Source organism: Pseudorasbora parva, chromosome 14, assembly GCF_024679245.1.
Source record: "Pseudorasbora parva isolate DD20220531a chromosome 14, ASM2467924v1, whole genome shotgun sequence".
Lineage (NCBI taxonomy): Eukaryota > Metazoa > Chordata > Actinopteri > Cypriniformes > Gobionidae > Pseudorasbora > Pseudorasbora parva.
Genome location: NC_090185.1, coordinates 5,587,623 through 5,708,116, shown reverse-complemented (window position 1 = coordinate 5,708,116; position 120,494 = coordinate 5,587,623). Strand labels below are relative to the sequence as shown.

The 120,494-nt window shown below is 40.3% G+C and overlaps 4 protein-coding genes and 1 long non-coding RNA gene across 9 annotated transcripts; 4 read left to right on the top strand and 1 right to left on the bottom strand.

The window, feature by feature from the left end:
- The first annotated feature begins 4,841 nt into the window (after positions 1–4,841).
- Positions 4,842–17,199, top strand: LOC137039952 (uncharacterized). 3 transcript variants are annotated; one of them, XM_067415313.1, is made up of 6 exons: positions 4,842–4,896; positions 7,909–8,057; positions 8,164–8,193; positions 11,568–11,695; positions 16,211–16,534; positions 16,713–17,199. In XM_067415313.1, exons 4-6 carry the CDS (start codon positions 11,593–11,595, stop codon positions 17,033–17,035), a joined length of 750 nt encoding a protein of 249 aa, XP_067271414.1. In that variant the 5' UTR covers positions 4,842–4,896; positions 7,909–8,057; positions 8,164–8,193; positions 11,568–11,592; the 3' UTR covers positions 17,036–17,199. The 3 variants fall into 3 exon arrangements, with proteins under 3 accessions (XP_067271414.1, XP_067271415.1, XP_067271417.1); XM_067415314.1 differs by lacking the exon at positions 4,842–4,896 and having other exon boundaries at positions 7,867–8,057; XM_067415316.1 differs by lacking the exons at positions 4,842–4,896; positions 7,909–8,057; positions 8,164–8,193; positions 11,568–11,695 and adding an exon at positions 13,557–13,712.
- A 1,034-nt stretch (positions 17,200–18,233) lies between these two features.
- Positions 18,234–84,099, top strand: LOC137039953 (uncharacterized). The gene is made up of 3 exons (XM_067415317.1): positions 18,234–18,291; positions 81,978–82,295; positions 82,698–84,099. The coding sequence occupies exons 2-3, from the start codon at positions 81,998–82,000 to the stop codon at positions 83,009–83,011; spliced, it is 612 nt and encodes a 203-aa protein (XP_067271418.1). The 5' UTR covers positions 18,234–18,291; positions 81,978–81,997; the 3' UTR covers positions 83,012–84,099.
- LOC137039950 (uncharacterized) lies at positions 31,085–67,405 on the top strand. Of its 3 annotated transcripts, XM_067415309.1 has the most exons (8): positions 31,085–31,554; positions 31,694–31,993; positions 32,486–32,779; positions 65,570–65,884; positions 66,068–66,379; positions 66,528–66,833; positions 67,064–67,201; positions 67,285–67,405. In XM_067415309.1, exons 1-8 carry the CDS (start codon positions 31,269–31,271, stop codon positions 67,311–67,313), a joined length of 1,980 nt encoding a protein of 659 aa, XP_067271410.1. In that variant the 5' UTR covers positions 31,085–31,268; the 3' UTR covers positions 67,314–67,405. The 3 variants fall into 3 exon arrangements, with proteins under 3 accessions (XP_067271410.1, XP_067271412.1, XP_067271411.1); XM_067415311.1 differs by lacking the exons at positions 66,068–66,379; positions 66,528–66,833; positions 67,064–67,201; positions 67,285–67,405 and adding exons at positions 37,731–38,036; positions 40,534–40,644; positions 40,761–40,832 and having other exon boundaries at positions 65,570–65,660; XM_067415310.1 differs by lacking the exons at positions 65,570–65,884; positions 66,068–66,379; positions 66,528–66,833; positions 67,064–67,201; positions 67,285–67,405 and adding exons at positions 37,731–38,036; positions 40,534–40,644; positions 40,761–42,333.
- On the bottom strand, positions 53,385–54,893 carry LOC137039954 (uncharacterized). Its single transcript, XR_010897788.1, has 3 exons — positions 54,769–54,893; positions 54,126–54,163; positions 53,385–53,454 (listed from the first exon to the last, which is right to left on the bottom strand). It is a non-coding gene; the product is annotated as an uncharacterized lncRNA (long non-coding RNA).
- LOC137039951 (carcinoembryonic antigen-related cell adhesion molecule 5-like) lies at positions 84,097–108,476 on the top strand. The gene is made up of 9 exons (XM_067415312.1): positions 84,097–84,905; positions 85,129–85,440; positions 87,780–87,787; positions 101,785–102,074; positions 103,067–103,077; positions 105,612–105,896; positions 106,073–106,357; positions 106,591–106,888; positions 106,975–108,476. The coding sequence occupies exons 1-9, from the start codon at positions 84,875–84,877 to the stop codon at positions 107,123–107,125; spliced, it is 1,671 nt and encodes a 556-aa protein (XP_067271413.1). The 5' UTR covers positions 84,097–84,874; the 3' UTR covers positions 107,126–108,476.
- The last annotated feature ends 12,018 nt before the right edge of the window (positions 108,477–120,494 follow it).

Here is a 120,494-nt window from a genome sequence, read left to right as displayed (position 1 = left end):
TATGACATTTGCGTGTTTTATGGACTACGACTTTGGATTACCCTTCAATTAATACTGCGTTTGGATCTCCAACCTTCTGTCTCAGAGCAGTTCGTTACAGGTTGTAGTAATTTTTGCACATCTCTTAATAACTGACAAACTTCTTCCCATAACTCTGTCTTGAAAAGACAGCGAAGTCTTATTTCCTCTACCTGTTCAATAGGCACACTCTTTACAGACAGACAGATATAACTTCGGCTTACCTTTGATCCAAACACAAACTTTTGGTTTTTGTCAAGTTTAAAACCAACTTATTATTCCATACCCACTTTATGACCATTGTAATTGTTCATCCAAAGCAGAGACAATTGCTTAATTGCTGGTAAATGTAATAGTGCATCATCTGCATTCATGATTGTCCTTGCACACAAAACAAGATGAATATATATATATATATATATATATATATATATATATATATATATATATATATATATATAAAACATAATAATGGTCCCATGTCTCTTATTTTGTAATTTCACTGTCATGTTTCATTTCCTGGTCTTGTCATGTGCTTCCCCAGTCTCATGTGTTATGTTCCTATTGGTTGGTTTAGTTATCTGTCATATTCTGATTGGTTCCCTTGTTTCATGTGTCTTGTTCTCATTTAGTTTTTTTGTCATATGATCCTAATAGACCTGTATATATAGCCATCTCTTTTCCATTGTCTCTTGTTGAATATGATCCCCTGCACCATTATTGGTGAGTTCCATGGTTCTTGTTCATGTCAAGTCAATGTTTATTTGTCTGTTTAATAAACTGTTTGGGTTAATCTACGCTCTCCTCCAGTGGACTTCTGTTACAGACTTTATAAATCTATAAAATAGACATTGTCTCCTATTAGACAGATAGCTTTCAAAGACATTTCAGTTTGTCCAGTATTAATTTGATACAATACTTATAAAGGCTTTTTTTTTCTTTGTTTGAAGAGACGTTGGGTCACACACAAAAATAATTCTAAGCCTCGTTTCAGTTATAGCTTACATAGAGTAGAGTTAAGCTATGATGATTATTGTATAAGCTCATCATAAATTGATCATACATTGATACAGGCCTTGACACTTCTCTATTTCTTAAGAAGAAAAGACCAAGGTAAACTCAGATGTTTGAAACTAGAGTTTCAAAAGAGTTACTGTACTCAGATTGCCATAATAGCAAGGTCTGCAATCCAACAAAACAGATCTTGTTATAAACTCAAGTATTTGAGACTCCGAAGCTTAAGATGGCGATGCGCATTGATGCAGCGGCTTGAGGCTCCCAGCTACTTTGCACCTTTTTGTGTTTATGTATTTTTTATCTTGTCTTTTTCTGACACGCTCATGCATAAGCAAGTCAATCTACAACCGTCAAAAATCGATAGGCATCGGTTTCTATGCGAAAATGGAAATGGTAAGAAAGCAGATGTCCGGCAGCCCTGATAGCCCGGCAGCCTCACCGACCCCCGCTACATCCTATCTTCCTCATGAATGCTAGATCTCTGGCAAACAAGATGGATGAGCTGTGGTCATATATCACTTGCAATCATCTGATTTGTGAGTCTTGTAGTTGGTTGTTAGTGAAACTTGGTTACACCTGCAAATCCCGATGCTACAGTGGAGCTAGCGGGCCGCACCATTCGCCGCCATGACCAAACCGAAGCCTCCGGTAAGGTCAGAGGAGGTGGACTTTGTGTTTATGTATTTGAAGATTGGTGCTTAGACAGTAGAGTAATCGACACCTACTGCTCACCGGACCTAGAGGCCATGTCTGTACAATGCCGTCCCTTCTATCTATCACGGGAGCTAACGGTAGCCATTGTGACTGTTGTTTACATCCATCCAAATGCCAGCATTAGCCGGCACTCAGCCAGCTTCAGCAATGATAACAAAACAACAGAGGGCTCATCCGGATGGCATTCACATCATCGCGGGGGACTTTAATAAAGCATGCCTTAAAACTGTTCTCCGCAAATTCCATCAGCACGTTAAGTGTGCTACTAGGGGAGAAAATACATTAGATCATGTTTACTCCAATATTAAACATGCCTACAGAGCGTTAGGGTTAGGGTTACTGCTCGCAAAGAGTCATTGTGGGTGTAGGTTTTTATAGATGAGATAGGCGGAGATAATTCAATCAGGAGATGAGTGGCCCTCTGTTCCTATTGAAAGCCCCCACTTCTTTGTGACTCAAACAAAGATGGGTGATTTATTAAGAGCCGTTCTTTCTTTCTTTTCCCGGACAGTGTATAGTTTCATTTTGATGATTTTGTCTCATATTTAAGCACCGAAATCGTCGCCGTTGGGTGTCTGCGATTCCAATGATACCATGAACGACAGTATTGACATTCGAGAATGCAGAGATACAGAATTTACAGTTACTAGCCTACAGAAGTTGATTTTACATGCAGTAAACATCCAAGTTACTTCAAAACATCATATAAAACATTGTATCATCACAATACATATATTTGGTACATTGAAGAGGTAATTTAATCTAAAAGTCCATATATTGCTGATCTGTGTGTTCTCAGAGCAGTTTCTCTGTGTGTGTGTGTGTGTGTGTGTGTGTGTGTGTGTGTGTGTGTGTGTGTGTGTGTGTGTATGGGTCAGAGGTCGAAAGCAGGGGGGTTGTTTGGATGACGTGTATGCTGCAACCCAAAAAGGCCTGAGGTGTCCAGGACTTTAACACACATAATCCTTTCTTTGGGGATTATAATGTGGCACCTCATCAGTTAATTAGTAGTATAGTTGCAGTACAAGGGACTTCTGTAGGGTGATTATATCATCCCAGGATACGTGATTATCTGAGCTCTGGTCATTCGGTCATATGGTTAATTATTAACTCACTACCATCTCCCATTGTCGCTACTTCTCAATGGTTCATCCAGCTGGTATAAAGGTTGAGCAAACATATTTTTTTTAGATCAGAGTTAAGTTGGGTCAACTAAAAAATAACAATTAAAACAACTTTGAAGAGGGAAATTCAGTAAATGTAAAACAAATCTATGGAACTAGTTGCTAAATAATAATTAGTTGAAGTCACATGATTTAGTTTTTTTACCGTGAGGGTTTAATTCTCAATTTTTAAGTATATTTTCATTACAGCAGATGCACCATTGGGAAAGAGAGGTTATCAGCGAAATGTTATTATTGAACAAGTATATAAGGCCATTAGCTTAAAAATTATCAGAGTGAATATCCACGCCGGGGACAAATTAAACAAACTGATTTCCCAGAACTATTCTGACGTGTTTCCAAAGCTAACTATGGTCACATGTTCTGTCGTTGCCAATAGAGTTCAATGGAGCTTTCAGCTGTTGTTGACTAAGGGTGCTTTCACATCTCTAGCTCGGTTCATTTGGTCCGAACCAAGGGCAAACAATTATAAATTGTTGCATTTTTCAGCTTTTTTGGTTCCTTTTCACACCACACTGATTGCTTTGGTCCAAACCAGTTGAAACGAACCAAAACGCAGGCACATGACAACATCCACATCACTCATTGGCCATGGCGTATTTCCTAAACTGCTTTTCTAATGGTCAGAATTTACGTATGGAAAAATGCCAACAGAAGAGGCAAAGCCAGCAAACTATAATAACACTATGGAGAGACGACTGCGCGGGCCAGTTTTGTCCCTGGCCATAATCTACTACACTGTGTGTATTTACCACAGTATGCAAACAAAACATTTCTATAATGAAGTGCGGATGCGACATGAAAACAACGTTCTAATGCACTGCAGACGGCGAACGCGCATCGCTCGTCACTTCAAGAGGAGGCGTGCATTAATTATTAACTCATCTTCCGAAAATATTGCCAACGATCTATCAGGTAATAATATCATGCACACAATGTCAGCGCAGCTAACTACGGCAGCTGGTTCAGTCCAAAAATGATCAGTACTTTTGCAGTTGGTTCTGTTGGAGGTCGGATCACGTTCTCACCACAAACAAAGCGCTCCAGAGTTCGTTTGAAATCGTACCGAGACCAGCTCTTCAAGGAGGTCTCGGTACGCTTGTTTGGTCCGCTTTTGGTGTGCACCCGAGTGCGATTGCTGCTTTCAGACCTGACCAAACGAACCGCACCAAAGAGGGAAACGAATTCTAGTACGATTCAACCGAACTAAATGAGGCAGGTGTGAAAGCACCCTAACAATGATTCTGGGAAATGCCCCCTGTTGTCCATTTCTGGAAATACACTTCACCAACTGGAACATTTTCACTTAAGGGTGTACTCACTTTTGTTTGCAGAGGTTTAGACATTAATGGCTGTGTGTTGAGTTATTTTGAGGGGATGGCAAATTTACACCTTTGTCCAAGCTGTACACTCACTACTTTACATTGTAGCAAAGTGTCCTTTCTTCAGTGTTGTCCCAAGAAAAGAGATAATACAATATTTACAAAAAATGTGAGGGGTGTACTCACTTTTGTGAGATACACATGTTGAATCATTTAGAATAGAGACTAAAGAAAAAAGAAACCACCGGACGTAGCTTGCAGACAGGGCTGGACTGGTAATCTGACATACCAGGCATTTTCCTGGTGGGCCGATACAAGGTTATTTATTTATTTATTTTTTGTCACTGACTCGCCCATCATGCAGCGACAGCAGCCCTGTGGTTTGTCTTCTGAATTGACAGGCCAAAGTGAGAAAGACCTCCCCTCCATATGAGGCACTTTTTTCTATTACATTTTTTATTTGAGCGCATGGAACTGCAAAAGGCGTATATCCGCGCAACACAGCCGCTGACGAACGTACACTGTGTTTCTGCTGCTCTATAAAGTGATGAACGGCACTTTGACTCTGAATTTTGTTTTACATTACAGGTTCTGCGGTGAATCAGCTGAAAACACCGGTGAGCATTTAAATACACAATGAGGTAAAGTAATACACACTGCAAACATGTCACTTTCGCACAACCACAATTTACCTTGCAGCTATTAACAGTGAAGAAATAAGGTGTTTAGGAAGAAACGTATTTATTAAAAAAAATTGCTATTATTATTACTTACATTAAAATTGCGGAATATAAATCACTTTTATAGCTAGAGGCTGTTTTCGTATTTTCTAAATGTGTTTAAAATATTTTTTTATCACAAATTCAATAGTTTATGTTTATATATTTTAGAACCCATATACTCATGTAATGAGGAACATGGTTTAACCTGTGACTACCATGCTTTTAGAGTTAACCCAGAAACTGGGCTACAATTAAACTCAGTTAAAATGTCATTATAATTCAATAAAACAGCTTTAAAGCCTCAATAATAATAATAATAATTAATAATAATTCGTTAAATTTATATAGCGCTTTTCTAGGCACTAAAATCACTTTACATAGAAAGGGGGAATCTCCTCAACCACCACTAATGTGCAGCACCACCTGGATGATGCGACGGCAGCCATATTGCGCCAGAACGCTCACCACACACCAGCTGATTGGTGGAGAGGAGACAGAGTGATTAAGCCAATCAGGAGAGGGGGATGATTAGGAGGCCATGATGGACAGAGGCCAGTGGGCAAATTTGGTCAGGATGCCAGGGTTACACCCCTACTCTTTATCGAAGGACATCCTGGGATTTTAAATGACCACAGAGAGTCAGGACCTCGGTTTAATGTCTCATTACATTTATGCATTTATGCATTTGGCAGACGCTTTTATCCAAAGCGACTTACATTGCATTTTTAAGGTACACATTTTACATTTTTTTGTAAAAAATGGGAATCGAAACCCATGACCTTGGCATTGCTAACGCCAAGCTCTACTGGTTGAACTACAGGAAATATGAAAAATATTATAAGGTCTCATCCGAAGGACGGTGCTCTTTGTCAGTATAGTGTCCCCATCGCTTTACTGGGGCGTTAGGACCCACACAGACCACAGGGTGAGCGCCCCCTACTGGCTTTACTAACACCTCTACCAGCAGCTCCCAGTTGGTCTCCCATCCAGGTACTGGCCAGGCTCAGCCCTGGTTAGCTTCAGTGGGAAACCAGTCTTGGGCTACAGGGTGATATGGCTGCTGGTTAAAAAAGTGCAATTTGGATCCCACAAATTAAGGACAAAGCTTTTTTCTCTTTAAATATTTTATGAACTTTTTAATAGATCTAATGACATTTAACTAAATGTAATTTTAATGAGCACCTCATGAAAGATACATATTTTCTTACCTAAATTAGGTGTTTACTCTTACTCTTTAAAGGGGTAGTTCATCCCAAAAATGTGACCATTTACTCACCCTAATGTCATTCCAAACCTAAATTAATTTATTTCTGTGTAACATAAAAGATACAATAATTTAAGTTTTTTTTGTCCATACAATATTCAATGGTAGCCTAACCAAAATGGCTTGGTTGCCAACATTCTTCAAAATATCTTATTTTGTGATTCACAGAAGAGAGAAAGTCAGACAGGTTTGGAAGGACATGAGATTGAGTAAATGATGACAGCATTTTAAAACAGTAAATTTACTGCATCCTTGCTCAAAATCAGTGTTTTACTGTCAAGTGCTTTTCTGTGTAACAAAAGTGCAATATTAAGTTATCTGCATTTGCAGTACATTCGATAATATCCATCATTATGTGTCCCTGTCCTTGTTTTATTTATTTACTTGAATTTAAGGCCCTAACCCCAGCAAAAACATTCGTGGGGAACTCATGGGCTGAATCGGCTGGGTTTGCCAGGGCCGAATTTTAGCGCCAGTCCAGCCATGTTTGCAGAAACCACTAGAAGGAGCGGCGTCGTTAAATAAGTCCTACAATAAAACATGATCTGCGCTTTGGGCCGTACATGGAATGGCGATTTTGAGTGACCTGGCTACCACATAGTCTCAGTGAGCTTACGTTTTACATATACACAAGATTATTTAGGCATTTTCACTGGTTTTGACTTAAACTTTGTTCACTGTGTGTCTGTGTGTGCCTGTGTGTGCCTGTGTGTGCCTGTGTGTGTGTGTGTGTGTGTGTGTGTGTGTGTGTGTGTGTGTGTGTGTGTGTGTGTGTGTGTGTGTGTGTGTGTGTGTGTGTGTGTGTGTGTGTGTGTGTGTGTGTGTGTGTGTGTGCGCGCGCGTGTGTGCCTGTGTGTGATGGGTAGGTTTAGGGGCGGGGCAGTGTAGGAGATACAAAATACAGTTTGTATGGTATAAAAGCCATTACGCCTATGGAATGTCTCCACATTTCACAAAAACAAACGCGCGAGTGTGTGTGCGAGTGTGTGTGTGTGTGTACGTGTGTGTGTGTACGTGTGTGTGTGCGTGTGTGTTTTGCTTCTGGAACCTGTTTGCTGATCATCTGAACTTTGCCTGTTTGAAAATGTAAGATCAACAAAAGCTTATTGATGTAAAAGAGGATGGACGTCTGAGAGTAAACTGTAATGGAGGTCAGGGGAGGATTCACACTCAACCAGATAAATATCAGATCAATCTGAGTCAAGATTAGATGAGATCAATCTTTCAGATATTTTAATACTTACCATCATGGGCTTTTCAGTGAATCGATCAAGAAAATGTTAAAAATGTTGGTCAGTTTTCTTTCCTGTCTGTGTTTGTGGCGTCTAGTTGTTTCTGTTCTGGTATCATGTGATAAATTACTGGTTAAATGAGTCAGAGAGGAATAACATTCCCTTTTTTCTCATATAGAAATATTTGATCTGTGATTTTACTGTCAGATCAAGTTTTCATTCAGGTCTGCATTTAATTATTAGGGATAAATACACACACGCATACATATACACATACACATATAAACCCAATTCCAAAAAAGTTGTGACACTGTACAATGGATGCCCGTGATCTTCTGGCCCTTAGACGGCACTGCATCTCATACAGGAATGTTCTGCGGTTCATCATATCCGATGAGAAATCTGGAAAAAAGCTTACTCTCTTCCCATCAACAGACATTGGAGCTTCATCTCGGGGGATATGTAGGATACTTTCCCAGTCTTGGAATCTCAGAAGTCGAATTAGGATGGGCCGTGGACCCTTCCCCGGGATTCGCGCTGCTGGAACACGGTTGGCGCTCTTAATGACAACCGGAGCGCTAAAGGTCTCTTCCCCTAAAACACTCGGTAGCCATGTCTTAGAATCCGACTCTGTCCTGACCTTCAACTCCTTCACTCAAACCAATAAAGCGGATGTTTTGTCTTTTGTAGTCTTCTATGTATTCCATCTTTTTTCTGAGAACCTTGTTCTCTTTTTTGAGGAGACCGAGAGACTGCTTGTTTCATAAAACTGGATCTTCCACATCGCTGATCCTTTGTTTAGCAGTAGTTATCCGACTTTGTGTGGATGTTAGGAAAGCTGCTGGTCCGGATGGCGTTTCAGGTCGTGTCCTGCGGTCCTGTGCTGATCAGCTCGCTGGACTCCTCACATCCATCTTCAATGAGTCCCTTGCTACATCTGTGGTCCCAACCTCATTCAAAAAATCCACCATCATCCCTGTCCCTAAGAACAGTAAACCCTCTTGCCTAAATGACTATCGCCCAGTGGCTCTCACGTCTTTAGTCATGAAGGTCTTTGAGAGACTCCTCAAAAACAACATTTGCTCCTCCATCCCTGACACCTTGGACCCTCTTCAGTTTGCCTATCGTCCCAATAGATCGACTGAAGATGCCATCTGTCATGTCCTCCACTCCTCCCTCACACACATCGACAGCAAGAATGGGAACTATGTAAGACTGCTATTTATTGACTATAGTTCAGCCTTTAACACTATAGTTCCCATTAAGCTAACTAACAAACTCCTGGATCTCGGACTGAACTCTTCTCTCTGTCACTGGATTGAAGATTTCCTCACTGGCAGACCTCAGGTGGTGAGAGTAGGACAGTTCACCTCCACCTCCATCACCGTGAGTGTGGGAGCTCCACAAGGCTGTGTCCTCAGTCCCCTGCTCTAATCTCTCTATACGCATGACTGTTTGTCCACACACAGCTCCACCTCTGTCATCAAGTTTGCGGATGATACTGTTGTCCTGGGCCTCATTTCCAACAACAATGAGACCCCATACTTGGACGAGGTGGAGCAACTGACAACATGGTGCCAAGACAACTGTCTCCTTCTGAATGTGAACAAGACCAAAGAACTGATTGTGGACTTCAGGAAGAGACAGCAATGGTCATATTCCCCTCTCATGATCAGCGGGACACCAGTAGAGAGAGAGAGCAGCTTCAAATACCTGGGTGTGAACATCTCCGAGGACCTGACCTGGACTGCACATATCCAGTCTCAGGTGAAAAAGGCCAGGCAAAGACTGTACCACCTGCGCCAGCTGAGGAAATTCCGGGTCTCACCAGCTATCCTGAAAACTTTCTATTCAGGGGCGATAGAAAGTTTACTGACTCAGTGCATCACAGCATGGTATGGTAACAGCACCAGTCATGACTGCAAAGCCCTGCAAAGAGTGGTGCGCTTGTCCGAGCGCATCTCAGGGTCAGATCTCCCGTCTCTGCAGGACATCTACATCAAACGATGCAGAGGCAGAGCTACAAAAATCATCAAGGACATTAATCACCCGGCCAACCCCCACTTCACCCGGCTGCCTTCTGGTAAGCGCTTCCGTAGCCTGATGGCCAAAACTGAGAGACTCAGGAGGAGTTTCTTCCCACAGGCCATCAGACTCCTGAACGCTGTCACTTAACAACATGTGACTTCACCTCACTTCAGTACTAATAAACTCACATACTGATATTGCACTGCACTTTATTCTTGTGTTCCATGTAACTTCTCATTATAATGCTGTTTGCACATTACACTCCTGCACTTCTGTTATCCACGTATTTATTTTTATAGTCTCCAGTTTACTTTATCTCACTTATTTTATTCCACATCTCTGATTTCTTTTACTTGATTTATTCATAATTCTACATATGTATATATAGCACCTTATCCTATTCCTATTTTATCCTATTCCTATTTTATAATTTATTGTGCTTTTTTTGTTAATTGTTATTTGCTGTCCATGGAGCGGACTTCTGTATAACTGTGTGTGTGACAAATAAAACTCTTGAACTTGAACTTGCACTTGCATAGATGAGACTGTCAGGTTATCAATTTATCTCAGAGAAACTCTTGCTTGACACTCTTCATCGCAGCGGCGAGCACTTCCGCTGAACTTTCCCCCTCTGTGACATTCACCTCGGCACCATTTTGCGAAGACTTTCTCTCAGTAGTTTCACCGGTTCTATGCTCTTCTTTTTTAGGTTTTTGGTCGACGCTCCATAATTCCACGTTGTTCACAGGTACCCGGCAAAATTTAAACACTACTTTGGGCAATGTATCAGTGTTTATTTCAACACATATTATGCCATTTCTTGAGATCTTTTGCGGCTATGTCTAACTACCTCAAGCCCATTATGTGACTCCTCCAAAGAACAGTCTTTACTCTAATAATCCACACAATACACAGGAGAATCATGAACCGAACCCACAGATACAAATGACAGAAGTTACCATTATTCTGAAAGCATTGACCTAGGCCTCTACATGTAACATAGGCCAGTAAGATATGTGCATGTAAACCCCATCCTTAGCTTTCGCTTTGAGGGTAACAAACTCTAGCCTGGCTCTTCCCTCCTACATACTTCCGCTCAATTTTCATTTTCCTTCGGTACTACGTCTGGAACAAATTTTTACCGGTCCAATCAGCGAACAGAGGGAGTGGCTGAGAATGATGACGTTGATGTCGAGCGCTAGTTTGAGCTGCCGAATATCCAGAAGTTAAAGCCGGAGCAATAACAGTCTTTGCTGGGGTTTGTTGGTGGCCATGATGCTGTGGCCCTCCAACAGGATAAACTAGGGAAAAGTTTGATTTTCCAGATCGCTTTGTTAGTGATGAAGGAGTTGGTTGAAGCTATTCGGATGGTAACTGTTTCTCGTGGGTTCGGAAGGTATTGCCATCATTTAAGTTAGTTATTTTATTGCCGTCCGTCTCTCACCACCCATGTAAAAAATCCCCGGCCGAGTTACCTACTGCTTTTGCAATGTCGTGTTGATGTAACAGCTGTCCAAATCCACATCTCTGAGTTTTCAACAATATATCACTTCAAAATTCACTGTTTGTAATCATTTTTGACCACTGCAGAACACCATACGGTTGCTTTGCTGTTATTAGGATGCATTTCTAGACTTGTATTTCCTTAAAATGCTGGCAAGTATTTAGAAGACATTTTATTTACAGCATACAATGATGTTACGGACCACGTGAGCACCGCGTTCCCGATAACAAAGCTCTCATGTCCACTGTGGCGTTAATAAATCACAATCCGAATGCACGAGTTTTAGGTTTTATCCTATAGTTTTATTACTGAGGTGGCATACACATGTGCACTTTTATTTTGTCGGATTTCCATGAGTGAAACAGGTGAAGGGCGCATGACATACGTCACGACCAAACGTTAGCGATTGGTTATGGCAGATCCAGAGTGGCTCAGTGCAGATCCAATAGTTTTAAACCTCAACAGGGTGCCCGCCTTCACGGAAATAAACCCTTGTCAATGGAGAGTGGCCAGACTCTATGTACAAATGAAATGTACAAGAGTCTGGTAAAACCAGGCTAAACGGACTCTGCATATCCTGCCTGAAGATGAAGGCCGGGACGCAGCTGACCGCCGCGAGGTATAGACGGGGACCTTTCTGTGGGGAGGTTAGAGGTAACTGGGTGTCAGCATCTGCGAACTCAGACATGTGTAAATTACCCTCTATTATACTCTGTGGATTAGGACATGATTAGGTCTGAAAGTGATGTGTGACATAACATTGAATATTCCTGGCAGAACTTATGCTAAAGCTTTAATTTCCCAATTTGAACATTTTCACTTAAGGGTGTACTCACTTTTGTTGCCAGCGATTTAGACATTAATGGCTGTGCGTTGAGTTATTTTGAGGGGACGGCAAATTTACACTGTTGTAATATTTAGAATAGAGATTAAAGCCAGTTAAACTAGAGGAGCAAAAGAAGCCAATATAAGGAGTGACGTCAGTAAATAAGTCCTAGAGCAAAACATGATCTGCGTTTTGGACCGTACATGGAATGGCGATTTTGAGTGGCCTGATTACCACATAGTCTCAGTGAGCTTTTTTATTTACATTCTACATATACACAGGATTATTTAAGCATTTTCACACTTTTGAAAAACATGAAAACACTAAAGTGGGCAGACACAATACCAAGCCTGTTTACCCATATTTCTGCTTCACTGAAAACCCTAATACGTTGATTGAACTCAGTTGATTTAAGTAAACTCATTCTCTCAATTCAATTGAGTAATGCAGTCTCCCAAAACGTGTATATTTAAGTTAACTTAACTTGGTGCTCACGTTCACTGTACTTAAATTGTTAAGTTCACCAAACTGGGTACACCAGAAGTTCAGTACACCATGCTGGGTACAACCAATCAAAACTTCAGCATGCATTGCAGCATGAATAAATTATACATCTGAATTGTGACACATTTGCTTTGATTCTTACTATTTGCTTTTAATTTTGCTCTTTTGCTCTGATGTTTTTGAAGTTTTTTTATGTTCAGAGTTGATCTGTTTATTGGATTAAAAATAATAATAATAATTGTCACCATTGTAGAGATTCATACACGGATTCTTGATGTCTGTGCATGTCTAACTAATCCTGTAGATTTAAACATTTTGTGCACAAAAAAATAAAATAATAAATTGTTCAATGACCACAAGAGTAAAGAATCTCATGGAAATTTGTATTAATATTTCATTAGCATGAGATCAGGGATTCTGCCAATACATGATGATGTTATCATCGTCAGTGATTAAACAACATCACTTGATGATATTTTCTCTTGACTGTGTGTTCCTTCCCAAATGTGTCTCACAAACACAAACCAGCCAGAGAAACATTATAATATAATATTATACAGTCAAGGGTCAAGAGCCCAACTAAACCAAACACTGATCTCCATCATGGTGACTTCCAACGAAACTATTATTTTCATTAAAACAGAAATAAAGTCAGTCTGGTTAGTTATAAGTTAGTTCACATATTATTATTAGGTTTAGTAACTTACACATTTTTACTTACCGATTTTAAGATTGCACACAATGAAAAAGTCTCCATCTTAATTTGAATCAGCAAGAGAAAAGGACCGCCTTATGTAAATGTCCTCCAATCAGTGAATTAGTTCTTGTTGCCAGACAGAACTCCTTGCATGGCCAATCACATCAAAGCAAGACCAGAGCGAGCTATTTTAATTAATTATGATTTTGAGTTCATTCAACTTGACATCTTAAGTTTATGTATTTTAAAGGTTAATAAGTTATACTAACTTATATTTTTGAATTTTTGGACTATACTAGTAATATTTAGTAAAGATTACTTGATTTGTTTAAGTAAAGACAACATTACAGTGTTGATTTACACTGGTTTTGACTTACTGTATCATTACTGGTTGTTGACTTGCTCACTGTATGTATCATCTGAACTTTGCCTGTTCCTGTTTTTGAGTTTGAAAATGTAAGATCAACAAAAACTTATTGATTTTCATGATGTAAAAGAGGATGGACAGAGGGCAGGGGAGGATTCACACTCAACCAGATAAATATCATAGTTCAGTGTTTCAGAACAATCTTTCAGACATTTTAAGAGTTACCATCGTGGGCTTTTCAGTGAATTGATCGAGAAAATGTTCCACCATTGGGTCGGTTTTTTTTCTACTCTGTGTTTGTGGCGTCTGGCTGGTGAGTTTTGGTGTGTTTTATGGCTTCAGTTGTTTCTGTTCTGGTATTTGATAAATTACTGGTTAAATGAGTCAGAGAGGAATAACATTAACTTTTTTTTCTTATATAGAAATATTTCAACTGTGATTTTACTGTCAGATCAAGTTTGCATTCAGGTCTGCATTTAATTATTAGGGATAGACACACACACACACACACACACACACACACACACACACAAACAAACAACGCACACACACATATAAACCGATTCCAAAAAAGTTGGGACAATGTACGAATTTTGAACAAAAAAGGAATTAAATAATTTACAAATCTCATAAACGTATATTTTATTCACAATAGAATATAGATAACATATCAAATGTTGAAAGTTAGACATTTTGAAATGTCATGCCAAATATTGGCTCATTTTGGATTTCATGACAGCTACACATTCCAAAAAAGTTGGGACAGATAGCAATAAGAGGCCGGAAAAGTTAACTCTACACATAAGGAACAGCTGGAGGACCAATTTGCAACTTATTAGGTCAATTGGCAACATGATTGGGTATAAAAAGAGCCTCTTAGGCCTAGTCCACACGTACACGGGTATTTTTATTACCAGAGTTTTTCCTCCTCCGTTTTAAAAAACAATCGCGTCCACACAAGGACGGTTTAAAAAAAAAATCTGTCCACATGAGAACGCAAAACTACGCTATGATTGGCTGCCTGATTTCCACATGGGTCCCATTCACTGCACCGATGCACATTGCACTGACTGAGGGATGCCATGGGCTCCGATGGGCTCAAGTGAAACCCTTCCACAAGTTCCTTTACTTTGGACTCAGTGACAGGTAACTGTACAGGTGCAGGGCCGAAGTGGACTGTATAGCTTCACACACTTGCTTTACTATTTTGTATTATTGCATTCTGGCGCCAATACAATGAAAAAACTGAACATCTGTAGGATATACATGTGATAAGCGCTGTTAGTGGAGTCCACCGCATAGAATCGACAATAAATCAAAAGGAGATGTGGAAAATCTGACGTCAAACAAAGGAGAGAACGGCGCGCACTTCAATTTAAAAAGCCGAAATCTCCGGTTTCACCATCTACACGACAACGCTGTAACCGGAGTTTCTAAAAATCTTCACCCTGGCCGGAGTTTTCAAAAAAGTCCGGTTTTAGTAACCGGATACAGCGTTTGCGTGTGGATAAACAGCCAAACCGCGTAGAAAAAGCTGCGGTTTTGAAAATACCCGTGTTCGTGTGGACAGGGCCTTAGAGTGGAAGTGTCTCTCAGAAGTCAAGATGAGCAGAGGATCACCAATTCCCCAATGCTGCAGCGTAAAATAGTGGAGCAATATCAGAAAGGAGTTTCTCAGAGAAAAATTGATTGCAAAGAGTTTGAAGTTATCATCATGTACTGTGCATAATATCATCCAAAGATTCAGAGAATCTGGAACGATCTCTGTGTGTAAGGGTCAGTGGTGGACAGAGTACTGAAAAAGCATTCTCAAGTAGAAGTGCTGTTACTTGTCAAAAATGGTCGCTGTGGTTGATTTGACGAGAGTCACACGCGTGACACATGGACACACAGGACTGATTATTCGTCTTAGCCAATCACGTTGACAGGAAAAATAAATAAACATAATGTAGTGACTGCAGGTTTATGGAAAATAGCACAATAAAAGTACCGATACAGCACTTAAAATGTACTGAACTTTCCCCCTCTTTGCCCCCCATTTTACGGACAATTTCTCTCATTAGTTTCTTAGGTTTTGGTCGACGCTCCATAATTCCACGTTGTTCACAGGTACCCAGCTAAACTGTACCACTACTTTGGGCAATGTATCAGTTTATTTCAACACATATCAGGCCATTTCTAGAGAGCTCTGCAGATATGTCTGATTTCCTCAAGCCCATCATGTGACTCCTCCAAAGAACAGTCTTTACTCTAATAATCCACACAATACACAGGAGAATCATGGGGAGAAACACAAGCACTTAACGTAGACGATACCGGACGATGAGCTGAACAGAACTCAGGGTTTAAATAACAGGGAGATCATGGGAAGAACAGAAACAGGTCTGGGATTAATGAACTAATGATAGAGAGCACAGGCCAATGGAAACAGAGAGAAAACTAAACCTGAACAGAACAAACACGTTACAGTTCGTCTCATATAGAAATAATTCAGATGTGATATTACAGTCAGATCAAGTTTGAGTTCAGCTCTAAACTCAGTTATTATGGATTGATTAAATAAAGTGACATAGATATGAAGCTCAGACACTCGACAGCATTCAGTGTGACATTAAACATTAACGTAAAAGTCTTTAGTTATTGTTTCATATATAAATCTATTTCTCTTTTCATTCATCATCTTTTGTCTTTGTGCTGCTGCAGAATATCATAATCTTCACATTTAAATGAATAAAAGTATTTTAGTGAAGCTTCGTCAAACCAATATCAAGTGATTTTAGTACTTAAATCTGTGAAATCTCTGTTCTTCAGGTCAGTTTGGTTTTGAAGAGAAATATGTCAAGACGGGAGATTCAGTGACTCTAAACTCTGGCCTCACTGAAATGAAGGATAATAATGAGATTCAGTGGCTGTTTGGAAACATTCCAATCGCTGAAATCCATAAACAGGGAGACAACATCACTGTACATAATGCTCGTGAGAAAAGATTTAAAAAAAGACTGAAGCTGGACAAAAAAACTGGATCTCTGACCATCAGAAACATCACAGCTGAACATACTGGATGTTATCGGCTACAGTTAGGCTATAAACTACAGACGAACTTATCCACAGTTGAATTCTTTCTCAATGTCATTGGTGAGTTAAAAAACACATTTGTACCTGTTTTTAATGGCAAAAGTTAAATTAATTAATATACCATTGTTTCTTTTTTATGATATTTCAAATTTAAATGTTAAACTATTTGATCAAATAAACCATTATAATCTGTGACAAACCCTATTTCTGTTTGTTCTGTGTGTGTTTGGTGATCTAGATGAAGAAGTGTCAGTGATGGAGGGAGATTCAGTCACTCTAGACTCTGGTCTCACTGAAAGGAAGCTTTATGGTGTGATTCAGTGGAGATTCGGATATAATAACACTTTAATCGCTGAACTCAATAAACAGACCGACAGCTTCACTGTATATGATGATGTTCTTGATGGGAGATTCAGAGACAGACTGAAGCTGGACAATCAAACTGGATCTCTGACCATCACAGACACCAGACCTGAACATGCAGGACATTATAAAGTACAGATGATGCTTTTATTGACAGTCTCATCAAAAGCACTCAGTGTTTCTGTCTATGGTGTGTAGATTATTTGAGTGCCTGCTCTTTCAGTCTCAGATTTTTCAAAATCTTATTTGTAAGGCTTTGTCAATATTTCTCTCAGATACCAGTCACACAGATCTCACTTCTACTGCTGTATATCTGTCATATGTATTTTCTTGCTTTTATCAATAAAGTTTTCTCTCTCTGAGGTTCAAGAGTCTCTCCATGTTTTATTACATCTATTATGTCGAGCGCCCCCTGGAGGAATACAGACTTTATGTGTATTTTAAACAGTTCAGATGCATATAAAGCTTTACATTTTTAAATATTTGTAAATGTTTACATTATTTGTCACATGCCTGTCCTGTCTTGTGTGCACATGTGGGTTTTGTCAGTATGGCCTTTGTGCTTCTGTCATTGTCTGATCCCTCCCCCCTTGTTATCTAATTAGTGTTTGATTTCTCCCACCTGTGTTTCCTCGGTCCCTGCCTCATATTTTCCCTGTTATAAGCTCCTGGTGTTTGTCAGTCTTTGTGGTATCGTTGTAATGTCTGCGTCTCCCGTTCGCCCCGTGATTCTGTTCTGGTATGTTTTTGAGTTTATGTTTTGATTACGTATTTTTGCCCCTTGTGGGTTTTGTTTTGTATTTATGTTTCTTTTTATAATAAATTACCACTTCTTTTGCACATGAGTCCTCGCACCATTTTCCTTTGTGTTTGTGACGTGACATTATTATTTGTTACATTTTTAGTTTTTCTATCCACAATAATAGACACACACTTCCCCCGGCTTCTCCTTTAACCTGAGAAAACACTGATTTGTGACACATTATAATATACTTTGAGATCAAACATAAACACAACATGTCGGTGCTTTATTTCCTCCATCAGGCAATGATAAAGTTTTTAAATCTCTAGTGTGATATGTCTCTGTGTCTAATCTGTGGAGCAACACCTCCATCTAGTGACGTTATCCGGAGTTATTTGCTCAGTATCTTGTCTCTGACTCCACTAGTTCTGTCTGATTGGTTTTTCTGTTCAGCTGGAGTGTCGTTTGCTTTCTCACTAAAGGATTTCTTCACAAACCTGGTATTCCTTTTACATTGTGAACCAAGAATTTCTCTTTTTGGACATAATCATTTATGGATCTTTGCTGAATGGGGTTGTTGGTCTTTTCTTGCCCTGCCAGATCTTGTTCCTCCACCTCAAGTTGTGAATCTCTTTCCCTTCGGCGGTGATCGACGTAAAGTTTCTGCCTATCAGCATCACAATCCCTTGTCTCCTGGTCATTGTGCGGTGTGGTAAAGTATGGCAGCTTCCCCTTTATTTTCCAGTTGGAAAGCACTTAAGCAGGGCATTTTCCAGTAGTATTGTGGTCAGAAGATCTGTACGTAGTCTCTTTCCAGTTTTTCTCCATTCTGTCTCCTGATGGAGTTTGAGTTCCTTGCCACTGTCTCCTCTGGCTTGCTTAGTTGTGGAGACTTAATATTCAACAGTATTTTTGATTTGACTGCACTTACACTTTTAGATTAATTTTAGATGAGTCAAAATGTATTTGGCGAGGGGAACTTACGCAAAGGCCACTACTCCCAAAAAAGGTGATGTACTTACCTGGTTATCACACCATAATAGGTGGAATAGTACCGAACTAAGTCCTGTAACCTCATGCCATGGCCTGCCGAACCCACAGATACAAATGGCAGAAGTTACCATTATTCTGAAAGCATTGACCTAGGCCTCTACCTGTAACATAGGCCAGTAAGATCTGTGCATGTAGACTGGTTAGCCGTGCTAGAGGATGCGATCTTTAGATTCCTTGTTTGCAGAATATATTATCCAGCTCCTTCTGGTTGTAGATCACGATACATCATGTCGGCATATGGAGGGAGGAGATGAAGCTGGTCATATTTGTGCAGAGACTTGTCTGGTTCTTGTTGTCTTTGCTGAGGATTTGTCCCGATGGCTGTAGAGTCGACAATGTCCTCACAGGCAATGTGTCTCTAGTGTCTTGTCCAGTTGTCATGATCTCCTGACATTTGGGCCTATTGTGGTCGTGTGTGAGTGCAGTTCTACCATCTATGGATACAGTCCAGATCCGGCTGACTACTGTAAACAGTAATAAAAAGAGACTAAAATTATCATAGATGCCATTATTCTTACAATCTATACAAAGTGTTCCTGTTCCAGTTGACCTAATTTATGCTTCCTAAGAATCCTTTGGTGGATTTAAATTGTAGGAATGTGATAATGTGTTGTGTATGCCAGGTTAAAGAGATGTGTTTTTAGTCTAGATGTAAACTGACATAGTGTGTCTGCTTCCGGAGCATTGCTAGGAAAACTGTTCCAGAGTTTAGGTGTTAAATAGGAAAAGGATCGACCGCCTGCAGTTGATTTTGATATTCTTGGTATTACCAACTGGCCAGAGTTTTGAGACCGCAGTGAATTTGAAGGACTATAAAGTGATAAGAGTTCACTTAAAGGGTTAGTTCACCCAAAAATGTACGCAAAAAAAATCAAAATAACGACTTTATCCACTAAGTTATTGACATGGCAGCTCCACCGTTCAATACATAACCCGGAAGAGGAGGAGTTCACATCCGAGACCTACACGGAAGACAATATCTTGGCAGATTAAGTCATTATTTAGATTTTTTTTTGCACACAAAAACTATTCTAGTCGCTTGGTAAAATTGTTGTACAGCCGCTGTAGTGCGATGGACTTTGTAACGAAGTCTTTAGTGCCTTTATGGGTCTTAATTGTGAGTGGGTCAGTGGAAATGTACTGAATGCCAATGGAGGCCTTTCTGAAGCCTTTCTCAGCTTTCAACAAAAATATCTTCATTTGTGTTCCGAAGATGAACGAAGGTTTTACGGGTGTCCAACGACATGAGGGTGAGTAATTAATGAAATAATTTTCATTTTGGGTGAATTAACCCTTTAAGTACTGAGGGGCTATCTGGTTGTTAAGGCTGACGTCACGCGGCAGCGCTTCCGGGTCCAAAAGCTCTATCTTATACCACAAGAAAAACTATAAATGGTGCTAATATACACACACAATGTGGTGTGATACTACAAAAAAAGCTATAATCATAACCTTTTTCTCCATACAAAAATTCTAGATGGCCAGACAGTGATACATCTTTTTTAAAATATTAATGTATGTGATGCTGTGAGCACAGAGACTGTTGTGTAGACTGTAAGTATTTAAAATGTTAAACGGTTGATGTTTAATATGAATAAATTGCGCTCATAAACGGGCGTCAATGGCATTCTCAAGTGAAACAAGTTGAGGCTTGGACCCGGAAACGGCGTCCTTACGTCACGACTTAACAAGTGGATACCATTCAGGAATTGAGTTAGTAGCTAGTAGGATTGTAAATGTATGCAATGTTCGATAGAGAGCCAATGATTTTTAACTAGTATGGTCACACTTCCTGGTTCTAGTATGAACTCAAGCTGCTGGAGTTTGTCTATTAGGCCTACGGGGCACTTGCAGTAAAGCATTACAATAATCTAGCCTTGAGGCCAAGAACGCATTACATTTTCTGAATTTTTCATCAAATTTTCTCAAGACCAAAACGTTCTGGTAACCAAGTGATATTTCTCTAAATGAACGATTACATTTACAGGTTTCTGTGTGTTCGCATTAATGTTCACTCATGAATTTTGGGCAAACATTATACATGTCATTTACTGACGTTTGAGTTAAATCAGAGGTGTGAAACGTTGATCCTGAAAGTCCACTCTGCAGAGTTTAAATCCAACCCTAATCAAACACACCTTCAGGGATGGAGCTAAACTCTGCAAGAGAGTGGCCTGTCTGGATCAACGCTCCCCACCCCTGAGTGAAAAGAACCCATGTGATGTTTTTTTCCATTTGTTTTATCTGTTCAAACATCAGTGCATCTGGTTTGATCTGTCAGTGGATAAACAGCGTTTGCTGGATGTCTGTGGTTGATGTCTGTGCATTTTGTGGCTGAAGTGTTAATACATTTTCTCTCCTGCTAATAAGAAGCTCACAATCATCCACTCCATACAAAACATCCTTACACTGAAATAAAGTGAATCCATCAACAGTCCAATAAGAGTCACAGGTCAGAGGTCAGATATGATTAACAGCTCACAGCACTAAATAACACACCAGTAGATCCACATATCTAATCCAGTATTTCACTCTTCTGCTATTAGTTTTCATAGTTTTCAGAATTAATTTAAAACATGTAAGATCCACAAAAGCTTGTTTGATTCTGATGATGTTAAAGGTGATTGACATGTGAACGGAAACTGAGGTTGGGGGAGGGTTCACACACCACCAGATAAATATCACAGTTCAGTGCTTCAGATCAATCTTTCAGACACTTGAAGAGTCACTATCGTGGGCTTTTCAGTGAACCGATGAAGAAAATGTTTCTCAGATTAGTTTTGCTCTGTTCGTGTTTGTGGCGTCTGGATGGTGAGTTTTAAATGTGTTTTTATGGCTTCAGTTGTTTCTGTTCTGGTATCATGTGATAAATTACTGGTTAAATGAGTTAGAGAAGATTAACATTCACTGTTAGTGTCAGCAACGGTGGCTGTGGTGAAGCGCACGACTCAGGAAATAACTCAAAGAACAGTCTTTACATTTAATATACATTTATGCATTTGGCAGACGCTTTTATCCAAAGCGACTTGCATTGCATTCAAGGCACACATTTTACATTATTGTTAGTTCTTGCTTTCCCTGGGAATCAAACCCATGACCTTGGCGTTGCTAGCGCCACACTCTACTAGTTGAGCAACATGAAAGCTGTAGCTCAAGAGCTGTAGCTCTATACTCTAATAAACCACACAATACACAGGAGAATCATGGGGAGAAACACAAGCACGTAACGTAGACTATACCGGACGATGAACTGAACAGATCTCATAAAAAAAAATTTGCATGAAAATTTTGCATAAAAAAAAAAAAAAAAAATTCTGCACCAGCTTAGGTGAGAGCATAAGTCATTTCACTTTCTGCTCTTCTCGTTTTGGAAGATGAGCGAGAGTTAAGCCATGTTTCCACCGCAGGAACTTTTCCCAGTGTGGCAGTAAGAAGGGAGAGTTAGAGATTTAATTCAGCAACTACGGCACCCTGGAAATCCGCCAGGGACGATACCAAGTAAATTCTCTTTTGTTAAGACACCACAGGTTCGTTATCTATATGGGTGAAGAGACGCAAGTCGCATGTATGAAAAATTACCACTTTATTGTATCAATGTTGAATAAGAGAAGACAGACTTGAGAGCAGGATTCACCAATCTGCATCCAACACACACACACACACACACACACACACACACACACACACACACACACACACACACACACACACTATGCAAATACAAAATGACCAGAATCTGAGGTATCTGGAGAGTTAGGCCCACTGTCCAATTTAGAACGTTTCCGTGATACAATACACGCCCATACCACACGTGAAGATTGGATACAAGAAAACACACAGCACTAGGTGTGAACAACACACTATGGCAGCAGGACGTTACCCTCCAGAAACTCCCAGCTCCTGGAACAAAACAAAAAAAACAACAAAATGATGAAAGACAATCTGAACAGAAACCAAAAATAACAGAATACAAAATGAAACGCCTCGGTTACGTATGTAACCCTCATTCCCTGAGGAGGGAACGGAGACGTAACATCAGTGACTGACGAATGGGGGGTTTCGCTTAGAAGCCTATCATCTCTGAGACTAGAAAACGCCCAATGGCAGTGCCAATGCCATGAGCATGCGGGATTTGTATGCGTAACTCCGCCTACCCACGTGGGTATATAAGGAAGTAGCTGGCATGATCGCATTATGGTTTACCAGCTGAGGAGCCAAGTTGAACTCCCGTTCCAGTGGTACAGCAGATGTGGCAGAGGGACGTTACGTCTCCGTTCCCTCCTCAGGGAACGAGGGTTACATACGTGACCGAGACGTTCCCTTTCGTTCAGTCACTCCGAGTAACGTCAGTGACTGATCCCAATAGGGTCCCAATACAATTACGCCAGTCGGCTGTCTTCCAGTGCCCTGTGCAAGCACAAGTGCCCTGACATAAGACTAGTGCGGTCGAAGGCCTCCACTTAACACAGGAGATACCAAGGTACACTGGGAGGCATATTACAGGAGGAGATATGTGTTGCAAGTGGAGGACTTAGAATACACCTATGACCCGCTAAGGCTACATAAGGAAGATCACTGGGGTACCAGCCGCAGGTGGATTTTTAACCCCAGGAGGTGGCAAGCTTGCCAAGGGAAGACACCCGCTCAGGGAGGCTTACGGTGGAAATATACATGTGGGGGTCACCGGAGGGGAACCATGCACATAGGGGCACCTGGCCGGACACGAGTGTCTGGGCTGAGTAGGGCAGACTTACTGGTGTCTGCGTCAACAGTGCTGGAGGAGCTCGGGGCTTTCCGGAAGCTCACCTGAGAAGAATATTGCACGTATCCAGTCCGTGGAGTGGAATGGCGAGTGTCGAGTTATTTGGGAATTTTACATCAGTATTTGCTTCTAACTCGACAACAGAAACAGCCAATCACAGGGGACACAGGGAACAACTCCATATCACTTTTCAGCTCTTGTATTTGGTAATTTTGTCAGGTCAGACAGTAATTTTACAATTTGGCTCAATGATTCGATAAGGTTGATAACCCTAAAGAAAAAAAACAAACAAACAAAAGAATACATAATTGCTTAAGATTATATGCTTAAATGTGAACAAATGCAATGCAAATACAGACTTTTCCAGATACAACTGTCTCTAAATTCGTTAATTTACATGTTTGAGCTTACTTTCAAATTTATTAAAGCATAACATTATCATGCTACATTAACTATTTAAGTAAACCAGTGGTATAGGTCACTATTTCAGATTTTCTGAATACACAAGGTTGCATTTTTTATAAACACATAATAAACTGTGCATCACGCACTTAAATAATAACCACAGCATCAAATAACTAACTAATCTTCTCTATATTGTGCATTATAATATTCAAATAGCACAGATTTTAGTGACAATCAGTCCTTCATATAATCAAAGATAGATATTTTCATACTATCAGTGTCCCTGAGATGACCGATTTCTGAAGCGTTTCCCGTCTTGTATTACTCACGGCAGTCTTTTAAATGTTCTGCATTCATCAATTTTCATGCAGAAGTTGCATGTGCCTTTAATCTGCGTCATTAGCTCACTGCGGCGATAGCATTTTCTGCTTTCTCTGCATTCTAATTGTGCGTACGCGCGTGCATGCATCTGCCATGTGAGTTTCACTTTCTTCCGCCTTCACTCGTCATTATCCGCCGCTTGTCATCACTTTCCGCTACTCCGTCAGTAGATTTGAATTTAGCTCCTCCGTTTTGCTGATTTTCTTTGACAGTGCAGAAATCTCAGACACAAATCTGCTTTTTAGCTTCACAGCAAGAAAGCGAAGACACCTGAGCCAATCCATTACTGATCGCTTTTAGAGGCGAGTACATAGTCGGATACAGGCTCCACTCAGAGATTGTAAAATCTGGCGAATGTGTTCGGTGTTGCCCAGCCTGCAGCTCTGCAGATGTCTGTTAGCGCTAAAGCCCAAGAGGAGGCCACACTCCGAGTGGAATGTACCCTCACCCCAAAGGGGCATGGGCGCCCCTGCTGCTGGTATGCCAAAACAATGGTGTCCACTATCCAGTGAAACAACCTTTGCTTTGAGAGAGCCTTCCCTTACAGCTTCCCACCATAACAGACAAAGAGCTGGTCTGAGGTCCTGAAACACCATGTCCTGTCTACGTAAGCGCGAAGAGTGCGTACTGGACAGAGCAGTGCCAAGGCTGGGTCTGCCTCCTCCAAGGGCAGCGCTTGCAGGTTCACCACCTGGTCTCTGAACGGAGTGGTGGGAACCTTGGGCACATATCCAGGCCGGGGTCTCAGGATCACGTGAGAGTCACTCGGCCCGAATTCCAGGCACGCTTCGTCAACCGAAAATGCCTGCAGGTCCCCTACCCTCTTGATGGAGGCCAGTGCGGTCAGGAGCGCTGTTTTCATAGACAACTTACCATCTACTGACCGCACCGGCTCAAATGCAGTGCACTTAAAACTACTAAGAGGTCCCAAGAGGATGCGAGAGGAGCACGAGTTGGATGTAGTCTCCTCGCCCCCCTCAGGAACCTGATGACCAGGTCGTGCTTACTTACCGGTTTACCATCCAAGAGGTCATGGTAGGCGGCAAAAGCGGCCACATAAACATTCAGGATGGAAGGAGACCATCCTGATTGTTTATGGTTCCACCGACCTGACCCGATTGGGCATTTCCAGGGGTCTTCTTGGTGAGAAGAGCACCAGCTGACGAAAAGGTTCCACTTCAACGCATAGGCCTGTCTCGTGGACTCGGCCCTAGCGGAAGTGATGGTAGCCACCACCAGAGGTGGTAGGGTACTCAAACCTGCCCCGTCCCATCCAGGAGCCACACGTGGAGGTTCCAGACATTGCGATGCGGGTGCCACAGGGTGCCCCGTCCCTGAGAGAGGAGATCCTGTCTCAGAGGAATCGGCCAGGGAGGGGCTGTCACAAGGAGCACTAGTTCTGGGAACCAGGTCTGGCCGTGCCAGTACGTGGCGACCAAGATGACCTGCTCCTTGTCCTCCCTGACCTTGCACAGAACCCATGCAAGAAGGCTCACTGGGGGAAACGCATACTTGCGTAGGCCCTGCGGCCAGCTGTGCGCCAGAGCATCCGTGCCGAGACATCCTGAACGGAAGCCTGTGAAGGGATCGGTTCAAGACGCGAAGGTCCAGGATTGGTCGTAACCCACCAGTTTTCTTTGGTACAATGAAGTATGGGCTGTAGAAGCCGGACTTCATCTCGGCCGGAGGGACGAGCTCGATCGCGCCCTTCACCAGCAGGGTACACCATGGTGTAACGGACACCCCCGAAAGCAGGGAAGAGCTCGCGTGAACTGAATCGCGTAGCCGAGCCTGATGGTCCACGCAACCCAGCGGGACAGTCCCGAAAGCTGAAGCCGGGCTTCCAGGGAGTGCACCAACGGGGTCATACGGAGCACCAGTGTATCCGCGGTGGGGCAGCGAGGCAGTGTTACCGGCCCGGACGTAGGTGGCATAGCGGCCCGGTGTGGGGGCACTGGTAACAACTGCGTCCTGACAGAGGAGACCAGGAAAGGACTCACGTTCCACTGGGGTCTGCTCTGAAAGGGGGTTGGCGACAGAGAGGGACGAGAGAGGCGCGGCCCGAGGGCGGCACACACTGCCGTCACCGGTCTCTGGGTGCTCAGGGATGGGTTTGTCAGTTCTTTCTTAAACCACATTAGGGTGCTGCTGCCCCGTGGAGTAGCAGCGGAATAAAGGCTTCTCAGCCCTCCACCGGGGGAAGGAGCGGTCCTGCCACCGTCTCCCAAAAAGAACTGCCCATTCCTGAGCTGTCCGTGTCAGGAGCTCCACTTAGCCTGGCGTTTAGCTGGCTGCGGGGCTGGAGTTGACTGGAGGCTGCTACGGCCGCGTGGGAGCGGGGGGTACTGCAAGAGGTTGCCCTCGGTGACAAGGCGTCTGGACGGAGGACGTGCCACGTGTGAGCTCTTTTTGTGAGAGGATAACCTCGCAGTCGATGCCGAAGCGCCCAGGGACCACACACCAACTGTATACCGAATCCACTGACCAGCAGGCAGGAAGTATGTGATCGCTGGAACACGCCATTGAAACCAACACCGACTGGAAGATCTTGTCGTCTCGAAAATCAGACAGTAACTCAGAAGGCTTTAGAAGTGAAAGGTATGTAACCCTTTGCTCCGAAGCTTAAAAACATAATGCGATCATGCCAGCTACTTCCTTATATACCCAAATGGGTAGGTGGAGTTACGCATGCAAATCTCGCATGCCCTTGGCATTGGCACTGCCATTGGCCGTTTTCTAGATCTCGGAGATGATAGGCTTCTAAGCGAAACCCCCATTCGTCAGTCACTGACGTTACTCGGAGTGACTGAACGAAAGGGAACATTAAAAGTTGAAAATATCCCTATATTAAGTTAAAGACAAATTCGCACTTAACACACTTAACATGCACTCTGACATCTGGCAGTCCAGTTACAATGTCAGAGTGAGGTGACATACGTTGACTGAATACACACAGTACTGATATACAGCCACTAGAATCAAACAGGTGGCAGTCAGCGGAAACAAATTGGCCAGCAAGGCCGCTCAGACCTCAGAGGCGATAATCTCAGAAACAGTTACTATTAGGAAGATAAAACTAAACAGCACAATGATAAAACTGTGGTAACAGCAGACTTGCCGGAAAACCGAGTGGCAATAAAACCGTCGGACTTGTAATAGCAACAAAACAGCAGCGCTAGCCCAAACGCGTTTCATGCAGGAGACAGTCACCCCAGCATCATCTATGCCGAGTGTCCGTGAAGGAACTGATTATCCTGCTAAAACAACAATTGATTAGCTCACTTAATTGAAACGTTAGTCAAAAAGGATAACCATACGTACCGAGTGATTGTCACAGAAACGCATAGCTCTACTCACAGCATGAATCACCACGGCTCACACATATTTACATTAAAACCACTGGAATTAAATGAACGCAAGTGACCACAAAACCATTTTAACATGGACAAACAATAGAATTTAGCTTACCTACACATAACAGCCTGCCCACACATCACCGCAAGGCTGCAGACCAAACAATCCCTTACTGAATAGCGGGCCGTCCTCGCCATAGGGGCGGAGCTTGAAATGACACCCTCAGGTAGCGGACACAGGATTTTAAATAGACAGGCCTCAAATGCTGATAGGCTGCCACTCTAAATACAGGGGAGGGTACTTGCTCACCCTGCTACACCAGGAACTAGGAACTTTGGGCTGGTACTCAGTGTGTTTCGACTGCAGGAACCGGGGTCTAAATGAAGCTTCGAGTAAATATTTCCCCCTCCAAATGGCCCTGTTCATGAGGTAGTACTTTTTCAATGTTCAGGAACATTTGAGGGTGGGACTTGGGCACTAAACATACTGATTCAGTGGTCAGGGTTTTACCTGAGCACTGTTTCTGATCATGTCCATCCTTTTATGACCACCATGTACCCATCCTCTGATGGCTACTTCCAGCAGGATAATACACTGTGTCACAAAGCTCGAATCATTTCAAATTGGTTTCTTGAACATGACAATGAGTTCACTGTACTAAAATGACCCCCAGAGTCACCAGATCTCAACCCAATAGAGCATCTGTGGGATGTTGTGGAACGGGAGCTTCCTGTGTGTGTGTGTGTGTGTGTGTGTGTGTGTGTGTGTGTGTGTGTGTGTGTGTGTGTGTGTGTGTGTGTGTGTGTGTGTGTGTGTGTGTGTCTGTATATATATATATACAGTCTTGTTCAAAATAATAGCAGTACAATGTGACTAACCAGAATAATCAAGGTTTTTAGTATATTTTTTATTGCTACGTGGCAAACAAGTTACCAGTAGGTTCAGTAGATTGTCAGAAAACAAACAAGACCCAGCATTCATGATATGCACGCTCTTAAGGCTGTGCAATTGGGCAATTAGTTGAAAGGTTTGTGTTCAAAAAAATAGCAGTGTCTACCTTTGACTGTACAAACTCAAAACTATTTTGTACAAACATTTTTTTTTTCTGGGATTTAGCAATCCTGTGAATCACTAAACTAATATTTAGTTGTATGACCACAGTTTTTTAAAACTGCTTGACATCTGTGTGGCATGGAGTCAACCAACTTGTGGCACCTCTCAGCTGTTATTCCACTCCATGATTCTTTAACAACATTCCACAATTCATTCACATTTCTTGGTTTTGCTTCAGAAACAGCATTTTTGATATCACCCCACAAGTTCTCAATTGGATTAAGGTCTGGAGATTGGGCTGGCCACTCCATAACATTAATTTTGTTGGTTTGGAACCAAGACTTTGCCCGTTTACTAGTGTGTTTTGGGTCATTGTCTTGTTGAAACAACCGTTTCAAGGGCATGTCCTCTTCAGCATAGGGCAACATATTTTAACATATGCAAACTGATCCATGATCCCTGGTATGCGATAAATAGGCCCAACACCATAGTAGGAGAAACATGCCCATATCATGATGCTTGCACCTCCATGCTTCACTGTCTTCACTGTGTACTGTGGCTTGAATTCAGAGTTTGGGGGTCGTCTCACAAACTGCCTGTGGCCCTTGGACCCAAAAAGAACAATTTTACTCTCATCAGTCCACAAAATGTTCCTCCATTTCTCTTTAGGCCAGTTGATGTGTTCTTTGGCAAATTACAACCTCTTCTGCACATGCCTTTTTTTTTAACAGAGGGACTTTGCGGGGGATTCTTGAAAATAGATTAGCTTCACACAGACGTCTTCTAACTGTCACAGTACTTACAGGTAACTCCAGACTGTCTTTGATCATCCTGGAGGTGATCATTGGCTGAGCCTTTGCCATTCTGGTTATTCTTCTATCCATTTTGATGGTTGTCTTCCGTTTTCTTCCACGTCTCTCTGGTTTTGCTCTCCATTTTAAGGCATTGGAGATCATTTTAGCTGAACAGCCTATCCTTTTTTGCACCTCTTTATAGGTTTTCCCCTCTCTAATCAACTTTTTAATCAAAGTACGCTGTTCTTCTGAACAATGTCTTGAACGACCCATTTTCCTCAGCTTTCAAATGCATGTTCAACAAGTGTTGGCTTCATCCTTAAATAGGGGCCACCTGATTCACACCTGTTTCTTCACAAAATTGATGACCTCAGTGATTGAATGCCACACTGCTATTTTTTTGAACACACCCCTTTCAACTAATTCAACTAATTGCCCAATTGCACAGCCTTAAGAGCGTGCATATCATGAATGCTGGGTCTTGTTTGTTTTCTGAGAATCTACTGAACCTACTGGTAACTTGTTTGCCACGTAGCAATAAAAAAATATACGAAAAACCTTGATTATTCTGGTTAGTCACATTGTACTGCTATTATTTTGAACAAGACTGTATATATATATTAGGGCTGAACGATATTCTGTTTTAACATCGACATTGCGATGTGCGCGTGTGCGATAGTCACATCGCAGGAACATGCGATGTGAAGGGTAATAGTATTTTCATACGGTCTATGGTAGTAGCCCATGGTGTATTAAGGAAGCACATAGTAAACACGAGTTTGTTGCTGGAGTGACATACACATTCCTCATGCCTGCACAGTGATTGGTTCGCTGTGCCGCTGCTCACCGCTCACGGCCAAACATTCACTGCTAAAATGCGCACCGAAGAGGGGAAAAAAAAGGTTTGTACCAGAAATCATCTTTTTGGGACTATTTTGGCTACATAAAGGAGGATGTTGAACAAAAAGAGGCACTTTGCATGGAGTGTCTTGTGGCCACAAAACAAGAAAACACCACCAATTTGTCTGATCACTTAAAACGGCACCACAAAGATCTTTACGACGAATACAAAGCAGGGCTCGACATTAACGCTTGTCCGGGATATGTGGGTGTTTTGAAGGGACAAGTGAAAGAGAATTTTACTTGACTGACGGACAAGAGCCTGATTAAAACACAAAATAACTAGCGAATCACCAAAATGCAAGAATGTTTGTGCATTTATTTAGTGTAAGTGGCGACCGATTGTGAATAATATATAATGAACTGACGATAATAAGGTCGTGCTGTTCACGCTCGTGCAGCCTCTCGAGGAGAAATCACAACACTAGAGCGTTTTCCTGAATATAATCACGACTGTAAATGACAATTTATTGTTTTTGTTCTATTTCAGTAGTGAAAATCGTTCATAATAGACCCGTAACACGTCTCACTCACAGCAACAAGTGTGAACGATTCAGCGTTCAAATGAATCGTTTGAATGAACGACTCAGTGACTCACTCATTAAGACGGTCACCTGCTGCCACCTACTGGAGGTTTAGTTTCATGTTTACACATACTTTCCAACATTTCTTTTTGTTACTTGTAATGAAGCTTGCTTATTAGTGAAATTATTAATATCACCGAATGGTAATTATTGACTTTAGCCTGGATTGATGGCTCTCAATATCGCAATATATATCGTTGGGGGAAAAAAATATCGCAATGTAATTTTTTTCCAATATCGTGCAGGCCTTATATATATATATAATAGTATTAACTTCACATTTAAATGTTTAAAATTATTTGAGTGAAGCTTCATCAAACCAACATCATGTGATTTTAAAGCTTTAATCTGTGAAAAACTCTGTTCTTCAGGAGGGTTTAGTGTCTCAAAAGTGAAGTCAGTGATGGAGGGAGATTCAGTGACTCTAGACTCTGATCTCACTGACCTAAAGGATGGTGATGTGATTCAGTGGAGGTTTGGAACTGAATACACTTTAATCGCTGAAATCAATGTAACGGCCGACAGCTTCACTGTATATGATGAACATGCTGATGGGAGATTCAGACACAGACTGAAGCTGGACAATCAAACCGGATCTCTGACCATCACAAACACCAGACCTGAACATACCAGATATTACGAACTACAGATCAACAGTGTGATCAAGAGTTTTATTCTCATTGTTCTTTGTGAGTTAAATATCAGATTCACTTGTTTTATATTTTAATCAACTTAAAATATCAAACTATTTACTTTTGAATATGACTGTCTTAATCTGTGTTGAACCCTGTTTCTGTTTGTTCTCCATGTATGTGTTTGATAATACAGTTGAAATATCAGCGAAGGAGGGACATTCAGTGACTCTAAACTCACATCTAACTGAAATTAAGAATGACGATCAGATTCTGTGGAGGTTTGGATATGAAAACACTTTAATCGCTGAAATCAATTATCGGACCGACAACTTGACTGTATATGATGATGTTCTTGATGGGAGATTCAGAGACAGACTGAAGCTGGACAATCAAACTGGATCTCTGACCATCACAAACACCAGACCTGAACATGCTGGACGTTATGAACTACAGATCAATAATATGAGGGCTGATTTCTTTCTCACTGTCACTGGTGAGTTAAAAAAATTGTTTACACCTTTTATCATATTGTTAATTTTAAATTTAAATTTGAAACTATTTAGTACATCATTATAAAGTTATTTAAAGGGATAGTTCACTTTAAAATGAAAATTCTGTCATCCTTTACTCACCCTCAAGTTGTTTCAAACCTGTATGAATTTCTTTCTTCAGTTGAACACAAGGGTTAACCAAGCAGTTAACTGGAGCCATTGACTTCCATAGTATTTTTTTTTTTAACTACTTGGAAGTCAATGGCTCCAGTTAACTGCTTGGTTAACCCTTGTGTTCAGCTGAAGAAAGAAATTCATACAGGTTTGAAACAACTTGAGGGTGAGTAAAGGATGACAGAATTTTCATTTTAAAGTGAACTATCCCTTTAAGAGAATACTCTTAAATAACTGTATAATGGTGTACTAAATAGTAAATAGTTCAAATCTGTGACAAACCCTGTTTCCGTGTGTCCTGTGTGTGTTTGCCGATTCAGTTTCAGTGACGGAGGGAGATTCATTCAATCTAGTCGCTGAGCTCACTGAAATGAAGTATGATGATCAGATTCAGTGGAGGTTTGGAACTGAAAATACTTTAATCGCTGAAATCAATGTAAAGGCCGACAGCTTCACAGTATATGAAGATGTTCTTGATGGGAGATTCAGAGACAGACTGAAGCTGGACAATCAAACTGGATCTCTGACCATCACAAACATCACAACTGAACATGTTGGACGTTATAAACTACTGACCAATAGTGTGATCAAGAGTTTCATTCTCACTGTCATTGGTGAGTTAACTATCATTTTGTAATCAACATGTTTCATTGTTAAAATTGCTAATTTGCCTAAGGCCTTTAAATGATTGATTTCTCAATCATATGGTAGTCCTTACTTTGAGTGTGAAAAAATTAAGTCAAAAGAAGGAGATGAGAAAAAAATCTTCTATGTTTCTTTCTGAGCGTGTTTCTATGTCCCGAAGCACCAGGGAGAATGCTCAATCAGGCAGTATTACACTAAACTTTGCAGTGAATAACAAGGTGAACGTGGTCAATATAGACAGAGGAAATTGGGTAAATGATACACAGGTGTAAACAATGAGTGATGTAACAACTGAGACAAATCAGACACATAATGACTTGCTACATTTAACAAATGTACTTTAAATGCTTTCCCCAAGAAAGCCTTCCCCCAACACCACACAGAAAGGTCCTTGGTTACCCGGGAATCCAACTGATAGGGTTTATGGCCCTAAAGAATGTGTCAAGTTATAGACAAACCATCTATAAATGAACATGCACCCCAGGACAAGGTCTTGTCAAATTTCCCTTGTATGTTATCTCATTCATGCATGTCTTATAAACAACTTACTATTTCATGTTACCTCATATATGGACTTTTTACTGCGCCGAGTCGAAGTACCCTCAGCAGTGCTATTCCGCCATACATTATAGTTCTCCTTTTTAATCCGCTTAGAAAAGCGCCATGTTTTATTTTGTGTCCTCATACTTGATCGTTCAACTATTCGTGTAACTTTAAAACATGGAGGTGTTTGGTCGCTTCTAACTTGATCTCTGTTTGGTACCATAGTGAATGAACTGGGCTTAGTGGGCTAAGCTAAATGCTATCAGATCGTCACCGCGTGTCAGAACGATTAAGAGACGAGAGAGGTATGTATCAACTAATTTTAGTTAAGGGAATAACATAGTTTAATATGAAAAAGCCGTGAAGTTTCCCTTTAACAGCGCAGTAATCTATTTACAGTAATCCACATATTATCTGAAGACTTTCTAAAAAAAACTATAAGCAGATTATGTGAAATATTGTAACAAAATAGACACAGCTCCTGGTCCAACAGGCACATTAAAACTACAGTTAGCATCAAGGTACAAGACTAAAATTACATTTTTACTCAAAATGTCACTTTAGACCACCATTGAGTGTTTGTATTAGCTTCCTGTCACGATATAATGAGGATTTCATTCATATGGTGATGTTAAAACGTTATATTTAGCATTTTATATAGCGCTAATCGCTACACCTGCTATAGCAGTCATAATGTAAACATCCATTATTAATATAAAATAGCAGAAATCACATAAAAAAATCACACAACCTTATTGCATAGTTATTAGCTAGTTATAGATAGTTATAGTTTATTAGCTTCTTAGTTCATGTGTAGAAATGTAGAATTGGTTCGTTCTGAGACAGAATGAGGACGTGTTAACACAGGAGGAGCACATCATGCGGAGGGCAGTGTTAAGCATGTAAGATTATTGACAGCTCAGTGAGCAAATGAACACCTGATGACTCATATCTGATACTTACATTTAGTGTATTCCTAAACTGTTGAATAGGCTAGGCTGGGAAGGATCCACTTGTTCTAACTTTCGCTGCCCTGGGAGAAGTACAGTAGTATTCAAAAGTACAGAAGTACAAAAGTAGCCCAAAATGTCCAATGTGATCAGAAAGCTGACTTCTCCACTGGATTTGTTGGTCTTGTTTGGGGGGTGTAGGAGTGCCAAAATTGTACTTACTGGGTGTAAATCAACCCTCAGAAAATAATTGTATATGCAGCAACAACTTAAAAGTAGCCCAATTCCATGGGAAAACCCTGGACTTGGCAACACTAAAGGTAGGCCGTATTTGAAGGGCCCTTTGAACGGGTACAGCCTTAGTCACACAGCAGCAACACAATCAGCTTTCAAATGCGGCCTTCAAAGGATGCAGCCCCTTAATTGTGACACAGCCATTGTAAAAAAATAAAAATAATTAAGGAGTGGTTGATTATGATTTCACTTTTTTAACTTTAGTTAGTGTGTAATGTTACTGTTTGAGCATAAACAGCTTTTGCAAAGTTATGAAACTTAAAAGTTCAATGCAAAGGACAATATTTTCTAAAATTTACATAAACTCTGCCCCCGGGAACTCGCAGGAAAGGCCATGTTGAGAAGGGGAAGAGTTGTTGTAGTTAAGCACATTTGGGAGTTCACTCAACTTGTCACATCCATCTTTTCACATTTATTGCAGTGCAGCATGTAACACAAATGCAATAGCATTTCATGAAGGCAAGATGACAACATAAGTTATAACTGTAATAAAACTAAACTATATTGTTCTACCTTAATGAAGCATATTTTAACTGGTTATGTGCATCTTACATTAGTTCACACAAGATCAATTTATAGAATATCATGACAGAACATGCTAATCGATGACTTAAAGATAGTAAACTCCACATTAGCTACATAAATTACATAAAGGTATGCTGAAGCATTAAGAGTTCCTTTCACTGAAACTAAGGGGCTGGGACCAAGCCCATCCCCAGAAAAACAACACCACACCATAATTCCCTTTACACTTACAAAAAAAAAAAAAAAAAAAAAAACATACACTTGGCACAATCCAATCAGGCAAGTAATGGACTTATTGCTCAGGTGGCAACCTATCATGGTACCACACTTGAGTTCGATGAGCTCCTGAGTTTGTAGAAGCATATGCATGCCTAGTGCTTGATTTATACACCTGTGACCATGGAAGTGATTGGAACAATAATAATAATAATTTGTTCGATTTATATAGCGCTTTTCAAGGCACTCAAAGTGCTTTACATTTAAGGGGGGTATCTCCTCAACCGCCACCTGTCACATCCCTGTCTTGTGTGCACATGTGGGTTTTGTTATTCTGAGCATGTGCTCATGTAATTGTCTGATCCCTACCCCCTTGTTATCTGATTAGTGTTTGATTTCTCCCACCTGTTCCCTCTTGATTTCTTCCCTTTATAAGCTCCTTGTGTTTGTCAATCTGGGTCGTATCCTTGTTCTGTCTACGTCTCCCGTTTCCCTGTGATTTCCCCAGTTGGTATGTTTTTGAGTTTATGTTTTGATTATCTATTTTGCTCCTAGTGGGTTTTGTTTTGTATTTATGTTTCTTTTTATAAATAAATCATTAATTTCTGCAATTGAGTCCTCGCACCATTTTCCTTTGTTTGTGACGTGACATAGGGAAACAACCATGTCCCATGTCGAGGACTCAGCAGAAGAGGGTTTCGCCCCATCTACCTGCTCCTACTGTCTCGTGCCCTACTACGAGCGCATCCTGAGGTTCCAGACCTTAGCATCCCTCCGCCAACATGGGACCGATCTGAGGAGGTTCGCGGTCAAGTTTCTTGAAGCGGCGGAGGGATTGAAGCTGAATGAGGGCCCTCTTAAGGACCTTTTCTTTTATGCACTCGATGGGCCCATTGACTGGCTTTTTAGGAGCATATATGATGTAGGGACTTGTGAGGCGATAGTGGAGGGTCTCGCTCGCCAGCAGGAGCGAGTGGCCAAGGAGAGGAAGACTGTTCCGGTGGTCCCAGTGCCGGTGGTCCCAGTGCCGGTGGATCGTGTTCCGGTGGTCCCTGTGCCGATGGTCTGTGTTCCGGTGGACTCTATTCCGGTGGTCCGTGTTCCGGTGGACCCTGTTCCAGTGGTCTTGAAATGGAGGAGGAGAAGGAAGGCTCCCTCCATGCCTGTTCCAGTGGTCCCAGTTCCGGTGGATCGCATTCCAGTGGTCCCTGTGCCGGTGGATCGTGTTCTGGTGGTCCCTGTGCCGGTAGATCGTGTTCCGGTGGTCCCTGTGCCGTTGGTCCCTGTGCCAGTGGTCCCGGTGCTGGTGGATCGTGTTCCGGTGGGCCCTTTTCTGCCTGCGCTGCTGAGGCGTCCTGCTCTGCCTGCGCCACTGAGGCGTCCTGCTCTGTCTGCGCCGCCTGGACGCAGTGGGCAGCACTGGCCACTTGAACTTTTTGGGCCACCATGGCCTCCTGAATTTTGTTTTCCCCATTTTCCCTTGTTGACCCCTCCCTTGTCTGTTCCTTCCTTGTCTGTTTCCCCTGTCCCTCCTGCACCACCCTGGTCTGTCCCTCCCTGGTCTGTCCCTCCCGCCCCTTCCACACTGCCCAGGTCTTTCCCTCCTTGGTCTGTCCCACCCGTCCCGCCCTGGTCTGTCCCCCAGCCCCTGTCTCATCCGAAGGACGGTGCTCTTTGTCAGTATAGTGTCCCCATCACTATACTGGGGTGTTAGGACCCACACAGACCACAGGGTGAGCGCCCTGTGCTGGCCTTACTAACACTTCAACCAGCAGCACCTAGTTTTCCCAGTTGGTCTCCCATCCAGGTACTGACCATTTTCAGCCCTGCTTAGCTTCAGTGGGAAACCAGTCTTGGGCTACAGGGTGGTATGGCTGCTGGCCAGCTGAAAAGCTGAAATCAATGATTTATAGGGGTGTCCCAATACTTTTGGAAATATAGTGTACATTTAGCCAGCATTTTATTATACTTATTGCAGAAATAACACTTTTCATTACAAGGGTAATGAAAAGTGAGTAATACATATATATTACAGTCTTCATGCCCAAATATACTAAATTTATATGTTCATGTTTGTTGTGAACTAAGTTCTTTTTCAAATGTAGTACTTTGACAGAATGCACTTTTGCAAGTGGTAAGAGAAAACCAATCGTTTAGATTGAAAAAAATTGTTAAAATTTTAAGAATTTTGTTTTTCATTGACTCCTAGGGGTGACAGTTAAAGGGATAATTTATTTTGCATTTATACCATCTATGTTTATGTTTAACTTTCTATTAAATTGTTTTTAAATGGCCTACGTTTGATCAGTCTTGGTTCCTCTCGATATTTCTTCCTCGTCTGCATGAATATCTTCATTGATCCTCATTTCTCTTTATTCTCTCATGTTTTCAGCTCGTCTGCCTGTTCCTGTCATCAGCAGTAACTATTCACAATGTTCTTCATCCTCATCGTCCTCCTCATCATCAAATTGTTCTCTGGTGTGTTCATCAGTGGTGAATGTGAGTAATGTGACTCTCTCCTGGTACAAAGGAAGCAGTTTATTGTCCAGCATCAGTGTGTCTGATCTCAGCGTCAGTCTCTCTCTACCTCTGGAGGTGGAATATCAGGATAAAAACACCTACAGCTGTGTGCTGAACAATCCCATCAGCAACCAGACTCAACATCTGGACATCACTCAACTCTGTCACACATGTGCAGGTACGGCAGCACGGCTGATATTAGTTGATGTCAGCACTGATATTAGTGTTAATTTTATTATAAAGAATGGAGCTTGTTTCAATGATTAGTGATTCAACAAATATTCAGCATTTTATTGCTTAAAAATTGTTGGTTTGTCTCTCCATCCACGGCCCATGCAGGATTCTTCTCCAGCACCATGTTTCGAATGAGTCAATCTTCTTTCAGTCTTGTTTCTGGATTGTCCAGCTTTTGCAAATGTAGTTGACAGTCTATAGACTTCGTAGCCGTCTTGCTCACCAACAAATGGCATAATATTTCTTGAGTTCTAGTTGAATCAGTCATCGCTCAAAATCACTCAAAACAATCTAAATTTCTCTTCCATTATGCTCGAATTTATCAATTTATTATGATCTTGGTCTTCCTCTGTCACAACACAGGAGAGGAGACATGAAGGTAAAAGTAACAGTGCTTTATTGTGTCGGTGAAGATCTGCAAGTGAACTGGGCCTTATGTTGTGTGATGTCACTGGTGGAATGCCAGACCTTTTGACCGAGATGGTAGGTGGGTGTAGCAGCTCTTTGTTGGATGAAAGACAAATCTTTGGAGCATGTTTCGGAATACTTTGTTCATGAAGCCTTGGAAGATGGAAGACGAGTTATCTTGTCCATACAGCATAAACTGGTATTCATAGTGCCCAGAAGGTGTGATGAAGGCTTTTTTCCACTTGTCGCCCTTGCGGATAAAAATAAAGTTGTAAGTTTTGTGCAGGTCCAGCTTGGAGAAGAGTACATCTCATTACTCATCCATGGCTGTTGTCTCTGGGATCCATGGCTGTCGTCTCCCTCTACCCTCTTTTACTCTCAAAAGAGGGTAGATTCTACCTTTGCATAGATGGGCATCCAGCACCAGCTCGGTGGCATAGTCCCATGGCCGATGAGGTTGAAGTGGCTAGATGTTTACTGAAAGCGTCCTGAAATACCCAATACTCATCTGGGACCATCATGGTAGAATGCCCTTCTAAACATTCAGTGAACCACAGTATAAACACAGGTTGTGATGAATACATCATTGTTGCTCATATTGGGTTAGGTGGAAGGAGTCGACCTGCATAGGTTCACCAGTTGGTGCTGCTGGAGTAGTGGATGGTAAGAAGGAAAATGATTGCAGTGGTGGTGAGTCCATCTGACAGGCTGAGCGATTCGAATGAATTGAATGTGGTTTTCTAGTTCCATGGTCTTATCATAAATCATGAGTTGAAGTCTCAAGTCTGGGGAAAGGCCTTGACAGAAAGCAATTATTGATTCTGTTTCATTCCACCCACTTGCTGCTGCTAGGGTGCAGAATTGCACAGCGTCATCATCAACTGAAGATTCACCTTGATGGAGGTGATAGAGTTCCTTGATGTCATATACCTGTCCTGCTTTATGTGCACATGTGGGTTTTGTTATGTCTACGTCTCCATATCTGCACTTGAGTCCTCACACCAGTTTTCTGTTGATGTTTGCGATGAAGCTGTTCAGATAGTGAGTGGGTTGTTTTGACACCACATGGAGTATGCCCACTGAAGAGTGTGACCAGACAGGGGAGATTTTACGTAGGCTAAATCTTGGCTTTTTTGTTTTAGATACGCTGAGCCTAAATTTTGAACTGCAGGGAAAACTAATACAAATTTGCTGCGACCCTCCGCCACTTCAAAGAACGTCACTGGTCAGGCCATGAGGCTGAATTAAGTGGAAGGGGGAACTGTAGTGGAATTTTTGATGCTTCAACCAGTCAATCCAGATGATTAGGTTCCATTTTGGATCTTTGTTGTTTGTGGTCCAGTATTCTATAGTCATAACACAGGAGAGGAGACACAAAAGTAAAAGTAACAGGGCTTTATTAATGTGTCAGTGAAGATCTGGAAGGTCGGCTGACGGGAATGAAGATCAAATGAACTTAGCTAATGGATTCTTTACCTTGCAGGGTAGATGACAAGCATAATAAAGAGAGTGGGTCCAAGATAACGAGTCTTTGGAAGCAGACGATGAATGTAGGCAAATGTAAGTGAGACCTGTGATTAAGTTTGTTCATTTAAAGAGACCGGACAATGAGTGCAAGTAAACTAGGTACTCATGTGGTGCTTGTTGAGGGTGTGACAGGTGTGGCAATTTATTATTCAGGTGACAAGTGGGTTGAGCTGAAGGACCTGGTGCTGATGCTGTGATGGATGAATCTGTGACATCGTCATGTTCATTTCTAGTCCCATCATTTGACTTTCGTCTCTTAAGTTTCCTCAGTTGATCTTCTATAACTCAGAAATGTATAATAAAACATGCAGTTTGTGAGTTCTACTGTTACTCACAATAGAATGGAATAAACTAGAACGTTTTAAATTAATTTAAATGTAAAACATCACAATACTACTATGATGTTTGCTCATTACTAGATCAAACTAATCTCTCTCTCTCTCTCTCTCTCTCTCTCTCTCTCTCTCTGTCTCTCTCTCTCTCTCTCTCTCTCTCTCTCTCTCTAGTTACAGTCTCTGTGTCTCTGATAGTGCTGGTCTCTGCTGGATTTCTGCTGATTGTTGCTGCAATAGTGATCTTTTGCATCTGCAAGAAATGTAGAAAAACTGATCAAGAAGGCAAGTGTTAAATTCTAAACGGCTATTGAATTTAGTACAAGTAAAAAGTGTTATAACAAATAATAATATATTATACTGTATATGAACTTTAATGCCATCCTATTCTTAATCCATAGGGTTTAATATGGAGTCGGCCCACCCTTTGCAGCTCTAACTGCTTCAACTCTTCTGGGAAGGCTATCCACAAGGTTTGAGAATGCGTTTATGAGAATTTTTGACTATTCATGAAGCGCATTTGTGAGGTCAAGCACTGATGTTGGACGAGAAGGCCTGGCTCACAGTCTCCGCTCTAATTCATCCCAAAGGTGTTCTATTGGGTTGAGGTCAGGACTCAAGTCAAGTTCCTCCACACCAAACTCGCTCATATGTTTGTATGGGCCGATGCTTTGTGCACAAGTGCAAAGTCTCTTTTGAACAGGAAGGGGCCATCCCCAAACTGTTCCCACAAATTTGGGAGCATAAAAATTTCCAAAGTGTCTTGGTATGCTGAACTATTAAGAGTTTCTTTCACTGGCCAAGCCCAACGCCTGAAAAACAACCCACACCATAATCTCAATGCAATCACAAGTGCCGTTCTCCTGGTAACCGCCAAAACCAGACTCGTCAAACGGATTGTCAGACAGAGAAGTGTGATTGGTCACACCATAGAACACGTCTCCACTGCTCAGGAGTCCAGTTGTGACATGCTTTACATCACTGCATCAAAAGCTTTGTTGATGTAAGGCTTGGATGAGTTGCTCTGCCATGAAAACCCATTCCATGAAGCTCTCTATGTATTGTTCTTAAGCTAATCTAACTATTGACTATTAATTAACTCTTTGGAAAGTTGGCAACAACTGTGTGCCTTAGCATGCGCTAAACCCACTCTTTGATTCAGCTCCAATTTACGTGGCCTACCATTTTATGGCTAAGCTGCTGTTTTTCCCAATTGCTTCCACTTTGTTATAATACCGCAAACCGTTGTAGGCAAAGATATCTGAAAATTAACAGATATTTCCTTTAATGTTTCAACTCCCACAGGGGCCATTTGGAATCCCTAAAGACAAAGAGATGTTGAAAGGTCTGTAGGCCAAAATGTATCACACCTTTACATTGGGGGAAGTTGTAATTATTTGATTGGTCAGTTTGAATGTCTCACATTTGGGTTTCAGTCACATGTCAAGAAACGTTTCTTTAGTCATTCGGCAACACTGCAGCCTGATCCTCTGTAGAAGAACCACCCTTACTCAGTTGATCGTGGAATTTTTAGTTGTGAGGAAATTTCACAAATGGTTTTATTGCAGCGACCCATTCCCTCACAAATGTTTGTAGAAGCGTCTGCATGCCTAGTGCTTGAATTATACACCTGTGGCCATGGAAGTGATTGAAACACCTGAATTCTATGATTTGGAGGGTTGTCCAAATACTTTTGGCCATACAGTGTACTTTATTAGTGTTTTGTTGTGGTCATTTTGACCCACAGAGAATTTTATTTTTCTCTATGTTATATTACTACCAGGTCTTGAAATTAACTTTTAAAAATCCACCTGCCACAGTGATTTTTTACCTAACAGATTTTGTTGTTGTTTTTGTTTGCCTCACAGGGCTCGACATTAAGCCTGTTCACATGCTTCGGACAAGTAAATCTGCCATTCACCTATCCGAGTAAAAAAAAAAAAAGTATCTATAAATTTAATTAGAATACGATGCTATGGGGCTGTTACCAATCAAATTAAATAATTTACACTGAAAAATAAATTGCATTACACTGGATAAAAAAAAGATTATTTTAAATATTTTTGAATATACTAATAAGGAATGTTGGAAAGAATGTTTAAACATGAAACGGCAGGTGGCCGTCTTAATGAGTGAGTGATTGAGTCGATTTGTTCAAACTGCTGATTCATTCACGAATGAGGCAGTTGTTTACGAACAGGTCATTTGAATCTTTGATTCAACCGATTCATTCAAACACTGAATCATTCAGTAGCACCATTGTTGTGAGACACATTATGGTTCTGCTGTGATCTTTGTTTAGAACTATTTTCACTGCTAAAATCGAACAAAAACAGTCAATATTGCATCTAAAATGTTAGTGACTTAATGTTAATTAATTGTTTATAAAACTGATATATGAAATCCATGTCATTTTCAATGGTGATGGTAGGCTATTCAGAAAAACAACACTCTTGTGTGATGTTGTTCAACTGTATTATGTTATAAATAAAATAAAAAAAAACACAATTGGTAATTTTAATCGCTTGAGTTAATGAGTTTCTGAGTTTCTTTGTGAGAGAGGCACGAGTGTGGCCAATGTGGCAGTGTGACAATGTGACACTGTTTCACTTGGGAGACATTTCATCATACAAAAAGTGTTAATTACTTTAATTAAACATTCTTATCTGCAAAACCTGTGATCGCTTTCACAGGAACCTCTGTAGTTTTCTCTGAGCTCTTTAGTTTTGAGTTAAATTTTACATCAACATAAAAAAACAAGCAGTTAAGAATCAGTATACAAAATATCAAGCTATACTTGATGTCACACCCTTTAAAGATCATGTCTTTGTCTGTGATTAAGTGATCTTCACCACTGCAAACAGCAGCACTGGCGCACATATGCCCACACACACACATTTTTTATTTTGGGGATAATGTGATTTTAGGGATAATGAACGGGATTCACACTTTGGTCTCAGGCACGACAGTTATCATGTCTTCAGAGCCTTAAGTTCAGTCTCTGTTGGAAAAAGGTGCTGTGGAGAATGTTCCCGCAGAACGCAGTTAGTCAGGCTGTGATGTCTGTATTGAGCTGTCCTTCGTCTCAGGAGCTCGCCTTGCAAATTAGGAGCATTAAATCACTTCACCCCCTCACAAAGTTCCAGAAGCTACTTAGTCTCATGGTGGCAGCTTCCTCTTTCATTCTGCTAGACATGCTCCACATGCAACCACTCCATCTGTGGTTGAAGGGTCATGTCCCATCTCATGCTTGGTGCACTGGCTGACACATTTTCAAGGTGACCCATGGCAGCAGTAAAGCCTTGATCCCTTGGAAATCTCCCCTCTTTACCAGGACATGGCAATGCTGAGCTCGGTTTCCAGGTGGAAAAGTGTTGTGACAGATGCCTCCAAGATGGGCTGGGGGGCTCTGCGCGATAGAATAGCCTTCGGCCCAGAAGTTGAGTTGGCAAGTTGGCACATTAACTGCCTAGAAATGATGTTGTGATTCTGGGCTTCAAGGAGTTCCCACCGGAACATCATGTCCTGATCCGCTCAGACAAAAGGATGGTGGTTGTCTTTATAAACCACCAATTTGCCAATGTTTCAGTTTTTAAAAATTGTGATTTTTGTAGCCTCAACCGGAGTTGTGAAACCTGTATATTTGGCCTCTTGACGGGAACCGTCAGGCCTTTCCCAGGAAGTTATGAGAATGATCTCTGAAGTGAGGGCCTCTTTCCACAAGGCTCCTTTATGCTGGATTATGTGTTCTCAAGCTGGTGCTTAGCTCTGACAAAAGACTTTGCTAAATGCGAAACTGTGTCAGTTCTCAGGATGTTGAATCCTCCCTACCCGTGCTCAGCCCCATCTTAGGACCTCTCCATGGTTATTTGGGCAAATCGGGAACCTTCCTTTGAGGCGCTCAAGTCAACTGACCTTTGGTCCTTCTCACTTAAGACTGACCTCTTGTTTGCTTTAGCGTTAGTCAAGTGAGCTGGAGATCTGCAAGCTCTGCAACCTTCCAGTCGTCAGTTCGATCCCAACAACTGTAAAGTTGTCCTCAGGCCGAGAAAATGTTATGTGCCAGAAATGCTTTCTTCCGCAGTCAGAACACAGGTGTTAATGCTGTCAGCTCTTCCACTTGCAGAGAACGAGCACCTCATCAACTCTGTCCCATCAGGGCCCTTAGAGTGTATACTGAGCTCTGTAGCCAATCTGGCAATAAGAGCAACTGTTTGCTTCAGTTTGTTAGGTCTGTGTAAAGGTCTTGTCTGGTTCTAGTGGTCTTTACTGAGGATCTATGCAAATGGCTTTCTAGTCGACTAGGTTTTCACAGGTGGTCTGTCTCTAGGGCTCGTCTAGTTGTCATCATCTCTGTTGACAGCGATTACATTTACAGGCTTCTGTATGTTTGCATTAATGTGCACACATTAATTTTGGGCATTATACATGTTCATTATACATAAACATCATAAATGTAATTTACTGTTTTTTTGAGTCAAATGAACCCATGTGATGTTTTTTTCCATTTGTTTTATCTGTTCAGACATCAGTGTGTCTGGTTTGATCTGTCAGTGGATAAACAGCATTTGCTGGATGTTAGCAGTTTGTGGCTGAAGCGTTTCTTCGTTATCTCTTCTGCTTATAAGAAGCTCATAAAAACATAAAAACATCTTTACACTGAAATGAATCCATCAAGAGTCAAATAAGAGTCAGAGTTCAAAAATGATTGACAGCTCACAGCACTAAATAACACACCAGTAAATACAAATCCAGTATTTCACTCTTCTGCTATTAGTTTTCATAGTTTTCAGAATTAATTTAAAACATGTAAGATCCACAAAAGCTTGTTTGATTCTCATGATGTTAAAGGTGATTGACGTGTGAACGGAAACTGAGGTTGGGGGAGGGTTCACACACCACCAGATAAATATCACAGTTCAGTGTTCCAGATCAATCTTTCAGACATTTGAAGAGTCACAATCGTGGGCTTTTCAGTGAACCGATGAAGAAAATGTTTCTCAGATTAGTTTTGCTCTGTTCGTGTTTGTGGCGTCTGGATGGTGAGTTTTAAATGTGTTTATGTGGCTTTGGTTGTTTCTGTTCTGGTATCATGTGATAAATTACTGGTTAAATGAGTTAGAGAAGATTAACATTCACTGTTAGTGTCAGCAACGGTGGCTGTAGTGAAGCGCACGACTCAGGAAATAACTCAAAGAACAGTCTTTACTCTAAAGGCTGCAACATACTCCGCAAGAACAGAGAAAAAAGTTCTCTCTCCCAGGGCTGCGAGAACAAAATGACGTCATTTTGTTCTCGCAGCCCTGGTTTGGGAGTTTTCGCTTGTTAAATTTAAGCTAGATTGCAAATGATAGTCCGCTTTTGGGAGGCGAGGGATATGAAATGTTTTTATTTTGCGAGAGAGTCAATGTCATTGAATGCTGATCAATTTAAACTGGCACCAAAAAAGAAAAAATTAGTTATTCTGACGTTTGTTAACAGATATAGTTTCATGTATGAACACTAGGAATCACACATGAAATGTGCAATTTTTGCAGGCCGGGAAGAGTCTGGGAACTTAGTTAAGTTTATGGTAATATTTTGAATGAATATTAATAAAATAGTACCAGAAAAAGTACCGGAAAAATCACTTATTTAGCATTTAACCCTAGCATTTGCCTATTCTGCCTATGCCATGGGCCTGTAGGGGGGAATAGAGAAAAATAGAGGAACAAGATTTAGATAGTTTTTTTTTTTAATGATAAGGTTAAGTGCTCATGGAAGAGATGAGTTTTTACCTGTCTTTTGAATGAAGTCAGTGATTCTGCAATCGAATGGAGGTCGGAAGATCGTTCCACCAGCTGGGAACGGTGAATGAGAAAATTCTGGAGAGGGATTTCATGCCTCTCTGTGATAGTACCACAAGCCACAAGTTAGCTGAGCGAAGGCTTCTGGTGGGGGTGTAGACTCGTAGGAGTCAGACGAAGAATGCGGGTGCTGAGCTTGTGGTGGCTCCATAAGCAAGAGTCAGAGCTTTAAACTTGATGCAGGCAGCGAGTGGTAGTTATTATATCCACTTAAAAGTGCATCTTAAGTAGTAAGTAAGACTCATGAAGGACACCAGCTGGACCGCCGCAGAATTACACCTAAAATGTACAGTTATGATCCTTGATGTAGCTTGGCTGTAATGAAAGAATAGTTTATATTTTAATCAATGATGTTTAATATATTTAACCCTCTATGGCATGGTGTTGCTCTCAGGCAACAAAGTACCTTTTTGGACCTCACACCACCCCTTTAACTTTTTTTAAAAGGTTTCAGGAACTGGCTTTTTTATTTTTTTATACTGTTGTCTGAGGTCAACCAATGATGCTTGTGTGGTTTTTACATTTAAAAACTTCATAACTTGTAAGTAATAGGCTATTTTCTACATTGGTTTTGAGGCTCTCTCCAAAACGTTGGGTTTTGATGGGCGTGTCACTGGAAGTAAACGCCCACGGCTAGGATTGGAGGGGATTTGCATATTTAATGAGCTTAAGCTCCCCTGTAAATTCATATGAGGCAGAGGAGAGATTGTTTTGAAAGGGGCAACCACCACAGGGCACAATGATTTCTTTCTCATCCACCCACGATTGATTGGACTATTATTTTTATATTAAACATAGTCCATTAACGCAAACCGCACACACATACACATAAACGTGCGCGCGCTGCCCTTCAAATGTCAAGTTGAGAGAGACAACAGCGCAGATCAAGAACCGAATATATTGAGATTGATCGGCCTGTCGGGCTTTGCGAGCGATGGCCCATACGTGTCTGAGTCCAGCGTACTAAAGCTATGCTCTGTTAGACACGTACACATAAGCAAAACGATCTATAACAATGCAATACTATCACATATAAAAACACGTTTTACTGACATAAGTGTGTTGCACCATTCCTGTCGGATCCAAATCCAGCATCGACCGGAGATTGGTTTACAAACGATCCCGCAGTGAACTGAAGTGAACATGTCTTCCCCACGTCAGCTGGAACTTCATTAAAAATAAAGTTCAACCACTCATTCCTAATATTAGGATCAGAAGGAAGCTTATGCAGCGACTGTGTTCTTCCACAACCAGAAATAGCGCAATATCTTGCTATCTTCCTCGCCATGTTTATTGTTGTTGACAAGCTAGCACGAGCCGATCTTAGATGAGTCGGTGTGCGGGGCTACTGGATTAGACGTGCTGTAGAGGCGTGTTTCGTTGCGCAGTGACGTCAGTACAAAGCACAAGACCGTTTGCTGGGCCTGGTGTCTATAAAAGCGTTTCTTTGAATAACAGGGAAGTTTTCAGCTCTGAAACTTAGAGGATATTCTTATATTACAATGAAGTTTTATATATCAAATGCTCAAGGGAAAGTTGATTTCTCAATTCATCACCCCTTTATTAAAATTGTTTATACTGTATATAATATCATCTGACATGTCTGTTCAATGAATTGAGGGGCGGAAGTGGGTGTGACTTTTGGTTTGGGGGTAGAGCAGTCCTTTCATGAAGCAAAGCAAAGTTTTATTTTGTTGCCTCAGGGCAACACTGTGCAGATAGACCACTTTTGTTCAGGCAGAATCAACCGTATGGTGCATTCAAGTCCACCTGAGAAGTTTGTTTTTACAAGTTCAGACAACTCAAATAATGTGCATTATGTGTGTCATTTATGTTTTATCATTATTATTAACACCGATCAGGCATAACATTATGACCTCCCTAATATTGTGTTGGTCCCCCTTTTTCTGCCAAAACAGCCCTGACCCATTGAGGCATGGACTCCACTAGATCACTGGAGGTGTGCTGTGGTATCTGGCACCAATATTTTAGCAGCAGATCCTTTAAGTCCTGTAAGTTGTGAGGTGGGGCCTCCATGGATAGGACTTGTTTGTTCAGCACATTCCACAGATGCTCGATTGGATTGAGATCTGAGGAATTTGGAGGCTGAGTCAACACCTCAAACTCGTTGTGCTCCTTAAACCATTTGTGCTTTGTGGAAGAGTGGAAGAGTGAAAGAGGCCACATCCACCAGGGAATACCGTTTCCATTAAAGGGTTTACATGGTCTGCAACAAAGTAGGTGGAGCGTGTCAAAGTAACACCCACATGGACGGAGGACCCAAGATTTCCCAGCAGAACATTGGCCAAAGCATCACACTGCCTCCACCGGCTCGCCTTCTTCCCATAGTGCATCCTGGGGCCATGTCGCAAAAAAAATAAAATAAAAATTGATGCTCTGTGTATTCTGGCACCTTTCTATCAGAACCACCATTAACTTCTTGAGAACTTTGAGCTCCAGTAGCTCGTCTGTTTGATCGGACCACACGGGCCAGCCTTCGCTCCCCACGGTCATCAATGAGCCTTGGCCGCCCATGACCCTGTGGCCGGTTCTCCACTGTTCCTTCCTTGGAGCACTTTTGACAGATACTGACCACTGCAGACCAGGAACAGCCCACAAGAGCTGCAGTTTTGGAAATGCTCTGACCCAACACATTTTCCAATGGATATATTATAACCGTCAAGCTGCAAAAAAAATAGGGTGAAATATGTTGAAATATGTTGTTTCCCCCCGAAATAAAAATTAACTTAATACTAATTAACATAAATCACTTATCTAAGCACTGATTCTATGCACATCTCCATTATTATGCTAAACATGGATAATTCAGAGCATAAGGCCGAGGACACACTGCAAGCGTGCCGTGAGCGTCTCGGCTGCGTGGCGTGTCCGTTTTTATTTCGGCTCCCATGTTAACCGGTTAGAGCTTGCATACTGCCTGCGTCGCACGCTCGGTCCGAGCCGGTGGAAAACGCGTGCATGCTTCAAATAGAAGAGACGCCTATTTTTCACGCGACACGCGAGCGTGTTGGAAGCGTTTCTAGGCAAAATAGCACAGGAAACAATGTTTATATGCCATTTTGACACGGATACATATTAAAAAAATTACATTTTCATGTTTGAAAGTCTGTAGGTTAACATAAATGCAGATATACGCCTAATTGTAATACTAAAAAAACAACATAATTATCGATTTTGAAATATTAAACCTGTCAATACAGAACGAAATATTCTGTAGCCTATTTTGCCGTCAATACCATATATATGTTTGGTCAATAGGCTACTGCCGACGTTGTCTTTGCTGTATCAATAGGCAATATATTTATATTTAACATGAAGTATAGGGCATCCCTGTACATTAATAGCAGCAGCAGCGCCGCGTCAGACACGCTTCTGGTGTGCAATGACAGAGAAAATGCCAGGCAGCCGCCCCGCGACTGACACGCAGCAGAAACGCCACGCTCACACCACACTTGCAGTGTGTCTCCGGCCTAAAGCATATTTAAAAAAAAAAATTAGGAATGATAAATCATTTAAAAATTAAACTACTCAAATATGTAGTTGGTTGTGGTTTTAAGTCAACAAAACGTTACAATACAATACAATACAATACAATATTTATTTATAAAGCACATTTAAAAACAACCAAGGCTGACCAAAGTGCTGTACATAGGAGAGAATAAAATGCAGAGCAGTACAGGACAAAAGAAACAAAATAAAACAAAAAATAAAAAATAAAAAGCAGTAATCATATCAGAGGCAATGAGCATCAAAAGCAAGAGAAAACAAAAAAGTCTTTAAAGAAGATTTAAAGATGGAAACTGAAGGAGCCAGTCTGATATAGAGAGGCAGACTGTTCCAAAGTTTTGGGCCTGCAGTCGCAAAAGCACGGTCACCTTGTTTTTTAAGCCTGGATCTAGGTATGATGAGAAGACAGTGATCGCTGGATCTCAAAGTACGAGAAGGAGTGTATGGACAGAGCAGATCAGTCAGGTATTGAGGGGCCAAATTGTTAAGAGCTTTATACACAAAAAGTAAAATTTTAAAATCAATTCTGAATTTAACAGGTAGCCAATGAAGTTTGATTAAAATAGGGGTGATCGACTCATACTTCCGTGTCCCAGTGAGGAGTCTAGCTGCTGCATTTTGCACTAATTGTAGGCGAGAGAGAGAAGACTGAGATAGACAAAGGTAAAGTGAGTTACAGTAGTCTAGTCGTGATGTTACGAATGCGTGAGTCACTATTTGAAGATTGCTCTTAGTTAAAAACAGAGGGGTTATTTTTTGAAACCCCTCTGCAAAGTGGATAAATTTGAAAACGCTGTCTTCGCGTCACAGTATGGACTGTGAAGACGGAGGTATTAGAAAACGGTGATGCATGTTTAGTCACGTGACGCATATTGTACTCATAGATATCTATGTTTCTACCGCTATTGTGCCAGTTATTGTGCCAAGTGTTATTCACTTTCACACAGCTGCTAAAATAAGTTACTTTGCATACTTCATATCACAGTCATGCAAGGATGACAGAAAATTTACTTGTTGCTGTCCTGTGGCAAAACAGGAGTGAAGTTGCATTTTAGACCAAACATTAGGGCTGCACGATTAATCGTATTTTAATCGTGATCACCAGAGGGCGGTAGCCTTAGATGGGGGGTTAGCACCTCATATAGGCAAAAGGTAGTGAAAAGTAATTATTATTTTTTAGAATTAGATTTGTTTGCCATATAAATTTTTGCTGGGTTCCCGGGCAGGCTGGGGTGAGGAAGAATGATCAGGCAGACCACATTGCAAAGGAGTAGCCTAGAAATCTAGACGCAACCTAGCGGCAGCAAATCTAATCTGCTGCGAGTGTCGTCTAGCAACTCTCAATACACTTCTGAGCTGTAAAAACCAAACTCTGGTTGGGCCAATCACATCGTGTATAGAGTCGGTGGGCGGGTCTTAACATAATGACGGCCGAGTTGTGCTTCTAGTAAACACAGAAACTGGCGAACGGCGGCCTTTCAAATCAGCTTTGACCGCGACTCTGGAAGACTTGGAGTTAAGCTTTTCTCTGAGAAAAGAACAAAGAACGGCACTGAAGTCATTCTTAAAAAGGGAAAATGTGTTTGGAGTTTTGCCAACCAGAAATGGGCGAAAGTTTAATCTTCACATGTTTACTAGCTTCAACGAGCTCTGCTTCATGTTGCTCTACCCAGCAAACACAGCAACGTTGTAAAAACGTTTTTTTCATGTTGTGAAAAGGTCGCGATAACGTTTTTATCCGACGTATTTAATACGACAGATGTCGGGTTTTTTTCACGTTATAAATACGTTTTTTCACAACGTTGCAGAAACGTTCTTATAACGTCTTTATCACGTTGCCACGTCTCCTTGTAACGTTGCAGAAACGTCTTTATCACGTTACCGCGTCTACTTGCAACGTTGCAGAAACATATTTAAAACGTTTTTTTATCACCTTACCATATCCTCTCCTTCCAACATTGCAAAAATGTGTTTATAACGTTTTTGTCACCTACCACGTCCATCTCCTTCCAACGTTGTAGAAACGTACCACATTCAAACTGGTTCTTCACTTCACACATGCTGTGATCAAAATGTTTTTTTGTTTTTACTGTTATCTTTAATATAAAAACAATATAACTACAGTAAGAAAAATATATTGTGGTCTTTTTAGATCTCTGTATAATTTGTCAAGGCTAATCACGTTATAATATTTCTGTCAATCTTAATATTCAGCTTATTAATAACGCTTTTTACATTTCACCTTACCTGTAGGCCTTACCTCTGTTTGTTTCCCATTTTATTAAACTACATAAACATATGTAGTACTAATAATTTATACTACACACAACATTTGTCAGTCATTGTATTTATTCACACAATATAAAAAGCAATATGATAGAGGTAAGTTCACAAAAAAAGAAAAATCTGTCATTTACTCATCCTTGCATTATTCCAATCTAAATCTGTATGACTTTCCTTTGTTAAACACAAAGGGAGGTGTTAATGTTAACCTTAAGTCAGGAGATATTAAGCATAATGTTCCTTATTCACTATTCACTTTTTTGAACAAAAGAAAGTGAATGGTGAATAAGAAATATTAACTCGAATGTCTAACAAAGTCATACAAGTTTGGAACAACAACAGAAAAGTTACATGATAACAGCTTTTTCATTTTTAGTAGAGATAATGTAAATTGAAATCCTTGAGATAATTGTAGAAGACTACAATTAAAGCTCTCATTAATAATAAGAAAAAAATTCTAAACAGATAAATAAAAATACCGGTATGCCAATAAAACAAAATGGTACAAATAAAGTACAGCACATGCAAATTATGCAATGACTGGGAATTTAAATAAGAACATGAACAAAAAAATGTAGAGAAAAATCCATAAAAATTCAGTGCACAGATGTTATAACAAAAGAGATTAATCTATAAAATGTAAATTCTCATTTTAACTAATTACAGATTATGTTATTGCATATGTTATTTTACTGCAATCTATTTTTTCTATTGTACCTGGTGTACATTAAACAAGCTAAAAACCCCAGGAACAAAACCCAGAAGTTTTTATAAGCTGTTGACCCCAAAAAAACAACGAGTGTTTAAAGACTAAAGTGGATACAGGCACTTGAGACAGAGCGCGTCATGCTATATTACACTGAGAACTACACACACTGGAGGGGAAAGTAATCAGCGACAGGAAATATAATATATAATATATAAAACTGACATTTGGATATTTAACAAAAGGTTTACTACACACACACGTAGGCATATGGAGTGTCAGGATCCCAAAATTTACCCATTCTTCTTGCTGAAGCTTCACGTCTTATTGCCTGTATCCACTTTTGTCCTTAAACGCTTGTTTTTTGGGGTCGACAGCTTATAAAAACTTAGTTATGTGTTTTTTACCGGTGTGGGCGTGGCCTAAATACACTCTGTCTCTATTATTGTTCAATAAATAATATTTTATAATATTGGCATACCTGATTTTGAGAAACAGTCAAGTGTTTTAGTCTGTTTCACATTGGTACACTAAATAGATGTATTATAGCAAACAAAGTTTAGTCGTGTTCCTGAGTAATATCTGCATGCACCTAATTCTGCAGAGAACATATAATACACCATTAGACAGCAATCCATATGAGACAGAAGTCTGGTCTGGAAGGTGGATCTGGAACCGACATCTGTCCTGGTTTTCACAACATCTCTTGTTTATCCGTCTTCACAAACTGCCCTGAAATACAATTCAAACATCAACAAGGATTGTTATAAATATAATGTGAGGTTCGTACATTCACAATGCTCATCTGGCCTCGGTGGTGAAGTGTGCAGAAAATTCTGCCGGACTGAAATTTAGTCTTTTAGTCTTACCCTTCTTATACTAATGGTAACAAATTTATAACACAACAATAATTCACTCTCAAAACTACCTCTCTTTAATACTGCAAATACCACGTAGAGCCAAACATGGATGAAATCACAGAATCCAGTCACAAATGGAATTTACTGTATTAAGCAGAACGTTACAGAATTTGGAAATATTCTTTATGTATAAATCAAAATAAGGGCTCTACAATGAATCAGATATTGATACAGACTAGTGTCTGAATATTAAAGCTCAAAAAGACTGGAACTGAAATCTGAAGTCTTTGTTCTGCCATGTCTATAGTATGTAAATAACTACTACTACTTAAACCGAAGCACGCCAGACACTCGTGATGATTTCAGTATCTACTGTCTCCCTATACGCACACATGAACTGCATCTGCAAAGTTGATCTCAGAGTTAATTAATGAACATTTAACCATTTAATTTGCTAGAATGATCAACATATACACACAGGAATGTATGTATGGTTGTATGTATGTATGTATGCATGTATGTATGTATGTATGTTTTACTTACAAGTCAGATGGTTCATAGTGCTGGACAGCCATCACAATCTAGGAACATAAACAATTTGTCACAGAGCCAACAATAAGTGGTAAACTATACAATGTCACTCAGGTAGGTTTATTAGAAATAAATAAACTAGTGCATAGGTGAAAATGCAGCAAAAAAAAAAAAAAAAGATTAATATACAGGATATATACAATATATAATATCGTAAGATACCAGAATTTACGTTTAGGTTTTACAGATGCATGGTTATATACGTGGTCAATACTTGTTTACTATGAAAGATCAAACATGTTTGAAATAGCGCATGTGAGTGACGTCACCGAGTCACGTAAAGTGCAAACTGTTTGGTTAAATACTTAAATTAACGTTCCTTTCATTCAACCATTGACAAATAGCCAGCAAAACATTAACAAAACCTCTTATCTACACATAATATGGAATTAAAAGCCCAACTTTCATAAATAAGAGCTCAGGGCTATAGTTAGCCTAACGTTACCTCTCAATTAGCCTAACGGTTAAGACGCTAACGGACTTTTTCCGAAGACACTAAACCATTTCTTTACAGTAAATATTCAACAGAAGCGTGTTAGAAAGTGTCAAGAACAGTTGTATGTATTATATGTGTAATATTAGGGACTAAACTTACCTGAAATTAGTGAAAACAACAGTGACAGACGGAGCTTTGCTGCTTGTTGTCAGACGAGCTGCCCCGTTTCCATGGTAATTCCATCCGCTCCAGTTTGTTTAAAAGCGACTCGAATGTTCAACACGCACGCACGTTAAACACGTCATGTGTAATTTGTGCAGTGTTGCGTTTACATGAATACATATTTTTTACACTGAAGTATAATATCCCGATAGTTAAGTAGGCCACCGTTTAAGTGGAAACTGCAGCCTATGCCTACGTAAAACTTTAAATGGAATGAGAATGAAAGCTTGTATAATATAATATAATATAATATAATATAATATAATATAATATAATATAATATAATATAATATAATACTCTAATATAGCTATTCTATCAGTTAAATGAGCACCTTAAAGTATATTCACAACATTGATATAGAATGCTCAGCTCTGCATCAGCCTCATCTGTTACTCCATCAGTCACTGAATCGTTGATGTTAAAATGTTACTGTCACGTTCTGTTTATATTCTGTGTATATTTTTCACAAACAGAACGTAGCCTACCGTTGGAGGTTTGGCATATGGTTGTATTTTGGTACTACCATGACGTTTTTAAAACGTTTTATTCCAACGTTCAGATCACGTTATTTTAACACCTGGATAAAACGTCTACCAAAGGTTGTAGTTTGGTCTAGTTTAGTTTTCGTAGTAGACAAACGTGATATTTACGTTTTTTTGACTACTTAAAGAAAACGTCCCAGGTTGGTATTTTCACAACGTTTTTAAAACGTTTTTTTTCCAACGTGCAGATAACGTTATTTTAACACCTGAATAAAACGTCTCCCAAAAGTTGTAGTTTGGTCTAGTTTTGTTTTCGTAGTAAACAAACGTGATATTTACGTTTTTTTGACTACTTAAAGAAAACGTCCCAGGTTGGTATTTTCACAACGTTTTTAAAACGTTTTATTTTGGTTACATTATTTTTCTATTTTAAAAAACGTTTTTAAAACGTCTTTAAAACGTTGTACTACAACATTACCTAATTGCAACCAGAATACAACGTTGTGGAACGTTGTAAAAACGTTTTGTGTTTGCTGGGTAGTTGTTTGTAGTGCTATCCAATCGTGTGCAGAGGGAGATTGAAAAACAACCATTTATCCCGCCCCTCGGATTGAGCTGTCAATGGTGAGTTTCCAGACCAAACATCTTGATGTGGGTCTGGCTTGTCAGGCTAGCAAAGGAGAGGTTAGGAAGAGAAATAGATGTTCATGTATCAATGGGAAGAGTGGAACTGAGAGAAAGAATTAAAGAGGGTTTAATAAAAGAATGGCAGAGAGAGACTTTTTCTATACATCTATGTGAATTTTTTATTAACAAAATTTCGGGAGAAGCACGTGCAGATAATTAAACCCAACTAAACACAAGTGGAGCACGCTCAGATAATTTAACCTAACTCTGGGTTCGGGCCAAATTTCGAGCCCAGAGCCCTCCCCCGGACAGCACACCAAATACACATAATCTTTACTCTATTTAATTTGATGTAAGTGTGAACTAGTGAAATGTTAGGAATTTTCTTTTATGTAATGCTCTTTTCCGTAGGGACTCAGTTAAACTGTGCAGACTGGGTTGGGGCACTGTGGGTTAAATTATTCTTTGTGTGTTGTAGGAAAGCATGTCTCTGGCTTGTGTGAATATGGGACTCTTCTGACAGTAACACATGTTTTCCTGGAATGTAGACAATATAGGGCAGAGAGAAAGGTATTATTTGATAAATTGGCAGGACTTGGAGTTGAGGCCTTTTCTGTTTTTAATTTGTTTGGACACAGTGACACATATAAACTGATCTCCGAGGAAGTTCTACAATTCCTGCATGACACAGGATTGTATGTAAGAATCTAGTTCAAACTTTGACCTGTGGAGGGCAGTAATGCACTCAGTAGTGTCTACACTACCGGAATCCTATATGAAGAAGAAGAGGAGATAGTGAAAAGGGCCATGTGGTAGGAGTTTGTTTTCAAAAAAAAATGAAGGGCTTGAGAATAATGCTCAAATAATAGGTCTTCTTGTGGTTCCTTGTTGAGGAACAATGTGTTTGCAACGTTCATTGTAGGCCATATATATCATCAGCTGTATGCGTTTGGTGTGCTACCCGAAATCTAAGCATTCACCACAGACTTTAAACCACGTACTGCTTTGTAAGTAGCAAGATTTCAAAATGTGTATGATGTTTAACCCTTAAAGACATTTTTGGGGCGCCTGGCTTGCCTCTACTTTTCTTTGTTTTGTCTACATGTAACAATCCCTCAGCAAGTTATAGCCATTTATTATATTTTTCTGGGTGTTTTTGAGTAAAAACAGGTGTATTTTATTTACTGACAATGTTGATGTGTCCCAAAAAGTTCAGGGAGTAAAGTAAATAGAAATATTGTTATATAATAACAGAACACTGAAGCAAAAAAAATCTTCAGATAAATATATTATCATTTGAACATGAACAGATAGGCTACAAACAAAGGGTGTAAAAAGGTGTGAAATACTGTCCAATACAACATACTGAGTGTATATTGAACAAATGGTGTAGATAATTTTCTCAAATACAAATTGAGGGAAATGTACTGAGTGAAAATGATGTAAAACACAAACTACATACAAATAGAGAAATATACCTACTTGATATACTTGAGACTAATGATCAACAATCGTTTCTGTTTGGCTCAGGGGAACAACTCGCATGCGTTTTCTTGACGAATCAATGCTACAGATTTTGATGACGCATCCACACTCACTACAGAGCCTCTGTATTGATCAATTTCGGCAAAAGTGATTCTCCTCTTTACCATGCATTTTACAGCATACAGATTGGATTAGCGGTTTTTAAAGTTATTAAACCTTTTAGAACGATAGTTTAGTTTACTAATTTTTTGTCGCGGGTGGCTGTCTTAGTCTTTGAGGGTTAATAGGGAACCAATGCAGTGTTGACAGAGGTCTGTTATGGTCATACTTCCTGGTTCCAGCAAGAACTCTAGCTTCTACGTTTTGGACCAGCTGGCGTTTGTTTATTAAGCGAGCACGGCAACCACCCAGTAGATCATTCCAATAATCTAGCCTTGAGCTCATGCATACATGAACTGTTCCCCATTTGTCTTTGAGAACATATGTCATAATTTAGATATATTTTTAAGATGGAAGAATGTGGTTTTACAGATGTTAGACACGCGAATTTCAAATGAAAGGTTGATATCAGAGCACACCCAGGTTCCTGACAGACAACAAAGAATTCACAGAGCAGCCATCGAGTGTTAGACAGTTTTATAGGTTATTAATTAGAAACTGCTTTTTCAGAATTACTAAATTACTAGTCATCCAATTTTTTTATCAGCTATGCATTCTGTAAATTTTGTGAATTTCTAAGTTTTGGCAGGGTGCGAAGAGATATAGAGCCGAGTATCATCAGCATAACAGTAAAAAATTAACGCCATGCTTCCCAATGATATCTCCCAGTGGTAGCGTGTACAGGGTGAAAAACAACGGTCCTAACACTGAGCCTTGTGGTACTCCATACTGAACGTCTCGATTACGTATGTAACCCTCGTTCCCTGAGGAGGGAACGGAGACGTAACGTGACAAATGGGGGTTTCGCTTAGAAGCCTATCATCTCCGAGACTAGAAAACGCCTGGGCATGCGAGATTTGCATGCGTAACTCCGCCTACCCATGTGGGTATATAAGGAAGTAGCTGGCATAATCGCATTATGTTTTACCTGCTGAGGAGCCAAGTTGAACTCCGTTCCAGCGGTACAGCGGAAGTGGCAGCGGGTCGTTACGTCTCCGTTCCCTCCTCAGGGAACGAGGGTTACATACGTAACCGAGACGTTCCCCTTCGTTCAGTCACTCCAACGTAATGTCAGTGACTGACGAATGGGGGTCCCAATGTAATCACGCCACTCGGCTGTCTTCGCAAGCGAGAGTGCCCTGATGCAAGATAGGACGGTCAAAGGCCTCTACTTAACGCAGGAATATCAAGGTACTCTGGGAGGCATATTCCAGTTGGAGATATGCGCCAAAATGCCTACCCGTAGGGAGGACTTAAGGATACACGTATGACTCGAGGGGCTGCATACGGAGAACACTGGGGTACCAGCCACAGGTGGATTTTTAACCCCAGAGGGTGGCAAGGTTGCCAAGGGAATACACCCGCTCAGGGAGGCTTATGGTGGAAATACACATGTGGGGGTCGCCGGAGGGGAACCATGCACATGGGGCACCTGGCCGGACACGAGTGTCTGGGCTAAGGGCAAACTTACTGGCGTCTGCATCATCAGTGCTGAAGGAGCTCAGGGCTCTCGGGGAGCTCACCTGAGAAAAATATCGCATTGTAGACTGTGGAGTGGAATGGCGAGCAAGCGAAGACACCTGAGCCAATCCATTACCGGCCACTTGTAGAGGCGAGTACATAGTCGGATACAGGCTCCACTCGGAGATTGTAAAATCTGCCGAATGTGTTCGGTGTCACCCAGCCTGCAGCTCTGCAGATGTCTGTCAGCGGAGCGACATGCGCTAAAGCCCAAGAGGAGGCCACACTCCGAGTGGAGCGTGCCCTAACCCCAAGGGGGCATGGGCGCCCCTGCTGCTGGTAAGCCAAAACAATGGTGTCCACTATCCAGTGAGACAACCTTTGCTTTAAGAGAGCCTTCCCTTTCAGCTTTCCACCATAAAAGACAAAGAGCTGGTCTGAGGTCCTGAAACACTGCGTCCTGTCTACGTAAGAGCGGAGTGCACATACTGGACAGAGCAGTGCCAAGGCTGCCTCCTCCAAAAACAGCGCTTGCAGGTTCACCACCTTGTCTCTAAACGGATTGGTGGGAACCTTGGGCACATATCCAGGCCGAGGTCTCAGGATCACGTTTGAGTCACCCGGACCGAATTCCAGGCACGCTTCATCAACCGAAAATGCCTGCAGGTCCCCTACCCTCTTGATGGAGGCCAATGCGGTCAGGAGCGCTGTCTTCATCGACAAGAACTTAACATCTACTGACCGCAAAGGCTCAAATGGGGCCCTCTGCAGTGCACTTAGAACTACTGAGAGGTCCAAAGAGGGTACGAGAGGAGCACAAGGAGGATGTAGTCTCCTCGCACCCCTCAGGAACCTGATGACCAGGTCGTGCTTACTTACCAGTTTACTGTCCAAGAGGTCATGATAGGCGGCGATAGCGGCCACATAAACCTTCAGGGTGGAAGGAGACAGCCTTCGATCCAGCCCTTCTTGGAGAAATGAGAGCACAGACCCGATCGGCCATTTCCAGGGGTCTTCTTGGCGAGAAGAACACCAACTGACGAAGAGGTTTCACTTCAACGCATAGGCCTGTCTTGTGGACTCGGCCCGAGCGGAAGTGATGGTAGCCACCACCGTAGGTGATAAGGTACTCAAACCTGACACGTCCCGTCCAGGAGTCACATGTGGAGATTCCACAGATTTGGAAGCGGGTGCCACAGGGTGCCCCGTCACTGAGAGAGGAGATCCTGTCCCAGAGGAATTGGGCAGGGAGGGGCTGTCGCAAGGAGTACTAGTTCTGGGAACCAGGTCCGGCCGTGCCAAAACGGGGTGACCAAAATGACCTGCTCCTTGTCCTTCGTGACCTTGCACAAAACACGTGCAAGAAGGCTCACTGGGGGAAACGCATACTTGCGTAGGCCCTGCGGCCAGCTGTGCGCCAGTGCATCCGTGCCGAGCGTGCCCTCGGTCAGGGAATAGTACAGGCTGCAATGGGACGAGTCGTGGGAGGCAAACAGATCTACCTGTGCGTCCCCGAACTGATCCCAGATCAGCTGGACCGACTGGGGATGGAGTCTCCACTCCCCAGGGATTGGCTGAGTCCGTGAGAGCTCGTCGGCTGCACGGTTCAGGATCCCCGGGATATGGACAGCACGAAGGGACCTCAGGCGCTTCTGACTCCATAATACGAGATGGCGGGAGAGTTGGGACATGCGGCGGGAGCGTAGACCGCCCTGGTGGTTGATGTACGCTACAACGGCCGTGTTGTCCAACCTCACTAGAACGTGTTGACCCTTCAGCAACGCTAGGAAGCGGTGCAGGGCGAACCGTACTGCCAGCAACTCGAGGCAATTGACATGCAGGCGGTGCTGGCTCTCTGTCCAGGGGCCCATGGCTGCATGTCCATTGCACATGGCACCCCAACCCGTGGTGGACACATCTGTCGACACAACAACATGCCTGGAAACTCGTTCTAAGGGCACACCTCCCCGTAGAAAGCTGAGGTTCGACCACTGGGTGAGTGTCTGTCTGCAGGCCCGAGTCACTGGGACCCGGAGCGTGCCAGACTGCCATGCCCATCTCGGGACTCAATCGCGAAGCCAGTGCTGAAGCGGTCTCATATGAAGCAATCCGAGCGGCGTCACCATTGCTGCAGATGCCATATGCCCCAGGAGCCTCTGAAACAGTTTCAGTGGAACCGCACTCTTGCTCTCTAACTGACGGAGGCAAGTCAGCAGTAACTGTGCGCGCTCACCGGTAAGCTGCGCGCACATGGCGACCGAATTGATCTCCATACCGAGAAAAGAGATCCTCTGCACGGGGCAGAGTTTGCTCTTCTCCCAGTTGACCCGAAGGCCCAGACGAGCTAAGTGGTGGAGAACCAGGTCTCTGTGTTTGCAGACCAGGTCCCGAGAGTGGCCCCGTATGAGCCAGTCATCGAGATAGTTCAGGACGTGAACCCCTTGCTGCCTGAGTGGCGCAAGGGCTGCCTCGACAATCTTCGTGAAGACGCGAGGGGACAGAGCTAGCCCGAAAGGGAGTACGGCATACTGATATGCCCGCCCTTGGAACGCAAACCGCAGAAACGGTCTGTGTCGCGGAAGGATGGACATATTGAAATACGCGTCCTTCAGGTTGATCACTGCAAACAATCGCATGGACGAACGCATTCGAAAAGGCGTTTCGCAGTCAACATCCTGAACGGAAGCCTGTGCAGGGATCGGTTCAGGACGCTAAGGTCCAGGATTGGCCGTAACCCACCGGATTTCTTCGGTACAATGAAGTAAGGGCTGTAGAAGCCGGACTTCATATCGGCTGGAGGGATGAGCTCGATCGCGCCCTTCGCCAGTAGGGTAGCGATCTCCGCACGCATGACAGGGGCATTGGTCCCCACCATGGTGAACCGGAAACCCCGAAAGCGGGGAGGTGCTTGCGCGAACTGAATCGCGTAGCCGAGCCTGATGGTGCTCGCGACCCAGCAGGACGAGCTGTAGCACTGGCGTACCCTCGGTGGGGCAGTGAGGCAGTGTTACCAGCCCGGACTCGGGTGGCATAGCAGAGGCATAGCAGAGGAGACCAGGGAAGGACTCGAGTTCCACTGGGGTCTGCTCTGAGAGGGGGCTGGCGACAGAGAGGGAAGAGAGCGGCGTGGCCCGGGGGCGGCGCACACTGCCGTCACCGGTCTCTGGGTGCTCATAGATGGGTAAGTCAGTTCTTTCTTTAACCATAATAGGGTGCTGCCACCCTAGGGGGCGGCAGCGGAATGAAAGATTCTCCCCCAGCCCTCCACCGGGGGGAAGGAGCGGTCCTGCTACTGTCTCCTTGAAAGAACTGCCTATCTCTGAGCTGTCCGCATCAGGAGCGCCGCTTAGCCTGGCGTTTAGCGGGCTGTGGGGCTGGAGTGGGCTGGGGCGGCTTCCTGTGGCGCGGCCCAGGTGAAGGCTGCTGCTGTGGCTGCGCGGGAGCGGGGGGGACCACAGGAGGCCGCCCTCCGCGGCGAGGCAGTATGTGCTTTATAGCCTCAGTCTGCTTCTGGGCGGCCGAGAACTGTTGGGCGAAGCTCTCGACTGCACCGCCGAATAGCCCAGCCTGGGATATGGGGGCGTCGAGGAAACGAGTCCGCTCTGTGTCCCGCATATTGGCCAGGTTGATCCATAGGTGTCTCTCCTGGACCACACATGTGGACATCACACGGCCCAGGGAGCACACGGTAACCTTCATGGTCACGGCACGCAGCTCATCTCTGAGCCCTGGGTCGGCTCCACCCTCGTGCATGTCACACAGCAACTTGGCCTGGTAGGCCTGAAGAGTTGCCATTGCCCCGCAGCTCTGTAGGTCTTCGACACCATAGACGATGTGAATCTACAGGCTTTGGAGGGGTGCTTAGGATCGCCACGCCAGGAGGAGGCGCTCTGGGGACACAGTTGCATCGCCACAGAACGCTCCACCAGGGGGACCCAAGTGTACCCTCTAGCCGCTGCCCCATCGAGGGCGGAGAAGGCGGAAGAGGCTGCCAAATGCTTGCGAGAAGACACGGGGGCCCTCCACGAGTGTGCAACCTCCTCATGCACTTCCGGGAACAAAGGAATTGGGGGCACAGCAGAACGGCTGTCCTGACGTGGCGCACCCTAAAACCAATCATCAAGCCGCGAACGCTCTGGCCGGGGTGGAGGGTTCCACTCCAGACCAAGAGCTGCGACCGCCCGGGTAAGCATGGCTGTCAGCTCTGGGTCCGACTCGGACAATGCTGGCGCGCCCGGAGGCAGCAGCACAGCCGAATCATCATCCTCGGAGGACTCTGGAGCACCGAACGAAACCCGCGGAGCGGTCGAAACCGAGGCCGCAGGTTCCATCACAATGCTCGCGTGTACCGGTGCAACAGAGGGGGGTGTGGGCCGAGGCATGAGTGCCGGAGCTGTATTCCAAACCATCACCCTCAGGTCACCCTGGCCACCAGCCGAAGAGACGCCCCGTGGACCGGATGACACAGAGGCCGTGGACACATCAGATCGGGGGGTGACATAGGGGACTCTCACTCCGGCGGCCGCACGGAGATCATTGAGTCTCGACCGCAACACAGAGATGGCCATATTCCCGCAGTGGGAACATGACTCATCCACAAGCGCTCTCTGAGCGTGCTGAAAGCCCAAACACGCCAGACAGTGCGAGTGCCCATCAGAAGACACCAAAGACCGGCCACACCCAGAAGCACACGGGCGAGACATCCTGAAAAGGACGTGCCACATGTGAGCTCTTTTGTGAGAGGAATAACCTCGCAGTCGATGCCGAAGCGCCCAGGGGACCACACACCAAGTGGAAACCAATCGTCAGACCCGCAGGCAGGAAGTATGTGACCGCTGGAACGCGCCGTACACCAACACCGACTGGAAGATCCTGATCGTCTCGAAGAACTGACTATAACTCAGAAGGCTTGTAGGAGTGAAAGGTATGTAAACCTTGGCTCCGAAGCATTAAAACATAATGCGATTATGCCAGCTACTTCCTTATATACCCACGTGGGTAAGCGGAGTTACGCATGCAAATCTCGCATGCCCATGGCATTGGCACTGCCATTGGGCGTTTTCTAGTCTCGGAGATGATAGGCTTCTAAGCGAAACCCCCATTCGACAGTCACTGACGTTACGTCGGAGTTACTGAACGAAGGGGAACTTGTGATCTTTATGACATCTCTTCATTTACTGCTACAAACTGATAGCGGTCATATAAGTATGATTTAAACCATGCCAATGCAATTACACTTATGCCAACATAATTTTCGAGTCTATTCAAAAGAATGTTAAGGTCGATAGTAACAAATGCAGAGCTAAGATCAAGTAACACTAATAGTGAGAGTCCCACGATCAGATGGTAAGAGTATAAAATTTGTAACTCTAATTAGAGCAGTCTCAGTACTATGATATGGTCTAAATCCTGACTGGAAATCCTCACAGATACCATTTCTTTCTAAAAAGGAGCGTAATCGTGAGGACACTGCCTTTTCTAGAAATTTTTGACAGAAAGGGTATATTCGAGATTGGCCTGTAAATAACTAATCCTGTAAGATCAAGTTGCGTTTTTTTTTTTTTAAAGAGGTCACCGCTGACAGAGAAGGCTATACTATAGCTAACGATATACTATAGCTAACTATAGCTTTTTTTAAATGCTGATTGACTTATCTCAAAGACTGTTCTTACTTATCAATAAATAATATATTGAAATTGAAGGTAATGGTTCAGTAATTTTTTTGACTGATTGTTTTATATCAGGATGCTTTACAGTTGATTAAATCTACTTACATACACATGTAATAACCATGAAACATATTTTCCTTTCATTTGTCACCCTTCTGTAGTTTTTTATTATTAATTTTATAGAATATTATTCACTTTACATTTAAATTATTAAAAGTATTTTAGTGAATCAAACCAACATTAACTGATTTATTTTTTTTGATGCTATATTATATTAAATGTTCTGAAGCCATTCCATAGTTTAATGTATGTCATTAAATTCAAGTTAATTTGAATGCTTTCGTCCGCTGTGGCTGTCAGTCATTCTCCATTCAACTTTCAAACTGTGTGCTGTGTTCGGTTACGACAGCCAACACAATGAATCTCTCTCCAAGACTCAATGCTAGTAATTCTATGTTTGATCTGTAGATAACGCTCTATGGCTTGGCACAAAATTACTTGTATATCATGAATGTATTTTACAACATCTAACATTTTACCAAATTTAGTGCTACACTTATTCACTTTTATTAGTTCCCCACTAAATGGTTTCTTTTTATGTTTAGATTTTTTTTTTTCTGTTTACTTTTTTTAGTTTTTCTTTATAATGAAGTTGTCTGTATTTAGTTTATTGTGTTTAACACAAAAAAAAGTTATGATCAGTTCAACACACTGAGCTATAGAAATTCTACATTGAATTTTTAAACAAAACTGTGCTGATACTCAGAAGTTTGGGTATCAGATCAGTTCTGAAAATAAATGGTGTCGTGCATCCCTAGATTTTACTGTTTAATCTGTGAAAAACTCTTTTTCAGGTGTGTATGGTGTTGAAGAGAAGACAGTGAACAGAGGAGATTCAGTCACTCTAGACTCTGGTCTCACTGAAATTAAGAATGATGATGTGATTCTGTGGTGGTTTGGATATAAAAAGACTTTAATAGCTGTAATCTATAAACGCCGTAACAGCGTCACTGTATATGATGATGTTCTTGATGGGAAATTCAGAGACAGACTGAAGCTGGACAAACAAACTGGATCTCTGACCATCACAGACACCACAATGAAACATGCTGGACGTTATCAACTAGAAATAAACAAAGTGAGAAAGAGTTTCAAGCTCGATGTCATTGGTGAGTTAAATATCAGTTTCACCTGTTTTGTATTTTAATCAGCACAAAGACTTAATTATTAATCCAAACTCAATTTTACTTTTGTTGTTTATTGATATTAATTTCAAATTCAAACCATTTACTTTTGTAAATGTCCATTTTAATCTGTGTGTAACCCTGTATCTGTTTGTTCTGTGTTTGAAGATGCAGAATATAAGTTATTGCCTGTGAAAATGGGAGAATCAGTCACTCTAAACTCCGATCTTACTGAAATAATGAATGATGAGATTCATTGGCGGTTAGGATATAATGAAATCACTTTAATCGCTGAAATCAATAAAGAGGGTGACAGGTTCACTGTATATGATGATGTTCTTGATGGGAGATTCAGAGACAGACTGAAGCTGGACAATCAAACTGGATCTCTGACCATCACAAACACCACAACTGAACATACTGGACGTTATGAAATACAGATCAACTCTATGAGGATTTATTTCTATCTCACTGTCTATGGTGAGTAAAAACATTTTTACACCTGTTTTTATAACAAAATTGAAAATTAATTGTAAATTTTAAACCATTTAGTAAACATTATAATGTTAATTAAGACTATTAATCTGTGACGAACCCTGTTTCTCTTTGTTCTCTGTGTGTTTGACAGAGAAAGAGAAGTCAGTGAATGAGGGAGATTCAGTCACTCTAGACTCTGAGCTCACTGAACTGAAGGATGATGATCTGATTCAGTGGATGTTTGGAAACACTTTAATCGCTGAAATCAATGTAACGGCCGACAGCTTCTCTGTATATGATGATGTTCTTGATGGGAGATTCAGAGACAGACTGAAGCTGGACAATCAAACTGGATCTCTGACCATCACAAACGTCACAACTGAACATGCTGGACGTTATCAAGTACTGATGTTTTTGGTAGGATTCTCATCAAAAGCATTCAGTGTTTCTGTCTATGGTGAGTAGAGATAATTTGACTTGATAACTTGTCCTTCAAAAAATCTTATTTTATTAACTTTTTACAAATTTAATTGTTGTATCATTTTATAGTTTGAGATTACAGTATAAACACTCACTGAACCAAAAATAATTGTTGTTTAGATTTATTCAGAAATATTAGTTGATGTCAGTGCTGATATTTGGGTTTATTGACTGAGCTGATCTCAGTTTGATGTTTTTATTCCTCAGTCCACTGCTATGGTCCCACTGAAGCTGTGATCCGATTGGTCCTCTCTGCTCTGGTGGGCGTGGCTACTGTCATGCTTGTGGTTTATGAGATCAGATCCAGAAGAGCTGAACGAGATCAAGCTCATATTCACACATCAGGTTCATGATTGATGATGCCATTTCTCACAAACTGATTTTACATGTGTATGAGATTTAATAAATTATGTCTTCATGTCTTTCAGGAAGTATTGAGCAGACCATTGAACTTTAAAGGATCTTCAAGTGTTTTTTGAGCTTCTGTTCCTCTTTCAGTGCCAGAATAAAAAAAATAAAAATGCTTTGGCTATATTTCTTTGTAAGTCACAGAGATCTCACTTCTACTGCTGTATATCTGTCATATGTATTTGCTTGCCTTTATAAATAAAGTTTTCTCACTCTGAGGTTCAAGAGTCTCTCCATATTTAATTGCATTTATTATGTTGAGCGCCTCCTGGAGGAATACAGACTTTGTTAGCATGTAGTGTGATGTATTGTGAATAAGTCCCTCATGACTGAAGAAAGTTGTTAAACAACTATAGTCTTTAACTGTATTCACATTACAGCATGCCTCAAATACATGGTTGCTTTTATAAAATGGTTACCACAAAATAGAAATCAAAACCAAAATATTAAGTAAAATAATGAAATGCCATCCTTTCACCAGAAAACGTCAAGAGAATGGGTAACACTTTAGAATACTGTTTCTTACTTAATGCATAACTAATAAAGAGTTACTGCAGTACTAATGAATAATTCTTCATTAACACTCAAGGCACTAATATTAACTACTAAGGAATGAGTGTTAACTAATCAATATGTAATAGCATTTTTTAATTGTGTTAAGTATCAATTAGTTAATCGGTAACTATTCAATTCAGTCATGCCTCCTTAAGAACTACTATTAAGTAACTACTAATTCAGCTTCATAAGGAATAACTATTAAGTAACTACTAATTAATAGTGATGCACAGTATCAGATCGAGGCCCTTTCTTCTTCTTTAGTACTACTGTTATGTGTACTATTATGTAAATATTCATTTACATTCACTCGCAAATGTGCCGATTAATGTTTCTGTCTGTGTGTGTCCCCACCATAGACCGTAAAAAAATATGGACGACTCGACATCAGCCGTTTCCGCTTGCCATATTTGAAGCTTTCAGGCGGGGGTGCATGGCGCTGACATCTTGGGACCGAGTCTGCGCAGTAGCGATTTCGGGACCGGAGTTGCGCAGTAGAGCGCAGGAAGTAGAGCAGGAAGTACAGCTGCCATATCAAAAGCCCGCCCACTCTCTCGCAGATGCAGAACAATTAATTATGTTGGTGTGAAATAAACAGTTATGGAAATGTAGAAATTAAAGCTAAAGATCTTATCTGCTCCCAAAAATTTTGAAAAAAGTCCGTTAGTGCCTCAGTGACAACTTCACTCAGAGAAGCCGTCAGTCTCAGCTGTCAATCATGACGTCACACCCCCCGTTTTTATAGCATCAAATAACTAACTCAAACTAAACTTATTTTTAAAACGAACACCTGAAATGAAATCATTGTGATGATAACTGCCTTCAGTGACATACACTAACTTTGGGGAAAATGTTTTAAGGTGTAATTTTATTATTTAGTTTGCCTCGCGTCCATTAGAAAACACAGAGGGGCGGCTATACTGGGACCAGCCACCCGGGGGCGATGGAGGCGCGAAAGCTTCAGTAAATGAGAGGGACACTGCAGGCTTGGTCCCCACACTATAATGTTGCAGTTCTTGCAGCATTAAATCAGAGAAAACAATTCTAGTGAAAGAGTACACAGATTCACGAGTGCACATGCAGGTCAAAATGTGAGCGCACACGCAATTTCTGTGAGTCCAGTTTTGTGCGAGAGAATGGATTGAGATTCCGCTTGTAAGCAGAGATTCGTTGCTTGTAAACTTGATGTGCTCTCGCGGTACAATATTAATACTACATTAATGAGGATGTTGTTGATTTTTTTTTTTTTATGTAAGTATTGTCTGCAACCAAAAGTTCAGGACGGATCCCCATCCCCAATCTAAGTGCCAACATGGCTCAGGCATTTTATGTTTATGTGATACCAAATGATTTCTGTATTTAAGGCAATGACTGAGGGGAAAATGAGAATACAGGGAACCTATGAGTCATTAAAAAAGAATTACCAAATAGTTCTCAAGTAGTTACTTAGAACCTGGAACAGTATTCTAAAGTGAAAACAAAAGAAACCCATTCATAATTAATGAAGAATTACCAAATAGTTCTTACGGAGTTACTTAGAACCTGGAACAGTATTCTAAAGTGAAAACATAAGAAACCCATTCATAATTAATGAAGAATTACCAAATAGTTAATAGTTAAATAATTAAGCCTAACTACCATTAGTACAGTACTAATAAAGGAAATTTGACCCTCTATTCTAAAGTGAAAGTTTTATCCTCATTAATAATGGCACTTATTGAAAGATATTTAAGTTTATTGACCAGAATAAGTCAATAATTAAGCCTAACTACCATTAATACAGTACTAATAAAGGCAATTTGACCCTCTATTCTAAAGATAAGTTCTTATTGTTTAGCAGTTATGTGTATTTTTATGTAAAGCGTGGTTCTACGTGAATCTAATACTTAAAACATTAAAAGCAATAAACATTCTGCTGCACACTCAGATCAAAGGATTTACATTAAACAAACTACATCTTAAAACCCTAAAATGAATAAGATTTCTGTAATCATTTAACCATTATTTATCAAGTAATACTTATGTTGCTTGCCATGGGCCACAATGACTAGAAAGTACACCAAAACGCAACATAAATTCACAAAAGACACAAATTTAATTTGTTCGGTGTAATCCACATCTTTAGAATCCATACGAGGAACTTCTTTATCCAGCGTTCTGTTGTATTTAGTAACAGTTGGTAAGGCATCAGTAGAAAGACGAGGTAAGTAGAATGATTTAACTTCTTTATTACACATTCCTCCACGAACTCATGTGAACCATGAGCATCTCGCACTTCTTCCCTTCTTCTTCTCCCAGCTCAATCTCTTTCCTCACTAGTGCCCTCTAGTGCAATTCCACAGAACACAACATCCCCCCCTTACATAAAGTCAGTAGGTGACTTATTCAGTATTTAACCCGTAAGGCAATATATATACTTTAAGACATCAGTATAACAATAGTAACATTTCTTAGCATACAAGAACATTATGCGTTACTGTAAATGTGATCATCTAAATCTCTTAATTAACCTAACCAGCATTAATTAGAAATATTCCAAATACTTAATCCAGTATTTCAACACAATAGAACAGGTACATGTGGTTTTCACAATCATTTTGTCTTTAGACTTGACTATTTTATGAAGTCTTTCATCCACACCGGTGGTTTAACGACTCTTTTCTCTCCTGGGAGTGATTGGGCAGTTTTGAGCAGGCGGTTTTGCTCCCTGGACAGTTTTCGCAGTTTGCTCTGGAAATTTAGTCATTCTCAGTCCATTCCATTTCTTTCCATCGCTAAGCAAGAATGAACTTGGCCCGATCTTCTCACGAATCAACAAAGGTAAGGTATACTTAGGCCTTCCTTTAGGAACGTGCTCTGGCTTTCTGATTCTCACGTATTCCCCAACCTTGAAAGAAACCGATTTGGCTCTCCTCTTCCTGTCTGTATATCTCTTACTTTTTTCCTGTCTTTCCTTGACAGCATCTCGTACACCAGCACATTTGACACTCTTCTCCTTCACAGGAAAAATGTCTACCTTCGTTCTCATTTTCCGGTTATGCAAAAGTTCAGATGGAGATACACCAGTAGTAGCGTGAGGAGTAGCACAGTAACTCTGAAGAAACTCAACTACTGACGGTCTCCAAGCTTTTCCCATTTGTTCCGCAGATAAGATACACTCTTTCAGTACTCTGTTCCAGCGTTCAACTGCCCCATTTCCTTGTGGATGATACACACTTGTACGTAGGTGTTTGATACCACGTTCAGAAAGAAAATCTGAAAAGGCTGCAGAGAGGAACTTAGGTCCATTGTCCGTAACAACAAACAAAGGGTTTCCTTCTCGTGCAAACACAGAATGTAGGAAAGAAGTAACAACTTCAGTAGTGACATGTGAAGAAAAAGCAACTTCTGGCCATTTGCTGTAATAGTCCACCAATGAAATTGCGAAACGACAACCTGATGCAGCATGTTCGAAAGGCCCGACAATATCAAGACCCAGTTTTTGCCAAGGTCCATCCGGCAAATCAACTGGTTGTAACGGAGCCGGAGCAGTTTTTGCAGATTTGTCATTGAGTTGACAAGTAAGGCAGGTTGAAATCACTGAGTGAACCAACGAATCCATTTTTGGCCACCAGTACAGTTCACGTAACCTTTGTTTGGTCCTGACCAACCCTTGGTGTGTTTCGTGAGCCAGCTTCACCAGGGTTGAACGAAGAGAAACAGGAACAACGACACGGTGTTCACCTCGCATGATCAATCCGTTGTATACTGACAGTTCATCACGAATGAAAAAAAAAGATGATGGAGCTGAATCTACATCCTTCTTGTTGCGTGGCCAGCCATTCAGTATTTGCGTTCTAAGTACACCCAGCTCAGGACAAGATTCGGACTCCTTTGTAAAATCCTCAATGGACACAGAATGTAAACCTGGAAGGACTGCGGCAACCATTTCTGGTTCTTCTGTGTGTTCGGTCGTCACTGGTAAGGGTATTCTTGATAAGCAATCTGCAGCCTGGTTTTGAGCACCAGGGCGGTATTCAATGTCATACGAAAAACACAGCAACCGGGCTGACCATCTGGCTACTCTCATTCCAGCACGTCCAATTCCTTTTGAAGCCAGCAAGGTAGTTAATGCTTTGTGATCCGTACGTAATGTAAAGTGATGACCCCATAAGTATGGGCGCCATTTCTCAACAGCAAACACGCAAGCTAAAGCCTCTTTTTCGACTGTGGAGTATTTTCTCTCAGCCGCGCTAAGCGTACGTGAAGCAAAAGCAACCGTGCGTTTTACACCATCTGCATGGAGTTGTGTCAGTACTCCCCCAAGGCCATAGTCCGACGCGTCAGTAGACACTATCGTAGGAAGTAAAGGATCAAAGAGTGCAAGCACTGGGCTCTCCACTAGCACAGCTTTCAATTTGTTAAAACAACGGTCCGCTTCTGTAGTCCATTTAAACACAGCTTCAGGAGCATTTCTCAGAAGAGCACGTAACGGTTCCACCTCCGTGGCAAAGTTTGGGAAGAATTTACTGTACCACGAGATCAATCCAAGGAATGAACGAAGAGAAGAGATGTCGTGTGGGGTAGGGGCATCGACAATAGCTTCGATGTGTGCAGTGTCTGGTAAAATTCCTTCCTTTGAGATCACATGACCCAGGAATTTGAGGGAAGTTTGGTTGAATGTGCATTTCTGCATGTTCAGTGTCAGACCAGCCTCTGTCAGTTTCTGCATGACAGTGTGAAGAGTTTTGTCATGTTCAATCTGTGAAGCAGCGTACACTATTATATCGTCCAGATAGTTTCTCACGCCCGGAACGCCTTTTAGCACCATCTCCATCATTTTTGGAATGCTGAAGGAGCCGAAGCTAATCCGTAAGGAACACGACAGAATCTGAAAAGACCCTCATGCGTGATGAAGGCAGTGAGGTCACGGCTGTCGGCATGTAAAGGTAGTTGATGGTACGCGCATGCTAGATCAATAGTCGAAAATACAGCTGCACCCCTTAACTCACTCAACAGCTCATCCATGTGGGGTAATGGATGTGTATCAACTATTAGTGCTTTATTCGGTTCACGAAGATCAACACAAAGTCTAATTTTTCCTCCTTTCTTTGCAGTGACTACTATTGGCGAAACCCAGGGGGAAGCATCGATTCGCTCAATAATACCTTGATTCAACAGGGATTGTAGTTCTTCTGAAACTGTATTACGCACAGAAAAGGGAAGTCGCCGGAGTTTTTGTTGAACTGGCACTGCATCCTCACGGGTTTTGACCTTGTGCATAAAGCCTTTCACACACCCCACAGGCTCAGCATTTGCAACACTGTGAACTGAAGCAGAGGTACTAGAAACAGTAAAAGTACAGTCATGGTTAATTGTACATTTCAGTGCTTTAAGGACGTCCATGCCTAATAAGGCAGTTCCGTTTTTCACAATGTATAGTGGAACGGTAGCAGATGCTCCATGTAATGACACATTAGCTGTGAGACATCCTAGGACTGGAATGTGTCCTCTCATGTATGTGACCAATTGAACACTTGGCGCAGACAGTGAAGATGTACTGAAATGATGCCTGTACAAAGTCTCAGGCAGAATCGAAACTGCAGAGCCTGTATCCACGACAAACTCGGTCTCCATAGACTGGCCTGTGTCAGTAGAAATGTGCACACAACACTTAATTCTATCAACAGAGTTTACACAGTTCATATTGCATATTTGTACTTCTGGCAGAACTGCACGAATGGATGTTGTCGAACGGCATACTTTCGCAAAATGTCCTGTTTTGCCACATGAATTGCATTTAGCTTTAGATGCTGGACAATCCGATGCATTTGCCAAGTGCTTATTAGAGCCACATCTATAGCACGTACGCTGTGACGCAGTAGGCTTACTCGGTTTATTTTTAGATTTGTCTTTTGTAGTAGATCGGTAATGAGAAGTCTTTGAACTCACCGCCTGTACCGGAGCAATATCTCGAAGTAAATTCGCGTTGTGTAAGGCTTGCTCGATCTGGCATGCAACAGTTACAGCAGCCTCCAACGACGCGGGCTGATCCAGTAGAAGTTTCTCGCGCACTGTTGTAGCGTACGCTTTTTCAATGAGCTGATCCCGGATCATTTCTTCCTCTACTGTACCATAAGCACAATCGACTGCCAATTCTCGTAACGCCGAAGTGTACTGTGCAATCGTTTCATCCGCGCGTTGAGCTCTCTGTCTGAACTGGTGACGTGCAACAACTACGTTGACTTTCCGGATGAAATGTGCTTCCAAAGCGGACATTGCGTCGTCATAAGTTGTACCCGTATTTTGTAAGGTGTAGAAAATACGTTGTCCTTCTGTCCCCAAGCAATGTAAAAGAACTGCGCGTTTTCGGGCGGTTGTCCAGGAATCTCCTGACGCGTTAATAGCCAGCATGTAGTTCTCGAAGATTCGTTTCCACGTGCAGAAGGGTATCGGTGGATCGAAAGCACACGGCAGGAACGGAGCAGGTGTGGGAAGACTCGCCATCGTCGCCAATTGTTGTATTTAGTAACAGTTGGTAAGGCATCAGTAGAAAGACGAGGTAAGTAGAATGATTTAACTTCTTTATTACACATTCCTCCACGAACTCATGTGAACCATGAGCATCTCGCACTTCTTCCCTTCTTCTTCTCCCAGCTCAATCTCTTTCCTCACTAGTGCCCTCTAGTGCAATTCCACAGAACACAACACGTTCACCATCTTTCTCTTTAGCAGCGACCGTAAACAAATCCCGCGCTCCATCTTTCTCTTCAACAGCGACCGTAAACAAATCCCGCGCTCCATCTTTCTCTTCAACAGCAACCGCAAACAAATCCTGCGCTCGTTGGGAATTCAAACATTGCGTTTTACGGCAGTGATATCAAACGCTCATTGGCTCTCGCCTGCTTCGTCACAGATTGCGACCAGCCGTGTTTTAGTTTTTAGTCTGTGGTGAATGAGAAACCATAGACAGTAAAAGAAATGGACCGAGCGATCCCATTGCCGTCAACGGCGAAATAATGAAGTCAACCTAGGGGCACTCACTTCCTGATGGCTGAGCGAACTGCGCAGGCTCAGACTGAGCGTGAGGACGTAGATGTGACGTGAGCCTCCTGTCTGACAGCTGTAGGTCTTCTAGTAGATGTGGAAAGGGAAAGCTGAATCACGTTGTTTAAATATTTTCTCCCGTTGCTTTTGGCTCACTATGGGCTTCTCCCCATTCTTCCTCCTTGAATTTATCAGACTTTGTCTCCACGTACCCCCGACTTTCTCATAGACAGTAAAAGATTGCCTGTGAGCGTCTCCTCAGGTCTATACAGTAATTTCTCAACTGTGCGACAGGGTCGCGTTGGTTATGACGCAATCGTTAGCCTATTTTTACAAAAACAGCTTCTGCGGGGCGATAGTGTAAGATACAAGGTAATGGAGCCTTTTATACATTGTCGTGTTTCTTTAGAAATAAACAATGGACAAATGGAGTCTTTAAACGTCTCTGATGTAAAGTTATTCACTGTCAAAGTGACTCAAAAATGAATGGGAGTCAATGGGATGCTAACAGCAGGTGATGGCTTGGTTAGCAATGGCAGCCCCTAGGGGTGGAACGCTTTCCGAGCGCTAGATTACCCCCTTGTGAGAAACGCGCGAGCCTTCAAATAGTGGGATTAAGTTTAAATTAAATAACTTAAATTCTCTGTAACATTACCTCATACAAAGCTATATCGCCAGAGAGGACTGCGACTGCAACACATCGTCACTCAGACTACTATTGGTACCGCTTTTGACATTTTCACAATAAAATTTCATTTCTGGCCATTGTAATTATGATTACACTTCTTTTAGTTATGTTTTTTCTCTATATATTTTCATTTTTTTTAAATGGTTATGTGTAGGTTTAGAGGTTTGAGTGACATTAGGGGCTCAAAATATAATTGTAATGCTATATTGCCCATTAACCCAGAAAGTTGTATTGTCATTTTTAGTCTCTGTTAAATTGCTATGTTTGTGTTTAGGGAAGTAACATGTATCTATAAAATGGTAAAAGGAAAATTGTAAATTTTTATGATATAAAATATATTTTATGTATTTTGAGGTAAAAACACCTTTGTTTAAATGTTGCCAATACGTTCATGTTGTACCTTTCACTATTTATCCAAATAGACAAAAAATATGTTTTGTGGCTGTAGAAGCTGCTTATTAACTTATAAAAATATATATAAATATATAAATTACTACCATAATTGAGGATAAAACTTTCACTTTAGAATAGAGGGTCAAATTGCCTTTATTAGTACTGTATTAATGGTAGTTAGGCTTAATTATTGACTTATTCTGGTCAATAAACTTAAATATCTTTCAATAAGTGCCATTATTAATGAGGATAAAACTTTCACTTTAGAATAGAGGGTCAAATTTCCTTTATTAGTACTGTACTAATGGTAGTTAGGCTTAATTATTTAACTATTAACTATTTGGTAATTCTTCATTAATTATGAATGGGTTTCTTATGTTTTCACTTTAGAATACTGTTCCAGGTTCTAAGTAACTCCGTAAGAACTATTTGGTAATTCTTCATTAATTATGAATGGGTTTCTTTTGTTTTCACTTTAGAATACTGTTCCAGGTTCTAAGTAACTACTTGAGAACTATTTGGTAATTCTTTTTTAATGACTCATAGGTTCCCTGTATTCTCATTTTCCCCTCAGTCATTGCCTTAAATACAGAAATCATTTGGTATCACATAAACATAAAATGCCTGAGCCATGTTGGCACTTAGATTGGGGATGGGGTTCCGTCCTGAACTTTTGGTTGCAGAGAATACTTACATAAAAAAAAAAATTAAAAAAAATCATCAACATCCTCATTAATGTAGTATTAATATTGTACCACGAGAGCACATCAAGTTTACAAGCAACGGATCTCTGCTTACAAGCGGAATCTCAATCCATTCTCTCGCACAAAACTGGACTCACAGAAATTGCGTGTGCGCTCACATTTTGTGCACTCTGCATGTGCACTCGTGAATCTGTGTACTCTTTCACTAGAATTGTTTTCTCTGATTTAATGCTGCAAGAACTGCAACATTATAGCATGGGGACACACGCAGACAGAAACATTAATCGGCACATTTGCCAGTGAATGTAAATGAATATTTACATAATAGTACACATAACAGTAGTACATTTATCTAACAACATTAGTACTAAAGAAGAAGAAAGGGCCTCTATCTGATACTGTGCATCACTGTTAATTAGTAGTTACTTAATAGTTATTCCTTATGAAGCTGAATTAGTAGTTACTTAATAGTAGTTCTTAAGGAGGCATGACTGAATTGAATAGTTACTGATTAACTAATTGATACTTAACACAATTAAAAAATGCTATTACATATTGATTAGTTAACACTCATTCCTTAGTAGTTAATATTAGTGACTTGAGTGTTAATGAAGAATTATTCATTAGTTCTGCAGTAACTCTTTATTAGTTATGCATTAAGAAAGAAACAGTATTCTAAAGTGTTACCAGAGAATGTTCTTAGATTCAATGCCTCATCTGATGGAACTCGAATGAAAACAGGAACCATTCTTATGCACTGTGACATTTTTGTATTATATACAGGTGCTGGTCATATAATTAGAATATCATCAAAAAGTTTATTTATTTCACTAATTGTATTCAAAAAATGAAACATGTATATTATATTAATACATTACACACAGACTGATATATTTCAAATGTTTAATTATTTTATTCATCATTTTGATGATTATTACTGACAACTAAGGAAAATCCCAAATTCAGTATCTCAGAAAATTAGATTATTGTGAAAAAGTTCACTATTGAAGACACCTGGTGCCACACTCGAATCAGCTAATTAACTCAAAACACCTCCAAAGGCCTTTAAATGTTCTCTCAGTCTAGCTCTGTAGGCGACACAATCATGGGGAAGACTGCTGACTTGACAGTAGTCCAAAAGATGACCATTGACACCTTGCACAAGGAGGGCAAGACACAAAAGGTCATTGAAAAATAAGCTGGCTGTTCACAGAGCTCTGTGTCCAAGCACATTAATACAGAGGTGAAGGGAAGGAAAAGATGTGGTAAAAAAAAAAAAAAAAAGTGTACAAGCAATATAGAGATAACAGGAGCCTGGAGAGCATTGTGAAACAAAACCCATTCAAAAATGTGTGGGAGATTCACAAAGAGTGGACTGCAGCTGGAGTCAGTGCTTCAAGAACCACTGCACACAGACGTATGCAAGACATGTGTTTCAGCTCGCATTCCTTGTGTCAAGCCACTCTTGAACAATAGACAGCGTCAGAAGCGTCTCGCCTGGGCTAAAGACAAAAAGGACTGCTGAGTGGTCCAAAGATATTGTAGTAATGTTCGTATGTGGAAGGAAGAGGACAAGGGGTCGGCGTGACTGCTGACGCTTTCTTTATTTGTAAATAACTCAAAACAATGTGCACACTTCAGCGTGTGTCTTTCTCAGTCTCTAGCTCAGATCACTTCCGGGTTGCGGTCTCAACATCCGTTTCCGGTTGACTCAGGGTCTCAGGGGTGGAGCGTCAGCAGTCCCTCTCTCTCTCCCCTGCTTCCGTTTCCCCAGGCGTTTTATCCTCTCTCCACGCCCATTACTGGAACAAGATACAAGTGTTATCAATCTGCGTCCAACCCACTCACTTACCGCTCGTCCCGGGGCTCTCTCTCCCGCTGCAGACCTCGCTGAACCACGCCCCCCTTGCCACAGATATGTTCTCTGATGAAAGTAAATTTTGCATTTCCTTTGGAAATTAGGGTCCCTGAGTCTGGAGGAAGAGAGGAGAGGCACACAATCCACGCTGCATGAGGTCCAGTGTAAAGTTTCCACTGTCAGTGATGGTTTGGGGTGCCATGTCATCTGCTGGTGATGGTCCACTGTGTTTTCTGAGGTCCATGGTCAACATAGCTGTATATCAGGAAGTTTTAGAGCACTTCATGCTTCCTGCTGCTGACAGACTTTATGGAGATACAGATTTCATTTTCCAACAGGACTTGACACCTGCACAGTGCAAAAGCAACCATTACCTGGTTTAAGGACCATGGTATCCCTGTTCTTAATTGGCCAGCAAACTCGCCTGACCTTTACCCCATAGAAAATCTATGGGGTGTTGTGAAGAGGAAGATGCGATATGCCAGAGCCAACAATGCAGCAACCTGGGCTCTCATAACACCTGAGCCGAGCCACAGACTGATCGACTCCATGCCACACCGCAGTGCTGCAGTAATTCAGGCAAAAGGAGCCACAACTAAGTGTTGAGTGCTGTACATGCTCATACTTTTCATGTTCATACTTTTCAGTTGGCCAAGATTTCTAAAAATCCTTTCTTTGTATTGGTCTTAAGTAATATTCTAATTTTCTGAGATACTGTAATACAATAATTTGGGATTGTCCTTAGCTGTCAGTTATAATCATCAAAATTAAAAGAAATAAACATTTGAAATGTATCAATCTGTGTGTAATGAATTAGCATGATATACAGCCTGATTTGCCAGCGATTTGATTTCACCCTGCAACTCAGTCTGGAAACCTGTACATTCATTTCTACTGCTTCTGTCACACTGCAGGAACCAATCACAGACTGGTTTATCCACCTGGCACACTATTGGCGGGTTTAACACAATGATGGATAGAGAAAAAAAAAAAGCTTTAGTTCATTTGTGTGTAACAATTGACATTAATTTCTTTAATGGTAATATTCTTTTTTAGGATTAAATTGTGCATTAATAGGTTGAGCAAATCAGATGTGTTTATATCCGAGAGCCTTTTATGCACACACTTAACTGCAGACACTGAAATGACATGCACTGTGTGGTAGCTACAGTACAAACATTTTGAGTGTCCCTTATAAAGAACCACGATTGTCCCTTATTTTTGTCCCACTTTATGTCCCTTGTAATGTTCACATTCTTTGTTCTATTTCCCTCACAGTCCCCTTCAGCTTAAAGGGCCATTGTGAGAGTGTCTTAGTCTTTCTCAGGTGTGAAAAACATGAATATTCATGATAATTCAAGAGTCCAGCGACAACATTCAAGAGACATTGTCTTGAAGCAAAAATTATATATGTGATCCAGTTTCCAAAAGTCAATTTTCTCAAAACTTCAAACTTTTACACACGCTGCTCACATATTATCGTAGCAGAGTTTGTGCTGAATACAGTGTAATCAGACTTTAGCCTAGCCTAGAAATCTAGACGCACCCTAGCGTCAGCAAATATAATTTGCAGCCAGGGTAGTCTAGCAACTCTTTGTCGGCTTAAGAGCTAGAAAAACCGAACTCTGGTCAGGCCAATCACATTGTGTATAGAGTCGGTGGGCGGGCTTAACATAATAACGGCAGATTTGCCATGATTCGGCGTGCTACCTAAATACAAAGAAGCTGGCAAACAGCGGCCTTTCGAATCGGCTTTGGCCACGACTGGAAGACTTGGAGTTAAGCTTTTCTTTGAGAAAATAACAAAGAACGACACCAAAGTCATTCTTTAGAAAGGAAGATGAGTTCTGAGTTTTGCCGACCGGATACTGCGAAAGTTTAATCTATCAACTAGCGCCACTTCACCTTCTTTGTTGCTCTGGTTGGTTGTAGCGCTATCCTATCGCGTGCCGCCCTTCTGATTGAGCCCTGCCAATGGTGAGTTTCCAGTTGATGTGGGTCTGGCTTGTCAGGCTAACTTTAGCCATGGAAATGTTACAAATAACAGAAATAAGCTCAAATGTCTGGGAATGTCAAAACACCTCCAAGGCCAAAAACAGCTCAGGGCTTAGAGGGTTAAGTTGTTTGTTCCTTATTATTGTAATGTCATGTGCTTTGAGACATGAGCCCGTCTCTCGTGACGCTTTGTAGTCTCTACTCTGGCCATGTGTGTGGGTTCATGTGTTTTGAAGGAGGCGTGGCTTTTGAGAGAACTCTGAAGGGAAGGGGAGATCTCATGCTTTTAAAGCTAACTTGCTATTGCTAGTTGCTCTCAAATTGCCTATTCTACATTTAATTTGACCCAGCAATCAACGTTTAATAGCCATACAAACACAGCCCTGACGTATAAACCAAGGAAAAATTTGGGCTGTCAGTGAATAGGCGTCAAAACATAGCCCAAAATAAACTAGTCATTAAGAAAAAAAAAAGAAAAGAAAAAAAAAATATTTATATATATATATATTAACCTACACTGTTTGAATGTATTATACTGTAGCAACATGGCAAAAAAATATGGACGTCATTGTGTGCAGTGAAGCGTGAGCAGCTTGGTATGTGAGTCAAAGTTAAACCTGCTGTGGTCTGATTTATCCACATTGAATATGGTTTCATCTGTTGGTGGACAAACAGCTTCTGCATCAGTGTCTATTATTAGATGAATGAGTCTATCAGCAGTATGTGGTTGAAGCGATTCTTCATTTTCTCTCCTGTTTATAAGAAGCTCACAATCTTTCAATCCACAAAACAGTGTTACAGTTTAGTAAAATAAATCCATCAACAGTTGATTATGAAATTAAACATTAGCATTATCATACTTCATTGATGACTTATGCAGATTGGCATCTGATCATCAACATTAGTAGATACAGATAATCTAATCCAATATGTCACTCTTTCATGACTTCCTGATTTACAGGAAATGGCTTTGACAATAATCTGTGACAGAGAGTCAGTCTTTAGGGAGGATCACAAACACACACAGCATCAGTTGGTTTGTGTTTCAGATCAATCTGTGTGTTTTCAGACATTTTAAGGTTTTTCAGTGACCCGATGAAGAGAATGTTTCTCAAAGTTTTGCTCTGGTTGTGTTTTTGGCATCTGATCGGTGAGTTTTAAATGCGTTTTTATGTCTTCAGTTGCTTCTTTTAGTTTTTGAGCTATAGCTTATTGGTTAAACTGAGGAGAGCTCTATGTTCAGTGTGGTCTAGTAGCGATAGAGTAGTTCCCCCTCTTTTTCTCAATACTCTCTGTTATTTGTTTCATCAGTCAGCAATCTTTTCCAACCATAAGAGTTTTCATTTCCGCATGACACCAATATAATTATTGATATAAAAGTGTTTATGAAAAACATTATTCAAATACTTTAATCTAGAACTAATGTTAGTGAAGGCTTTGTTAAATTAATAATAAATGTATTATACTGAATCTGTGACAAATTCTGTTCTTCAGGTGCGTTTGGTGATGATGAAATGAAATCAGTGGTTGTGAAGGAGGGAGATTCAGTGACTCTAGACTCTGGTCTCACTGAACTGAAGGATGATGATCTGATTCAGTGGAGATTTGGAAACACTTTAATCGCTGAAATCAATGTAACGGCCGACAGCTTCTCTGTATATGATGATGTTCTTGATGGGAGATTCAGAGACAGACTGAAGCTGGACAATCAAACTGGATCTCTGACCATCACAGACACCAGACCTGAACATACGGGCATTTACGTACTAAATATCTTCAATATGAGCACCTTTTTCATTCTTGCTGTCTATGGTGAGTTGAATATTTGTTTCATCACATTATTAATCCACACACAATTTTGCTTCTTTCACATGTGTTCGGTTGCTTTGTGATATTTTCAGATTTAAATGTAATTTATACTTTATATAATAATTCATATTTTTTACTTTCTTAAACAGTCATAAAGTTATTTAAAACGTCTCAATCTGCTTCCTAGTTCAGTAGTCAGAACACTGATCAGGGATCAGCCCATTGACTTATGTCCTGATCAGTGCCCTGACTACTGAACTAGGAAGCAGATTGAGACACACCCTGAACCTGTGACAAACGTGTGTGTGTGTGTGTGTGTGTGTGTGTGTGTGTGTGTGTGTGTGTGTGTGTGTGTGTGTGTGTGTGTGTGTGTGTGTGTGTGTGTGTGTGTGTGTGTGGATACAGATAAAGAGACATCAGTGAATGAGGGAGATTCAGTCACTCTGTACTCTGGTCTCACTGAAATAATGGATGATGATGAGATTCACTGGATGTTTGAAAACACTGTAATCGCTGAAATTAATAAACGAGTTGGCAGCTTCACTGTATATAATGGTGTTCTTGGTGGGAGATTCAGAGACAGACTGAAGCTGGATCATCAAACTGGATCTCTGACCATCACAAACACCAGACCTGAACATGCTGGAGGTTATCTGCTGGTAATTGAATCAATTAAAAATCTATTAAAAGCATTCAGAGTTGCTGTCAATGGTGAGTAGAGATCATTTGTCCTGTCTTTCAAATATTCTTGATATTACTGTTTAAAGACCTTATTCGTAACAGGAATGAAAGTAAGGCTGTGAGGGATAGACGAACATCTCTGTTATTTTATGTTTTTAGATTATTCTGCTGACGAAACACTGCAACAATATTTTCCCAAGAAATTTCAGTAGACAAAAAACTCCAGACAACATGAGCTATGGAAAATTATAATTAATTAGGGAGGTTTATACAGCTTTTTTCAGCACATGTCATAGAAAATATGATAAGTCTCTCCCTAAGTCTCGCTTTCATACCTGTCATGGCACTGCTGTGAATTAGGCCAGTTGACTGAACTGGGGGGTATTCCAGGAAGCACTTTTGCCGTTAATATACATTTTTTAAGCAACTGAAAAAAAGCCAAAGCATGTCATTTCAAAACTTCAAAAGGGCACCAAACTGATTCAGACCCATAGAGGTTAATAGATGTTCAAACTTTATTGGTCAATGGCAGCCATGATTTTGAGATATGCCAGTGTCCTCAAAGAAAATCATGGCACCCTGGACAAAGACACTGCGTGCCAATTTTCAAGTCAGTTGGACTAACGGTTGGGTGGTCATAGCCATTTTCTAGTTTTTTTCCCCATGTTGCTTCTTTAGAATCATATGCACATATGCTTACCCGAGCTCTACATAGAGAAGACGAGCATTTTTCAGTAATTTAAATGTAATTTTACATAGGAATTAGATTGCTTCTTTAGAATCATGTACCGCACGTGCTTACGTTATAATGCAAATTTGAGGCAAGAGGCAAAGTTTCTCAGAATGAGGAGATCTACCATATGGTATGAAGATTGTAGGCATGTGCAAAAAAACGTGCGATATACAATCCTTTACGCACGTGAAAAACTCGAAGGCTCCGCCCACTTCAAACATTTTGGCGGACATAAAGGCCCACTGAAGTGATTTGAAACGCGCCACATTATTCAACGTGTTGTCGTAATTTCTCCTGGTTAGCAGCTCCTCCCCTTTTTTGAAACAGCCAATAGCGTTTCGTTAATATACAGTTTGACTAGAGCGCAAGAGCGGACCTTCTCTGTTTGGTAAAGCCAGCAGTTTCCTCTAACTGTTTACCTTTATAATCTCCTTCATATCGCTTTGAAATGCAGTATTCTGTGCAGAATTCAAATGGGTCGATATGTTTGTTGTCTGCACGGACTCGCGCATATGATCCGCGCTGTGCTCTCGTGTCTGTAGTCTAACTTTAGACCTGAGCCGTTGGGGTGTGTACGCTGCCGCGGTGTGTGAAACTAACGTGAAAACAGACTTTATTCGCCTCAAATGAAAGCATATTTACACCGAATCGTTTCCTATCGCATATATAGTGTGCTATGTTCCTTTCACCCTGTAGAAATTAGTAAATGTGTGTTTCAGTGGACCTTTAAGCTGGGCATACACTTTGTGATTTTGTCCGATTTCGAGCTGAATTCTGACTTGTGCGACTCTTTTTTTGGGGTCGGGACGATTTTCAGGTTTATCGTGCGTCGTTTGTCGTGAGGTGTTCGTGAAGTGAACAGGGGGAAACGAGAGGCGACAAACCTCTCCCGATCGGGAATCAGATGGTCAGATGAATTTCTGGCGTGTCAGATAGTCTGGTCGCCCCTCGTGAGGTTATCGCACAATTAAAGCAAAGCCACGAACTGATTGGGATTGAAACCACTATAATCGCTGAAATCAATAAATGGGCCGACAGCATCACTGTATATGATGGTCCTGATGGGATATTCAGAGACAGACTGAAGCTGGATCATCAAACTGGATCTCTGACCATCACAGACACCAGAATTGAACATTCAGGCATTTACGTACTAAATATCCTCAATATGAGCACCTTTTTCATTCTTGCTGTCCATGGTGAGTTGAATATTTGTTTCATCACAACATTAATCCACAAACTAATTTGCTTCTTTTACATGTGTTCTGTTGTTTTGTGATATTTTCAAACTTTTAACTTTTATAAGCAGTCATAAATGTATTAATAAGTCTGAATCTGTGACAAGCCATGTTTCTTTTTGTTCTCTCTCTCTCTCTCCGTGTGTGTGTGTGTGCGTGTGTGTGTGCGCGCGCGCGCATACAGATGAAGTGACATCCGTGAACGAGGGAGATCCAGTCACTCTGAACTCTGGTCTTACTGAAATGAAGGATGTTGATCATATTATGTGGACGTTTGGAACTGAAAAAATTATAATAGCAGCCTACTACAAACGGACCGATATAACCGCTGTATATAATGGTGTTCTTGATGGGAGATTCAGAGACAGACTGAAGCTGTACGATCAAACTGGATCTCTGACCATCACAGACACCAGACCTGAACATGCTGGAGATTATGTGCTAATGATATTTGGAAAAAAACAATCATTAAAAGCTTTCAGAGTTTTTGTCAACGGTGAGTAGAGATCATTTGTCCTATTGGATATTAGCGTTTATTGACTGAGCTGATCTCAGTTTGATGTTTTTATTCCTCAGACTGCTGTGTTTCCACTGAAGCTGTGATCCGATTGGTCCTCTCTGCTCTGGTGGGCGTGGCTACTGTCATTATTCTGGTTTATGACATCAGATCCAGAAGAGCTGAAGGAGATCAAGCTCATATTCACACATCAGGTACATGATTGATGTAATTTTTAACAAACTGATTTTACATATATTATCATTACATTTGTCAGATATATTAATGGCTTTATATGTTCATCTTTTTCAGAAAGTATTGAAATCTAAATCTGATTGCTGAACTTGTTGGTCTGTTTTTTTCATAAATACGGATGATTGCTTGCGCTTCCACTTTCAGTGTCAGATTTTCTTAAATCCAATTTGCCAGCTTTTGTTATATTTCTCTTAAATACCAAAACAAAAAAATGTTTCTTTAAAGAGACAAAGATCTCACTTTACAACCACTTCTGTCCATTTGCCATATATGTTTGCTTGGGTTTATCACAAAATAAAGTTTTCTCACTCTGAGGTTCAAGAGTCTCTCCATGTTTTATTTACGATGTCAATCGCTCCCCAGCTGTCATGTATAATCAATGAAGATTAAAAATAAATAAAAACAAAGTTTAATAAATAACTCATAAGCTAATCCATGCATGAGGCAATGTGCAAATCACTGACAATACAAGACAACTGAGAACTGAAAAGACTACATTTAACATTTAGCAGAAGTTTTTATTCAAAGTGACTTACAAATGAGGAGAGCGATAGAAGAAGGGGCAACAGCATGCAAGTGCTGTAACAATCTCAGTTAGTCTAGTACAGTACACAAGACATTTTATTTTATTTCTTTTTTTGGTTTATTTTTTACAAGCAAAAACTCCACCAATATTCCCTCTAGGACACCTCACACCCCTGGTCAGACTCACAGGGGCTCTGGGGATGAAGGGGTGATGGTGGGCTGTGCTCCAGGTCCGGTTGCATGAAGTCTCTCACGCAACCAGCTGTGGCTATCCTCTGCTTTTCCCACTATGAATGTGGATCCTTTCACCCACAGCAGAGATCTTCTTCTAGACCAATTCGAAATCTCTCAATTAGACAGACGTCATCACAGGTGGCAAGATGGCAGATGTTGAGAAACTCCTCCACTTATAGCCCCAACTCTCTGCCACTCTGGAACATAAGATTCTATTTTTAAATATTTTAAAATTATTTAATTATTAATTATTATTATTATAATGCAATGTCCATTCCTCTTCTCATTTTTGAGGGTCTTGTAGTCACGTATAATCACATATGGAAATGTACTATATATATATGAAATATCAATATATGCAAATATATAAAGTAAAATCATATGAAACCTATATGAAATTGGAACAATTCCATATGTTGACATATACATTTATCCAATATATTATATATGTTTATGTTTGTATAATACATATTTTGACATAGGTCTCATATATTCGGTCTCAAATTTCAGATCGCGTGTCAAAACCGCAAAACTGCTGAAATCATGTGACTCTAGCGATCCGAATCATGAATCGATTCACTGATCCATAACGTTTCAAAGCTTTGTTTTGAAATCGGCCCATCACTATATGAGTCTTAATTTCATGTGTTTTTTTGGGCACAAAAACTCTTCTCGCCGCTTCATAAATGATCGTAGAGCCGCTGTAGTGAGATGGGCTTTGTAACGACGTCTTTAGTGCCATTATGGGTCTTGAGAGAGGAAATGACATTGGTCTCAATGAAGGCCTTTCTGAGCCATCAGATTTCATCACTAATATCTTCATCTGTGTGTGAAGATGAACGGAGGTCTGACGGCTGTCCAACCACAGGAGGGTGAGTAATTATCCCCTTACCTGTCATCTCCCGATCTGGCAAATGGAGCCTTTAGACATGCTCATAATGAAGACACACATTCTCTTAAAAAGGCTCATTGATCTTGATGTCAATACAGGATTAGTCCTGTGGTTCAGAAACGTTCTTTCCTGCTGTCCACAGAGGGTCTGTGCTGGAGGGATTATGTCTGATGTGCTCACTTTAAGCACAGGCTGTCGACGAGGTTGTGTTCTCTCTCCTCTGCTTTTCTCTTTTTTTTACTAATGAAATTAAGATTTAGGAGGAAAAATATGCTGACGACATGGCCTTAGTTGGCCTATTAGATAAAACTAATTCTACACTTGACGCTGCCTATTTGGCTCACACTAAGGCCTTGGAAATTTGGTGTTGTGTTACATATGTGTACACAACGAGACATGATGATTCAGCCAATTTCACTTGACGGTCAACAAGTTGAAATTGTGAATAATTTTAAATATCTGGGCTCGATTCTGGACTCACAGGTGAGCTTTGTTCAGAACTCAGAATAAATTTTTAAAAGATGTTCGCAGCGACTTTTTCTTCCTAGGAAACTCAGTGGCCTTGGCGTTAGTCAGCACATTTTAGAATTGGTGTACAAATCTATTGTAGAAAGTGTTTTAACCTTTAATCTGCCAGCCTGGTATGATCATTTAAATTGTAAATCTAAGAACAAACTTAACAGAGTTGTTCATATGACGAGTAAAACCAACCCGAGCACACATAAATGCGTGTAAATAGTACGAGTGTGCAATGTCGTGGAATGTATACGCCAAAACTCCTTTTGGCGTGCATATGATACGCTGTTTTTCGCGTGCATATGATACGCACTTTATGGTGTATATATGACATGCTCTCTTGGGTAGGTTTAGGGTAGTGGGGTGGGGGGTTTGTATGTATAATACGCCATAAAGTGCGTATCATATTCTCGCGAAAAACTTTTGTTTTGGCGTATACATTCCACGACATTGCACACTCTATTACTATTCTATTCTGCGTATTCTAGTACTATTTATACGCATTTTTCGTGAGATCCGGCTGAGTAAAACAGTTGGTAGGCCACAAAAGCCCTTAGCACAATTGTATGCTGAAAGGACAAAGAAGAAGGCAAGAGGCTTTAATCAGTTTGAGCTTTTGAATTCAGGAAGGCGGCACAGAACCCCTTTAGCAAACAAAAATGTGTTTACGAAGTAATTCCTCCCGAATGCCATTCAAATTCTCAACTCTGCAAGTGACTGATTATCTATTCAGGTGTGATATGAATTGTACTTTTGTTGTTTATTTTTATAGTTATACAATGTGAATTGCTTTCTTTTTTTCTTTTTCTTTTTGCATGCCTGTCTAATCATTATGTTTTGGTGAGCTAAAGACACATTTCCTATATCACAAAGAGAAATCACAATGTCTGAGTCCTGCATCGACTACCTTGCATTGCTAATACAGTACATGTGGCTTATGTACATTTCAGAAAACCACTTGCTCACCAATATTGCATAGCAATGCACATTTTGCTTGGTGCCACACCATGGTGGTGGACAATAAAAAGAGAAATGAAATGAAAATGAAATACATTTAAGAAAGAAAGACGTCTTTACAAAGTTTAAAGGACACCATGACACATTTGTCGTTTGTAAGTGAATTAACAGAGAACTAACAGAATATGATGATATCGTCAACGTCTTCAATTCAAAACCCAGCCAACTTCGACTTGTTTAGAACAGACATCAGCCATACAAGTTAAGCTATGGGAAGTTTTTAGTCTGGCCTGCCAGGGCATTGCTATGCAATATTTGTGAGCGAGCGGTTTTCTGAAATGTACATAAGCCACATGTACTGTATCAGCAACGCAAGGTAATCGATGCAGGACTCAGACATTGTGATTTCTCTTTGTGATACAGTAATCAGCACTCACGATTAGATTTCTCCCCTGCTTTGTTTTTATTTATTTTTAAAATCACATTAGACACTCCTTCTCAAAAAATTAGCATATTGTGATAAAGTTCATTATGTTCCATAATGTAATGATTAAAATTACATTTTCATATATTTTAGATTCATTGCACACCAGCTGAACTATTTCAGGTCTTTTATTGTTTTAATACTGATGATTTTGGCATACAGCTCATGAAAACCCAAAATTCTCAACAACAAAAAAATCCGACCAATAAAAGAAAAGTGTTTTTAATACAAAAAAAGTCAACCTTCAAATAATTATGTTCAGTTATGCACTCAATACTTGGTGGGGAATCCTTTTGCAGAAATGACTGCTTCAATGCGGCGTGGCATGGAGGCGATCAGCCTGTGGCACTGCTGAGGTGTTCTGGAGGCCCAGGATGCTTCGATAGCGGCCTTAAGCTTAGTGTTGGGTCTTGCGTCTCTCAACTCTTTCTTCACAATACCCACAGATTCTCTATGGGGTTCAGGTCAGGAGAGTTGGCAGGCCAATTGAGCACAGTAATACCATGGTCAGTAAACCATTTACCAGTGGCTTTGGCACTGTGAGCAGGTGCCAGGTCGTGCTGAAAAACCAAATCTTCATCTCCATAAAGCTTTTCAGCAGATGGAAGCATGAAGTGCTCCAAAATCTCCTGATAGCTAGCTGCATTAACCCTGCCCTTGATAAAACACAGTGGACCAACACCAGCAGCTGACATGGCACCCCAGACCATCACTGACTGTGGGTACTTGACACTGGACTTCAGGCATTTTGGCATTTCCTTCTCCCCAGTCTTCCTCCAGACTCTGGCACCTTGATTTCCGAATGACACACAAAATTTAAGCAACAGTCCAGTGCTGCTTCTCTGTAGCCCAAAAGTGTCTTGACCTGGGGAATGCGGCGCCTGTAGCCCATTTCCTGCACACGCCTGTGCACGGCGGCTCTGTATGTTTCTACTCCAGACTCAGTCCACTGCTTCCACAGGTCCCCCAAGGTCTGGAATCGGTCCTTCTCCACAATCTTCCTCAGGGTCCGGTCACCTCTTCTCGTTGTGCAGCGTTTTTTGCCACACTTTTTCCTTCCTACAGACTTCCCACTGAGGTGCCTTGATACAGCACTCTCGGAACAGCCTTTTCGTTCAGAAATTTCTTTCTGTGTCTTACCCTCTCGCTTGAGGGTGTCAATGATGGTCGGCAGGTCGGCAGTCTTACCCATGATTGTGGTTTTGAGTAATGAACCAGGCTGGGAGTTTTTAAAAGCCTCAGGAATCTTTTGCAGGTGTTTAGAGTTAATTAGTTGATTCAGATGATTAGGTTAATAGCTCGTTTAGAGAACCTTTTCATGATATGCTAATTTTTTGAGATAGGAATTTTGGGTTTTCATGAGCTGTATGCCAAAATCATCAGTATTAAAACAATAAAAGACCTGAAATATTTCAGTTGGTGTGCAATGAATCTAAAATATATGAAAGTTAAATTTTTATCATTGCATTATGGAAAATAATTAACTTTATCACAATATGCTAATTTTTTGAGAAGGACCTGTATTCTGTCCCACCCACACTATTAGAGGCCCACCTCTTATAGTGATGGGCCTCCACTTTCTGCCTACGCCACAGAGTGTGTTGTGTATGTATTGGAAGTATCAAGTCCCGCACTTGCTCTGCAGCAGCAGCGTAGCAGATCTATTCCACCAAAACCAAATATATCAACATTGTCACAACCATTACCATGCCAATCACTCCAAGACTTGTTATGACAGAAATTCAATTTCTCTAAATTAATGATTACATTTACTGGGTATGTATGTTTTCATTAATGTTTACTCATGAATTTTGTTGTAATAACATGGGCAAATATTATACATGTGATTGAATTGCTTTTGAGTCAAATTAACCCTGCTCTTCTCTTTTACATTATCTGTTCAAAAATCTGTGTGTCTGGTCTGATCTATTGGGTGGATAAACAGCATCTGCTGGATGTTTGTGGTTGATGTGTGTGTCAGCAGTTTGTGGGTAAAGTGTTTTTCTTAAATTTATCTTGCTGATAAGAAGCTTGCAGTCTTCCGCTCCACACAACCCTCATGAAAAAAAAAAAGTATACTTCAAGTTGATTTTATTAAGTATACTTTAATTAATGTTCACTGCTGGTTCCCGAGGGGCAATAGGGGCATGTAAGCAGCAAGGCCAAGGGACTGTGAGAACAGGGCGCACTGGCCTTGTGTCTCACATTGGAGTTTGGGTGCATAAAAGGAGGAGCAACGACAGTGAAGGATGAGAGAGAACCAGGCCTGAATTTGGTTGTTGTTTACGTTTAATTAGGTGTGTGTGGCAGTGGGCTAATGCTGCCAGTTCAGGGGACCAGGGCAAAGCAAGTTTCATTTGAAAAATGTAAGATCAGCAAAAGCTTGTTGATGCTCATGATGTTAAAGGAGACGGATGTGTGAGCGGAGGTTGGGGGAGGAGAGGATTCACACTCAACCAGATAAATATCAGTTAATTTGAGTTACAGATCAAGAGGTTGTTCAGACATCTTAAAGGTCACTTTGTGGGCTTTTCAGTGAACCGGTGAAGAAAATGTTTCTCAGATTAGTTTTGCTCTGTTCGTGTTTGTGGCGTCTGGATGGTGAGTTTTAAATGTGTTTTTATGGCTTCAGTTGTTTCTGTTCTGGTATCATGTGAAAAATTACTGGTTAAATGAGTTAGAGAAGATTAACATTCACTGTTAGTGTCAGCAACGGTGGCTGTAGTGAAGCGCACGACTCAGGAAATAACTCAAAGAACAGTCTTTACTCTAATAATCCACACAATACACAGGAGAATCATGGGGAGAAACACAAGCACGTAACGCAGACGATACCGGACGATGAGCTGAACAGAACTCAGGGTTTAAATAACAGGGAGATCATGGGAAAAACAGAAACAGGTCTGGGATTAATGAATTAATAATCGACATGGTTTGTAGTGGTGCTGGAAATCCTTGAAAATACTTGGTTTTATAGGTGCTTGGAATTTACATAAAGTGTTTAAAGCTGCTAGAAATTTTAATAACTTGCTTTCATTATAATTCACTATATGACAATAGTTTGCTTTTTAGATAAAATTAAGTCAGAAAAAGCATAATTGCATTTACCTTTTGCATAAAATCATCATTTTGCTCGAGCTTCACTTGCCGCCCTGATTCTGTGCGAGTTGCGGCTACAAATGGGATGACAACATGACGAGAGGTTGGCTCGAAATTAAAAATACAAACAAGGACCAAAGTCTGCAAAACGAACAGTCAGCTTTTCACAATAGAAGAGTCAGCGCTTTCGAGCCACATAAAAGGTAAGCCGTTCATTACATTTTAAAGGTTGTTTAAGCTAGCTAGGATGTAAAATGGGTTAATTTTGCCAGACAGTCTATGAAGAGAGTAAATGTCATTGGAAGTTGATGAACTTGGTGTTAGTAATTCAGTCCCTCATTAAAAGATAAACCTACATGTATGAACACTGGGAATCACACATGATATTTGCGTATGCTGTCTTCATGAGCTCCACCTCACATGATAGGTTTGGTTTTGTTCTGCGCTCATACACAGAGAGTTTGTGTCAGTTTCTTCCTGCTGCTGTCTGTTACTGCAGTCCATGATTTGTTTGTTTCTAATAGCAAAATCTAAACCTTTAACTGTTATGGCAAGGCAAGTTTATTTGTATAGCACATTTCATACCCAATGGCAATTCAAAGTGCTTTACATAGAAATTAATTAAAACAGTGGTAACAAATGCATGAGAAAAAAGAATACCATATGGACGAATAAAAAATTAAAAACAAGCATAGTTAAAACAGTTGTAAAGATAATAATAATAAAATAAAATAAAAATAATAATAAAATAAAATAAAATGGTCAGATCCATAGATGATCCATAGATAATAGATGTAGAAATCTAAGCAGAGTGAATGCAGTGATGTATGATTTGAAGATGATGTTATTATTATATCCATTTAAAAGTGCATCTTTAGTACCAAGTAAGAATCGTGAAGGACACCAGCTGGACAGACACAGAATTACACCTAAACTTTACAATTAGGATCCTTGATGTAGCTTGGCTATTATGAAAGAATAGTTTATATTTAAAATATTATTCAATTAGTAATAAATATTACATTAATCATATTTAAAAAAAAAAAATATTTAAATAAATAAAACCACTCATATGTAGTTGGTACAGAAAAGGGTTAAAAAAAGAAAGTGATAAAACAGTTGGACTTTGTCCTCTTGTTCATCAATCTGAACTGATGAACCCCAGATGTTGTTCTTTTTATAATTGACTTGCATAATTAGGACTACATGCATTCAGTGACCTGTTCTTACATATAATTGGTAATCAGCTTGATAAAACCAATTTGTTGATTCACCAAGTTTGTTCCTCCTATTTTTGGTGTTCTTATTTAGGAAAAAGCATCAAGATCTGATGAGAAGACTAAATTCAGGTTCTGCACTGTGGGATTTTTTTTCCACAAAATCGATACATCAAGCAGCACAGCTACATCCACATCCTCCCTAAGCAGCGCAGTGAGAGCCAATGCAGTGGAAGCAACCATAGGAATCACCCCTTCTACCATCCCCAGGTTTATTTCATCCACACCAGTCAACCAGAAACTCTATAGGCAGCATAAAGTCATTTGTTCGCTCTAATCCCATACTTAATATGCTGGGCAAAAAAAAAGTTGTAACCAGCCACTACTCCTACAAGTCATGTTGTCATTTATCAACGTAGAAACAAGGGCAGAAACCATCTTAAAGACAGGCTTCACATGTGATTCATGAAACAATTGTATACCATTGTACAATTGATCATACCTTGATAAATGTAGCAGCTGAAAACAACTGTCTTTTGAATATCACGCCCCTAATAAATTAACCAATTCCAACCCCTTTTACAACATAAGCCCCTTTTGACACTGCGATTCCGGCAAATACACGGCTAATGCGACCCGGCATTTGTTCCCGGGCTGCTAGATTTGGTCCATTCTCACTGCCAGCGAAATACCGTAATATGTGCACTTTCACACACAACCCGTAACGGTCCAGGATCGAGTTGACACGTGACATCCTGATGTGACGTATAATGGCGAGCAATCTCAGCTTCGACTTGTGTCCAGTTTGCGCACATTTCTGCTTGTTTAATTTTAGTTTCTTTTGTATACGAACACTCTCTGCGTTTAAAAATCCGACGAGCTCTTCTGGCACTGCAGGGTTGTGTTATTGAAAAAACAAGCTCTAGGAGTCGCACGATAACTACGTACACGTTGCGGCATTAGTTTTGGCTTTTGTTCACACAGCGCTCGTCCCGGGTCGAATCCCGCAATGTTACTAGATCCCCGACCCGGGTTCAATTCGGTAATCAATTCCGGGACGTGGTTGCTTTCACACAGAAGGCGACCCAGCAATGTTCCGGGAATATGTCCGACGTGAAGTGTGAAAGGGGCTATGGAGAAACGCAACCTGGCCAAAATGGTGAAGTAATCTCATGAAAGAGAAATTAAAACTTACTCCAAAAACACCCGTTAACCTCTTATTTGCAATTAGATTCATTTATATGTATATTAATTACCGGTAAACAAAAAAAACGACAACAAAAAAACATTATAAATTCAGATCTTCTGAGATGATCCACATCATCAGCAGGGATCTCAGGGTCTCAGGTGTTTTACCCCTGTTTTACACCTCGCCTGAGTGGGGCAGTGAAGACTGACTAGCCTTCACCTGCAGAAGAGTTCCAACTGTGCACTCTCTTCAAGCCACAGCCATCTTGACCTGGACTCAGCTGCTGCAGTTATGTCCCTGGTGGTTTTCGTCAGTTGTTTAGTGTGGCGAGGTAGTCAAGCGAGATGTGGGATGAGCACCTGTGAAGGACGAGAGAGGACCAGGCCTGGACTTTAGGTTGTTTTTTGTTTACGTTTTATTATGTGTGTGTGGGCAGTCATCCCTGAGGGGCTGCCCGCATTACTTTCAGTTTGTTTATTATTATGGTCTCTTAAATGTTTGCTGGTTCCCGCCTCCTTCCCTGAAAAAAGAACTGTTACATTAGTGCCAAAAACCCGGAAGGAGGGAATGTAACAGTTCTTTCTTTAGAGATGATTTAAGCGGGAACCGGTAAAGTACATCTTCAATCATGTACCAGTCTCGCTCATTCCTCCCAAGTCTCTCGCTTGAATTCCTCGCCACATTTAGGCTCCAGGTCCACCCTTTGGAGGAAGTAGCGCATTAATTTAGCTGAGAACCCACAGCAGCCGACTTCAATGGGGTAGCTGTTGCATGCCACCCCTTTAGAACAACTTTATCGACCAGGTCTTGGTACTTGGCTTTTTTCAGTTGGTGGGCCTAGCCTCTCTTTCCAGGGCACCGTGAGCTTAGCAATAATGATGGTTTTCATGCTCTTGGATAACAACCATTTCTGGTCGGAGAGAGGTCACTGCCACTTCCTGTGGGAAGACAAGCTTCCTCTTCAGGTCCACTCTCAACTCCCAATTGGAAGCAAAGTATTGGGTAGTGGTTGGGTTCTTAGCCACCATTCCGGTCTTATGAACCTGGTCTCCTTCCCTCACAAAGTTTATAACTTAGGGCAGATGGGCTTTTGTTGTTGGCTTTGACTCACTGCTGCTCCACCCATTTGGCAATTTCCGTAAGGACCTTGTTTTGCCTCCATCTGTACTGCCCTTCTGCCAATGCCTTTGGACATTTGGTCTTGCATTGGTTGCAAGATGGGTCTTCCCCTCTGCAGCAGATCCTTATGTTTCTTGGTGTTGGAAGCAGGTCAGTCAGCGAGCACAGGAGAAAGCTCAACTTCCCTTGGTCCGTCTGCCACAGTTCCTTCATTGCTCTTGTGCCTGCTCCCACTGCGTCCATCGACCCTGGGAGGTAAGCGCGATCCCTTTCACCTGACGCTCCTGCTCTGCTGCCTCGCATACTCTTTGCACGACATAACTGTAGTGTCCAAGGGCCAGGCATCCCTGGCATACCACACCCACAGTGATGTCCTGTTGATTCTGCTCCGTCACGGCTTGCTAAGGCTTCCACTTTCTGCCACATTTCATGATCTTGCTTGCGTGTCTTACTTTCGCGTCTTTAGACTTGAGGAGTGTACTGACTTCCCTTGCCTTAGTGGTTTTAAACTCCTTGACCACTGATGAGACTGACAAGGGAAGCTTGGAGGTCTTGCTGTACAGGTTGATTGCACTGAATGATGCGCGGACTCCTAACAATTTTTGCTAGAACTTACTGGACAGTCTTTCCATTCCTTCCACCTGGGACATGGGGAAGTCATAATGTAGGAATGGCCATTGCAGCCGGGGTATGATGCTATTCTGAAAACACCAGACTTTAATCCTCCTGAGCAGTTGGTTGTGCTCTATTTTCCCAGTTCAGTTTGCCTTTAGCAACAGATTCCTAGACTCTATGAACAATGCCATGAAAACGTTGCATCCTGCCATGATGCCCTTCTCGAGCCTTTGCCATTTGGTGGTGACGCTTCCCACGGTGAACCTCATCTGCAGCACATCCATGTGTGCCATTACAAGCTCAACCATCTCTGATGGAACATGGTAGTGATCCAATGACTTTCGGATCAGCTGGTGTGGGATGCTTGGGAAGCCAAATGACAGAGAGTCCTGGTTTTAGCTTCTTCTTCCGCAGTATCTGTAGGAGCTTTGAGAGCCTCTTCAGCAGCAGTGGGCATCATTCGTAGATTTTATTGATGGTGCCTGATGGTCCTGGGGCTGATCCGTCTGTGCTTTTGTCACCACTTACCTCACTTCATCCCTGGTAAAGTCTGCCATGTTAAAATTGATGTGCGGTGTATAAATCGGCAGATGGATAGGGCATTCACCCCGAGGAATACCTCTAGAGGAGTCTCTGTGTGTGGACGCCACATTGTTTTCTATTTCCTCTTTTGCAAATACCCGGGTCCCACCCTTGGGCTTTCCTAGTAGGTCTGCTGTGAATTGGAAGGGGTTGTTAAAGGCTTTCCCTTTTCAAAGCTTCTCACTCTGTTTCTCCTGTGTGATCTCAGCTCTCCGAATCTGGATTAGCCTTTTCCGCTGATCTCATCCAGGGCCGCTCTTTCCTCGTCCCTTGCTTCTATCCAATTTATTGAGTGTCTTTAATTCTCCTCGCAGCTCTATAGTCTGCCGCTTTCTCCTGCTGGTGGCCTGGGAATCTTGCCTTCTTTCGCACCAAAGGTGTTGTTACATGCTTGGTACACAACTTCAACAATGATCTTGATCTTCTTGGCTGCATCTCCTTTCAGAGTGTTTTCTAGGCTGGTATTTCGATCGTCACGTGTAAATCAGTTCTTGGAGGGGCATTATTATTATTATTATTATTATTATTATTATTATTATTATTATTATTATTATAAAACTGTAAATTGGCTGGGTTTAACTGTGCAGAGGACGAGATTCGAGATGCTTCCTGAACCAGTCAGGCTGAAACGATGCTTTGGACATCATCAATGATACAAGCCTCGATATGCACTTCACTGAAAGCTTCCGGGATTTCTCGACACACACTCTAAAGCCTCTGCACAAAACTTAATCCTCTCTACTTTAGAGAAACAGCTAACCAACTTTAGGACACTCCATAATAGCCCCTATATTTTTTGGCCTAACTGGGATAGACCAATTATGTGGTTTTTTTTTTTTTTTGGTTTTTTTTTTGTTATTTTGTTTTTGTGTGTGTTGTTCATTGCAGTTGTTGTTGTTTTTTTCATCTGGAGATAAATGGCCCCTACAACTCAAGTTATTGATATTTTCAAAGATTATGTGTTGATCGCCCAGCATGTTATTCATGCTGTGAGGCTCAATCAGATAAGCAGAAGGCAGACCATTTAAGCAGATGAAGGGCAGTTTTTGATTTGCACAATGTTTAGTTTACATTTGATTGAAAAGTACAGATTTGTTTTTGTTTTTTATTACTGAATGACTTTCCTTGAAGACTTATGTTCTTATTTGTCACATTTTCAATAAAGAATGTATTGAAACTTAAGTTATTTGTCTAGTGACTTTTTTTAAGAGATTGTTTTATATCAGGATGCTTTGTAGTCGACTAAATCTACTTACATACACAGGTAATTATGAACCATGAAACATGCTTTCATTTGTACTTTGAACTTCTGTAGAATTTTATCATGAAACATTAAAGGGGTACTTCAGCGCTGGGAAATGAATTTGTATTTAAACTGGGTCATCAATGTAGTAGAAATGTGCAATTATTTTAGAATTTGGTGCCTTCTAGACTGAAAGACTACAATTCCCAGAATGCTTCGCTGCCCTGTGAGTCCATTCCCAAAGCCACCAACTTGATTACCATGACTGAGTTGGAGAAGACACTACAATTAATTTCTTACAAGAAATACTTCAGGGTTTCTACTGATACCAAGCCGGTAACACTTTATAATAACTTTCAGTTGTAAGTCATTTATAAGTGGTTAGTTAATGATGAACTAATCATTTACAAAACATTCATAAATGATTATCAAGTGATATGCTAACATTTTATAAATGTTTTGTAAATTCCGTTACAATTCATTTACAAGTGATTAGTAAATAATTAACTAATGATTTATGAAACATGACTACGTGTTCATTAATGATTAATGAGTGATTTGTTAATTATTTTACTTATATTTAGTAGATTCAGGTATATGTGATTTATAAATGATTAGTTAATAATGAACTAATGATTTACAAAACATGACAATGCATTTCATAAATATTACTTTTTTGTATGTTTTGTAGATTCGGTTATACATTATTTACAAGTTATTAGATAATGATAAACTAATAATTTACGAATCATAATTATACATTCATAAATGATTAATATGGTAACGGTTTACAAATCTGTCATAAGTTAGGCCTATCTTTAAAAATAAAACATTCATAAAATAATCAAACAAATCCTTAGTAAATGGTTAAGTTACTAGTTAATTTATTATTAATCAACAAAATGTCAATATACCATTATCTCAATAAATTGTTAATCATGAACAAATGATGATCAAACCATTAGTAAATGATGAGTAGCCTTTAAAAATAAAACATTCATAAAATAATCAAACAAATCCTTAGTAAATGGTTAAGTTACTAGTTAATTTATTATTAATCAACAAAATGTCAATATACCATTATCTCAATAAATTGTTAATCATGAACAAATGATGATCAAACCATTAGTAAATGATGAGTAGCCTATATAATGTATTGATGCATATCCCAATGCATCAGATCAAGACGCATTTAATTCTTTCCATTTGTAAAAGTAGACATGATTTTATAAATATAAATAGGCTACTTTTTATTGCAAAAACTGACCAAAAACAGTATAAAAGTATTAGCTCATGTTGTATTCAACGTTTTCTGAAGTCATACGATATCTTTATGTGAAGAACAGAGTTGATCTTAATGTTTTGATCATTGAAATGATGATCCCTTTATGAACGCATACTTATCCTATTATCATTCAAATAATACTCCTGTCCTGACTCTTTAGCAGGACGCAATCGGTCACATGACACACGAGAGCCAATGGCATTTTACAATCAAAGCTGACGTAATGACGCAATTGGTCACGAGACACATGACAGCCAATGCTGTCAAAGCTGATGTGACGTTTCTTCCGGAAGTTCCGGGCGGCAAATTTTGAAATGTGTTAATCATTAATCATCGGCCGGCTGATGGACTCGACGCTGCTGATCGCTTCTGGGGATTTACTTCACACAAACCAACTGTTTGGCCTCGAGACACTGAATATTTGTACTTTTTGAATAAATTGTTCCTGCAGTCATATCTGCCTGTTTTTTTTTGTTATATATAAAACACAAACAGGTAGGTTTAAGGAAGGGATTGATTAGTGACAAATAGGAGTTAAATGCTTACAGTAATTAGATGAATTACCTATTTACACATTTCTATTGCAACAGGTGAGGAATAGCAGAATTTAATTTTCACATTTAACATTTGTTGTAGCAATCAATGGACGCATTTGCAACGGGTGAGAAATATCTACAAATGACGTGTAAAACATTTACAAGTAATGAATAGTCTACACTTTAGATTAGGGGACGCAGAAAGCGATGTAAATGCCTTGTATACGTGTACAGATCATTTGTAACGGGTAAGAAATATCTACGAATTATGTGTAAAACATTTACAAGTGATGAATAGTCTACACTTTAGAATAGGGGACACAGAAAGCGTTGTAAATGCTTTGTATACATGTACAGATCATTTGTAACAGGTGATAAAGATTTGTAAATTATTTATTCATGTGTTTACAACATCATCTCTAACAGGTGATGAACACTTTGTAGTGTGTACTTTAATGTAAATGCTGACTGGTGAGGGTATAGACAGCTGTCTTCTCTGACACGTGCATCTGATGCTTCACTGGAGGGTAAACCAGTTCACATTATTACTAGACCCCACACAAGTCTGCACCATTGAGTAAAAAGATTTAACTTACCGCACTGCAATCCCCTGACTTTAAGTCATTCTAAAATGTTTATTAATTTGACAACTAGTAATTTATCATTCTTTAAAAAAAATTGCTTTAGCATAAATGCATTTTGTAGGTTTTAACAGACCAGCTTAAAAATGTAATGATGCGACAATAAATTATATATTCATTATTTACTAATGGTTTGATCATCATTTGTTCACAATTAACAATTGTTTATTGATTTAATGGTACACTGACATTTCAGTGATCAATAAAATATTAACTAGTAACTTAACCATTTACTAAGGATCTGTTTGATTATTTTATGATAAGCTATTTTTTAAAGATAACTTACAGATTTGCAAATTGTTAGCATATTATACTTAATCATTTATGAATGTATAGTCATGATTTGTAAATGATTAGTTTATCATTATCTAATAACTTGTAAATAATTTATAACTGAATCTACAAAACATACAAAAAAGTAACAATTTAGTAACATTTATGAAATGCAGTGTCATGTTTTGTAAATCATTAGTTCATCATTAACCAATCAATTGTAAATAACTTATAACTGAATCTACTATAAATATAAGTAAAAAAAAATAACAAATCACTCATTAATCATTAATGAACATGTAGTCATGTTTCATAAATCAGTAGTTAATTATACACTAATCACTTGTAAATGACTTGTAACGGAATTTACAAAACATTTATAAAATGTTAGCATATCACTTCATAATCATTTATGAATATTTTGTAAATGATTAGTTCATCATTAACTAACCACTTATAAATGACTTACAACTGAACGTTATTATAAAGTGTTACCCTTTTAAGCCCCACTGTAAATCTATTTCTCTTTTCATTTCTCTTTTGTCTTTGTCCTGCTGCAGGATATTATTATTAAATGAATAAAGATATTTTAGTGAATCTTCCTCAAACCAATATCAAGTGATTTTAAAGCTTTAATCTGTGAAATCTCTGTTTCTCAGGTGTGTTTGGTTTTATTAAGAAGAAAGTGAATGAGGGTGATCCAATCACACTCAACTCTCATCTTGTTAAAATGAGGGATGAGGATGTTATTCATTGGAGGTTTGGAAACACTTTAATAGCAGAAATCAATGTAACGGCCGACAGCTTCACTGTATATGATGATGTTCTTGATGGGAGATTCAGAGACAGACTGAAGCTGGACAAACAAACTGGATCTCTGACCATCACAGACATCACAATGAAACATGCTGGAGATTATAGAGTGGAGACCAGACATATGTGTGTTGCTTTCACTCTCACTGTCATTGGTGAGTTCAAATATATTTATACCTGTTTTTTAATGTTCTTTAAACCCAAGATGGTGCCGTATCATGGCGACACGCTACGAGTTGCTCTCCCTGTAGTTTGTGTATTTCTGTTGTCTTGTGCGTACAAAAGAGTAGGATTGTATATGACCGACTGACCATCTTGGACATTAGAAATTGTGTTGCCAATAACATGGTTTTAACCGGCTTACCAGTGGATTTTGTGCGGAAAACCACAAACGGACTAGGATACAGAGCTGGATCTAAACAGCGGAAAAGGGGAAGGCGAGCCGGCGTTTGGGTTTGATGGCGGCAGCGTTCAAACCGACCTCCCATTCCTACCATACTGCTGGCGAACCTGCAATCCATGGGGAACAAGCTGGATGAGCTCCACAGTCGCATTGGTTCAAGCAGGGATCTGCGAGAGTGCAACGCATACTGTTTCACTGAAACCTGGCTGGGTCCGAACATCTCTGACAGAGCCATACAACCCGCTGGCTTCTCTGTGTATCGCCTGGATCGTGACATTGAGAGCACGGGTAAAACAAAAGGAGGTGGCGTTTGTTTTTTCATAAACAATTCCTGGTGTACAAACGTGGAAGTTGTTTCAAAATTAAATATCCCAGTGCTCGAACATCTGACGATCAAGAGCCGTCCGTTCTATCTACCCCGTGAGTTTCCATCTGTGCTTCTCACTGCTGTTTATATTCCACCAGATGCCCCTGCTGCAGCAACGTTAGATGCACTGTATGATTCCGTCTCGAAGCAAGAGAACCAGCACCAGGATTCATTCCCAATCATAATGGGTGATTTTAATCATTGCAATATGAAAAAGGTCCTCCCCAGGTATTACCAACTTGCCACCTGTCCCACTAGGGGTGATCGGACTCTCCTGAGATGCCTATAGGTCTGTTCCGCGACCACACTTTGGAAAATCTGACCACCTGTCGGTGCTCCTGCTGCCGGTTTACAAACCGAAGTTAAAGCGTGAGCCACCAGTCGTGAGAGAGGTCAAGTGTTGGTCTGCTGAGGGTGAGTCCGAACTTCAGGAATGCTTTGATTTAACGGACTGGTCAGTGTTTAAAGATAATGCTACAGATTTAGCAGAATACGCAGACCATGTGTCAGGCTAAATAAAGTACTGTATGGATGTGTGTGTACCCCATCGGACTGTGCAATCATTCCCAAATCAGAAGCCGTGGGTGAACAGCGATGTTCGTCGGTGCCTAAGGGAGAGGTCTGCAGCATTTAGTTCTAACGACATGGTTAGGTACAAGACCTCTAGAGACAGGTTAAGATCAGCCATAAAAGCTGCTAAAAAGCATTATGGAAACAAGTTAGACAGCGACTTTAGCGCCAGTGATCCCCGCCGACTTTGGAAAGGTATGCAGGAGTTGACGGATAACAAAGCTTCTTCATCAGCAATGTTAAAAGATCATCCTGCTTCATTTCCGGAGGAGCTAAATTCATTCTATGCTCGCTTTGAAGTAAATACAGCGGAAGATGTGATCCTTCCGGAGGACGATGACATCTTACAAGTCACAGTGGCTGAGGTGAGCAAAGCTTTTAAAAAAGTGAACGCACGCAAAGCCGCCGGCCCGGACGGTATCCCCTCTAGGCTCCTTAAGATGTGCGCTTCACAGTTGTCACACGTTTATACAGATATTCAATCTGTCTTTAAAACTGCGCTTTGTGCCCAAATGCTTTAAAAAAAAACACCATCGTACCAATACCGAAGAAAACCACTGCTACTTGTTTAAACGATTACAGACCCATCGCACTGACGTCAGCAGTAATGAAGTGTTTTGAGAAACTGGTTGTAGCCTACATTAATTCTTGTCTCCCTCCTTCCTTGGATCCCTTACAATTTGCATACAAACACAATAGATCAGTGGATGATGCTATCTCAATTGCTCTGCATACTGCTTTAGTGCATCTGGAAAAGAAAAACACCTATGTTAGGATTCTGTTCATAGACTTTAGCTCTGCATTTAACACAGTGGTACCATCGAGACTGGTGCTAAAACTCAGAGATCTGGGACTGAGCAGTTCAATCTGTAGCTGGGTGTTGGATTTCCTAACTAATAGACCACAGTCAGTAAAAATAGGTGATCTGACGTCATCTACTCTGGTACTTAGTACAGGAGTCCCCCAGGGCTGCTGTATCAGTCCCCTGTTATACAGCCTTTTTACACATGACTGCACTGCTAGATATGAGAATAACAGCATCATCAAGTATGCAGATGATACGACCGTGATAGGCCTCATTAGTAACAACAACGAGGACTCCTATAGGCAGGAGGTGAGAGAACTGACTACATGGTGTCACAATAACAACCTTGTCCTGAATGTCAACAAAACTAAGGAGATCATCATTGACTTCAGGAAGAACTTGTGCATTCATAAACCACTCTGCTTGGTTGATTCACCTGTGGAGATAGTTGACAATTTCCGGTTTCTGGGCATACATATTACTTCCACTCTATCATGGTCTTTCAACACAACCTGCACCCTGAAGAAAGCTCAGCAGAGACTATTCGTTTTGAGGAGACTTAAAAGCTTTGGAGTGAGTACAACATCTCTTACTAACTTTTATAGATGCACCATTGAAAGCATCCTGACTGGCTGTATCATAGTATGGTTAGGCAATCTGTCTGCCCGAGATCTCAAACCCTTAACAAGGATAGTCCAGTCAGCTTCCAAAATTATTGGGGCTGACCTTCCTCTACTACAAAACATTTACCCTGTCCGCTGCAGGAGCAGGGCAGAGTCTATCATTAAGGACGTAAATCATCCAGCCCATCATCTCTTTTCATTACTTCCCTCTGGTAAACGTTACCGGACCATCACTTCTCGCACAACACGTCTTAAGGACAGTTTTTTCCCCAGGCTATTAGACTGTTGAATGGTCAGTGACTTGAACTCATGAACATTTTAATATAATTGCTAGTGCCATCACTATGGTACTCCTATGTGACACAGAGTTTTAGATTTATATTTTAAAGAGATTCATTCTATTTCTTGTTTGTGCTTGTATTAGGTTTTGCATGTATAAATGTTGTCTTTTGTGTATGGAGCTTTTATGTATGTATGTAAGTAGTTTTTATGTCTGCGGCTTATATGTTTGCATGGAAGCTATCTGTTGGTCAATATAGTGTGTGTTTGGTTATATTTTGTTTGTGTTTGGTTTTCATGACATAGGTCATGTCTTTGTATGGTTCTCCCCACCTCTTATATTATTTATTTATTTATTTATTTTTGCCTACTATAGTGTTTTTTTTTTTAGATCTTCTGTGTTTTTTTTAGATTTCCCTTTTACCCCTTGCAACTTGTGGCAAAAGCTTTTCACTGTATTGCAAAGTATATGTGACAATAAATCTAAATCTATCTAATCTAATCTAATGACAAAATTTAAATTAATTCATACAACATTTTGTTTCTTTTTGTTGTTTTATTAAAATTTTAAACTATTTAATAAACCATTATAAATATTTATCGGTGACAAACCCTGTTTCTTTGTGTCTGTGTGCGTTTGATGAATCAGTGTCAGTGAATGAGGGAGATTCAGTCACTCTAGACTCTGGTCTCACTGAAATAGAGGATGATGATGAGATTCAGTGGATGTTTGGAAACACTTTAATCGCTGAAATCAATAAACAGACCAACAGCTTCACTGTATATGATGATCCTGACCGGAGATTCAGAGACAGACTGAAGCTGGACAAACAAACTGGATCTCTGACCATCACAGACATCACAACTGAACATGCTGGAGATTATAGAGTGGAGACCAGACGTATGAGTCTTGATTTCATTCTCACTGTCATTGGTGAGTTCTAAAACATTTACACCTGTTTTTTTAATGACAAATTTAAATTAATTCTTACAACATTTTGTTTCTTTGTGTTGTTTTATTAAAATTTATAAACTATTTAATAAACCATTATAAATATGTATCGGTGACAAACCCTGTTTCTTTGTGTCTGTGTGCGTTTGATGATTCAGTGTCAGTGAATGAGGGAGATTCAGTCACTCTAGACTCTGATCTCACTAAACTGAAGGATGATCTGATTCAGTGGAGGTTTGGAAACACTTTAATCGCTGAAATCAATAAACGGGCCGACAGCTTCACTGTATATGATGATGTTCTTGATGGGAGATTCAGAGACAGACTGAAGCTGGACAATAAAAATGGATCACTGACCATCACAAACATCACAACTGAACATGCTGGAGATTATAAACTAGAGAACAACAGTAGGGGAAAGTGGTTTGTTCTCACTGTCTACGGTGGGTTAAATATAATTTTCACATGCTTTATTTATTATTACAGTTCGATCTAAAGAAGCATCTTATCTTGACTAATTCCTTTTTTACATTAACATCAGGTTTATATTTCACTTTCTCTATCAGAGTTTTAAATGCTCTACTTTTGATCAGTTTTGTTCCACTCGATGTTTCTTCCTCGTCTGCTTGAATATCTTCACTCATCCTCATTTCTCTTTATTCTCTCATTTTTTCAGCTCGTCTGCCTGTTCCTGTCATCAGCAGTAACTCTTCAAACTGTTCTTCATCTTCATCATCCTCATATTGTTCACTGGTGTGTTCATCAGTGGTAAATGTGAGTCATGTGACTCTCTCCTGGTTCAAAGGAAACAGTTTATTGTCCAGCATCAGTGCGTCTGATCTCAGCATCAGTCTCTCTCTACCTCTGGAGGTGGAATATCAGGATAAAAACACCTACAGCTGTGTGCTGAACAATCCCATCAGCCACCAGACTCAACATCTGGACATTACTCAACTCTGTCACACATGTGCAGGTACGACAGCACGGCTGATATTAGTTGATGTCAGCGCTGATATTAGTGTTTATTGACTGAGCTGATCTCAGTTTGATGTTTTTATTCCTCAGTCCACTGCTGTGGTCCCACTGAAGCTGTGATCCGATTGGTCCTCTCTGCTCTGGTGGGCGTGGCTACTGTCATGCTTGTGGTTTATGAGATCAGATCCAGAAGAGCTGAAGGAGATCAAGCTCATATTCACACATCAGGTTCATGATTGATGATGGCATTTTTTACAAACCAATTTTTCATTATAAATATCTTTTTCAGAAAGTAGTAAAATCTTAAGCAGAACGCTGAGCTAGGTTATTCAAGTGTGTTTTTGTCATAATAAATACTGATGATAATTTTAGCTATTTTTTCCTATAGAGGGAATGCACGAGACGTCATTACGATTTACGATTACGCCTCACTGAGTGGCAGAAAGACTGAGAGGCAGCATTGGTTTACAGCGCGAATGCAGCGAAAACACACAAAATCAGGCCCGGCGCCAGAAGGGGGGTAGGCGGAGGCTTGTCCGCGGACCCAATGGGCTTCGCTGTTCCGAGCTTGAGACGGACTTGATAATAGCGTGCAATTTTCTTACTCAAACCACCAACCTGCTGCTGCTTCTGCTTTTAGAGGGAAACGCTGCCCATAAATGCTGGTCTAGGATATGTAATCCTCCGTGAGAATTCGTAATAATAGCATATTATTAGCGAAAAGGAGCTAGCAAAAGATCCAGTGTGTATCTGAATTTTCACTCGTCAAATGATTACATTCCCAACATGTTTTCGCCTCGGTGAGTAATGTAGCCAATCACAGACATGTTTGTAGATTTCTACAACGGAAGTAGCCAATCACAGGTGTTGAGTTTGGAATCCACTCACCGCTCGAGTGTTTGTCCGGGCACTGAGTTCACTTAACAAGAACGTCTCTGTAAGTGGAGACATTGTGAAAATAAGAGAATTATTCTATACCAGCTTCACAGAGCAGAACTTTGTGAGATTGTGTTTATTGAATGAGTGACAGCTTTTAGTGATTATAAAGGGAGCACTCTTCTGTCTGGGCAATTTAATATATTCAGAATTTAAATAAATCTTGTTTCCATTCGTGACAAGCGGCCACATATGCTTCAATACACTGACCCATCCACATATACATGCGGGATTCACTCGAAAAATGTGATGACTGATCAGTTATAAAAAATCATGTCGAAATCAGGCTCATTAAAATGTCAGAAAAACACGATTCCTGGCTGCATGTCATTACCCATGGATCACTGAATCTGTGGTAAGTTGTAAAGACCACTATATCGAGCCCAACCTTTAGTTTAAACTGATAATCGTTTGCTCATCTCGTGTTTTCCTCTAGCAACTCAAGTCACGCAGCAGCTCTTCTGCCACTCAGCCCGGGCTTAGGGGGCGTGTTTCTGGCGGGAAAGTGACGTCGATGCATTCCCTCTATATTTTCTATTTGAAAAACGTTATTGTTTATATTAGAGATAAGTCACACAGATCTCACCTCTACTGCTGTATATCTGTCATATGTATTTGCTTGCCTTTATCAATAAAGTTTTCTCACTCTGAGGTTCAAGAGTCTCTCCATGTTTTATTACATTTATTATATCGAGCGCCTCCTGGAGGAATACAGACTTTATGTGTATTTGAAAGAGTTCAGCAGTGCATGACATAAAAAAGCTTTGCATTTTTTAAACATTATTTAAAACATTATTTGTAATAATCAACACTTTTACCGGTTTCTCTGTTAACCTGAGAAAACACCGATTTGTGACACATTATTAATATACTTTGAGATCACATTAAAACACACAAACACAACATATCGGTGCTCCATTTCCTCCAACAGGTGATGATAAAGTCTTTAAATCTCTAGTGTGATTTGTCTGTGTCTAATCTGTGGAGCAACAGACTGGATGAACTCCATGGTGTGTGTAAAGATAATGGGCCCTATCCTACACCTGACGCAATACAACGCCAGATGCGAAGTGTTCCGGTGCTAGCTTCAGCCCGGCGCAGTTAGAAGTTTCTCGTTCAGCACTATGCTGTTTAAATATCAAATGCACTTGTGCCCATTTGTTCTCTCATGGGCGTCCATTGACCAACAAAAATCTGGTCTAAAGTCAATAGCTCAGTATTTTTTATGTTATTTAAAGAGCGAGTTAGTAATATGCGTCTATAGGCGGTGCACAACGCGCATACACTTTACACACTCAGGGACACGTGGCAGCACACACATTTTTTTAAATATGAAAAATAAAAGGATTCACGTCCAGTTTTTCCGTTTGCAAATTAATTGTCTAAATAGCTTATCCGCCATGGCATGAGCGTAACTGGCTTTTAAAGGGAATGGGAGATGAGACTCTGCTTGGTTTGTTGCACCTTACACCCAAAACACACCCATGACTGCACACATCGGGTCTTTAGGGACCCGGGACGTCATTCACTTCCCCCCTCATTGTTAATTTTTTTAAGTTTGACATCAACCTTCTTAGTATTACTTAATCAATTCATTATAAATAATATAACAAGAAAAATAAAATTATTCAAAAAGTGCCTGTTTTTCCATGTATTTTTGGGGGAAATTGTATAGGGTTGCTAATGACCCGATGTGTGTAAGAGTGTATATATATTGTTTTTCTTCACAACAATAATTGAATCTTTGATGACTGAACAAGTGCAGTTCACCTTTATGCCACAAGGTCTCAATGTCTGATATGCAAAATGATGATGTGATTTTTTTTTTTTCAGTCAGTCCACTATGAGTTACGTCAGTGACCGATGGAACGGGGGTATCGCTTAGAAAATCCAATCGCCTTCGAGTTCTACAAAGCGAGCCAATGGGATTAGAATGCGGAATTTGCATAGTGGTACTCCGCCCCACCTTGTGGGTATCCCCATCAGCTGCAATCTCACATTATGTTTCTGCTTCGGAGGCCGAGTGTTCACTTCCTGCCTTCCTGAGCTTTCTACTCTTCAGACTAGCATCTCTCCAGAGTGTCAGTATTATGGCGTGTTCCAGCGAGTTCTGCACGCCTGTTTGATCTGTGCAGTGATCTAGCACAGCGTGTAGATGTGTTGTAGATCTCGAAGGCGATTGGCGGTTAGATCCGATCAGTAATTGACGTTACTTCTCCGTTCCCTTCCTTCAGGGAATGAGGGTTACATGTATCCGAGACGTTTCACTCATAGTTACCGCCGGCAGAAAAAAAAAAAGAATAGTAAGTATCATCAGCAAAACATGAAATGGCTCAGTGAGTTACAGCAGCCAAATATTAGTGTCACTGTCACTTGATTGTGGATCTGGTGAAGAACAATGATCGAAATATTGAGTTTGAGATGGCGAATATGAGGCAGATGCTGAATGCTGTGAAATGAGCTCTGACGAGGAGAGTGATGATGGTATAAAACACCTGCTCAAACTGAACCCCAAGCTCCAAAAGAACAACATATGCTTTCTTTTATTCTTCTGTAATTTTTACTCTAATTTCAGGAGAGCTTTACATGATCACGGTAGAGATCCATCTATGTTAGATATAGATCCGGGTCGCAAAATACCTGAATATGTAATAATGATTAATAGTGAAACTGTAATGCATTTAAGGGTTAAAAGCACTATAATCACCTCAAGAGTTTCCAACTTCAATTTGGCTTATATGTGTGTGTACGTTCTGAAAAAAAATTAGGAGCTAGAATATCCAACCACACCCTAACCCTACCCACAATTAGGGTCTATCCCTCCACCCTATTGAAACTCCAAAGAGGAGGAGCTGCATGACTTATTTGACTTTGCAGTGAGTACTGCTTAGAAGTCTGTGGTGATGTCCTAAAAATCCCTGACCCATTTTAGCAGAAGAGAGGGTAAGTTTTGAATGCTTATATCTCCTAAATGCAACTTCCTTTTGTCGTTGTTTTGGAGCACACCAGCTGATTCATGACGTTAGATAAGTTTGTCAGCAAATAGGACTGGACGTAATTTATGCAATGAAGAATTTTTACTCCTGGTTCAGTAATTTTTCACTGCTTCATTTGTTACATTAAATCACATATAATCAACAAAGGATGAAAGTAATGGAGCTTGAGTGATCGAATGGAATTCAAGCATAGTTTAGGCAGACCACTGATCGTTAAACGTTATCAGCTGATTTGTTACTCCACCTACTCTTATCAACTATAGTATTTAAGACTATATCATTCAAACTCATGTTCTTCGAACAGACATTTACACCCACCTCCACCCCTTCACCTCTAGTATCTTCATTATTGAGTATTGCATTCTGTGTAGAACTCTATTGTCACCTATTCGCGGGTTTAACACGATGACAGATAGAGAAGCAATGGGTCATTGCCTGCTGATCCCCCATTTTGTGGCCTGATTGGTTGAAGGACTATCCAATTATGTTCAGAGTCATTCAAATAATGCCCGTTGATCACACCTCTTGTTCAGTAGAAAATACAGAGCAGACTCCCCAGACTAGTGTTCAATTTTAAATTGAGCTTGGTCTGTTGATAGCCAGACAAGCAAATGGCTGAACCAAGCAAAGACAAAGGGGGCTGCTTTTGTCCATTGTGAGGTTCTTGCTCCTCCATGGAGCCCTCAGGAAATCGACAGTGTTCTTGCCACCTCGTGCACTGTGGGACACATCGGTTTCCAGCAATTGCTAATCGCAGTGTCCGCCCTAAGCCATTGCGGCCCTGCCGTGTTGCCCCTGCTGGCCAGCCCCTTTCCCGGTAAGGAGCGATCAAGGTCGCCTCCTGCGTGGAACTCTTGGAAAATCAATGCTGTGCTGCCGCTCACTGAAACCCATTCTCGACTGCTCCCTGCGGGTCAGCCACTTCAGGGGGTTTCAGCCTTCTGAACATATCTGCATGGGCCCTGCGACTGTAGAAAAGGGAGTTTGGTTACCCTCTCCTGAAGTTCAACGGAGTGATCTGGACTGCAGTGGTCCGAGACCAGGTTCAGGTAATGGAACAGGAAGTTCACTGCCTGTTGGTAAAGGAGGCCATAGAACGTGTTCCTCCGCCAGACATGGAGACCGGGTTCTACAGCTGGTACTTCATAGTTCCCAAGAAGGATGGGGAGGTTGCGTCCAATTATAGATCTGAGGCATTTGAATCATTCTCTGAGGAAATTCAGGTTCAAGATGCTCACAATTCCAACCATTGTGAGTCAGATCCAGTCTGAGTACTGGTTCATCACGATAGATCTAAAAGACACATACTTCCACATTTCCATCCTTCAATGTCACAGGAAGTTCCTGAGGTTCACTTTCGGGGGCGAAGCGTACCAATATTGGGTTCTTCTGTTCGGCCTAGCTCTTTCGCCTCGCACATTCACCAAGTGCAGGGAGGGCCGTTCTGGCTCCTCTCAGACTCCAGGGAATCTGTTGACTGAATTACATCACCGACTGGCTCATATTGTTCCAGTCACGAGAAATGGCAGTTCAGCATCGAGGTGTCGTTCTTGCCCATATTCGGTGCTTGGGGCTGAGACTCAACACAAAGAAGAGTGTGTTGACGCCTTCCTAGAGAACCCTGTTCCTGGGAATTTTATGGGTCTCAACCAAGAATTGGCCAGAACTGTCCCCTGCACGCATGGAGTCTAAACAGGCCAGAGTCCTGAAACAGGTCGGGTGCCCGCGGATATCCATGGGTACCCGCATAAAAGTGGCTAAAATGGGTGGATTGTGACATTCATAAAATTCACTGGCGGGGATACGGGCGGATAATTAACTCTGTGCGGGTGGGTAGTAGCACGGATTAAAAATATTTGCAATATTTCTGTGGCGAGGTGGACGAGCGAGCGAGCGAGTGAGCGACCAGTCTCGAGTTCTCTGAGGGAGCTCGGAGGCATAGATCTGGAGAGATCACCAGACCTGGATTTGACATTGAGTTGTGTTTACGTTTTATTATGTGTGTGCGCGTTGCAGATGTCCGTGAGGGGCTGCCCACGTTACTTTTGTTTTGTTTGGTTAAAGTCTTTTAAATGTTCTCCGGTTCCCACCTCCTTCTTCCCCCTCGAACATATTGTAGGCTATTACAATTTCTATGTCCAAATTACCATTACACATACACGCAACAAAGATATACCATTTTACCATCACGTCACCACCACTGCGACATTGAAACTTTTGTTGATGCCTCTTGTGGCCCAGATGGAGCGAGCGTTGCAGGAGTAGCAATGGATGAAGTAAAAGTAAAGTTGGTGAGTAGCCTATATGAAGGCTACGGGTCGGATCTGGTGCTAAACCTTGCGAGTACGGGCGGGGGCGGGTCTCCAAAACTGGACCCGTGCAGGACTCTGAAACAGGCGATGGTCTCCAGGGCGAAGTTAGGCCGCAGTCTTACTGTGAAGCAGTTTCAGAGACTGCTGGGGCTCATGGTAGAAGTCTCGAGCATAATACCTTTTGACCTGCTGCACATGAGACTCCTACAGTGGTGGCTAAAAAAACAAAGGGTTTTCCCCGAGGGGAAATCTGTTCCATATGATCAAGGTAACATGCTTATTTCTGCTTGATTTACACTGGTTTTGACTTAAAATTTGTTCACTGTGTGTATGTTTTGCCTCGCTTCATACAACCTGTTTGCTGATCGGCTGAACTTTGACTGTTCCTGTTTTCATTCAGGGCCCAAAATTAAAATAGCTTGTTGATTTTCATGATGTAAAAGGGGATGGACGTGCAAGTGTAAACTGTGACTGAGGTCAGGGGAGGATTCACACACAACCAGATAAGTATAAGATATTAGTCGTGTTTCAGATCAGTCTGAGAAGTTTCAGACATTTTAAGAGTCACTATCATGGGCTTTTCAGTGAACCGATGAAGAAAATGTTTCTCAGATTAGTTTTGCTCTGTTCGTGTTTGTGGCGTCTGGATGGTGAGTTTTAAATGTGTTTTTATGTCTTCAGTTGTTTCTGTTCTGGTATCATGTGATAAATTATTGGTTAAATGAGTTAGAGAAGATTAACATTCACTGTTAGTGTCAGCAACGGTGGCTGTAGTGAAGCGCACGACTCAGGAAATAACTCAAAGAACAGTCTTTACTCTAATAATCCACACAATACACAGGAGAATCATGGGGAGAAACACAAGCACGTAACGTAGACGATACCGGACGATGAGCTGAACAGAACTCAGGGTTTAAATAACAGGGAGATCATGGGAAGAACAGAAACAGGTCTGGGATTAATGAACTAATGATAGAGAACACAGGCCAATGGAAACAGAGAGAAAACTAAACCTGAACGGAACAAATACGTTACAGTTCGTCTCATATAGAAATAATTCAGCTGTGATTTTACTGTCAGATCAAGTTTGAGTTCAGCTCTAAACTCAGTTATTATGGATTGATTATATAAAGTGACATAGATATGAAGCTCAGATACTCGACAGCATTAGTTTGTGTGACATTAAACATTAAAGTAAAAGTGTTTTTTTTAGTTATTGTTCACTATAAATCTATTTCTCTTTTCATTCATCATTTTTTGTCTTTGTGCTGCTGCAGGGTATTAAACTCTTCACATTTAATTGAATACAAGTATTTTAGTGAAGATTTATCAAATCAACATTGTGATTTTAAAGCTTTAATCTGTGAAAAACTCTGTTCCTCAGGTGTGTTTGGTAATGATACTATTCACCAAAAGTCAGAGTATGAGGGAGATTCAGTCACTCTAGACTCTGATCTCACTGAACTGAAGGATGATGATGAGATTCAGTGGAGGTTTGGAAACACTTTAATCGCTGAAATCAATAAACGGGCCGACAGCTTCACTGTATATGATGATGATCTTGATGGGAGATTCAGAGACAGACTGAAGCTGGACAATCAAACTGGATCTCTGACCATCACAGAAATCACAATGAAACATGCTGGACATTATGAACCACATTTCAACGATGGTTCATTTCTATCTCAATGTCATTGGTGAGTTAGAGAAAAAAATATTTGTACCTGTTTTTTAATGACAAAAGTTTAATTAATTCATACACTATTTTGTTTCATTTTTTATGATAGTATTTAAAATGTAAATGTTGCACTCTTTAATTTAATAAACCATTATAATCTGTTATCAGTGACAAACCCTGTTTCTGATTGTTCTGTGTGTGTTTGGTGATCCAGATGAAATATCCGTGAGAGAGGGAGATCCAGTCACTCTCGACTCTGGTCTTACTAAACTGAAGGATGATTATGAGATTTGGTGGAAGTACCGAACCACTTAATCGCTGTAATCAATGTAAAGGCCAACAGGTTCACTGTTTGTGATCGTGGTCTTCGTGGGAGATTCAGAGACAGACTGAAGCTGAACAATCAAACTGGATCTCTGACCATCACAGACACCACAATGAAACATGTCGGAAATTATAAACTACACATCAATGGTGTGAAAAAGAGTTTCTATATTACTGTCATTGGTGAGTTAATAAATAAATAAAAAATAATGTCAAAAGTTGAATTAATTCATACACCATTTTGTTTATTTTTTGTTTGTTTTATAAGAAAGACCCTAGAAGGCTATCATTTATTTTTTTTAAAGGAAAACGGAAAAAACTTTTTTTTTCTTGTAATTACGACTTAATCTTCTTTAAGTTACACAACTGCGGCAACAGGTATAAAGTATAGCCTATCCACCTCACTGTGTTTGACAGTTCATATTGGCCCAGATTGAACACATTATAGACCTTTTGTGATCGCTATAATTTGTGCAGTATTGTGTGCATTAAGCAAAGATTTTACTGAAAGATCCACAACATATAAGAGTGCACGGGTTATCCGTCGATCAGATGCGAGAGCAACAGTAGACTCCGGGTGCAGTGTTTCAGAATGAAACAATCATGAGAAAAATCAGCCGTGATCATGAGAAAACAAGATAGACTGTTTAGGGCTTCCGTAGTTTAATGATATTATTTTGAATTTAAATGTAAGAAACCATTATTATCTGTTTATCTGTGACAAATCCTGTTTCTGTTTGTTCCGTGTGTGTGTGTGTGTGTGTGTGTGTGTGTGTGTGTGTGTGTGTGTGTGTGTGCTTGATGATTCAGTGTCAGTGACAGAGGGAGATTCAATCTCTCTATACTCTGATGTTGCTGACATGGATTATGATTATGTGATTCAGTGGAGGTTTGGAAAGACTTTAATCGCTGAACTCAATGGCCGCTTCACTGTATATGATGATGTTCTTGATGGGAGATTCAGAGACAGACTGAAGCAAGACAAACAAACTGGATCTCTGATCATCACAAATGCCAGAATGAAACATGCTGGACGTTATCAACTAATGATCAACGATGTGAGGGTTTATTTCTATCTCATTGTCATTGGTGAGTTAATAAAAATAAAAAAAACATTTGTACCTGTTTTTAATGACAATTTTAATTAATTCATACACCGTTTAGTTTTGTTTTATGATATTATTTAAAATTTAAATGTTATACTATTTAATTTCATTTTAGTATAACCATTATCGTGTGTGTGTGTGTGTGTGTGTGTGTGTGTGTGTGTGTGTGTGTGTGTGTGTGTGTGTGTGTGTGTGTGTGTGTGTGTGTGTGTGTGTGTGTGTGTGTGTGATGATGATTCAGTGTCAGTGACAGAGGGAGATTCAGTCACTCTAAACTTGTATCTTTTATTACCTTTATTTTACCAGGAAAAGAAGCACACTGAGATTAAGAATCTCTTCTACAAGAGCGTCCTGGCCAACACTGACAGCAATCTCACGTGGGGTTAACAGATAACATTCATCCATCCACATGAAGTCATTTTGAATTCATGTGATAATTGAATACTATGACATAAAAGTGGAAATTATTCAATTATCACAAATTCAAAATGGACAAAAATACTGAATTACGACAGTGTATACTATGACGTAAGAGTGGAAATTATTCAATTATCACAAGAATTCAAAATGGACAAAAATACTAAATTACGACAGTGTATACTATGACATAAAATTGGAAATTATTCAATTATCACAAGAATTCAAAATGGACAAAAATACTAAATTACGACAGTGTATACTATGACATAAAAGTGGAAATTATTCAATTATCACAAGAATTCAAAATGGACAAAAATACTAAATTACGACAGTGTATACTATGACATAAAAGTGGAAATTATTAAACTATAACATGAATTCAAAATTGACAAAAATAATGAATTACGACAGTGTATACTATGACGTAAAAGTGGAATTTATTCAATTATCACAAGAATTCAAAATGGACAAAAATACTAAATTACGACAGTGTATACTATGACATAAAAGTGGAAATTATTCAATTATCACATGAATTCAAAATTGACAAAAATACTGAATTAAGACAGTGTATACTATGACGTAAAAGTGGAATTTATTCAATTATCACAGGAATTCAAAACTGACAAAAATTCTGAATACAGTGTATACTATGACATAAATACAGTGTATACTCTGACATAAAAGTGAAAATTATTCAATTATCACAGGAATTCAAAATTGACAAAAATAATGAATTACGACAGTGTATACTATGACATAAAAGTGGAAATTATTCAATTATCACAGGAATTCAAAATTGACAAAAATAATGAATTACGACAGTGTATACTATGTCATAAAAGTGGAATTTATCCAATTATCACAGGAATTCAAAATTGACAAAAATAATGAATTACGACAGTGTATACTATGACATAAAAGTGGAATTTATCCAATTATCACAGGAATTCAAAATTGACAAAAATAATGAATTACGACAGTGTATACTATGTCATAAAAGTGGAATTTATCCAATTATCACAGGAATTCAAAATTAACAAAAATAATGAATTACGACAGTGTATACTATGTCATAAAGGTGGAAATTATTCAATTATCACAGGAATTCAAAATTGACAAAAATAATGAATTACGACAGTGTATACTATGACATAAAAGTGGAATTTATCCAATTATCACAGGAATTCAAAATTGAAAAAATACTGAATACAAGGTATACTGTGACATAAATACAGTGTATACTATGACATTAAAGTGAAAATTATTCAATTATCACAGGAATTCAAAATTGACAAAAATAATGAATTACGACAGTGTATACTATGACATAAAGGTGGAAATTATTTAATTATCACAAGAATTCAAAATTGACAAAAATATGAATTACGACAGTGTATACTATGACGTTAAAGTGGAAATTATTCAATTATCACAGGAATTCAAAATTGACAAAAAACTGAATTACAACAATGTATACTATGACATAAAAGTTAAAATTATTCATTTATCACAGAAATTCAAAATTGACAAAAATACTGAATTATGACAGTGTATACTATGACATAAAAGTGGAAATTATTCAATTATCACAAATTCAAAATTGACAAAAATAATTAATTACGACAGTGTACTATGACATAAAAGTGGAAATTATTCAATTATCACATAAATTCAAAATTGACAAAAATACTGAATTACGACAGTGTATACTATGACATAAAAGTGGAAATTATTCAGTTATCACATGAATTCAAAATTGACAAAAATACTAATTTACGACAGTGTATACTATGACATAAAAATGGAAATTATTCAATTATCACAGGAATTCAAAATTGACAAAAATACTGAATTACGACAGTGTATACTATGACATAATTACAGTGTATACTCTGACATAAAAGTGAAAATTATTCAATTATCACAGGAATTCAAAATTGACAAAATTAATGAATTACGACAGTGTATACTATGACATAAAGGTGGAAATTATTTAATTATCACAGGAATTCAAAATTGACAAAAATATGAATTACGACAGTGTATACTATGACGTAAAAGTGGAAATTATTCAATTATCACAGGAATTCAAAATAGACAAAAATACTGAATACAGTGTATACTATGACATAAATACAGTGTATACTATGACATACAAATGGAAATTATTCAATTATCACAGGAATTCAAAATTGACAAAAATACTGAATTACGACAGTGTATACTATGACATAAAAGGGGAAATTATTAAATTATCACAAATTCAAAATTGACAAAAATAATGATTTACGACAGTGTACTATGACATAAAAGTGGAAATTATTCAATTATCACATGAATTCAAAATTGAAAAAAATACTGAATTACGACAGTGTATAATATGACATAAAAGTGGAAATTATTAAATTATCACAAATTCAAAATTGACAAAAATAATGATTTACGACAGTGTACTATGACATAAAAGTGGAAATTATTCAATTATCACAGGAATTCAAAATTGACAAAAATAATAAATTACGACAGTGTACTATGACATAAAAGTGGAAATTATTTAATTATCACAGGAATTCAAAATTGACAAACATTCTGAATTACGACAGTGGATTTAATGACATAAAATTGGATTTATTCAATTATCACACAAAATCAAAATGGTCAAAAATGCTGAATTACGACAGTGTATACTATGACATAAAAGTGGAAATTATTTAATTATCACAGGAATTCAAAATTGGCAAAAATACTGATTTACGACAGTCTATACTATGACAAAAAATTGGATTTATTCAATTATCACATAAATTCAAAATGGACAAAAATACTGAATTACAACAGTGTATAATATGAAATAAAAGTGAAAATTATTCAATTATCACATGAATTCAAAATGGACAAAAATACTAAATTATGACAGTGTATACTATGACATAAAAGTGGAAATTATTCAATTATCACAAGAATTCAAAATGGACAAAAATACTAAATTACGACAGTGTATACTATGACATAAAATTGGAAATTATTCAATTATCACATGAATTCAAAATTGACAAAAATACTGAATTAAGACAGTGTATACTATGACATAAAAGTGGAAATTATTAAACTATAACATGAATTCAAAATTGACAAAAATAATGAATTACGACAGTGTATACTATGACGTAAAAGTGGAATTTATTCAATTATCACAGGAATTCAAAATTGACAAAAATACTGAATACAGTGTATACTATGACATAAATACAGTGTATACTCTAACATAAAAGTGAAAATTATTCAATTATCACAGGAATTCAAAATTGACAAAAATAATGAATTACGACAGTGTATACTATGACATAAAAGTGGAATTTATCCAATTATCACAGGAATTCAAAATTGACAAAAATACTGAATACAGTGTATACTGTGACATAAATACAGTGTATACTATGACATAAAAGTGAAAATTATTCAATTATCACAGGAATTCAAAATTGACAAAAATAATGAATTACGACAGTGTATACTATGACATGAAGGTGGAAATTATTTAATTATCACAAGAATTCAAAATTGACAAAAATATGAATTACGACAGTGTATACTATGACGTAAAAGTGGAAATTATTCAATTATCACAGGAATTCAAAATTGACAAAAAACTGAATTACAACAATGTATACTATGACATAAAAGTTAAAATTATTCATTTATCACAGGAATTCAAAATTGACAAAAATACTGAATTATGACAGTGTATACTATGACATAAAAGTGGAAATTATTAAATTATCACAAATTCAAAATTGACAAAAATAATGATTTACGACAGTGTACTATGA

What these genes read in the sequence shown, in the direction of transcription:
- LOC137039950 (XM_067415309.1), top strand. Translation starts at nt 31,269, where the DNA reads ATGGAGGGAGATTCAGTGACTCTAGACTCTGATCTCACTGACCTAAAG. An exon ending in TTTTATTCTCATTGTTCTTT is followed by an intron (nt 31,555 to 31,693) that starts GTGAGTTAAATA and finishes TTGATAATACAG; the next exon opens with TTGAAATATCAGCGAAGGAG. An exon ending in TTTCATTCTCACTGTCATTG is followed by an intron (nt 32,780 to 65,569) that starts GTGAGTTAACTA and finishes ACTCTTTTTCAG; the next exon opens with GTGTGTATGGTGTTGAAGAG.
- LOC137039953 (XM_067415317.1), top strand. Translation starts at nt 81,998, where the DNA reads ATGAAATCAGTGGTTGTGAAGGAGGGAGATTCAGTGACTCTAGACTCT. An exon ending in TTTCATTCTTGCTGTCTATG is followed by an intron (nt 82,296 to 82,697) that starts GTGAGTTGAATA and finishes GTGTGGATACAG; the next exon opens with ATAAAGAGACATCAGTGAAT.
- LOC137039952 (XM_067415313.1), top strand. Translation starts at nt 11,593, where the DNA reads ATGAAGGCCGGGACGCAGCTGACCGCCGCGAGGTATAGACGGGGACCT. An exon ending in ATCTGCGAACTCAGACATGT is followed by an intron (nt 11,696 to 16,210) that starts GTAAATTACCCT and finishes TCTGTTCTTCAG; the next exon opens with GTCAGTTTGGTTTTGAAGAG. An exon ending in ATTCTTTCTCAATGTCATTG is followed by an intron (nt 16,535 to 16,712) that starts GTGAGTTAAAAA and finishes TTGGTGATCTAG; the next exon opens with ATGAAGAAGTGTCAGTGATG.
- LOC137039951 (XM_067415312.1), top strand. Translation starts at nt 84,875, where the DNA reads ATGAGCACCTTTTTCATTCTTGCTGTCCATG. An exon ending in TTTCATTCTCACTGTCATTG is followed by an intron (nt 105,897 to 106,072) that starts GTGAGTTCTAAA and finishes TTGATGATTCAG; the next exon opens with TGTCAGTGAATGAGGGAGAT. An exon ending in GTTTGTTCTCACTGTCTACG is followed by an intron (nt 106,358 to 106,590) that starts GTGGGTTAAATA and finishes TCATTTTTTCAG; the next exon opens with CTCGTCTGCCTGTTCCTGTC.